Raw genomic sequence first — 144179 nt, 5'->3', positions numbered from 1 at the left:
TTATAAGGTCCTTGCTTAGCATCTGGATGGCCATCTCAAGTGATAGCCACCATTTTAAGTTTCGTTTTCCCAACTAAAGGGCATTTCTAAGAAAGGCTCACCACTCCCTCATATCAACCCACGCTTCACCGCCTGCATGAGGACCCTCCTAGCTCTAGTCCCTGAGCCTGCCCCATGAAAGTCCCTAACCCCAAGCCAGTTTTGCCTCTCTCCATCCATGGAGAGATGTGCTTTTATTTGTCAGCTCTGACAAATAAACTCTCATGTATCTCTCTGCCTGGTCTCCATCTTTCATTTCTTGCTCCTCCATCTTCCGGTTCTTCGCTTTCCTTTCAGTTTTGTTCCACCTCATACTTCTCCCTCTCCACAGGCCAACCAATCACGGAGTGAAATTGCTGAAACTGTGATCCAAAATAAAACTTTTCTCTTTACAGGTGGATTATCTCAAGTATTTGTTATTGTGATGGAAAGCTAACACACTGGACATCTCATGAAGTTGTGGTAGATGGCAGCTAAGCTGCACTGGAAAGTCTAAAAAGTCTTCATTTGCACGTCACATGCTCAGCACCCAATGTGGTTTATGTCACTACCTGTGCTACCTCACCACCCAGTATTTAATCTTGAACTTCTTTACTACATGGCAGCTGGCTCCCCCAGAGAGCATACAAGCAGTAATTACACCACCTCCTAAATAAAGTCCAGCCTCAGAAACCACACAGTGTTGCTTCTGTTCATTTGGTGTTTTGGGTTTTTTTTTGGGGGGGGGTTGTTTTTTTTTTGTTTGTTTTGTTTTGTTTTGTTTTGTTTTTTGCTTACTTATCTATTTATTTTTGTGCCAGGGATTGAGCCCAGTGGTGCTTAACCAGTAAGCCACATTCCCAGCCCCTTTTTATATTTTATGAGGAGATAGGGTTTCGCTGAATTGCTTTAGGACCTTGCTAAATTGCTGAGGCTAGCTTTGAACAGGCAATCCTCCTGCCCTGGCCTCCCAAGCCATTGGAATTATAGGCATGCGCCACTGCACCCAGACATGTAATATCACTTCTGCCATCTCAGGGGAAGGAAAGGAGACCCCACTTTTTGATAACAAGATAAATGATGTATTACAAAAATCATGCAAGTTGGTTATCCTTGGAAACAGTTGGGTGCTTTAACAATGTTTCATTCACACAGTTGCAAAGAAACCTATTTCAGGGCACCTACTTCTGGGTAAAATAAACTTCAAGAACAATATTACGTAATATGCTGAGTGGTTTTTGTTGTTGTTGTTGTTTTGTTTTCAACATCTCAGTTAAAAAGAACCAAAACCCAGCAGCAGAGTCTTGAGCAGTTGTAAAGGAAACCTGGGCACATCCAGAGGCAATGAAGCAGGCTAAGGTGGACCCCTTCACCTCATCTGCCCCCTGCAGGCTTCCAAAATTTGACCACAATCCCTAGTGGGGCCCCACTGATCCATTTTCGCCACATGCCCCCCTTTCTACTATATCATCTTAAGATTTTTGGTTTATTCACTTGGAACTTTATGAAAATATTTTAGTGGGGGGGCCTCCCCTGAGCTATGATAGCATCTTCACTCTGCCTTGAGCCAAGAAGGGTTTGATCTGGCATTGCTTTGTGGCTCCTCCCACTCTGTGTGATCACTGCCTTGGCTAAGGAAGTCTGCTTTCTCAAAACTCTGGACTTGGGTGTAACCCAACCCAATGGCTTGGACTACCCACTCCCTTCCTGATTTGGTGAAGAACATTCTACGGAAAAGCTTTTGTGTGTCCCCCATATAAAAACAAACCACATGTGGGTTCACGCTTTCTCTCTCCTTCCAGTGTGGAAGCAGGACTCCTAAGGTCACAGAGCCGTCTCACCGCTGCATTTCAAAATTATTTCTGTGTCTTGGCTGTATTTCTCAGCCAGCACATTTCACACAAGGGAAATCCAAAATTCATAGCCTACACTGGACATGGGAGAGAAGCATAGGAATCGAGAAGAATAAGAATCAAGGTTTTAGTGTAGCAATTTTTATGGGGGTAAAATGTACATAATATAAAGTGTGCCACTTTGACCATTAAGTACATTTTCATATTATGCAACCATCATCAACATGCAACTCATTTCATCCTCATCTTTCAAACTGAAACTCTGTACTCATTGAGCACTAATTCTTCATTCTTCCTTCTCCCAAGCCCAGGCATGCAGGGATTATATGAGATACCTTGAGTAGTCAGAAAGACTAATTTCTCCTCTATGAATCGGTCTATTCTAGGTACCCCACATAAGAGGAATCGTACAAATATTTGTCATTATGTGGTTGGCTTATTTCACTTAGCAGAATATTCTCAAGCTTCATCCATGTTATAGCATGCATCAGAATTTCCTTCCTTTTTTTGCCTTGTATGTATACCCCATATTTCATTTATCCATTTGTCCATTGATGGACACTTGGGTTGTTTCCATTTTTTGGCAATTGTGAATGATGCTATGAACATAGATATACAAATATAAAATATCTGTAGGGACCTGGGGCATAGTTCAGTGGTAGAAAGTTTGCTTAACATGTGCAAAGCTTTGTATTCAATCCACAGCACCCCCAAAAAATGATTTTAAATGATAATTAATTCAAGCAATAATTTTTTTCTTTTTCCTTCTTTTTGTTTTTAATTTTTCCAGTCTGGAAAGTTTTAATTATATTCATTTTTCATTTTAATTGTACATAATAGTGTAATTGGTTATTACATTTTTGTATAAACACACATATTACAATAAAATTTGGTCAATTTTATTCCCCAGGACCTTCCCTTTTTTTTTTAAAGGGAGAGAGAGAGAGAGAGAGAGAGAGAGAGAGAGAGATTTTTTAAAATATTTATTCTTTAGTTTTCGGCAGAAACAACATCTTTGTTTGTATGTGGTGCTGAGGATCGAACCTGGGCCGCAGGTATGCCAGGCAAGTGCGCTACCGCTTGAGCCACATCCCCAGCCCCAGGATCTTCCCTTTTTCTCCCCTCTTCCCTTCCATTTTCCCCACCCTCTATTCTATAGCTCTCCCTTCTATTTTCATGAGATCTCCCTCCCCCTTTTTTTCTCTCTAGTTTCCATATATGAAAGAGAATGTATGACCCTTGACTTTCTTAGTTTTAGCTTATTTCATTTAACATAATGCACTCCAGTTCCATCAACTCTGTAAATGATATAATTACTTTTTTTTCTTTATGGCTCAATATAATCCATTGTGTATATATACCACATTTTCTTTATCTACTCATGTGTTGATGGACACCAAGGCTGGTTCCATAATCTGGCTAGTGTGGATTGTGCTGCTAGGAATATGCTACACTACAGTAGGCCTTAATTCTTTAGGATAAATACCAAGGAGTGGTATAGCTGGGTGTCATGAGCCATCCATGGGTGGCATATGGATCACCACACATGGAACCTTCGTGGACAGAAACATCTGGTGTCTGGGAATGACCAGTGGACATTTCCCTGGTCAGTTGCCCAGGGACGATGTGAATGTCTTTCCCACTCTGCCATGGCCCACCCAGCACCTGAGATGCATGTGTCCTGCCAAAATGTCAATCAACCTGCTGACTGCAAGACATCTGCCCTTGAACCTTATCCCTGACTTTGATGTACCCATTTAAATAAACCACTGGAGCCATTTTTTCTTTCATCTAGTTCCAGAACCCATGTGATCTATCCAGGGGCTTCACATTCTGCCATGCAAAATTAATTCTGAGTATTTTGCTTTGTTATTTACTAATTATTTGCAATTCTAAGTCTTAGGGTGGCTTGGATTATCTGGGGCAGGAAGAAGAACCCCTTAATGAGATGCTGGCTGTCGTCCCCCCTCCCATAGCTGGGTCATGTGGTGGTTCTATTCCTAGTCTTTTGAGGAATCTCCATACTGATTCCATAGCACATCCAGTATTAGGAAGAATTTATTATATGCTAGCTGCTCTTCCACGTGATGGGGTTTCAACAATGAACTGTAGACAGAGTCAGCCCACCCAAACGGGGTGACAGAAAAGTCTGCACTTCACCCTGGTAAGATAACTATCAGAACAGGAAGATTAGAGTGCCCTGTGAGCACATGGGCTAGGTACCCACCAATCTCCAACAAAAGGCTTTCTGGCTGTGTAACCTGGAACCAGAGATGTGGAAAATGAATCTGGTAGGAGAGTCTGGGGAGCAGACAAGAGTGGGTGACAGCCTGGATAGAGTCCCAGAGACATCTGGTTTGGAGAGTAGAAAAGACGTTGGGAGGCAGTGAGGCTGGAGAGATGAGCAGGAACCAGAATGCACCATGGAGGCCCTTGTGAGCCTGTTCTAAGATTTGGATTTACACTGAAAATAATAGGGGGGCTGGAGTTGTGGTGCAGTGGTGGAGCACTTACTTAGCATGTGTGAGGCACTGGGGTCAATCCTCAGCACCACATAAAAATACATAAATAAAACAAAGGTATGGTGTTCATCAACAACTAAAATATATTTTTTAAAAAAGAAAATAAAATAATAGGAAGTCTTGGAAATATTTCAAGTAGGGAAGTGATGTGATCTAGTCCCCGTTCCACATGACCAGTCAGTCTGCAGAGTGGCAACAGATTGGACTGGATGGAGGCAGAAGACCAGGCAGGAAGATCCTGTTAATATCTAAGACATAAAGGTAGGCCTTGGGGATACAGAGGCTCAGTGGTAGAGCATTTTCCTAGCAGTCATGAGGCCTGGGATCTGATTTTCATGGGGGTGGGGGAGGGGGATAATACAGAAACTATAAAGGTAGAGGCCTAAATTAAGTGTATAATGAGGAACATAGACAAGGCCCATCTAGTGATGAGAAGTAGGAAATGAGGGATAATTTGACATCAAGGGAAAAAAAAAACATAGGCAGTTATTAAACAGTTAATTTAAGCATAAATCAAGGTATAGCAAAATATTGATAATACAAAGTGAGGATGTGGTATTAACGTTTAGTCCTTCACCTAGGATCTTTGTCTTGCTCTGTTCAGATTTCTTTTTCCTTCATCAGCCTGATTCTCTGCAGCCTGCTTGACCTCTTCCTTGACCTACATCAAAAGAGCTACCATTTCCAGAGTATAATCAATGTCCTGCAGTCCTCAATATGGTATGTGATGGACTGAATTGTAAACCCCAAGTTCATTTGTTGAAGCCCCAACCTCAAATATGACTATTGAAGATGGGGCCTACAGGGAAGTGAGAACGGGTAAATGAGGTCGTATGTATAGGTGCAGTCTTCATCTTACAGACCATGAGGGGAAGAGACAGCAGAGACCTCTTTCTCCATTGAGGGCACAGTAAGAAAGCAACCATCTGCAAGCCAGGAATTAAGGCCTCACCAGAAACTAACCTTGATGGCACGTGGATGTTGGACTTTCAGATTCCAGACCTTGAAAAAATAAATTTCTATTCTTTCAGCTTCCCATCTGGGTATTTTGTTACTGTAGCTGGGGCAAATTAATATGCAGCCTTAAGAGATAGGCTTTGACATCCCCATTCACAGATGAAGAAACTGAGGTGCAGAGAGCTTGACTTATGATCACACAGGTAAAAAGCAGCACGTGGGGAGACTTCTTTAGATCAAGCCTTTTGTTTCAGCATTGAATTTTCTGGGCTTACCTGGAAGTACCATGTCTTTACCAACTCTTTCTTTGGGAGGGATAGGACTCAGGGCCTCGGGCACACTAGGCAGATGTTCTACCATTAAGCTACACCCACAGCCTGACTATCAAGTCTTTCTAAACCTCTGACTTTGATCTTCCTTCCAGCCTATTGAGCAGACCCACAAAATGGAAGAACTTCAGGGCCTACTCTGAAAAAATCACTCCAGAGGAGACATGTAGACTCAGGGATAGAGAGACTCCTCTAGCTTCCAGCAATAGTGAGAGGGATCGTTAGGTCAACACTAAACCATTCAGCAAGAGAAGAGCTACTTGGTGGATATGTAGCGTTTTACATGAGTCCCCTTCCCCTCACACGAACAGTCTGCACCACAGTCTGTCACCGCAGCATTGCTAGCCTTTTCTGCTTTAGTAGTTTCTAGTCACTTTTGTATATGTGACCTGAGCTTCGAATAGACCTCTTTTAAGTATAGTTAGACATAAGACCTACAAAAGCAATTTCTGAAGTTTTAGTTTGAACCAGATGAAATTGCTGCATTGTTTTATTTTGCTGGGGAGGGCAGGTGTTTGGTTTCTTGTTTTTTTGTTTGTTTGTTTGTTTGTTTTTGCAGTGGTAGGAATCGAACTTATAGGCATTTTACCACTAAGCTACATCCCCAGCCCCTTTTTTTTTATTTGTTTTTAATTTTAAGACAGGGTTTTGCTAAGCAACTCAGGCTGCCCTCAAACTTGCAATCCTTCTGCCTCAATCTCCCAAATCACTGAAATAACAAAATGTTGTTTTTATAGTAAAAAATGATCAACATCAGCAATTTCTTGTGGATCAACCTCATGGATGCCATTGACCTCAGTCCTCCCCACCTCCCTCTCATTCAGTAACTTCTGGACCTTCAGGACTATCAGGTTGCCTTCTGATCACCCAGGTCCCCAACTTCATACTCCCTCCCACTGGCAGTGTACCTTCTCTGGACAGAGACAGAAGCCTTGGCAAGAAATCAACAAAGGAACGAGACAAAATGACCAGAGAGGTAGAATCAGAACTCAGAACACAATACCCCCCCCCAAATATGGCATGTTGACAGGCTGAATGTTTAAAGCTGAAAGACATTGAGAGAATCATAGAAGGAAGGTCGTTCACCCAGCTTCCTTGCCTACAGCATGATCATAAAGAATTCTGTGACCTACCTTGCCTGAAAATAGGTCATGGGATCCTCATTCCAGAGAAATCCTGTCCTATACCCAGAGGCCAATAAGACTCTTAACTAATGGGCTTTCCAAGTTCCCCCCACTTCATTACCTTTAGGTCACCCCCGTTCTTTGTATGATCACACTTCTGTAAGACTGTCCATTCTTCATCTCACCTAAGCATAAAAAAAAAAAAAGTTTTCTCTGAGCCTTTGGGTCTTCATTTCTGAATAACTTCTTGCACATAAAACTCAAATAAATGTGTTGTGCTTTTCTCTTGTTAATTTATCTTGTTACAGGGTGTCAGCCATTACTGTGGACTGGGTGGGGGAAGATGTTACATTTTCTCCCCCACACGAGCCTCAGAAAGCAGGAAAGTGGAGAATCTCAAGAAGATCTGACTAGGCAGACCCCTTCCCCTAAGAATAACATGGCCTCAGAATTCCCAGGGTGCTTTCCAGCCTTGCCATGCTAGCCCTGACCTGGTAAAAGGCCCTTGCCTAGCCTGGGTGCTTATTCAGCAATAAAATGAAGTGAAAGCAGTCATATTACAGCCAACCCAGCTATGTGGCTGGCAGATTCTATTTAGCAGTTGTGGGCAGGATTTTATAAGAAAGACCTTGCAGTTCAACACAGGAGCAAGGGAAGTTCAAGGTCAATAAAAGGCCTGTTACAGAGATGACCCGAAACACACTCAGGCTGAGGATCATGTGGCTGATCCCAACAATGGCTGGACTGGACCCACAAATTTAAACAAACTGAGGTTTAAGGACAAAGAAGGGACAGGGCTCAGTGGCACACACCTGTAATCCCAGCAGCTTAGGAGGCTTAGACAATAGGATTTCAAGTTCAAAGCCAGCCTCAGCAAAAGCAAAATGCTAAGCAACTCAGTGAGACCCATTGTCTAAATAAAATACAAAATAGGGCTGGGATGTGGCTTAGTGGTTGAGTACCCCTGAGTTCAATCTCTGGTACCCCCTTCCCCCCCCAAAAAAAAAAGAAAGAAAAGGAGCGAGCTGTGACTCCAGTCAGGTTTTCCCGGGTAGCTGCTTATTGAATTGGAGCAGAGAGCAGGTGCAGGGAGAGAGGGGAACACAGTAGGTGCAGAGCTTTCAACATCGATACTGTCAGCATTTGAGGTGGGACTTTTGCTGAATGGATTGATAAATACCATTCTTGGCCTAGGAAAACTAAATGCCAGTAGCATCCCCAGATATTGGGACAGTCCACGAGCAGGGCTTAGGAAGTAAATGTAATTTATGGTGCTAATGACCCCCGAGTGTAAAAGGGGGTTCCCATAGAGTCCTCCCCTAAGTCATCTTTAGCCAGACTCTATCTTGGTAGCACTGGCAGATCTGAAGCTGACAACTAGGGAAGGAGTCTGCTAAACTTAAGGAAGTTTGAAAAAGGGAATGCAAGGAATTGCAGAGGGCAGGGGTCACCAGTCCAGTTACACTAAGGTGGGGCAGTCCAGGAGTGAAACTGGGGATGAGTAGACATAAGTGAGCACATGCTCAAACCCTGTCATTGAGGTAGAGGCATCAGCATGCTGTTCACAAAGAAGGGAAAAGAAGAAGATGTCCATCTGCATCCCCAGCAACCCCTAGCCAGGACCTGCAAAAACTTGAGCAAGTGCTTTGCCAGGGGAAAGGCTTAACCTCAGGACTACCAGGAAACAGGATATTCACATCAAAGCATCAGTCAAGCAGGCTGGGATTGGAGAAGAGATGTTCCAGACCTCTGGGCATGAGAATTCAGGTGTTCCCAGGGCAGTTCACCACTTCAGGTGCAGGTGTTTGGTTGGAATGGGTGTTTAGAAGATGCCTCTTCACTCCTGTACTCCAGAAGTCAGCACGGACCAAACGAGAGGAGGCTGCCATAAAAGGAAACCAGCCAGAAAGCAGGGAGGCAGATATTAAGGGAAGTGACACTTGTTTACAGTGTTAGCATGGAGACACACCCCATGGGGTGGGGAAATCACCCTGGGAACCCACAATTTGTCCCACCCATGGGAGGTGGTTAACCCTCATTAATCCAACCTGCAAAAGACATGAGGAAATGGGGTTTTGGTGGCAACAGTCCTTATCAGCACTTTATTTTCTTCTTTATGGCATCCCCAGAGCCTAGGGGAGCTGAACAACTAAGTAAACAAATAAGTGCCTAACCACCTACTTTGGCCAAGAAAGGTATTCAAAATGATCATAGTGCTCTCCCTTTAATAAAATAAGATCATGCCCTACGTTGCCCCGGGGAATGGACCAGATTGTCAAAATGATGACAGGAATATATCTCTGACAGATGGAGGGCCCAAATGATAAACCAATTGGTCTCTGAAACAGTGACCAAGAGGAAATCATGAGCCAAATATCTACAAAGCCATCAGAACAGGGATGGATGAGTGCTCTGAAGCCTGGAGGTCCCCAGGTTGGATCACCAAGGAGAATCCCTGCGGGGCAGGAGCTGTGAAGAGCTAACCAGTACCCCAAACTTAAGACCACATCACTGCTCCCCTGAGAAGAAGGCCCACCCAGACACAGAAATGCTTGGGCCCATCATCTCACATGGTGGACTTGAGGGTTATAAGGAATCAGGACACTGAAGGCATGTCCCCATGCTGCCCTGGGGATGCAATCAGGCTCCAACCCCAAAGAATGAGGCAGCAGCAGCGCCAGGACACATTCTGGATGCACCAGCCAGTGAGGCCCAGTGACTTTCATCTGAGCCCTGGTAACATAAGGGCCTCCCAGGTGTATATTAGGTGTGAGCAATAATATGCCTGAATCAGCTGGTGTGCATGCAAACAGCACACGGTAACCCAGAGAGAAACTTTTCAAGTCACAGTGTGGGTCCTTGCCAACCACTGTCTTGGCATGTGGAAAACTGCAGCTACTGCTTCCATCAAGGAACTCAAGCCCCCCTCCTTGAAGTGCAGGTTGGCCCCTCTCAGGACACAATCTGGACTTCCTCCCCCATACCACCTGCAGGAGGCAGCAGGAGTGGACTACTTCCAGAGGAGCAAACCCGCAGCACCAGCCCACCTAAGCCAGAAGACACACATTCCACCTAAAGCAGGAGGAATGACCGTGACCTAGAAGGTACACATTCCACCTAAGACAAGAGCCATGAAGAGGTAAAAGGGCAGCGTCAGTTCAGCCTCACCTCAGTGCCCATGCACAAAGGGCCGGATGTGGCTGTTGCTCTATGCGGCTCTTTTTCCATCATTCCGCAGCAGCGACTGTGGAATCTGTGAAGCCGGGGCTCTGTGTCCCTTCTGAGGCAACGGTGGACTCTGGACAGTCTTCAGCATCCCATAATCTCAAAGTCACCTTCCCTCTGGAAGGGTTTGGGGAAATCTTGAAATCCAGCCCCACCCAGGAAAGGATGGTGGGAGGTGTCAAAAGGAACAAAGCTGGGCCCTAAACTGATAAGGACAGATTTTAACCAGCAAGACACCATTGCAACAGGGAAGAGTCCAGCACGAACTGAACCCACCTTTGACCTGCACGGAGGTGTCTGGAGGCTGTGAAGAGAGAATGAGGGAGAGGGAGGAACTGAGCAGGGGTTCACTAGAGTCCTGCCCGGGGTCATCCTAGGGATGTGGCCTTGAGCTCTTAGAGTCTATGTTAGTGCTCATTCAAGTCCTCATAGACCAAGGCTGAGGCCTAGTGGGGAAGGGGCTCAGGGGGCCTGGCTAGAGGTCAGTCAAGGAGAATCTTTGTGGGAAGAGAAGCATCCAGACTGTCAGGGGGAGGTCGTAGTGTTGTTTTGCAACGAGGGGAGACTATGAGCCCTGTGGAAGGGGAGCTCGGCCCCACACCATGGAACTGGCCTATAGCAGGGGGAGGGAGGGACTGAGCAGGGGTTCATTAGAGTCCTGCCCAGGGTCAGGCACATGGTTGGGCACATGGTTGTTCTGAATAAGGCCACTTCCATAGCCTCTACAGAAGCTGCAGCATTCTGGTCAATGGAATGTGAGCAGACGTGACATGTGTACCTTCTAGGTCACGGTCATAAAGTACTCCCCCCTTATCTGAGAGTTTATGTTCCAAGAACCCCAGTTAATGCCTGAAATCTCAGATGCCGGACCCTGTCTATATATGCCATATTATATATGTCTAGGCATGTATTTTCTAGACACACATACCTAGTTTATAAATGCAGACAGTGACACTAGCCCAGGAATGGTAGAATAAAAAGACTGGAGCCTGGCCTGCTGATGTCCTTGTGGAGCACAGCCTCATACGGACTTGAACTTGTACAAAGAAACCAAGTCTCCTGTTTTAAGCCCACATTAATTTGGTCTCTTTTGCCTCCAGCCAAATATATGTCCAGCTAATACGTGACCCAAGGCTGGGCAGCCAAAGTCAGGTAATTCCAGAGAATCCAGAGAATGTAGAGTGGGTGGCAGAGAAAGTCCAAGGACAATGCACATTTCAATCCAATGGTGAAATTGCTGCAAGGGGAGCAGAATGCAACCCCTCAGCCACCGCCATCAAACATCGCCCTGAGGACCAAGTGTCAGGGAGGGAGAGACATCCTGGCGTCCCGGTGCCATGCTACTCCTGGTGATAGTCCTGCTGTGACAGTGTCCTGAGATGAGCAATGACTTCCACAGGTAGCTCAGAAGCCCTAAGAGCATGAACTGGGACCCCCGCTCAGTGGGGGTTGGCTAGGAACACTCAATGAACTGCCTGGGACTGGAAGAAATGATGCCAAGGGGCACTTGGAGGAAACCCTCAGACAACCACAAAGGTGGGCTAGGAAGCCATCACCTGGTTCACGGAGGCTTTTACTGTGAACACCCACACGTCCCCGGGGTCTGGAGAGTGGAAGGGTGGCTTACACCAGACTGGGAATGGCTTGGCCACATCAGTGCTGACTGAGCAACATATTTTCTACACAAAATGGAAGGTTCTGGGTTCCTAGCCTTTATCAGCCTAAACAAAGTACAAAAACAGCAGACATTTGCTGCTAGGTACCCTCGCGTGAAAGATTTCTCACTCTGGGCAGGCCAAGAATAATGAACTTCAGGTATGCTTCTAGAAGGACCAGATGTACCAGAGAGCCAGGTCAAATCACAGTGATTACAAGCTTGATCTCAAGAGTGGATTCTCACAAGTGGATTCTCTCTTTTTTTAAAAATTTATTTATTTTTATTTTTTTTAGTTACACACGACAGTACAATGATCTTGACATATCATACATTTGAATCAAATGGGGTATAATTTCTTATTTTTCTGAGTGTACAGCTTGCAGAATCACATTGGTTATACAGTCGTGTATATACATACAGCAATACTAGTGTCTATTTTATTCTGCTGCCCTTCCTATCCCCCCTTCCCCTCCCCTCCCCTCCCATCACTTCTCTCTACCCAATCTAATGTGACACACTTGAGAAGAGACAAGAAGAAGGAAGAAAGGTAGGGAAGAAAGAAGGGAGGAAGGAAGTTCAACTCAACCTCACATGCAGGAGCTTGTCCCAGGTGCTGCACAACAACAGAAGGCACCATCCACACAGATGGGCCATATTGATGGCATTTCCTGGAATCATGCATCGTAGAGGTCCAGACCTCAAGTGCATCCAGGAGGTCATTATCACAGCCCAGAACCCAGAGATGGTCAGCAGAGATGGTCTGACTGATTCAACACTGGTGGGACTGGAAAAGAGACCAAAAGGGGCTATAAGATTAGAAGAAGAAAAAAAGAAGGGTTCAAGGGACCAGAGACTTTTAGGAGGTCCAAGAACAAGGTCATGAAGGTGTGGGGGAGCAGGAAGAACTTGGCTATCTTTCTCCAAACTTATATTTGGACTTAATTTTCATGCACACAAAATCCCTGCTGTGTGGCCTTGGGTAAATTACCTTATCTCCTCAGCCTTGTTTACTTTTCTATAAAATACCCACCTCACCAGGTGGTTGCAAGGATTAAACAAGATAACCTAGTAGCCTTTGCCAGGTTCTGCTTTGGTGGGTACTCAGCAAATACTACTGGCTTCCTCGCTCCCCTCTCATCTGGCCTCCAGATTTCCTGTGCTTATCTGCAAGGCTGTTCAAAACAAACACAGAGCTGCAGCCTCAGGAGCTGGGGGAGAAGAGCAGGTCGGGAAGAGAAAACAAGACATGGTATATGGAAGGCAGAGGAAAGGAGTCAAGTCTGCCCAGGGTTCCCCTCAGGATTTCCTCTGCTCCCCCTGCAGTCCCTATCCCAGACCTTGCTTTCCTGTGACCTTTAAGACTACACAAGCCAGTCTGCTGTGTGGCAGCTCCACCGCCCCACACCCACTTTCTCCTTGGAAACTGACTTCCATCACCACAACCCCACTGCTGCATTCTCAAAGATCCCACGGAACTCTCCACCCATCTAGTGGCCTCTCTGAGTTTAGGGCTCCATGCCAGGCTTGGCTCACAGGGTTCAATAAATCTTTGTGAAATTAGAAGGTCTCTCTTCTCTGGTGGTCACCACCTTTATGAGACTCAGCCTCAGTAACAGTTGGATAGACCATGCTGGTAGTTACACAACTCTGTGGATGAAGAAAAAACAAACAAGCAAACATAGAACTGTAAACTGTATATATGGGTGTATTGTAAAATGCGTGAACTATTTCTCAATAAAGCTGTTTAAAAACAAACTAAAGCCAAGCACAGTGGCACACACCTGTAATCCCAAAGGCTCCGGAAGCTAAGACAGGAGGATCATGAGTTCAAAGCCAGCCTCAGCAAAAGCAAGGCACTAAAGCAACTCAGTGAGACCCTGTCTCTAAATAAAATACAAAATAGGGCTGGGGATATGGCTCAGTGGTCAAGTGCCCCTGAGTTCAATCCCCTCATGAGGGGATTATCTGAAATATATATCAACTACAAGGTGTTCTTGCCAAATAAGTTTAACTTCAAATCGAGGCTTTAGACCTCTCTTCCCAGTTGGAGAAAGTATGGGGGTTGAATAAACATAATGCTAAGAAGCACTACAAGGAAACTGTCGGACCAAAATAAAATGTGGAATATTCAATGTCATTTTTAAAAGGATGAGGCAACTGTTCTAGATTAAAAGAGACATAACAAGAGGCATGTCGCTCAGTGGCAGAGTGCTTGCCTAGCATTCCTGAGGCCCTGGGTTCATCCCCGGGACCAAAAAGAAAAGAAAGACACATCTCACACACACACACACACACACACACACACACACACACACACACCATATAAATTATGTGACCCTTGAACTAACCTTGGTTTAAGAAAAATAACTGTAAAAACACTTAGGGGCACAATTGAGTTCATCTGATATCAGCTGACTACTGAAGAGTTATTGCGATTTTCTTAGGTATGATAAAGGCATCATACTTACATAGTAAGATGTCCTTTCTGTCAGGAGATGCTCGCTTATCTGTTTGGGGTCAAGGGCCATGATGTCCATACTTTCAAGTATTTCAGAAATACATGTATGGCCACATGCACAGACACAGATAAAGCAACTATGACAAAATGTTAAAATAATCATTGAATTTAGGCTATGGCTACATAGGGGTATTAATTATACTATCAACTTTTCTTCATGTTTGAAATTTTATAATAGAGCAATGAGAAGAATGAGCTCCTTTGTTTCTCCCATTCCATGTTCATTACTACCTCCTAAAAAGTTTGTGGATCATATAACCAGGATCCCCTGTATCTCTATTACACTTGCCCTCTTCTCTGTATCAGATACTCACATATGTAAGACAGGAACCACCCTGCTTGTAGTCTATTTAATGTCTGTTATTTCTACAAATTGGTGAATTCCAAGAGGACAAGCGCCATATCCTTCATCTGAGGTCTTCAGAGTGTAGAGTCTGGCAAAGCTTAAGTAAGTCTCAAATAAATAAAAAATTGTGTAAGTGAATGAATGGATGCATTTTTTAAAAAGCAGGTGAAGGACTAAACAGATCCTGCATTTGGGCATCCTCTGCTCCAGTCCACCTTACTCTGCACTACCAGATAAGCCTTCTGAGGCAGGTCTGAGAGTGTCCCCTCTCTGCCAGTCATACACCAATGGCTTCTCACAACCAGAAGATTCCAACAGCCTGACTTCCTTGCTGTGACTCCATAGATCCAGTCACATTTGACTACTCACATTCCTTGAAAAACTCCATACCTTTTCTTTGCCTAACATGTCTTTTTTTCCTTGAGCATAACAGCATTTTGCTGAGTTGGAGATGCAGCTCAGTGGTGAAGTTGCTTGCCTACCATGCACTAGGCTTGGGTTTCAATCCCCAGCCCAGTGCAAGTGGCAGGGAGCAATCTAGAGATCTTAGAGACAATAGCTGATCTGTCACTTCAAAGGTCAGAAACAAGCTGGGCACAGTGGCACATGCCCGTAATTCCAGTGACTTGGGAAACTGAGGCAGGAGGATTACAAGTTAGAGGCCAGCCTGGGCAACTTAGTGAGACCTTGTCATGCACAAAGCCCTGGGTACACAACCAAAAAAAAAAAAAAGAAAGAAAGAAAGAAAGAAAGAAAAGAAAAATAAAAAAGGGCCAAAAGGAGTAGTTCAGCAGTAGAACATCTTTGGATTCAATCCCTAGTTTCAGAAAAAAAAAAGTTGAGATCCAGTTGGAGTAAGTAACACTACTTAGAATATTCATTGAACATTATGCCATTAGCTCCTAGTATAGTTCTGATTCTTGTAGCTTTAGAATAAGTCTTGATGTCCAATAGATTAATTTCCCCAGCTTTATTCTTCTTTTCCAAGTCCACTTTGGATATTCAAGGTCCTTTGAGTTGCCATATAATTTTATAATCAACTTTTCTAATCCTGTGAAAAAGCTGGTGAAGGGTTGGGTGAGGCTCAGTGGGAGAGCACTGGCCTAGCTGCCCGAAGCCCTGAGTTCCATCCCTCCTATTCAAGAAAAAATTAAATTAAAAAAGCCTTGTGGGGGCTGCGAGTGGTGGTGCACTAATTCCAGCACACAGGAGACTGAGGCAGGAGGATCACAAGTTCAAAGCCCACCTCAGCAATTTGGTGAGGCCCTAAGCAACTTAGTGAGACCCTGTCTAAAAAGAAAGAAAGAAAAGGGCTAGAGATGTAGCTCAGTGGTTAAGTGCCCGTGGGTTCAATCCCTGGTACAAAAAAAAAAATGTCTCATGGGATTTTAATTGGGAGATATTTTGCAAATGTTTTTATATTTTTCTTCATTCCCACATGAATTCTCTAGCATGTCACAGTTGGATTCCCCTTACCACATTGTTCTTTCTCACATCTTGCTCCATTTCACCCAACGTTATTTCTTTTTCATCCTCTACATCCATCTTCTTCCTTTAAAAAAAAAAAAAAAAAAAGATAGACACACATGTAATCAATAACCCTGGCTGCAGCAGGGATTCCCTGTTCTGGGGTCATGGAACAGGAAGTACCCCAGACTAAGAGTTAGGAGCTTCTTCTTTTTTTTTTTTAATCTTTTTTTTTTCGATATCTTTATTTTGTTTATTTTTATATGGTGCTGAAGATTGAACCCAGTTCCTTGCATGAGCGAGGCAAGTGCTCTGTCACGGAGCCCCAGCCCCAGCCCCAGGAGCTTCTTTACCAAGCATACCACCTGGCACCTGCCCCACCCCCTTTCTCTGTCTCCCTCCCCCCTGGGCTCCACCATTTACAAACTATGTGACTTCAAGTAAGTAATTTGCTTCATCAGAACTTCAGTTCATTTATCATTAAGTAAAAAGAGTAGATTAAGTCAGCATTGTGGTTGTGTAACATGGTGATATTGCTCAGCTTCATTAGTGCCAAAACTCTTTCAAGAACCTAATGAAATTTATGACTTCTCCTTCCAGAGGAAACCACATCCACACTAGCCTTTTGCAAAAATTATTTTCAAGTGTTTACAAACCTCCTAGAATCTATCCAAGGGCTTTGGCTTAACAATACTCAAACTGGGCGCCACTACCACCACTTTTTAAAATAGTGCTTTTGCAAGGCCACTGTGGCACATGCCTGTAATCCCTATGACTCAGGAGGCTGAGGCAGGAGGATTGCAAGTTCAAGACCAGCCTGGGTGACTTAGTGAGATCCTGTAAAACAAACAAACCAAAAAAACAAACAAACAAACAAAAAAACGCTGGGGATGTAGCTCAAGTAGAAAACCCCTAGGTTTAATCTCCAGTACCAGGGGTGGGAAAAAGGTCCACAGCAGACTTACCCAATTCAGACTCAATTTGATATACATTGTGAGAACCCTGGGTGGGGTCTCTAACACACCACTGAAAGAACTGTAGCTTGATGAAAAGCAGCTTATCCCATATCAATAACGTAATTGAGACAGTCTACAGAATGGGAAAAAAAATCTTTACCACATGCCCCTCAGATAGAGCACTAATCTCGAGGATATATAGAGAACTCAAAAAACGTAATACTGAAAAAAACCCAAGTAACCCAATGAATAAATGGGATAAGGACTTGAAGTGACACTTCACAGAAGAAGGAATACAATCAATCAACAAACATATGAAAAAATGTTCATCATCTCTAGCAATTAGAGAAATTCCCAGAAGGCAAGATGCTCTTAGACCATCCAGGGTAGATGACATGAGCAAGCTTAAAGGATCTTCTACTGGAGATGTTACAATTTGTATAATAAAAAGGAAATAATCATTAAATTGTATTGGAACAAGTCTAAGAAAAATAACCATATAGTGGTGGTCCAGAAGAGATACAATATGAAATGTACTAGAAGAAAATTTCAACTTATAAAAAGGGTGATTGGTTAGTCTACATTAATATGATCATGATATTCTCTTTATTTTTACCTTAGTATGAATTATATTGCATTGATGTTGTTTATTATATCAAGAAATCACAGGCTGGGGATGTAGCTCAGTGGTAAAGTGCTTACCTAGCATATGGGTTCCATCCCCAGAATCATGCACATACACACAAACACATACACAGAAAGAAAAAAAAAATTTTTTTAACATTTATTTGGGCTGTAGTTGTGGCTCAGTGCACATGTGAGACACTGGGTTCGATCCTCAGCACCACATAAAAATAAACAAATAAAATAAAGGTATTGTGTCCATTTACAACTAAAAAATTATTTGAAAAAAATAATTTGCTTTAAAATATCAAAATGTATAGTTATAAATAGTTATATGGGTGATTGTCCCATTGGCCATGGGGGAGATATCCACATATGGTCTTAAATATCCCATATGAATGAGAATTGAAAAAAGAGAGGAAGTAAAATATTAGAAGGGTGTAGAATCCAATCAAGCAGCAAAATAGTTAATTAAAATATATATATAGGGGGGCTGGGGTTGTGGCTCAGTAGTAGAGTGCTCACCTAGCATGCATGAGGCACTGGGTTCAATCCTCAGCACCACATAAAAACATAATAATGTGTTCCCCTGAAACTAAAGATACATAAATAAATAAATATTTTAAAAATAGATAGATAGATAGATACAGGGCTCCTTGCCTTATTGATTCAAATTTGAAGCACAAACATAAAAGCAATCTCTGTTATAAGATGAATAAATGTTCCAGGTTTCAGGGAAAAAAGTCTTGGCCTGTGAAGATCCATTATATTAGAAGAATTACAGGTTGTATATCATTTTGTTTCAGCTGCATAATAAAATCCACTCAAAACTTAGTGGCTTAAGTTTTCTCTTATTATTTCTCCCCATTCCATGTGTCACTGGAGCAGCTCTTCTACTCTGGTCTGATTCAGCTAGTGCTGAATGGCCACTGTCTGGTTGTTGGAAGGTTGGTGGTCTAGAGAACCTAACCTGGGATGGCCTGTCTCTGCTCCACATGATCTCTCATCCTCCTTTGGTTAGCCCAGCCTTCCTTGCATGGAAGCCTAAGAATTCCAAAACTTGGCAAGACCGAACAGCCCCAGTTTGCTATTGTTCCACTGGTCAAAATGATACCGACAATCAAGCCCAGAGTCGGTGTGAAAAAGAATTACTCAAGCATGATCAAATTGGTGAACATTATTTCAATAACCAATTACAGTGTGTAAACAGTTTGATTGATTATATTTTCAAGTGTTATTTATAGGCTTAGAATTATCTTGCCTGTTAAATTTTTAAGTCTAACAGTTGGCATTTGAAATGCAGAGAAGCAGACACATAAAATTTGTGCTGTGGTTTGAAATGTCTAAGGAAGTTTAATCAATCAAGCTTTAAGTGGTGTTAAATGTTTAAAGAGGATCTAATCTGTTACATCTGTGAGTTCAGAGCACACGAGTCAAAGAACTAGTAAAAGTGATTGTTCTTATTTTATTATTTATTAGATTAATAAATGAACGGAGAACTTTGTAAGTCAAATTTAAAGGCTAAAGAAAAAGTAGGATTTAAATTTTGCAACTCAACACCAGTTATTGTAAGAAAAATTTCCAAACAGAAATAAATCCTCTCGGGCTTTAGTAAATCTCAGGTGACACATTTATTCAATAGTTTACTCAAAGCATATTTACTGATCATTTGCTGAGATAGGTGCTATTCTAGATACTGAGAATATGGTGCAAAGTGACTCCCAGTCCTTCCTTCATTGAGATTATACACACAGAGTACACCCGGAGGAAGTCAAATAAATGACATGATTTCAAATAATGAAAAGATGAACATCAATCACAGACTATTTCCTAATCCCATCTTCCTCACTGCCTAGGATCAGTGACCATTTCCCTCTTTCCATAGCCAAAGACACCACATAGTTCTCCAATTCCTACCTGATTCTCACTCTTGGTATCACTCTATAGCTTCTTTCATAGTCAGTAAGTACAGTTTTGTTTTTTTTTTTTTTTTTAGTCTCTACATCTTCTCAGGATGAAGCTCTGTTAGGGAAAAGAAAAAAGTCCAGAGAACATGCAATAAACAAAGCAGCCTGCTATTGTTATACACTTGGCAAGTGTTCATGGAGCAGCTTACACATCCTCAGCTAGGCATGTACTGAAGATTGAGAGGCGCACAGAGCTGAGGAAGCCGGAACCATCACTATCAGAGAGGATCCATCTTGTAGGCAAGGCAAGACCTAATTTATCCAACTAGAAACCCATTTTAGAGGTTTTAATGGACTTCAACTTACAATGATGATGCCTTCTACTGGATAAACTACAGTAACCACATCACAAAGCAGCACAGTAATAACCTATAAACAGTGCAGAGCCTACAGTAATCAGGACAGCGGCTCAAAGTCAGGCTGTGCATTAGAATCACATGGTAAATTCTTAAAAATACTTAGACTGGGGTTGCGGTTGTGGTTCAGTGGTTGAGCACTTGCCTTGCATGTGTGAGGCACTGAGTTCGATCCTCAGCACCACATTAAAAAATAAATAAATATATATATATATATATATATATATATATATATATATATATATATACTTAGATCATCTGAGTCAAGGGTGGGGATGGACAGTTGTATTTTGTAAATCACTCCAGGTGACTCTAACATGCAGCCAGGCTCAAGAGCCCCAGTGGCAATTTCACACTAGAGTCCACCTTCCCCAGAGCCCCAGGAGGCTCTCCTGGGGGCATGCCTATCTGGATGCTTTAGGGCAGGGGTCAGCAACCTAGGGCCTCTGGTCTACTCCCTCACCACCTAGCAAGCTAAGATGGTTTTTACACTTTTAAATAATTAGGGGAAGCAATGAAAAGGGGAATAAAATTTGGGGACAGGTGAAAATTGTATATAAATTCAAATTTAAGTGTCCAGATAAATTTATTAGGACATGGCCACTCTCCTTTGTTTTGGGATGCTATAAGAGCGAGGTTAAGAAGTAATTGAGACATTTTAGTCTAGCAAAGCCTAGAATATTTGCTGTCTGATCCCTTACAGAAAAACTGTGCTGATCCTATCTTGGAGGGAATGGGGTTCCAGAGTTTCAGCATCCCTGTGTCCTCTCAAGAATTTACCTGCATGGGAAGTTATCAGCCATCAAGTTGGCAGATGTATATGAAGACTCCTTCCTTTCCCACCCTTGATTTCATACTCATCCTTCTCCCAGTTTCAGAAGAAAAGTAGGCCCCTCACCAGCCTGGGGTGTGGAAAGTACCCTAGACATGACACAAAGGAACAATCCCAAATAGTGGTATCCAACAGAACTCTAATCACTAGGTATGTAGTTGGATAAATGGAATTTTTTTTTTTGGCAAGTCAGGTGTGTTTCAAATATTGCCTTTCCAAAACAGCCTCAAATTGTCACTGCAAAATTATTGTAAGTATTTAGTGAGGGCTGTAGATATATATAGTTCAGAGGCACAGCACTCACCTAATATGCAGGAGGCCCTGGGTTCAATCCCAAGCACCACAAAACAAACAAAAAAAATTGGTGACTGATGGGTTCCTACTTTTTTGCTGAGAGCCACAGCCGAGTCTGTATGGCCCCTGGCATTTTGCCAACAGTATTGATTGACAGGCAAGGCGTTAATATCCGCCTCTGCCGCTACTTTTGAGTTCTAGCGCTAATTTTGAGTTCTCACGCTATTTTTAGTTCTCACGGGGATTCCCCGGGAGTTCCCATTGGTTGTCGAAGTGCAGGAGGAGGGTTTTCCCGGATAGTTATTTCCGGCTGGGGGTTGCTGGAGGAGCCTCGTGGCTTTTCGGGAGGATTCCCCAGGAGCGTGTGTGAGGTTTTTTCTTGCAGTAGAAAAAATAAAATTTGTTCCTGCTTTGGTGGCTCGTGATTTGTGCCCAGCCAGACTGCGGCATTTGGCGGCCCGGACGGGGAACGTCTGAAGCTTCGGGGTAAGTGAAATTGCTTACCCCTAAGGGAAGGCAAGAGAATGGGTGACCATTTTAAAAAACAATATGTTCTTGCTTTGATTTGTTTTGGTTTTGTTTCAAGCTGCCTATCCCTAGAATTTTCTCAGGCAGACTGGGAAAAATGGTTGGCTCAAGGTTTGAAGTTGTTTGCCCCTGAGGAAGAGATAGAAATAGACCACAAATGCACATGTCCAGAAAATAGGAAAATTGATACAACGATTTTTTGTTCCATTTTTGTTTCATTCTGTTTCGGTCTTGTTTTGTGTTATCTTTTTGGGTTGCGTTATCTTTGTAACAGATTAGAAATTAGTAAAAAACAAACTGAAAGAGTGTTAAATAAATTGTTAGAGGTTCAAACCATGGAGAAAGACAATTTAGATCAAGCAAAAGAGAAGGTCTCTCAAGCTAGTCAGACAGAGGAAGAAAATTTAAAGGAAGAAAGCTTAGAGGAGAAACAGCTATCAGGGGGGAAGCAACAACAGGAGGCTGCTACTAACACCGATCTATCACCAGAGGGCGTAATTCAGCCAACAGCTCCACCTATGGAGATAGCTGAGTGGCCCTCAACCCCCTCAACCCCCGTAGTTGATAGATGGGATCCTGAGACAGGACCTCAAAGATTAGCATGCCCTGTACTTGAGCAGGCAGGAGGGCAGTGAATTCACCGTGAGTTAGAGTTCAAAACAGTGAAGCAATTAAAGGAGGCTGTAACAACCTATGGTCCTCATGCACCCTTCACTGTAAGCATGGTCGAATCCATTACTAACTTGGACATGACTCCAGCAGATTGGGCTAGCATGTGTAGATCTGTGCTAAATGGAGGACAATATTTGTTATGGAAGGTTGCCAATGAGGAATTTTGCAGGGAGACAGCTAGACGAAATGCAGCAGCCGGTTACCCTCAAAGAAGTCTAGAGATGTTGCTAGGAAAAGGACCTTATGAGGGTCAGCGGCAACAAATTCAATATGATCCTGCTGTATATGCACAGATTGCTGCAGACGCAGTTAGGGCATGGAAGACTTTACAAGGACATGGAGATTTACAAGGTCAGCTATCTAAGGTAATACAGAGACCTAATGAACCTTACGCTGACTTTGTAGATAGGCTTATTCAAACAGCCTCCAAAATTTTTGGTGACACAGAACAAGCAATGCCATTTATAAAACAACTGGCTTATGACCAAGCAAATCGTTGCTGCAGAGAGGTCATTAGACCATGGAAACATGAAGATTTAAACACATATATTAAATTATGTAGAGACATTAATGAACAAGGACAAGTCTTGGCAGCAGTACAACAGGCTTTAGATGCCAGGCCAAAAACATGCTACAATTGTGAACAAACAGGACATTTTAAAAGGAGTTGCCCCATAGGAGGAAGGTATAACAAAGTTAGGTATCAAAGGAATAGAACACCAGATATTTGCCCACGATGCCGTAGAGGGAGACACTGGGCTAATGAATGCCGTTCTCAAACCACCATAGAGGGTACTCCATTATCAAAAAATGGACAAGGACCAGGTGGTTACCCACGATATCGTGGAGAAAGGCATCAGGCTCCATTGCCAAAAAACGGACAGGGGGGCCCAATGCTCCGGGGCCCACGACCACAAATGTACGGGGCACTGGAGGAACCCAGAAAAACCATGGAGGAACCCAGCAACCCCATCAGGGTAGTACCCAGGACACATTATCCATCCGATCTCTCATCAGACGAACCAGAGGGAGCGCAGGGTTGGACATCTGCGCCTCCGCCAGAGCAGTACTAACTCCAGAGATGGGAGTTCAAATCATTCCCACAAGAGTAAAAGGACCTCTTCCCCAAGGAACAGTAGGCTTATTGTTAGGACGCAGTTCTTCTACGCTAAAAGGACTTATGATAAGTCCCGGGGTAATTGATCCCGATTATGAAGGTGAAATAAAAATTATAGCTAGTTCTCCAAAGGGTATATCAGTAATTTCACCAGGAGATAGAATAGCACAGTTATTAATAATATCCAGCCTACATGATAAATTTTCCAGTACTACTATGGAAAGAGGTTCCAGGGGTTTAGGCTCCACAGGTGTAGATTGGGCTATGCTGTCTTTGAATTTAGATTCTCGCCCAATGCTAAAACTAAATATTCAAGGACATGAATTTAATGGGCTACTGGATACAGGTGCAGACCTTAGCATCATATCTCTTCAAGAATGGCCAAAACATTGGCCATTACAACAAGCCACTCAAACGCTTCGAGGCCTAGGAGTGGCAACTAATCCCCATAGAAGTGCAATGGTCTTAGATTGGAAGGATCCTGAAGGATGTGAAGGAACTATACAGCCATATGTATTGGATCATCTTCCCGTAAATTTATGGGGACGAGATGTCTTAGATCAATTAGGTTTGACATTAACAAATAATATCAATCAAAATGCACCCACTATTATGGCTAGACAAGGTTTTAGGAAAGGAAAAAGATTAGAAAAACAAGAACAAGGTATAGCAGCACCAATACAAATAGATCAAAGAATAAATAGACATGGACTGGGTTTTCAGAAGGGGTCACTGAGGCAATAAAAATCACTTGGAAATCAGATAGACCAGTATGGGTTTCTCAGTGGCCCCTGACTAAAGAAAAGATACAAGCAGCCCATGACCTGGTCAAACAACAATTAGCGGAGGGACATATACAACCTTCTGTATCTCCCTATAATACTCCCATTTTTGTCATTAAAAAGAAATCTGGTAAATGGAGATTATTACAAGATTTAAGAGCCATTAATAATGAGATGGTTATTATGGGACCTGCTCAATCAGGGATTCCTCAATTGTCTGCTTTACCAAAAACCTGGTATGTTTTAGCTATAGACATTAAAGATTGTTTCTTTTCAATTCCAATTCATCCTGAGGATAGTCCACATTTTGCATTTACTATCCCTGCACTGAATCATGAAGGTCCTGATCAGAGATATGAATGGAAAGTGCTCCCTCAAGGGATGGCTAACAGCCCAACTATGTGTCAAATTTATGTTAATAAAGCAATCCAGCCACTTAGAAATCAAAATCCTGAACTACAAATATTTCACTATATGGATGATGTATTGTTAGCACACAAAGATAAAAACACATTGTTGGAATGTTATGCCACACTTACAAATTTGTTAAAAAATTATAATCTAGAGATAGCAATAGATAAAGTACAATTAAATTTTCCAATTAATTATTTAGGAGTTCTATTATCCTCAACCATGGTCCGTCCACCTAAAATTCAAATACGAGTAGATCAACTCAAATCACTTAATGACTTTCAAAAGTTGTTGGGAGATATAAATTGGATAAGGCCTTATCTAGGCATACCAACAGGAGAGTTGGGACCTTTATTTGATATCCTAAAAGGTCCATCAGATCCAAATTCACCCCGCATATTAACTCCTGAAGCAAGAAAGGCATTAAAAATTATTGAAACATATATGGAAAATATGCATTTGGACAGAATTGATATAAGTTTGCCTTTATTATTCATTGTAATACCAACAAAAAATATTCCTACAGGAGTATTTTGGCAAGAAGGTCCATTATTGTGGATACATTTATCTTACTCTCCTAACACTATTCTTACTAGGTATCCTGAGGCTGTAGGACAATTAATACTGAAAGGAATAAAAGCAGCAAAGGGAGTGTTTGGAATTTCTCCCAATAAAATTATTACTCCATATACTATGGAGCAAATTGATGAGTTAGCTAATGAGTTAAATACATGGGCAATAATCATGTGTAAATCAAATGTTTCATTTGATAATCATTTACCATCTAATCCTTTGTTGTCTTTTTGGTCTAAACATCCTGTAGTTTTTCCTAAAATGACAAGAAAAACACCTATCGTGAATGCTCCAAATATATTCACTGATGGGTCTAATAATGGTACAGCAGCAGTAGTTACCCCTGATCAAACTTTTACATTTTTAGTTCCCAAACAATCAGCTCAAAAGGTAGAGCTCAATGCAGTTTTACAAGCTTTTGTGATGTTTAAAGATTCTGTATTTAATTTATTTTCTGATAGTCAGTATATAGTTAATGCTATAATATCCCTTGAAGATGCTGGTAGGATTTCCCCTTCCTCTACTGTTTTCTCTTTGTTTTCCACTATACAAAGTCTAATCTGGGATAGAAAAGATCCATTCTTTATAGGACATATCAGGGCACATACAGGATTGCCTGGAGCCCTTAGTTTGGGCAATGATTTAGCAGATAAAACTACACATGATATACATATTTTTTCTACTGTAGAAGAAGCTACAAATTTTCATAAAAGGTTTCATGTTAATGCTAATACTTTACAAAAGCGTTTTAAAATAACTAAGGAACAAGCCAGGCATATAATAAAACAATGTCAAAATTGTGTGACCTTTTTACCACAAGTTAATCTTGGAGTCAATCCTAGAGGACTGATACCTAACCATATTTGGCAGATGGACGTCACACACTTGCCAGAATTTGGAAAATTAAAATATTTACATGTTACAGTTGATACTTCTTCCGGATTTTTGATGGGCTCCCTTCATGCCGGAGAAAAAACTAAAGATGTTATAGCTCATTGCTTACAAAATTTTGCCACTGTGGGTGTTCCTAAACAGTTAAAAACTGATAATGGTCCTGGTTACACTTCTAACTCTTTTAAACAATTTTGCTCATCTTTTGGTATTACTCATATAACAGGAATCCCATACAATCCACAGGGACAAGGCATAGTTGAAAGAGCTCATCAAACTATTAAAACGTACTTATTAAAGCAAAAAGAGGGAATTGGAAAGGGGTATATATCCCCCAAAGATAAACTTAAAATAACCCTTTTTACTCTAAACTTTCTAAATTTGGATTCATCAGGACTTAGTGCTGCGGAAAGACATATGTATCCGAAAAATGTACATAAGCCTAAGGTACTTTGGAAAGATATTCTAACAGGACAATGGAAAGGTCCCGACCCAGTTATTGTCTGGAGTAGGGGTTCCGTTTGTGTGTTCCCACAGGGAGAACAGCAGCCGATTTGGATTCCAGAGAGGTTAACCAAAACAATTTCTACAGAAAAAGAAGATGATTTGACTGAAATCCATAACAGCTGATATCCAGAGCTCCAGCTTGGCTATTCTTACATCTGCGACAGTGATTAACCACGGTGCCTTTTTCAATATCTATTTTATTATTGCATTTTTCCCACATCATAAAGTTCTATTTTATTTTTTGAGCTCATACAAACCTAGGTTAATGTTTTTCTGATCAGTTTTGTTTTTTGACTGTGTTTTATTTTTTGACTGTGGAGTTTTTAAACATTGCAATGGAGATTTCACCTAGGTAAAGCTACAAGGCCTTTATTATTGTCTTATATGTTGTATGTTATGTGCGCACACTTCTGTTTTGTGTTGTATGTCTGTATGTGTGTATGTCCATATATCTTATATGAGGAGCGCTCATGAATAAATGGATCCGAATTTTTTTTTATTCACGTGATTTTAATGGTTTAATTTAGATTGGGTAAACAGCTGTTGAAAATTGTTTTAATATGTGAACAAATAAGGAGGTTAACAGATCTGTTTGTTTGCTTTCACCTTTCCTTCTCATTATATTTAATAATTCTGTTCAGGATAATGTAAATTGTTCAAAAAATTGTTTTCTTAATGCCTGTTGGAATGTTACATAATTTTTTTCCTAGCATCATTGCCAGAATTCCTATCTTCATCCCAGTGCCGGTGAAGACAAAGATAAAACCAAACTACAGCTTCTTCGGTAGCTATCAACAAACTGTATAAACTGATGCATCAGTGAATAATAACTCAACAAGTAATGCTCAATCAAGGAGTAGATTTACTTTGGGAGGAAATGGACATATTGACAGATTCCTCTACTTTGAACTGCTTGCAGAACTTGCCTGGACTATGTATCACTTGTATGCATTGTGAACTATCTGTTGGTGCAGCAAATTGTGGTAATGCTGGCATCTTTGCTGATGGTGTCACCGGTGGTACAATTTTTCAAAGGAGCCCTCAATTGGCTTGGTGTCATGGCATTTTTCATCCTCCTCCCTTCTACTAGTGATGGCCTAAAATTTGGGGGCCAACAGAGGTGAGGCAAAGAACCTCACCCCCCCATTGGCACCAAGGACAAGTTTGGGGGCCAACAGAGGTGAGGCAAAGAACCTCACCCCCCCCACTGGTGCAAAGGCCTATCCACAAGTATGGCTGTATGCTGGACCGGTAGTCAGTGACGGGTATGATCCGATTGCAGTGGTACCAACCTAAGACAGGAGGCTGACGCCTAGAGGTCAGTTCATCCGATGACGGGTAAGGACCATATGTTGAATTGGACTACCTAACAGGCACGGTCCCTAAGCCACATTACTTGTTGTTTATTTAAACAGAAGGGGGGAGATGCTGAGAGCCACAGCCGAGTCTGTATGGCCCCTGGCATTTTGCCAACAGTATTGATTGACAGGCAAGGCGTTAATATCCGCCTCTGCCGCTACTTTTGAGTTCTAGCGCTAATTTTGAGTTCTCGCGCTATTTTTAGTTCTCACGGGGATTCCCCGGGAGTTCCCATTGGTTGTCGAAGTGCAGGAGGAGGGTTTTCCCGGATAGTTATTTCCGGCTGGGGGTTGCTGGAGGAGCCTCGTGGCTTTTCGGGAGGATTCCCCAGGAGCGTGTGTGAGGTTTTTTCTTGCAGTAGAAAAAATAAAATTTGTTCCTGCTTTGGTGGCTCGTGATTTGTGCCCAGCCAGACTGCGGCACTTTTTAGCATGCAACTCAGGAGGGGTTAAAATAATTGAGTAACATGGTTGTGGCAAAACTAATGTCATATTATTGATGTAAGCAAGTTTTTTAAGGTTCACATCTAAATTTATTTATTTATTAAATAAATAAAGGTCCATCTATAACTAAAAACAAATTCTTAAAAAGAGGCAAATTTTAAATAACAGTTTATTTTTATGTTTAATAATTACTTATCAAGTCAGGCACAGTGAAACATAGGTGCCTGTAGTTCTATTTACTTGGAAGACTGAGACAGGACTATCACTTGAGCCAGGAGTTCAAATCCAGCCTGAGCAACATAGAGAGACCCCCATCTCAAAATAATAACAATATATCAATGTGTATATTGTATCTATATTATTTGGCTTAATTATGTACTAATAATTATAATTATGAAATGAGGGTCTTAACACCTCACTGGCTGTGTTAGACCAAGACACAAAAAAAGACCACTGACTCCAATTAAAATCAAATTAAAGCAAGCTTATTATTTCGACCGGCCGGGCTGCCTCTCCCTCCCAAAACCGCAGGAACAAGACAGCAGCCGCAGCTTTCCTGCAGCCCAGCTTTATAGCCCAGAAAGTTACACAAAGTGGGGTTACAGATAACAGAACTCTGACTAGCATAACACAAATGGCAGTTTACATTTTTGCTGGCCCCAACATCAGAATTTATGAGGACCATTAGAGCCTCAGAGAGGGTCATTATCTGGCCAGGGAAGGCCAAGATTTGTGAGGTGTCACTAAAGTTTCAGAGAGGGCTGCTATCTGGTCAGAGAGCCAGGCATGGGTGAGTTCAAGGCACGGGCAGGCATTCCAAGCAGGTTCAGAATTTGCAGTAATTTATAGTAAAGCCAAAATTATCTTTTCATGGCTTTGTGGCGAGATGGCTCCCAATTTTAAGAAAAGATCAGGTTGGGTCTATCAGCTGCTGGCCAGAGACCCTCTTGATTCCTACCACTTGGGCCCCTCCTGGGTAGTTCATAGCCTGGCTTCCCTGGGAGAAAGAGGCTGAGCAACACAGAAGTCATGGTCTTTCTGTAACCTTATTTTGTAAGTGATAGTTCATGTTTTCGCCTTATTCTATTATATTCTATTGTTCAAACCAAAGCATTAGGTCCTGCCTACCCTCAAGGGGACTGGTATATAAAAAGGGGTGAATAAGGGGAAGTGGGACCAACAGGAGCCATCTTAGAAGCCACCTACCACAAATGTCAACTTTTACATAACACTTCTCTATATCTGTTTAAACTTAGGGTGAATTTTTTTTTCTGTCGTCTTAAAAAATGCATGAGAGGATGCAGTGCTCCAAAACTCTTTTAGAAATAAACAAGCGAAAATATTTGGAGGCCACTGAGAATCTGAGCCACTCATTCTGCTAGGTCCTGTTAGGCAGAGGGCGGCTAAGGGCCTGCCAGAAGTGAGGAAAGGGTGAGGAGTGCTTTGGATAGGGAGAAAAGCCACCATCCCAGATCTGGAAGCTCCTATCCAAACAAATGGAAAATACAGAGAAAATTTAAGTGACCAGGCAGAAAGTAAGGATCCAGGCCAGGAGGGAGTGGCAGGAATCTAGCGAAGGAACCCCTGACTCATCTGAGATATCCTAGAGGGACCGAGAGAAGATCCAAAGGGCACACTTTGTATAGAGTGGATATTGAAAAAGGGACACTAATTCCAGATGGGCCGTGATTTAGGATGGTTCGACTTATGGTTTATGATTTTTCAACCTTACGGTGGTGCAAAAAATTATCTGCATTCACTAGAAACCGTACTTTGAATTTGGAATTTTGATCATTCCCAGGCTAGTCATAGGCAGTCGGAAACTGGGGTATGCTGGGCAGCCAGCAGAGCACCTCTCAATCAACCACCTGCCCTCGAAGGCGAACAGCTACAATAATAGGCTAGGGGTATTAAATGCATTTTGCTTAGGATATTTTCAACTTACAGTGGATTTACTGGGATCAATTTCATCGTCGCTCAAGGAACATCTGCACATGTAATTTAGCTGCGGACAGTCCTTCAGCAGAGATGGAATAAACCTCTTAGGCAATACGCACAATTGGGTGCTATGGAAACACTGATTGGAGACAGGATGCCTACCTCAAGGAACGCAATCTCCCAGAGTTCCCACCAGCAGGCTGGGAAATGACTGCTCTAAACTCCTTCCCCAGCCTGGAGCTGTCTCTCGCTCCCCTGAAAAGGGGCTTGGGGAAGGAAATCTGAGAGACTGCAGAACGAGTGAGAAAGTAATACTGAGAGGTGGAGTTTAGAATGAAAAGGAATAGGGGCTATTAAAACCAACTTCCCCCTGTCTCAAAAGATAAAAAGGGATGAGGATGTGGCTCAGTGGTTAAACGTCCCTGGGTTCAATCTCCAGTACCAAAAAAAAAAAAGAGGAAAAAGGAAAAGAAAAGAAAATCGAGTTCCTTGAATCCGGAGTTGGGGGCTGGACGCCAAGGAACTAAGTAAGTAGAGAAAGAAGTGTGGATAAGGGCGAGAGCAGAAAGCAAGGAGGAGGATTAAAATCTAATTTGACGGCTTGATGATGAGGACAGAGACTGAGTTTGGGAGTGAATGAAGGCAGGAGAACAAGTGACCGCTCGCCCTGCGGAATTGAGGCTGCAGATGAGGCGGCGGAGGGGAGGCGGAGCAGGAGAGTTCGGAGGCCAAGCGACTGGGACCCTGTGGAAAGTTGGGCCAAAAGAGGGGCCGCCCCCGCCCAAGCCCCGCCCCTTCAGCGAGGCCCGCCCCTCCCCAGCGCGGGTTGAAAGCCGGAAGCTGGCTAAGGACCCCGTACTCTGCTTCACAGTACTAAAAGATTCAGGGCGTTTCCGTGTGCTCCCCCAGACCTGGGCCTCGAGACCTCGCCACCGTGACTCGGCCATGGGGGCTCTGCCCCGCTGGCCGCCCGCGGTTCTGGGACTCCCCGTGGGGCTGCTTCTCCTGTGTGTGAGCGCTCTGGCCCCGGTTCGCGCCTCCTTGCGGCTGTTGGACCACCCGGCACCGGTCTGTTCGCAACAGGTGAGACCCCGAAGCGCGCTAGAGACGCGGACTCGGCGAGAATACTGCGGGGGCGAGGGCAGGCAGGGGCTAGCGGCCCGAAACTACCGCCAGGGGTAGGAAGACATGAAATCTGCGTTGGGGGGTCTCACTGGGATACTGGGCGTGGACAAAAAGATCGCGGTGCTCTCGGAGTGGTGGGAGTTGCGGTATAGACGCGGGGGAAGTGGGAGTTGGATGGAAAAAGATTGCCCAGCGCGTGTTGCACAATCCAACCCGCCGTCGTGAGCTGGAGGAGGGAGCAGCGAAGACTCCGCCCGGGCCAAAGTTTGGGGAAGGAGACCGAGGCGCGCGGCCGGGTCCGGGAGGCTGGCAGGACTGGTTGGAACCCGGCTGCGGTAAAGGGGACTTGTCAGGGGCCAACATGAGCATGGACTGGACTCTATGCGGTGCGCTCTACACATATCCTCCTTCTCTACCGGTGGCACAGCGTGACCCCGGGGGCTGGAGGTGGCGCTTGAAAGCTTCCCCTTTAGCTGGTGCACTAAAGCCTCCTAGGAGCCGGGAGTAGAGGACAAGGACTGACCTCAACTCCGCTTCTAGGGGACTTGGCAAGTAGAGCATCCCTGGTGAGCAGGGATGGCTTACAGGACTACAGGAGCACCAGCAGAGAAACGCGGCATGACCATCTGCGGAGGAGCAGAGCCTTGAGTTTTTTGTGTGTGTGTGGGGGGGGTTTTTTTTTGTTTTTGTTTTTGTTTTTTGTTTGTTTTGTTTTGTTTTTGAGATGAGGCCTCGCTGTGTTGCCCAGGCTGGCTTTGAACTCCTGGACTCCAGCAATCCTCTTGCCTCAGCCTCCTACGTGACTGGAACCTCAGGGGCGCACTATGCAGATGATTCTTAAGACACTGTTCTTCCCACTACTACCTCTGCCACCAACACTCAGATCTGGGAACAGGGTGGGCACACTGTGGGATATAGACAGATATGTGATTGTCAAGAAGGATTCCCACACACACATCTGCAGGAATTGACATACCCACCCATCAGGTAGTTGCCTTGCAATGCAACTTTGACCTTTAAGAAAAAAAGGAAACAGCAAAACAGATGCCCCCCCCCCTCCTCAAAATACACTTCCTTTTTCCCCTCCATGCTCTTTCCTCCCTGTTCTGGTTTCTCAGCTACTGACCCCCCCCCCCAACCGTCCCCCTCGTGCCCTTTACTGCACCACCATTCACCCCAGGGAATAATAGTCAGTGTCTGAGTCAGAGGATGTGAAACAAAGGGATATTTCTCTTTAATATTGTAGAAGATTTACCAAAAGAGGGTGGAGAATGCCTGTTTTACAGAAAAAAAAAAAGTTTTAAATGTAACCAATGTTGGGAAATGTCCTTTTGATTTCTACTGTTGGCCAAAACAGTAGACTCAAAAGTTCATCGGGTCCTTCCTGCAGATTGTGTCCCAACATGGAGGATTTGGTGTTCCTTTGTAGATGGCCATTTGTCAGGTACCTGCCAAATACAAAGTACTGTGCTAGGAACTGAACCTGTAAAGAAACACTCCTGGGCCTGACGCAGTGGCACACGCCTGTAATCCTAGCCATGTGGAAGGCTGAGGCAGGAGTTTAAAGCCAGCCTCAGCAATGGCAAGGCACTGAGCAACTCAGAGAGATGCTGTTCTAAATAAAATACAAAAATAGGGTTGGGGATGTGGCTCAGTGGTGGAGTGCCCCTGAGTCCGATCCCCAGCACCCACTCCCATAGAAAGAAACACACCTGTGTCCAGGGCTTAAAATCATCTAGGAGGAATGTTACTGTCTTAGAAGGCAGCCTATAGCAAGCACATTTTGCACAACTGTAAGCATACCAAAGACCAGAGAAAGGAAAAAAATCACTTCCAGATGGGCTAGTCCTTTTTTTTTTTTTTAATATTTATTTTTTAGTTCTCGGCGGCAGACACAACATCTTTGTTGGTATGTGGTGCTGAGGATCGAACCCGGGCCACACGCGTGGCAGGCGACGCTACCGCTTGAGCCACATCCCCAGCCCCAGGGCTAGTCCTTTTGAAAAGACATTTTGGCATCCCTGAGGGCTGGTGGGAACCTCTAAGAGGATGATTGGAGCATTCCAGGTGATAAAAGGGCCAGAGCCAAGGTCCTTAGGTAAAGAGTGTGGCTGGAGTGGAGGGTCTGTGGAGCAGGAAAGTGTGAAAGGAAGTTCGAACAGAGATAGGGATGTGATATGGGCTGGGCTAAAAGGTTTTTTTTATTTATTTATTTTATGTGGTGCTGAGGATTGAACTCAGGGCCTCACACATGCAAAGCAAGCACTCTACTGCTGAGACACAACCCTAGCGCCCCCCCCCCCAGCCTTTTTAAAGATAAGCTCTCACTGAGTTGCTTAGGGCCTCACTAAATTGCTGAGACTAGCTTTGAACTCACAATCCTCCTGCCTCAGCCTCCTAAGCCCCTGGGCATTACAGACATGCCCACCTGCCTGGCACTAAAAGGGTTTTAGTTGTTGTTTTGTTTTGCATTAGTGATCAAACCCAAGGCCTTGCCTGATTCCAGAGAAGACTGGAGAGAAATGCTCATGGCCAAATTTGTCCATTTTCTTCCTTCCTCTTCCCCTCTACCTGCTCCTGGCTCACAGACAACTCATCTCCCTAGACAGCTTCCCTGTCTGCTGACTAGTCATTTTAGAAGAAGCCTCAGGTGGTCACAGTGGCACACATCCAGCTGCTCTAGAGGCAGAGGCAGGAGGGTTGAGGCCAACCTGGGCAAAGTTCTGAAAAAGTCTTAGAATTTTAAAAAAGGGCTGGGAGAGTAACTCGGCTGTAGAGTGCTTAAAGCCTTGGGTTTCATTCCCACTACTACACAAAAGGAAAAACAAAAAAACACACCCTTAAAATTTCTGCCCCTCCCCTGAAGTTTTAGTAGATATAGCGTGATATAGTGATGGGAGAGAAAGCCACAAACCTGAATTTACATCCCAACATCACTTATAGTTTCTGTAACCTTGAGCAATTTAGGCTGGATCTGGGTTCCCTCATTTCCACAATGTAAGGAGTGGGTGACCACCTCAAAGTGAGCCACATCATTTTCCAGAATATGAATGCCCAACAAAACCCCGGTTGGACTTTGTCCTAGATGACTCCATCCTAAAATGGGAAGGAGACTTCTGCATGCCTTTTCTTCTCCTAGCTCAACTGCAAGCACAGGATGTGGGGACTTGACAAATATGCGTTGAGTGAAAGAACAAAAGAATGAACCCAAGGAAGGAGTTATTAGCTTTGCTTGAAAAGCAGCCATAAACTGAGACCAGCCCCAGCACTGGTTCTGTCTGCCTGGATTTAGCACCTCAAAACCCTGATGACTGATTTCCCCCACAGAAACCAGTCCTAGAGACACCATAAGTAATTGCATTTCTCTCTTTGGCTGGCCATCCCCCTGCCTGGGCTTTCTTGCAGGTTTCCCAAGACTGTCAGACTGAGGAAAGCCCATAAGCAAAGACAGTGACAACTTGGAGTTGGTCAGTATGAACGTTAAACTCAGTTTCTTTTTTTTTTTTTTTTTAAAGAGAGAGTGAGAGAGGAGAGAGAGAGAGAGAGAGAGAGAGAGAGAGAGAGAGAGAGAGGGGAGAGAGAGAGAATTTTTTTAATATTTATTTTTTAGTTCTCGGCGGACACAACATCTTTGTTGGTATGTGGTGCTGAGGATTGAACCCAGGCCGCACGCATGCCAGGCGAGCACACTACCGCTTGAGCCACATCCCCAGCCCTAAACTCAGTTTCATAGACAGGATATACATTTCGTTAACAAGGTCTTTTATCCTGAACACTTGTGGTTTTCACTTGTGGTGATAGAATGACTGTTTGGTTTAACCCTTTTATCCTCTGGTTGCCAAAAGCCACTTTCAGTTCTACTGCTCTTCCAGACTGTAAAAAGTTGTGTTCTGTGGACACGCTTACATAGTGTAGACACTGGAGCAGGCAGGGCTGGGGACACTGTATGTGGTAAAACCAGCAATTAGCAAGTCCTGATTACCATGCCTGACTTCTCACCCTGGCTGCTTGCTGCTCTTGCCAGACTAATCTCCCATCAGGAGACAGTGACATCAGTTAGCATCCAGCAAACAGTAGCCTGCAACTTAGAGTAAAAAGACCTGGGCCGGATCCAATCAAGCTTCCCCTATCACCGGTGCCAGTCACCCCAGTGTTAGGAGCCAGTGTCCTCATAAAAAGAGTGATCCTTGCCTCATAGGTTATAGGAGAGCTTTCACATGCCACATCACTCACAGATGAAAGCACCAGGCTGGGCACACTGTGGCATTGCACCAATGTTCACCTGGAGCTTGGTACCAGGAACTGTGTTGGCACACATGCTTTCTTCCAGTACTCATGACAACCTTTGAGATTGGCAGTGCTAACCTGCTTTAGAGAGGTCAGTTACTCTTTTCCAGGCCAACCATCAAGTGCTTGTGGAGCTGAGCAGGACCCTGTGTACAATTTCAAAACCCACTTTTCTGTATCAGGCACCCAGTAATGTTCATTGAATGCCCAGAGTTAGTGCAATCTTTCATTTCTTCTTTTTAGTCTTCCCACTGTGGCTAGGTCTTCTCGTTTTTCTTCTTCCTTTTTTTTTTTTAATATGCTATGGATTGAACTCAGGGCCTATAGAGCACACTAGGCAAGTGCTCTACCACTGAGCTATAACCCTAACCCCAAGATAAGTTTGAAGTAAAGAAATTTGGCCAGGCACAGTGGCACATGCCTGTAATCCCAACAACTCAGGAGGCTGAGGCAGGAGGATCTCAAGTTCAAATCCAGTCTCAGCAATTTAGCAAGGCCATGTCTCAAAATAAAAAATAAAATGGGCTGGGGATATAGCTCAGTGGTTAAGTGCCCCTAGGCTCAAGCTCTGATACAAAAAGAAAAATTAAGGGTAAGGAATTTGTTAGAACAAGATCTTAGTATCCAAAAATAATCCTTAGTACTAATTTTATGTTATTAAAAATGTTATATTAATATAAATTCTGTGTTGAAATTCTAAGGGAAAATATTTACTATTTCTTTCCCTAAATTAATGTTTTTATCTCCCCCCCCCCCCGGGATTGAAACCAGGGCACTTTACCACTGAGCTGCATCCCCAACCCTTTTTGTTATCTTATTATTTTTGTTTTATTTTGAGACAGGGTCTCACTAAGTTGCTCACACTGGCCTCTAACTTCAATCCTGTCTCATCCTCCCAAGTCACAGGTGTGTACTACTGGGCCCAGTTGTTTACCTCATTTTTCAATCTTTTTTCTTTTTTAACAACATTGTTTAAAATTTATTTTTAGTTGTAGTTGGACAAAATACCTTTATTCTGTTTATTTTTATTTTTTTATGTGATGCTGAAGATCGAACCCAGGGCCTCGCACATATGCTAGGCAAGTGCTCTACTGCTGAGCCACAACCCCAGCCCCAACAACTTTTCTTTTAATGAATTAATTTCAGATGAGGTGTTGCTAATTGTCCAGGCTGACCTTGAACTTGTGATCCTCCTGCTCACCCTTCCCAGTGCCTGTGATTACAGTCATGTGCCACCATGTTGGATTCATTTTTCAACCTTTTTATCTGTTTAAAGCAACATCATAGATAAACTTCTTTTAAAAACGGTACTAAGATGTTTAAATCAAAAACTGCAAATCCCTGCCTCACATCTAACCAGCTCCCCAAGGGCAATTGCTTAAAATTCCTTACTTATTTCTTCTAACGTTCGTCTCCATATTCCTAAATGTACTATGTTATTCATTCTTAATTTGTCAATTATAGATATTATCTATTTTCGTAGATGAAAATTACATTACCCTCTTCCCTCCACTTCTCTTTGCCATTTTATATTATATCACAGTTTAGTTAAATTGGTGTTTATTAAACAAGTAAGCAATCTTCTCTGCATAGCAGGTTTGTGTCCTTTTGATTATATTTCTTTTTTGATACAGTTTATTTCCACCTATTCCTCTGAGATGATCATTGCTTTAATTTTTCACTTGTATAATTTTCCATGTAACTAGTCTTGGTTTTTTCCATCAGATTTTTCTCATTGTATTTTCCTTCCAACCATCAAATATTCCATCAATTCCATTTTCCCTTCCCCCAGAGAACTCTCTCAGAGCCCTCTGTCCACCAGCCCCGACCTGAACTGATTCCTCTGTGAACCTATAACATAGCTCTGATAGCAGACATCCATCATGGTCAAATCTGCCAACTCCTGAATCCTGTGTCTTCCTGCTTGGGATTATTCACACATCTCCTGGAGCATATGCTCCTGCAATTTCCTAAGTTTATGAGGGACAGATATAAATATATAATAAACTATGTACATATGTATGTATATATATATATATATTTTTTTTAGTCTTTCCTGAAAATATCTTTATTCTGCTCTCACCTCTTTTTGATAGTTTGGCTGGATATAAGTAGTCTAAGTTAAGAATTATTTTCCTTCAGCATATTGAAGACATAGCTTTATTGCCTTCAAGCAAACAATACAGATGCTAACAAAGCCAATGCCATTGCGTTTCCTGCTCTTTCTAAGATATTTCACCTGTTTTTTTTTTCTGGAAACTTTTAAAACTCCTTTTTTATTATGGTATTATAGTGTTTTGTGGTATTTGGGCCTTAGTCTGTATCTTTTTTCTCCATTTGCTATATAGGTCATTGAATGGAGCTTTTTAATTTGGCAACATGAGTTCTTCAGCTCTAGAATGTCGTCTTCTTTCTTTTTTCTTAATGATTTCTTCCCATTTATTTATTTTTTAGTTGTTGACAGACCTTTATTTGATTAATGTATTTATATGCAGTGCTGAGAATCGAACATAGTGCCTCACACATATTAGGCAAGCACCCTACCACTGAGCCACAACCCCAGCCCCCCCACACATACACTTTTATTCATTCACTTTTTCATAATCCAGCTAATTGTATCTTATGTTCCCTGAGTTAATTCTCTAATGTTCGTGTTTCTTCTAGTTTTGTTTGTATTTGTTCTTGTTTCAGAGAAATTTCCTTGATTTTTACAGCCCAACCCTTTGGTCTTTATTCTTTCTATTTTTTAGTTGTTGATGGACTTTTACTTCATTTATTTGTTTTCATTTGGGGTGCTGAGAATCAAACCCAGTGCCTCACACATGCTAGGCAAGCACTCAACCACTGAGCCACAATCCCAGCCCTGGTTTTTATTGTTGAAGTTCGTTTTTAGTCTCTGCTTACTTTCTCACAATATCCTGTCCTTGTCTTATGAATGAAATGTCGCCTCTTCTCTCTTTGGAGCTATAATGGTTTTATTTGTTTTAATTTTATTCTGTTTGAAGCATTGTCTTATTTCCTCCAGGAGCATTATTTAAAATTTTGTTTTGATCTATTTTTATATAGGAAACCCATCTCAATTATTGGATACTCCTTGACTGTCTCCCTGAGAATATTTTAAGGAGGATATTAGCTCAGTGGTAGAAGAAAGCTCCTGGATTCAAATCCCAGTACTACCAAAAAAAAAAAAAATCCCATTATAATTTTCATATGGTTTGAGAAGAAGTTAGAATATGTACATAGTTCATGCACTGTGACCTTTAAAGGAATTTTGTAGCTGCATTTTGCCTATATGCAAGTTTTTCTGTTTTGATTAAATCTTTTCCACCTCAAATTTCTTCTCTTTCTCTTTATCCCTTTTACCCTCAATAACCAGTGTGTTAACAGCTGATATCGATTTTTCCATGTTTTTCTATGTTCATATAATCATGCTCAACCATATGTAAATATATTAGGAGGCTTTTTCATCATTTATTTCTATAGAAAATGGGATTAAAGTACAAAAAGTTCTTTGCGACATATTTTCCTCACTCAACAACACAGCTATCTCTCTCGGTTATAGATATCTGTTTAACTAATTCTCCTTAATATTTGCACAATATTCCCTAGGAGATAGATCTATTCAAACAGTTCCATTTCAATGGATATTTAGATTTAAACTAGATCTTCCTTTATTCAGCCATTCTTCATTAATGAACATTCTGTACCACAGGAAAAAAAAAGGAAAAGTCACCCTTTTTTAAAAAACTAGTGTAAACTTAATTCTCAAACTTGATAAAATCTTATACAGAAGAAGAAAGCTATGGGCCAGTTTCACTTATGAATATAGTTAGAGGAAATTCTAAATAATGTATTAGCAAATTTAATATAGCAGAATAACAAAGAATAATATACCATAATCTGGTATAATTTATGCTAGGAGTACAAAGCTTGATCCATCATAGCAAATCATCAGTATAATCCATTATATCAGTAATTTGAAGGAGAAACTGTATGAAGCTATGTTCATAAATGCTAGAGAGTATTTGGTAAGCTTCTGGGATGCTAGCTGAGGATGAAGCTCAGTTGGTAGCATGCTTGCCTCGCATGCACAAGGCCCTGGGTTCAATCCCCACACCAAAGCAGGGAAAAGATTCAGGGATGCTCTTAAGAAAAGCTACAGGCGTAATAGTAATAGAAGGGAAATACTGGGGCTGAGATTGTGGCTCAGTGGTAGAGTGCTCATCTAGCACATATGAGGCCTTGGGTTCGATCCTCAGCATCACATAAAAATAAATAAACAAAATTTAAAAATAGAAGGGAAATACTTATACATAGCAATAACTATCGAAAAGCAAGACCAAACAGTAGCTCAGTATGGTGACATACCAAGCTATTTTCATCATTCTCAGGACTAGAGGAGGACACCCACCAGCACCATTGTCAGTCAGCTGTTTTCAGACCTTCCCACTTCCTCTTGGTCATCATGGGCATCATTTGGCCATGGTTTTTAAGAAGCTGCCAGTGGATAAAATGGAATTAATTCCAAATGGAGTATCCATCTGCCTTTTCTAGAGGAGCTCCCCATATGAAGATGAATGAACCAGTTTCTTATCCTCCAAGCCTCCATCCTAGGAGTTTCAAGTGGGAGGACAAAGGACAGGGTCCTGGGAGTTAATCTTACCATTCAGGAAGAAGCAGGCATTTGTCAGAGGGAGAGCAGAGGCAGCACGCTGGCCTCTGCTGAATTTGAGCAGCACCTCAAAGGCTGTGATGCAAGCCCAGGACCAGCAGCTGGGAATTGATACTAGAAGCTGCACAGAGTGCAGGGTCTAGACCCCAAGAGCATGTGCACTGGTGTCCTAAAGAAGAGCACAACAGAGTCAGTCGGGAATGTGTCCAGACTGATCCCTTGTCCACTTCATGTATGAGCCCCCGGGGCTCATCTGCTCCCTCCCAGTCCTCAGCCCTGCTCTCTGCTCCTTCTTAAGAGAAGCAGGTGACAACCCAAGTAACAAAGAATAATAAAGAATAATACACCCTAATCTGGTATGATTTATTCTAGGAGTACAAAGTTTGATCCATTATAGCAAATCTTGCCCACATACCAAACTACTCTGTTGGTTTTAAATGTGTGCTTTTGATCTGCTTCAGCACAGCATGAGTTTGGTCCATGTGAGCAGCTAGGAGAACTCAAAGTACCTGAGCCTGGGTTCCAGGGTCTTCCCTTCTGCACAGCTAAAACTGAACACGTAGAAGTCACCCCTCAGAAGAATGGTTTTATTCACTGAGCTCTCCTTCAGGCCCTAAGTTGGATCCCAAACCCCCAACATTTCTAGAAAGTGTATAGGGACTTGGGTGGATTTCCCATAACTGATCTGCTTCAGGACTCATGATTTGGCTCTCATCCCTCCCACCTCTTAACCTTTGGTTATCCAGACCAAAGGTTGGAAGCCTCAAGAGATCTGGGGACCTTTTCACTAGGGTGCCCCAAGACAAACCTCTCAGTGTCTTTTTTTTTTTAATATTTACTCTTAAGCTTTAGGTGGATACAATATCTTTATTTTACATTTGTGTGGTGCTGAGGATCGAACTGATGCCTTGTGCATGGTAGGCGAGCGCTCTACCACTGAACCACAACCCCAGCCCCTCTCAGTGTCTTTTAAAATTGTAAAGTTCCCAGCTTCTAACAGTTACTTATAAAATCTCCACTTCCATTTTGCCATCTATCATGCCCCTTCCCCTTGGTTGGTCAGGATGAAAGAAGGGTGGGAAAAGACCTCCCAGAGAGATCCCCAAATGTGGAAAGGGAGAGCTGTGTAAGTTTTATCCCCACAAATGAGCTTGGGAAGGTGTCTGGAGTCCAGCAGTGCATGGGTTAAGTTCTTTCTCAGCTATAATTACTACCTTCTTTCTTTCCACAGGAGCTAGACTGCAGAGTCAAGAACAGTAAGTCCTCTTTTTTTTTATTCTTCTTGTTGCTTTGTTAATACTGTGATTGGCTTGTGCTGATTTCTGATAGCATATCTGCAGCCCCTCTACAAGTTCAGGCTGTAGTAATCCCAAACGTGTCCCAGGTGTAGGCACCTGTGCTTCGGATGGAGAACATTTACATGCAGAAGTCGGGCAGTGTCATTTAGATTTTGAAAGTATTCTCTCATGTGCTGCCCTAGTGTACCTTTAAGACAATTTGATCTGCCACGGCTCTTACTGTAAAGTGAGACATCTGTGGTGTTGGTTGTTTTGTTTTTTGGTGCTGGGCATGGAACCCAGGGCCTCACATAAGCTGGACAAGCCCTCTACCACTGAGCCACATCCCCAGCTGCTTGGCTTGGTTTCATTCAAGGGTGAGGCACATACTTCTTGTGTCTGTGCTGATTAGGGACCCGACATGTAAAAATCAGCTCTTACCACTGCCGATGATCCATTTCCAACCCCTGCTTCTATTCAAAACTCATCTCCCTAAATTGCCCTTTAGACACAGAGCTTTGTGGTTACCCCAGACCAGCCTTAGAAAAGAGCAATCGGACAGTGGAGCTGAGGACCCCAGGAGGGTCACAAGCTGGAAGGTCACAGGCCCCAAATCTTTCAGGAACTAGCTCTCTGGGCCTCCTGGGGATAGGAAGGGTGCCATCTCTGATTGTTGCTTCTCCCTGGCTACCAGGTACCTGCCTGGATGACAGCTGGATCCACCCTCGGAACCTGACTCCCTCCTCCCCAAAACACATTGAGATCCAGCTGCACCTTGCCAGAACCCAGCACGGAGACCTGGTCCCTGTGGTGCACATTGAATGGACACTGCAGACAGATGGTGAGTGGGCATGTCATCCAGGCCCTGGGGTTCCACCACCTCCAAGTGAATCCACAGCTAGACATCGCTTCCTATTCAGACTCAGAATTAGGCTCTGGTCCTATGCTCAGACATGAAGGCTGCAGTTCAGTGCTGGAAGGATCCATCAATCGTTCTGCCAATACCTTTTCAGTGTTTCAGAGGCGAGCCCACAGCAAAATCCTGTCATCACACTATCCTTCATGGAAGACCTAAAATTTTTATTACCCTGGGCAAGTTGTTAATCTTATGAAAAATTCCAGATATTTACTGGAAAAATAGTAGCACATTTGCCAGCACTTTTTCCCTTAACTTAGGAGCCAACACTTATTAAAACATCCCCTAAACCTGTTCAGAGTTAGAGTCTGATTACAGATTTGGGAAGACTGGGGGCTAAATAGAGCCAGCCCTGGTGAACAGGTCTGGGGTTGGTTCCCTCTGAGTCCCCAGCCCACAGGCTCTGCTCTTTCTCTGCAAGAATGGCAGGGATGGCTGCTGTGAGACGCAAGTTTGCACAGCCCCTGCTGCTGGTCTGGTGTAAAGTGCCACTTTTCCTCACCTAGCTGGGTGGCAGCTGTCTGAAAGGCGGTAGGCTGAGGCAGAGAGTGAGCTGCAAGGAACAGGAAGTGGGGGGTTAGGCGAGATGGGCAGGTTTTCCTTTAGGAGTGAGCAAGCCTAGCAGATAGGGAAGTGGCACACCCAGTGGTTTATGCAGCTGCATCTGTTTGTCTCCTCTCCTCCCTCTGACCTCTAGCCAGCATCCTGTTCCTTGAGGGTGTAGAGCTGTCTGTCCTGCAGCTGAACACCAATGAACGTCTGTGTGTTGAGCTTGAGTTTCTGTCCCAACTGAGCCATCACCGCAAGCGGGTAAGAAGACAGCTCCTGAGTGGATTGTGTTCTTCTGATGACACCAGTGTGACTTGTCCCCATATTGGACCCTAACTTAGAATAATAAGAAGGTGCTGGAGGGTCTAAGGAATTCAAGATGGCTGCTCCCAGAGAACGTAGTGTCTGCTGTGAGCCATAGGTTGGGGGGTGGGGGGGCACAGCCTAATATTCCCTCCCTTGCTTTTTCCTCACATTTTACCTACCTATTCATTCTCCTCCTCTGCACCCTATCCCTCACCCCAATATGCTGGGAATTAAACTCAAGGCCTCCTGCAAAATGCTCTGCCACTGAACTACCCCAGGCCCTTTGCTATTCATTCTTAAGGAAATTGAATTGGAAGACCACTTCCACAGCTCTACCTCCTGGGTCTATAACTTGAATTGATCCAGGGCCTGCCTCCAAGAGGGAATAACTCCCCAGGCCAAAGACCTGCTATGGGTGGGGTGTGGGTGTGAGTCTTAACAGTTGGGTCTGGTTTTGCTTTTCACAGCTCTAGGATAAAATGTTGGTCTTATGTAGTTAGTAGAAAGCAGCGGCTCCCAAAGCTGTTCCCTGGACCACCAGCAACCCTTGGGAACTTGTTAGAAATGCGTGTTCTCTGGCCCCATCCCAGACTTCCTGAACAAAAATCTCTGAGGGTGGGGCCCAGCAGTTGGTGTTTAAGGACCCTCTGTATAACCTGATATAGGTGCTAGTTTGAAAAACCACTGGTTTAAATCTGCAGATGATTTCTTTAAAACAAATTAGATCTGCCAAAGACATAAGCACCGAAGGCAGAGCCCCCCTCAATGTTAAGTGAGGACCCCAAACTTGGCTGCTATGTGGAGGGCGAGGACCTGGTGCCTTGATCTACTTAGAAGCAAAGGACCCCCCAGCCCCCTCCACCAGGTCATTAGAATGGGGTTGGAGCCCTTGCAGTGACACACTCCTGTAGTCCCTGCTACTCTGGAGGCGGAGGTGGAGCATCACCTAGGCCGGGAGTGTGGGGGCAGCCTGGACAATGCAGCAAGGCCCTATCTCTCAAAATTTTTATTTATTTATTTTTTTTTAAATATTTATTTTTTAGTTCTCGGCAGACACAACATCTTTTGTTGGTATGTGGTACTGAGGATCGAACCCGGGCCGCATGCATGCCAGGCAAGTGCGCTACCGCTTGAGCCACATCCCCAGTCCCTCTCAAAATTTTTAAAAAAAGGAGTTGGATTCTATATCTGTACTATCTGGAAGGTAGCTCAGTACAGACACATCTCACTGCAGACCCAGGGTGAGAGGGACCTCTAGCTCTCCCTCTGCTCTTACGCGCTTCATAACATTCTCCACAGAGACCCCCCACTATGCCTTGTAAGAGGAAGAGTCAGTGAACAGTATGTAGCTGCCTCTTGTGTTCCAGGTCCAATAGCCTCAAGCCCTCCAGCTCAGGTCACTTACGCCCACTGTTCGGGAATTCCAGAGAGCTCATGGGAGGGGAGGACTGCTCCCACTGTCCAGCAGATGTTCTGCAGGGGCTTTTGTTTTGTTTTGTTTGGGTGCCAGGGGTGGAACCCAGAGCCTTGTGCTTGCTGAGCTCTGAGCTCTTGCTAAGCCACACCCCAGCCTCTGCCCTCCTCCTCTGCATTTGACAATGCTCTCTACTGATGAGGCCAGCCAAGGTTTTTTAAAACAGGCAGGAAAGACCAGAGAAAAACAGAGGAAGATATTGTGCCTCCAGTTTCAGATTCTGCTGTGGTAGTTGTTTTATTCCTACTTCTGACTGGTTTGGGGGGAAGGTAGGGGTGGGATCCTGTGGGCCCAGATGGACGACAGGTGTGTGTGACCCCCCCAACCTCCCCTCCTCCCTTCTCTTCAGTGGCGTTTTGCCTTCAGCCACTTTGTGGTAGAACCCGGCCAGGAGTACGAGGTGACTGTTCACCACCTGCCCAAGCCCATCCCTGACGGGGACCCAAACCACCTGTCCAAGAAGCTCCTTGTGCCAGGTAAGAGCCTCCTCCTAAGCCATTTCCTCCATCATTCAACTCTGGGATGAGAAGCTGGCAGCAGGGGCAGACAGCAGCCTCCCTGCTGCACTCAACCACGGCTTATTGCCAGCATGTGGTACCCACAGAAAGAATAGGCGCCCGGGTCTGGGAGCTCCTCAGTGTGAGGCTCAGCCTCCACCCCTTGAAGGCAGCTCCTTCTTAATTGGCCAACACTGGATATGGGCCCAGGATCCCAGGAGTGTGATGGGAATAAGAGTCCTTCCCTCTATCCAGAGAACTAGCTCGGGCCTAGAAAATGTCAGGAAGATAAGACACACTGGGAAGATCGGTAGCTCCTGCTCTCAGCCTAGTTCCAGTCACATTCTTCATTCCCGCCCCCCCACACACCCTGTCTGTCCCACACCCATCTCCATTATCCCACTTTCTTCTCTCCCCTCACTAACCCATCCTGCCTGGGATCCTGCCAAGTCTATCTTCTAAAGCATCCTGGACACCTTCTATCTATGTCACCTTCTATACCTCTGTCCTCCCCTGAATCTCAGCCATTTCCTACATTTCTTGTTCAAAGCCAGGTACATCTAGAACCTCAGCCCACTGGGGACAAGGTCTGAGTCTTCCACACTTCTGTACTGTCCAGAACCTCATAAATCTCCTTGTTTATGTAGCTGGTTAGGAAATGCTTGCTGGTTTTTTTTTTTTTTAAAGAGAGAGTGAGAGAGGAGAGAGAGAGAGAGAATTTTTAATATTTATTTTTTAGTTCTCGGGGGACACAACATCTTTGTTGGTATGTGGTGCTGAGGATCGAACCTGGCCGCACGCATGCCAGGCGAGCGCGCTACCGCTTCAGCCACATCCCCAGCCCCTGCTTGCTGGTTTTTGATGCTGAGGATCTCAGCCAGGGCCTTGCATGCTAGGCAAGCACAGCCCACAGCACTCCACCCCAAGCCCAGGAAATGCTTAAGGATGGTGATGACCTTCTTCTTATACACACACACACACACACACATATACACACACACACCAATGAATCAATAAGATTCATTGTTCTCTGACGTGTTATTACATTTTCTAGGTTTGCTTTTAGTGGGCACTTCTACAGCAGTGTCATCTCCAGAGGGCAGGACTTTGTTTTACTCACTATGGTGTGTCTAGTGCCCAATGCCCAGGACAGCACAAGTCTCAATAGGTCTTTGTTGAATGAGTAAATCTCCCCACCCCCTCTCCTGTTCCTAAAGTAGACTGACTCATCCTGTCCCTCTAAGGTAGTTCAAACTTGCCACGTGTCTTTTTAAACCAAAGTAAAAGATGATAATCAAGGAGATTGGAGAATACGGATGCTTTAGTCAGCTTTTTTGCCACTCTGACTAAAAGACCTGACAAAAACAATGTAGAGGAGGAAAAGTTTATTTGGGGGCTCACAGTTTAAGAGATTCCATCCATAGATGGATGACTGCATTCCTCATGGCCCAAGGTAAGGCAGGACATCATGGCAAAGAGTACGACAAAGGAAAGTAGCTAGACACATGGTACCCAGGAAGCAGAGAGAGGTCTCCTCATGACAAAATATAAACCACAAAGGTATACCCCCAGTGCCCCACTCCTCTAGCCACACCCTGATTTTGGTTCCCATCCCGTTAATCCTTATGGGGAGGAGGGGATTGATTCACTGATTGGGTTAAGGCTTTCATAGCCCAACAGTTTACCTCTAAATCTTCTTGCATTGTCTCACACATGACTTTTAGGGGACACCTCATATCTAAACCATAATAAGGGACCAAGAATATCACTCTTGGGGACTGGGGTTGTGGCTCAGAGGTAGAGCACTCGCCTAGCATGCATGAGGCACTGGGTTCAGCACCACATAAAAATAAAACAAAGGTATTGTGTCTACCTACAACTAAAAAATAAATGTAAAAAAACATTTATTTTTTAGTTGTAGGTAGACACAACAGTGGTCCTCAGTGTGATCTATGGACCAGCAGCATCAACAGATCATCTGGGAACTTGTTAGAAATGCAGATTCTCAGCACCAACACAGATCTGCTGGGTGAGGAACTAGTGATGACGATGTCCACAAAAGCTTGAGAATCTTCTGTGGGGACCAAAGTACTTCTCAGTCTGTAAAAAGGCAGAGGCATCTGTGGGCCAGGAAGCTCCGGGTGGGGAGAGAAGGAACTGGAAGGAGCAAGACTGTGGCTACCCAGAGTGAGCTCAGGAGGCATATACTAGAATCAGGAAGATTCTCTGAGAGAGAAGGGCTGAGATGGACAGGTCACTGCCGACCTTTGGCCAGTGGCAGCAGTCCGGTCCTGGAGCTTGCTATAAAGGGACCGTCTTTGAACAGTCTTCCCAAGGAACATGATTGTGGCTGCTGTTGCCCAGAGTCTGGAAGAGCAGACTTCCTAAGGCAGAGGCTTAATTGTTTCTCTTTCTGGGTCGGCAGATTGTGAGGACTCCAGGATGAAGATAGCCACGCCATGTGTGAGCTCAGGTAACTGGCTGGCCTGGGAGAACTGTACCCAACGCGGACACATGCACGTGCACACACGTGGGCGTGCACACCCCTTCTCACTCCCAGCACACATCTGTGCCCCTGACAGGCAGCCTGTGGGACCCCAACATCACCGTGGAAACCCTGGAGGCCCACCAGCTGCGGGTGAGCTTCACGCTGTGGAACGAATCCTCCCATTACCAGATCCTGCTCAGCAGTTTTCCACACATGGAGGACCACAGCTGCTTCGAGCACATACAGCGGATACCTGTGGTAATGGTCACCCCTCTGACATAGCTCCAGAGCCCAACACTGCCGAGTCAGGAGTGGCCTGGGCGCCCAGCAAGCTGTAGAGTTGGTCTTTCTTTCCATCTTTTGGCTGATGAAATAGAGTCAATTCTGCCCTGCCCACCACCCGCTGTCCTTTTTGTTCTTCCTCCCCCCATTCTCCTCTTATTCTCTATTTTGCTGTTTTTATTCTACTTGATTCCAAAAAGGATTTATATGTGTGTACACACACACTGGGGATTAAACCCAGAGGCATTTCACCACTGAGCCACATCCCCAGCCCTTTTTAATTTTGAGACAGGGTCTTGCTAAGTTGCTTAGGTCCTTGCTAAGTTGTTGAGGTTGGCCCTGAACTTGAAGTCCTCCTGCTTCCTGTGTTGCTGGGACTACCTCAGTGGCTGGGTATGAGCCACTGAGCCTGACTCCAAAAAGGATTGAAGATTAAAAAAGAAGAAGAAATGTGGGGATTAAGACAAAGGGGTCCTACAGACAAGAAGTAAGATGAAGCCAGGTTAGTGCAAAAAAGATGTGCTGTGTGGTCTGTCTCCCTGCTGGGTGTGAACACAGATCTGTCCTAGAGTCCCCAGCAGCCACGCAGGGGGGAAATACCAGTCACTACTGTCTTTATCAGTTGACAGCAAACCACTCGCCCTGCAGAATGGTCGATTTTTCTGGAACAGAAATCTGAAAAGCGTTTCCCCCTCTGGCCTTTCTGAGAAGTGCACTTGGTCCATGAGGGTGATGTCCCCAAGCTTCTTGGGGGTGTGATGCAGCAAGTTCTTATCCAACTGGCCTTTTTTGTCCTCCTCTCTGCAGCCCAAACAAGAGGAATTCCACCAGCGAGCCAACCTCACTCTCCCGCTGCACAGCTCTAACTGGTGCTGTCGACACCGAGTACAGGTGGGTGGCGTGATGCACACAGGTGTGGGAGAGTGTGCACAGGTGGGCCTTCCTGCCAGGGGGCGAGGTAAGCAAGGGCAGCTGTGGGCCTGTGCTGTATCGGGCCCCAGCACCGCTCTGTCACCAGCCTGCCTTTCAGCTGCCCTGTTCTTCCAACCCCACCTGGGCAGGGGACCTTTGACCCATTGCACAGATAGGAGATCTGGTTCAGCAGCCCCTGGAAAGATCCTTGGGCTTCTTGATGGGGTGTTTTAACGTTGCGTAGGCTAGACTCAAAGTCCTGGGCTCAGATGATCCTCCTGCCTCAGACTCCTGAGTAGCTGGGGCTACACACAAGCGCCAACACGCCCAGCTCAACAGCCACGTGGAGATCTGGCCTGGCCACCCAGGGTCCATTACTTGCAAATGGCCCCTGCTGTTGAGAAAGCGTGGGGATGGGTGTATGTTGCCACCTCTCAGAGGCCCTCTTACAGTTCTTCCTCTTCTCTCCCAGGTCCAGCCCTTCTTCAACAGCTGCCTTAATGACTGCCTTAGACACACCGTGACCATTCCCTGCCCAGACCTTCCAGAGCCTTCAGGTAGGAGGGACACCTCTGCCCTGGGTTGTGTCTGTCTGGGGTGAGGTTGGGTGAAGGTCATGCCCTGGAGCTGAGTCCTGACCTGGTCCTAGGTGTGGCGGAGAGGTGGGGAGGGTGACTTAATTTGAGGACACTCTCCTGAGCTGCACTCCCCACAGCCCTTCATAAGCCGTGTGGCCTTGGGCAGAGTTTGTGGCTTCCTTGCCCTTAGCTTCCTGGACTGAAGATGGGGTTGTTACTAGCACACAGTTACAGTTAGGCACCAGTAACATGGAAGTGCTTTACTTCTTACAAACTGCTAGTCACAGTGTGGTGAAGTTGAGACTCCCCACCCCAGGCTCAGATGAGGAAACTGAGGCAGAGATGTTAAATAGCTTGTTCCAGATCACATGCTAAGGTGGTGGAGAGCCCCAGCTTCCTACCTGAGCCAGTTGCCTACTTCTCCTTCAGAAGTCATGGGTCCCCAACTCCCACAAGGCCATCGCCACATGCCAACAGCAGACATGGCACAGGCTGGAAGAGACCCGGCCTCCCAGGAGGGAGGTGAGGCCCCTCTTCTTAGACCAACAACTGAGGGTGCTTCGTGTAGGTGGCTGCATTACTTTTGACCCATATCCAAAGTATTGGACATAGGGTTAGGGTTAGGCCCTCCGTGGACATCAGTGATTTTGTAATCACTGCTAATAATTAAGAACACTCTTTTCTCTTTTTTCTTTTGTTCTAATTGCAGTCACAATTGCAGGTAAGCTCAGACCCCTTCCCACATTCCCCAGGGGTCAGAGGGATTCCTGACTGAGCCTTGTACCCAGCCAGGCAGACAAGGCTGACCCTGAGACTCAGTGTGTCCTGGTGCAGGCCAGAGAGGACAGAGCCAGGGACTGGGGAATGGCGCTGGGACCCTTGCTGTCACTCATGCTGTTCTGCTCACCACAGAGTATATACCCCTGTGGGTGCTTGGCTTCATCTTCCTGGTGGGCTTCATCATGCTGGTGGGCTCCGTCTTCCTGAAGACCAAATGCACAACTTGGAGGCAACATGGTAAGTGCCAGAGGCTCTGGGGCTGGTGGGGGCTTCCCCTTTGATGCTAACTTCTCCCTGTGTCCTTCCTTCTCCTTCCGGCATCAGCCTTACCCCTAGACCTTCTCTGTAAGTCTGTGCTCACAGGGTGCCCTGCAATCCAGCTCTGTGATCTCAATCTCAGTGACTATAGTTGCCTCTCTTAAACTACCGTGGTCAGGAACCTAGAATGAGGTGTCTGGCTGAACCTGGACGCAAAGACCAGCTTCACCACTCTCTGGGAAGATCACTTGACTCTCTGTGCCTCAGGTTCCTCTTTTGTAAAATGACAATGATAATGATACCCACATCGTCAGGCTACTAAAAGGATTAAGTGGAATAACGCACACAAATTCTTAGCTCAGAACCTGGCACATGATATTTACTTAAGAGCTATTAGCCAGTTATATCATTATTAAAAATAGTATTATTGAAAAATCAATGGGTTTGAAGAAACTAGAGAAAATTCCCCTGCATCAGGATTGATCCACCAGGCAGATGGAACAGCAGAACGACCCCATCCTGTGGCCCTCAGACTTGTGTGTACATGGTCAGGGAGAATAACACAGCATGGCAGCATGTCTCAGTCTCTGGACCCTGAACCCACAGCTGCAAACCCTGCTGTACTCACCAGCTTTGCAGTTATAGGCAAGTTACTTAACAAATTTTTGGTTCCATTTTCTTTTCTATAGAATGATATAGTAATGCCTCTCTCAGGGCTCTGTTGGGATTAAATGAGATACCAAGAAAGGTACCTGCTGGTGGGCATCAGTACATAGCAGTTCCTTCTCCCTCTGCACTCCTCTGCTGGTCAAATGCTAGTCAAGGAGAGCATGTGGCATAGGTTAGGAGACTCAGTTTTCCCCTGCCCCACTGTGACTCTAGGCTGTTTCTTCTGTCATCTGGGAAGTTGTTTCACACTTGTGAGGCAAGCTCCCTACCACTGAGCTACACCCCAGCCCCTTGGTTTGATTTTAATTCAAAGAGGAGACACATACTTCAAGTGTCTGAACTATACCACCAGCTGCTATGGCATTTGTGACTTTCCTGAATTGCCATCTATCCCAGGAAAATCCTCAGTAGTTATCAGAGTGTCTTCTGGTAGTTCTGATATGAATCCCCAAGAGTGAGGATTAAAATTAAAGTCTAAATTTCTAGCTTGGGAACAGAAGTGTAGCTCAATGGTAGAGTGCTTTCCTAGCTATGCAAGGCTAGGAAAAACAAACAAACAAACAAACAAACTCTGATAGATGCATGGTTACATCAGATGTATGCCGTGGTTCCTGAGTCCCTTCAAGAGACCCACATTTTGGACCTACCTTCCACCACTCCACATAGAGGGCTTTTCGGGCCACCCAAAAAGAAAGTTCTGGTATACCATGTTTTCAATCAGACAAGGAAAGGATGTTGAATCTATTGCATTATGTGAAAAAAAAAGGTCCTTCCTTGAGCAGACACCTCTATTCCATAGCCAAGTCTTTGTGCCCCTTTTTCCAATTAAAATGTTTAAAGGATCAACTTAAAGGCAGATAGGATGGTGAGAGAGAGACACCAAGCTGATTTTTTTCAGGCATCCCAAACAAGCAACATTTGGCTTATCCCCAATGGCTTATCCTCAACGGCCTAAGAAATGGTGGCATTTATTAGGCTAGGGAGTCAAGCTCGGCACTGGGTCCAGGTCCCTCACAGACTGGCCAGCAGGGGCTCCACCTGGAGTCTGGGTGTGGGGATCAAGCAAGTGGCCTTGCTTCTCTTGTCTTCCCTAGATGTCCCTGCTGATGAACTGACCCTCCCAACCCCTCATCCCCGGGAAAGTCTGGCGCATCCGAGGAGCCCACCATCCACGCTCCGTGACCGTGGTCCTAGAGGTCACCGTCTCTACTAGCTCCCCTAGCCCACTGGACCCTCCTGGCTCACCCAACTCACCACCTGGCCCACCACTTCAAATATTCAGCTTAATTTTGCTGGACATACTATTTTTGGTTCACATCCATTTTCTTCCAGAGCTTGGTATGTATTACTTCAGGACCTCCTAGCTTTTAGGATCAATGTCCCTGACCTTGGATGAAAAATAAGCCAAGATCCAGATTGGTTTACCTCTAAATGGTACATTGGTTTACCTCTAAATTGGTTTACCTCTAAATTTATATCTAAATGCCACCTGCACCTCAGGGCATTATTTTCCAGGATATGCAAAAAAAAAAAAAAATCAAGAAATGTAACACCAAAAAACAAAAAAATGCCATCAAGAAATGGACAAAGGAACTAAACAGACACTTCACAATGACCTGTGAAATATGAATGATCAACAAATATATTAAAAAGTGTTCAACATCTCTAGAAATTAGAGAAATGCAAATTAAAATGGAAGTGATTTCATCCCACTCCAGTCAGAATGGCCATTATCAAGAATACAAGCAACAATAAATGTTGACAAGGATGTGGAAGAAAAAGGATACACTCATACATTGTTGATGGGACTGCAAATTAGTACAATCACCCTGGAAAGTGGTATAGAGATTCCTCAAAAACTAGAAATGGAACCACCGTATAACCCAGCTATCCCAATCCTCGGTATATATTTCAATGGATTTAAAATAAGCACACTACAGTGTTGTAGCCATTTCAATATTTATAGCAGCACAATTCACAATAGCTAAGCTATAGAACCAACCTAGGTGCACTTCAACAGAAGAATGGATAAAGACATTTTGGCCTATATACACAAATGAAATATTACTCAGCCATAAAGAATGGCATTATGACATTTGCCAGTTAACAGATGGATCTGGAGACTATCATGCTAAGTGAAATAAGCCAATTCCTAAAAACCACAGGTCAAATGTTTTCACTAATATGTGGAAGCTAAACCACAATAAAGGGGTGGGGGAAGATGAGAAGTTCAGTAGATTAGACAAAGGGGAAATGAAGGAAAAGGAGTGGGGATAGGAATAGGAAAAACAGAATGTATCTAACATAATTTTCCTATATATACATATGAAAATATCTAAGGAATCCCACCATTATGCCCATCCACAAGAATGAGGTCCTAATTAGAATAAGATATTCCATGCTTATATAATTTTATCAAAATGGAGTCTACTGTCATGTATAACTGAAAAGAACCAATAAAAAAAAGCTGAGAAAACAAATTAACAAAGTTCTCTGTTTCTGATCAGCCCCTGTGGTGCTGAAATGTCCCTCAACCTCCTGGAAAAACAGGTCATCTCAGAAGTAGGGGTCAGGACCTTGGTGGGCAACCAGAAGCAGGAAGTGGTAAACAACTCCCAGTCATCATCCTGCCTGCCATGGTGATGCATGCTGATAATCCCAGCTACTCAGGAGGCTGAGGGAGGATGAACCCACCACCCCGCCCACTGGGGACCTTTTCACAGCAGCCATGAACATGATCCTGCCAGACTTCAAGAAGCCAGCCTGCTTTGGCACCTACATCATCTGCTACTTCACTGGCATCAGCAGTGAGAGCGACGTCCCTGACCTCTTCCACATCACCTCCAGGTACCCCCTTATGGACAAGCTAGAGGAGGTCTACTTCCGGATCCAGGACCTGGAGATGTTTGAACCTGGCCGGATGCACCGCCTCCAGGAGCTCACAGGGGACAACTACCTGCAGAGCCCCAGTGGCCGGCAGCTCAAGGAGGCCGTGGAGAAGTTCCGGGAGTGGCAGACCCAGTGCCCTGACTGGTTTGAACGTGAGAACCTTTGCTCCGCGGATGACCAGAACCTCCCGTCCCTGGACGAAGAAGTGTTTGAGGAGCCACTGCAGCCGCCGGGGAGCGGGATGGTCAGGCAGAAGCCCCTGGTGCGGGAACCTGCCTCCAAGGGCTGCCTGAGGGTAGATTTATGTGTGGGTGAGGAAGGAAGGGGGATGTCCAGGGTGGCACCCCAATTGCAGCCCCAGGGGGAGGCCATCCAAACTGTGGTGCTCCCCAGAGAGCAGGTCCCTGCTGCTTGTGCCGTGGAGCTGGTTCCTCTTTCTGACAGCAGCGTGGCCAGCCGGCTGACCTGGGTGGAGGAGGGCGAGGCCTGCCCCCTGCTGGAGGATCGTGGCCTCCAGAGAAAGAGCCTCCTCTTCCTCCCCGGGGACCCTGAGGACTCGCCTCTCTGCAGCACTCCAGTGGCGTCACCTGGCCACCTCCCCGATGGCGTGAGGGAGCAGCTGGGGGGCTTGATGCTCTCACTTCTGCAGCAGAGTCTGAAGAGCCAGGCCCAGGGTGCATGGGAAGACCCTGCCCTTGTCCTCAAGGACCCCTCCATACCCTGTGAGGAGGAGCAGCGGCAGTCCGTGCAGTCGGACCAGGGCTACATCTCCAGGAGCTCCCCACAGCCCCCTGATGGGCTTGGGGAAATGGAGGAGGAGGAGGAAGAACAGGACCTAGGGAAGTCAGCTGAGCAGCTGTCTCCTGAGCTTCTGCAGGACCTGAGGAGCCTCCAGCAGCAGCTTTTCTTCCAAGATCTCCAAAAGAACTCTGGCTGGGACAGTGTGGAGTCAGAGAGGCCGGCTACAGAATAGCAGGCCGCTTCCTAGGGCCTCCCTGGTCCTGACCCTCCATAGGGTATTCATGTGCATGTGGGTGTACATGTGTGTGTGTGTGTGTGTGTGTGTGTGTGTGTGAGAGAGAGAGAGAGAGAGAGAGAGAGAAGCATCTGCTTTTTTTTTAAGAGAGAGAGAGAATTTTTAATATTTATTTTTTAGTTTTCGGCGGACACAACATCTTTGTTTGTATGTGGTGCTGAGGATGGAACCCCAGGCCGCACGCATGCCAAGTGAGCGCGCTACCGCTTGAGCCACATCCCCAGCCCAAGCATGTGCTTTTAAAATGTAGATGTCTTATCAGGCATGGTGGCATGTCCCTATGGTCCTAGTTACTTGGGAGGCTGAGATGGGAGGATTAGTTGAGCCTAGAAATTCAGGACCAACCTGTGTGACAGCAAGATCCTGTCTCAAAAATAAATTAAGGAAAATAAAACATACACATTCTGATTCTGATCCCAGTACCCCTCCTTAACTTTTCTTTATGTGACCATCTTGTATCCCCACAAGAAGTCACAACCTATTCCCAGGAATTCATGGATGAGTCATTCATTGATTCATTCAGCATTTATTTGGCACCTACTGTGTGCCAGGCATTTGGGATAAAATAGTATATTGCACATGCCGAGGCCTTGGCCACCAAGGAGCTTAACATCTAGTGAGAACCAAAAATTAGCAAGCGTGGAATGAGGATGAAGGAACAAGGTATAAAGACTGAAGAAAGGCCTGGCAGGGCCCTGGCCCAGGGAGAAGCTGGTTTGGGGGAATGTCACAGTCCCAGGGAAGGGAGAGCCTGGGGGTGAGTGCTGGAGAGGCGGGGGCAAGAGAGATGTGGATGGGGAGGAAGCCAGAGCTCGGGGTGGGAACCTTGTAGGCCAGGCTGGGAGCTGGGACAGAAGCCCAGAGGCCTGCTGGGGATACCTTTCATGAAAGGTGAGCCGGTGCCCTGCAGGGGTGGGGACTGTGTGCCAGACATGCCTGGAAGTCACCTTAGATCAGTTTTAAAAGCAGACAGGATGGAGCGTGTGATGTGAAACCTAACAGCATTCAGCAGGGAGAAGAGTCTGGAATCCTGAGCTCTCTGACTGGCCACCTGTCAGAGGGAGGGCTGTGGCCCAGCATTCCTCAGGGCTGCCTGCCTGGACCCTGGGGCTGAAGCCCTGAGCTCAGGAAGCACTGGGCAGGGGGGCAGAGTGAGGTGCCATGGGGGGCAGGGAAGGAGGGCAGTGCAGATCTAGGCAGGCCCTTTGGGGACAGGGAAGGGTGCTGCTGTGTACCTGAAGGACTGAGGTTCAAGACAACATTTGGAGAGATTCAGGCCCCAGTTTGAAGGCAGTTTTCCTCAATCGCCTCCTTGGGGTAGACGGGAGCTGAAGAACACACAGGGATGCCTCCGACCCTGGCCTCGAGTGCTGTCCACTCTGGGCATCAGACCTTCATGTCTTCCCAGCTTCAGGGCGGAGAGGACTCTGATAGGACAGGAAACCAACATCACAAGGCATGTGTGCCTGGGCCTGTGTGTGCATGAAAGAGATTCAATAAAAAGTTGATAACTCTGCCAAGAATTCCCACTGGTTATTTTGAGTCACATGTTATTATAGGCCTAGAAATTCCTAGTTGAACTGATCTTTCTTGCAAGTAGAGTTTGCCTAGCAGCAGCACAATAAATTCCAAAGTATGCCCCATACTCAGTTCAGCAGCCTCAAAGGACCAGATGAGGGAGATGAGCCCCTTCCAGCCACCAGCCTTTCAGGCTCCACCTCTCCTCTCTAGCAATCCTGGTAGTGAACATTATTGCGCCCAAAGGCCAATTAACTTTCCTGTGACATTTCCCCAGTTTCTGATAAATACAAACTAGATGTCTAGAGTGCAGGACACCATATCGACTTTGCTCATAAAAAGGCTTTGTTCAGTCACTTAAACATCATCTGGCAGTCTGAATCCAGGGCTCTGCCTGACAGCAAATTGGCCCAAAGCTACTGTATTGCTGGTTCTCTGAAGCAAACTTTCCATCTTGATCATAAACCTTGAAGTTCTAGCTGTTCTCAGAGGCCATGTCAATTAATGTCCTCAGTTGTCATTGTCCCATGCATACCCTTTATCTCCATGGTGACTGATTTTTTTTCTCTGACACTTTTTAAATACAAATTCTTTTAATAAAATATATCAATGACAACTTCACGTTCAAATATAATGTTAAAAATTATGCAAGGGCATTTTATTATAATTACCAAGAAAAATTTGAGACTGCCAGTCTCTCTGCAGAAATGCTACACACAGCTGCAAAATGATTGAAGGCTGGTATAATTATGAATCTTAGGTAAGTAGAAAAGCCATCGTGAGCCACAATTTCTTTATTTTCAAACAGCTTCCCTGTGTGTACAACATTATCTTCAATCCACTGCTCAAAATCAACTGGCTCTTTATATGTGCTCTTTTCAATCTTCAAGGTCCACACTAAGTAACTTTGGATTATAAACTTTTCAATCTTTATGTATTTGTAAAACAGAAAACTGGGAAACATCCTGTGGTGGTCCAATATGTTTCTGGATTCCGAAATAATATTTTTCATCATTTGATGTAGCAAAAATCCCTTCGGCCCCTTCAGAGCTCCAACAGAGATCAATTTTCTCATCTTCAAGTGTTTAGCCTCTCCTCTTCTGGCCAACTGCCCTGCCAACCTACTTGCCTGGGCCTCAGGGTAGCTCCAGGCACATGGGCCATCCTGCTCTTTCCCCAATATGTTTATTGAGCTATAATTCACATATTACACAAGTTACAATTGACCCTTCACAACTCAGTGACTTTTAGTATATTAAGAGATTGGCCACCACCAACACAATCAATTTTAGAAGATTTTTATTACCCAAAATAAAACCAGCATCCCTGGGTTTTGGAGTGATGCTGGAACCCAGGGTCTCCATTCATGCCAGGCCACTGCTCTACCACTCAATGACATCCTCAGCCCTAGGTCTTAAAAAGGCTTTGTTTAGTCACTTAAACATCATCTGGCAATCTGAGCAGAGATCCCTGAAAGCAAATATAACAAATTTTACTTGGTTTCTGCTTAATTTTTACAGTTAAATAGGGCACAAGAGTGAAGATGAGGTAGTTAGGATGCAGTGGGTGGTTTTGATTCTGTAGTGTGTAGACTTTGAAGTTAGGGTCTTCCCATCCTAAGTAAATCAGGAGACTTTGAGGCCCTGTCCTTCCCTAGTACTTCCTGAGATGGCCTGCCAGCTGAGGGCCACCAGACACATGAGCTCTAGGATAGGTAGGAGATCTAGAGTCCAAGAGAACTGCAGGCCAGGCTCTGAGTCTAGGTGTGCTGGGAGGTGGCAGTTACCACAGGTCTGTTGCTCTTCAGCTGAGTGACCAATTAGGCCATCTTCCTCAGGCCTAGGTCACTCTAAGTTGGGCATGGTAGGAGTTCCCACCTCACCAGGTGTTGTGAGGAGTCTGTGAAATCCACCAGAGGCACTGAGGTGTCCCACATCCAGGAAGCACCCGATCCATGTTAGCCACACCTGGGTCAGTATATCCCTGCCTCCGCAGGAAGCCAAATGGCTCCTGGGTTCTCTGAACCCTGACCTGATCCTGGGGCAGAGCAGCTTGTGACCTGGGGTGCTGATTGGCTGCTTCTCCTGCTGTTATTTATTGCTTCTTCCCTCTAGTGTTTGCTCTTCCAAATTATAAAAGTAATCTATGCTCCAATTCTTGGTATATGTTAGGTGCTCAATAAATGTGTGAACTGAGTGAATATGTGCATGAGGGAAAATGGCCACAACATAGAGCCTATAGATTATATTACAGAAGAATATAAAGCACCTACCTGCAACCCACGTGTGCGCCCCCACTTCCCCCATCACATCACTGCCAATGGCTCCCAGGGTCATCTGGCTTTAGGCCACTCCCCAGCTCTCCAGGCCTGGTGGCCTCCCCAGGTCCTGGCACTGGACCTCACTCTTGTCTATTTAGGGTGGTAAACACAGGTGGCCACCCAGTAGAACCAGCCTTGCCCATTCATGGAACAGGGAGACCCCCCGTCATGATGTGAAGGGTGACAAGAAGTCGTGTCCAACATGCCCCCACTCTGCCCTGGTACCTAGATTCCTTTCAGAGGAGGAGCAGCCCCTCGGGTTGTGAACACTATAGTAGGAACTAGCTTACTGGATCCTTTCAGATGTAACTGTGACCCAAGAGGAGGAGGGGAGGCAAGCTGCCACTGGCCAGCCCCCGCCCTGAGCCCTCACCTAACAGGGTGTCCCACTGGTTGGCTTTGCTCACCTCTTCCATGGGACTCACATAGAAACTGAAAAACAGCCCTGCTTTTTAGCCAGAACTGAGCTTCAGTGGAGGGAAAGGTGAACTGGAGGCTCCCAGGGTGCTGCAGATTCTGGAGGTGACAGACCTGGCTTCCCTTGCTGACTGCAGCGTGGCATTCACAAGCCTCCTCGTCTTCCCAGGTTGGTGGTAGTGGGGTTGGGGGCCCAAAACTTCCCCCGACCTCCTCATTGCAAGGGCCACAAAGTAGACACAAGGAAACAATATATCTTCCCCATCCCCGTCTCCTTCCCTCCCTCCATCTTCATCTGGAATAGGCACATGAGGGGAAGAGTGGATTGGGGGTCAGTGGCTACTAACAACAGCCTAAAAGAGCCTGATAAAGGCCCAAGGCACAGCACCTGCCCCCTACCTGGGTAACCCCTTTCTTCCATTCTCTCCCACAATGGATGGGAATTTGGGTGAGGCGGGGAAAGCAGGAAGCATAGTCACCCAGTCCCGAGGAGGTCATTATTGGGGTAGGATATGGAGAAGGAAGCACAGGGTAAGTGGCTCCACCTCCTGCTCAAAATGAGACCAAAAGCCCTATTGCACTGGGGCCTCTTGATAATCCCTTCACTCATTCTCTCTTCCTAAGCAGTCTACCACCGCAGGCACCATTGTTCTAGGACCAGGCCCCAGGCCCCAGCAGCTGCAGCCACCTTCTGAGCCTGGTGGACTTGCCCTCCTGGTGGTGAGCAGCCCCTCTCCATCTTCATGCTCAGGAAGGAACCTCTTCTTTCTTGGCTACCAAGACTTGGGGGCCTTGGAGGACTGTCAGGGTGTGTGGGGCCAGAAGTGGCTATGGTGCTCCGCCCTCCACCTTCCTGCTGTCTTGGCCAACTCAGGAAAGCTCTCAGCTGGGCCCTGTGCCTAGGAGAAAGAGAAGGTGCCCCATGGCTATGTCAACACTATGGCTATGGCCTCCCGAATTGAGGGGGAAAAGGGCAGGGGGCCTTGCTTTTGGGTTGAGAGTTTCCAGCCCCCTTGGCCTTCTGACCTCCCCCCAACTGCCCTGCCATTTCATCAGGCTGTGTTGGGAAGGGAAACTTTTACTAGAGCTGAAGCCAAGTGCATCCTTCTGCACTCCTTGGGCAAAAACTCCTTGGAGGGAGATAGCAGTAAACCGTGAGGAAGCCACTGGTGAGGTGAGGGCAAGGATGCAGACAGAGAAAAGCAAGTAAGTAGGTGTGCAGGCAGCAGCACGGCAGCCTTCCAGCATCAGCTTCACCAAGGGGAAGCTGTCAGTATGTCTAGATACGTGCCCAGGAAATAGCCAGCAGCTGTGGTGCTGTTGGGGTCCCAGCAGCAGGGGTCCAGCCCTGCCAGGAGGTGCATTCTCCCTGATGGCCGGCACCATGCTGTAGAGCAGGGGCATCAACAGCACCTTGGTAAGGCAGAAGCCGGTGGTGTTGACAGGCACAAGCAGCATGAGGAGGTCTATGATGGACGTGCCCAGGATAAGAATTACTATAGGCATGAAGGCGATGGAGTAGATGAGCCAAGCCAGGTAGGTGAAGGTGAATTTGCCCACTGTCAAGGTCACCCCAGTGGCGGCCAGAGTCCCTGAGTTAGCCGCACATCTTGGCCTTGGCCCTGTCCCCAGAAGCTGAGGAGACAGTGAGCAGATGCAGATTGGCTGAGGGATCTGTGGCACCACCAGGTGGGTGGTGGTCCAGGATCATCAGGACAGGTCGGTGAAGGTGATAAGATCTAGGTCCAGCCAACTGCTCTGCGCCAGCACCACTACCATGGACAGCCCTGCCGCTGCCATGCTTCAGAAGGAGGTGAAGGAGGAGACCACGACGCAGGTAGCCAGCACAGGGCAGCCGGCCTGGACATCTCCCTGAGCCCGGGGCCCCAGGAGCTCAGTGGTGGTGGCCAGCATCAGCAGCTTGCTGATACTGATGCTCTGATCATCGTCCTCTCGCTCTGAGCCTGTGTTGCTGCTCAGGGTAGTGGAGGTCAGGGGAGGTTTTTCCCCCACCTCCATTAATACCAAGTCGCCACCTAACCCCGCAGCTGGTGCTGCTGCTGCTGCTGCTGCTGTCACCCGAGACTCTGGCCTGGGTTGGACCCCCCCACACACCAACCTAAGGAATAGGGGCTGCAGCCACACGGCGGTGGGTAAGAAGGACCAGGGTGAAGACCGGACCCAGCGAGGCTTGTGGAGCACAGGATGTACTGTGCTCTGAGGGACTCTGGGGGCTGCCCAGCTCTCCCTCCAGACCAAACTTGGCAGGTGCTGGTGGGGAGGTAGGGGGAGGCACAGGGAGATGCTGACTAAAGCCTCCAGACTGGGCGAGTTGTGCCCTGGGTGGCTGAGAGCTGGGTAGGCAAGGAGCTGGGCCCACTGTGGTGGTGGGGAGCTAGCTCAGTCTACAGAAAATGGAGATGGAGGGGAAACCAGGACTGGATTCAAAGTGGAAAGGAGGAGAGACCAGAAGGGAAGAAAACCTGGATAACCTGGATCAGCAGGAAGAAAAGGAGGAGGGGAGCTCTGAGGCATCAGAGTGGGTGTGGAGAGTCTGTGGGCCTGTAGGATGGGAAGGAAGGAGCAGGTAGCTGCCAGAATGAGGAGGGATGGAACCAGGTTGGGGAGGGGGCAACAGGAGGACACAAGGGAGCACCTCATTCCTAAAGAAGTCCTTCTGGAGTTCTATGACTTGAATCTCTGGAGCATCAGTGGCTAGATGCCCTTATTTTCATTATAGATGAAGTCTCCAATCATCAGGCTTAGGCCACAGATTCAGCCTTCTGCACCTGGTCAGCAATAGCTCCCATTGCAGTCAGCAGCAGGACAGCTTCCTCCCATCTTACTGTTTTGTATATCTTGAATATGATGATGTAACTCCAAAAGATCCAAGCTGTTATTATTATTCTGCCAAATACCTAACAAATGGTTTTTAACCTTCTCCTAATCCCATTGGGAAGCATTGTATTTGGCAGCTGTAACACACATATAGTCAATGTGACATTTGAGTCTTTCCTTGAATTTCAAAGCTGAGAGCTCATTAACAATATTTATGACAGCAGTTTCTAAGGCATTTAGCTTAGTCTCAATCCTTTCATCAATATTTACTTGATTATGAAGAGCTTTGGAAGTGTTCTGACCCAAATTATTAAGAAAATTTGCATGCTGAATGTAGCCACCAAAGCTGTGACTGTGGAGGAAATAAAAGAAACTAAGGCAACTACTCCCAAATACTAGGAGTCCAAGAGCATGTTTAGGTCTCACTAGCTGGACATGTATTTGTTGTAAGACTTGAAAACCAGCATCAGCGTACCATGGCTCTGAAATATTAGCTGGCAATAAAACAAAAGAGGACTGATGAAGTACTAGTGTTCCTTTCCCTCTATGATATCTGGTGATACAATTAGTTAAATTACACTATTACATCTACAAGATATCTATTGTCTTTTCTTTTAACTTTAACATTTCCAGTAATTAAAACATAAGGATAATTGAACACAGGCCCATAAGCCATAACAGGAACCCTCCTTACAATTTTTGCCTACAAAGTCTGGTAAAAGCTTATCAGTAAAATGTAAGAATTTTGCACCAGCAATTAAGCACCAGACATCTTTGGGAATGCCACCTTCACTGAAGGTCAAGATGTTACTAACAAATCCTCCAGGGGTCATGGTAGCACCCTTGCATTATTGCTTTTTGTCAATTCTAGAAGACCAGTCTAAAATGTATCCACTATTTCTAGATACCTTATGCTGTACTGAGAAAGTATTTACACAATCCATCCACTTAGGAAAGGTGCCAATTTATATCATAGAATAGTTAGGACAGTAAGGTATTAGTGGATGTTCTGCTGAAATGACTAGTTTGTTATGAGAAAGTCCTGTTATAATAATGATCTTATATGAGGCTTTGAGTCTTTGGGGACAGTATGATTAGCAGGTCTAGGTCCCCCAACTGCTGTCTTTTCCTCAAAGGACACTTTTAGACAGCCAGCATGTTTATTGCAGTATCAACACATAGGTAATTGAGCACTATAGCCAGAATAATTAAATCCAGTCACATGGATGGGAGTAATATGGGTGTCTGTAAGTCCTTCCATCATATATGAGTCATTAGTAAATACTGGGATGGATTCTCTAGTCCACACTGCTGTGTGTTCTAAAGGTGGATCTGGAAAATACTCTCCTTGAGTCCCATTTACCTGACAGCTCAATAGAGCTAGTACTGTGGCAAACATCACCATTGAATCATTTGTTCAGCCTGCAGTGTCAGATTTTTCAGGTGCTTCCATGAGGGTAGCTTCACCACTGGGTCTCTCTGAACCATTTTCTTTCCCCTCCTTCTTTGAGAGTTCCCCTTGATGGTGAGAGTCAGGTCTGATGTCTCTGGATCAGTCCTCAGTCGTTTGAATCTTGGTTCTAGGTCCTCCATGCCTGATGGTTCATTCAGGTACCCAAATAGGATGAAAAGCACCTTCTGGGAAAATACAAGCAGACCTCTACCCCACATTATTACTGGATCTGGTCTTCTCCATTGCTAGTATGCAAATCCTTCCACCAAACTTGGCTTAAAGGGCCTGCTGCTGTGGAAGACACGTGTGGCTTAGCTGCAGTGCTGCCATCTGAGTCACAGTTTAAAAAATTTAAAATGAACAGAGCATGATTGAGGTTATTTTGGGGGGGGTCCTAGTCCTATCTCCCCCTTTCAGCTTAATAGATAAATGAGCTTGTTTGACAATAGCTTGACCTTGAGGGTTATAAGGAATACCTGTTTCATGGTCAATATGAAACTCTTGGCAAAACTGTTGAAAAAAAGAGCTAACATAAGCCAGTGCACTATCAGTTTTAATCTGTAAAGGACATCCTAATGCTGCAAAAGCAGCTAGGCAGTGAGAAATAACATGTTGAGCTGTTGAGGTTTTTTTTGTTGTTGTTTTGTTTTGTTTTGTTTTGCACAGGCTGTGGCAAAGATAAACTAGAATAAGTATCCTCAATTACATGTACATAACATTGTTTACCAAATTGAGAAATGTGAGTTACATCCATCTTTCATAGTTGATTTGGTCTTAATCCACAGGGATTTACCCAAGATGGTAAAGTTGGAATGTGTATAACACACTGGGGGCAGTGATGTACAATTTGATGAGCTTGTTTTCTAGTAATATTAAACTTTTTATGTAAACTAGAAGCATTTTGATGATGCAAGTGCACAGTCATACAAAGACATTTACTCACAAGCAGCAACCAATTTATCAATCTTATCATTACCTGACATTAAAGGCCCTGGAAGATTAGTGTGGGCCCATATGTAGCCTATAAAACATCTCTAATTTTACTTTTCACACATTTCTATGGTATGATAATGATTATAACTTTTACATAAATTTAATATACTCCATGTCTGTCATAAATGATGGAAATAAATCAATGTGAAAAAAACGTGGGTGTTGGTGCATTTGTATTTTCTTTTGTAAGGTATGAAACAAATAACTCTTGTGAAGTTTCAATATTTTTTATAACTCCAACTGTATATGAGCTGTCAGAATAAATATTAATGGGCTCATTTCTAAAATGACTTAAAGCACAAATGAGAGCTTGAAGTTCTGTTCATTGGGCAGAAGTATATGAGGTTTGTATAACCTCTTATGAGTGTGACTATAAAAACCTGCTTTACTTGAGCTTGAGCCATCAGTGAATACTGTTAGTGCTCCATCTATTGGTTGTGCACACACAATCTTTGGCAAAATAAATGCAGTTACTAAGGCAAATTGAACAATTTTATCAAGAGGATAATGATTTTCTATCTGACCAGGAAAATTAGCAAAAGCTAGTTTCCAAGTATTAGAATTTTGGAAAAGCCAATCATTCTGTTGAGCAGAAAATAGAATGATTGTAATATTAGGTTTTGATCCAACCAGCTGTAAAACTTGCATTCTGCCTTTTAATAACCAATTGAGCAACAAAATCATGAAAAAAAATTTAATGACTTTTGAGAAGAGTGAGCTAAATGGATCCATTTAATAACTCCCAATGGTTGCCATATCAAGCATGAGCAGTTGGAAATATTAACAAATATATAGGCTCTTGTGGGTCAATTCTAGTAAGCTGAGCATTTTTAATAGCAATTTTAACCTTTCTTAAAGATGTTCTCACTTCTGCTGTGAGCCGATGAGAAGTTGGAGAAGAATCTCCCTGTAATATTTGAAATAAAGGACTTAAATTTGCAGTAGTTAGTTTTAAAGATGGCCTCAGCCAATTAATGTTACCTAACAGTTTTTGAAAATCATTAAGTGTGTTCAATTCCTTGACTCTTATTTGTAAATTTTTAGGATGGATTGTGTGTCCTTCAATTATATGACCTAGATATTGAAAAGGAGAGGTCCTTTGTACCTTTTTAGGTGCAATGTACAAACCCATTCCAGTGAGTGAAGTTTCTAATTGATCAAAGACTTTTAAAAGTACATATGGGTTAGCATGAGCTAAAAGTATGTCATCCATAAAATGAATAATGTATGCATCAGAGAATTCCTCCCTCACAGGCATGATGGCTTGCACCACAAAATTTTGACAAAGAGTAGGGCTATTACACATTTTCTGAGGCAACACTTTCCAGCAATATCTTTTAACTGGTTCTTTAAAATTTATTGCTGGAATGCTGAAGACAAACTTTTACAGTTGTCAGGGTGCAAATGTATAGAAAAGAAACAATATTTTAAATCTATTACTATTAGATGATAATTTAAAGGGATGGCTGTTGGGGAAGGAAGCCCTGATTGTAAGGCTCCCATGGGCTCAATAACATGATTAATTGCCCTGAGATCTTGTAATACTCCCCAATTGCCAGATTTTTTTCTTGGGTGTGTTCCAAGGACTGAGCATAGTTCTAAATGGCCAGTCTAAAGTTGTTTCTGGACCACATGTGGGCTATTTTAAGTTTCTCCCCTGTTAAGGGTCACTGACTAACCCATATTGGCTCTTCTATGAGCCAATTAATTTTTTCTGCTGTTCTCTGGGTCAGGGATAATGTCAGGGGCCCTGCCAAAAATTTTGGCTGGGAGAATTAATTAATTTCTGTTGGGAAGACTGGGTTGTAGGTAAATACCTTTCTTGTAAATTTTCTTCAATTTCTCTAGAAATAAATTTTTGATTAAGTCAGGTGACATAATAGAATTTGGAGTTATTAATAACAAACCTAGGCTGTTTAGAATATCTCGGCCCCACAAGTTTACTAGCAAGGTGTCTAAGATATAAGGCTTAAAAATTCCAAAGTTACCATCTTTATCTTCCCAGCAAAGATACTGCACTTTGTGCAGGCTGAGAGATCTGACCAATCCTCTCTAAGGGGCAGGTGCAATATGTAAAGGCCAATCCCTGGGCCAGTACCTGCTAGATAGGACATATCTATCAGCTCAAGGCTCCACAATGCCCTGAAATATTTTATGATTGGATTTAAGATTCAGTAGGGGTCGATCCTGAATAACTAACTGAGCCATATATGCACAGTCCAGGGACCCAGATGTTGAGCTTTCATCTGGGCCATTCGCAGAATGACAAGGCAAAAATATTAACTGCACTAACACATCTCTTGAAGAGAGCTGAATAGTGCAATCTGACTGTACAGTAGTTTCAATCTCTCCTTTAAAATTTGGGTCAATCACTTCTGGCAGTACCTGGATTCCCTTTTGTAAATCGTTCCACCCCAAAATTAGGCCTATGGTACGTAGTGGCAGTAGCCCATGAATACCAGTAGGGATTCACCATGGCCTCATTTCAGGAGTCAGGATTGTTCCCATGGCTGGTCACAGCTCCAAGCTCCTGGCTGAGCCAGAAGTGTTTCTGACCGGTAATATAATGGGTTGGCATGGCTGACCCTGATAACATCTGAACCTGTGACTCTTCTTCCATTATAGTCTGTAATGTCCCTGCTGTGTAGAGGGGCCAGGGCAGGCCCATCTCCCAGTTTCCTGGTGGTGAAGAAGAAGGAAGTGAGGTTAAAATGGTGACAGGCCACCTCCGCCATGTCTGCCAGAGTTCCCCCATGCCATGTAATCATTTCTTCAATAACAGCCTTGGCATAAACCAGGTGAGGTTTCTGCCTGATTGCATGGAGACCCACAGTTCTGGGCCATATAGCCAGTTTTACCACAGTTAAAACATTGCCCATGAGAATGGCATCTCCTAGACTGAGGGTGTAACACTTGCTTTAAAGTAGCAGGGAGTGTTAAACCCTGCAAGTGTGTGGGACCCACATCCACAAAAGCAAATTAATTTGGAAAAAATTCCCCTTTTCCAATGGGTTGGAAGATCTTCTGACAAACTTTGTTGGCATTTTCAAATGTTAATTGTTTGAACAAAAACTCAGAGGCATTCGAGTCTCCTATGGCCCAGTTCGCTGCCTGGTAAAGAAGTGTTACAAAGTCAGAAAACCATTCGTCTGTTCTCTGCCAAATCTGGCTAAAATCCAGTATCTGTTCACCTTTATTAGTCAATTCTTTCCAAGCCTTTTTGGCACAAACAAGAAATCTGATTGTAATCTGGCAGATCATAATTTAGCTGCCTTTCCAATTTGGCAAAATCTCCAGTTCCAGTTAAAATCTCTAGAGGAGCTTCAAAGCCTTACATGAAGTTTTTCTCACCCTGTTTGGCACAATTATTGGTTCAGTTGGATGACAACAATAGATAATTGCCCCCTGATAGGCATGCCTTAGCCAGCATAATCCAGTCATACAGGGGCAGAGGCTCACTACCTAAAGATTTAAGCAGCCTTTGAACAGATGCTGAATTTGGACCATAGTACAGCAAGCATTTTTAGGCTCCTTTAGAGTTTTAAAAGGAACCACAGTATGCACTCAGACACATTGATTTTGCTCATAAACCTGCTCAAAAACTGGGAAAAGCTGAAAACCTATAATGTCCTCCCCCACCTCCATCACTGTCCTAAGGCCATGTTGGAGTGACATAAGCATGGCTACAGCCAGTTTAGAGTAGTTATTGAACTTTGTTCTCCCGGAGGTGAGTGGCCAGATCCAAATGGCAGACTCAGGGCCAGCCAAATGTAATCTACCAAAGCTCTCCTCCAGCTCATTCTCACCCTCTGACTGGGAATCCTCAGACTGTAGTGGCTCAGTTTCATTAGGATCTTCCTGTCCATCTTCCTCCCCTCCATCTTGAATCTGCCTTGCAGAAACCCAATCAGCGCTGGTTTCCTCTCTAGCACATGCCCCTACCCACGAGTTGCATTGGTATGCTTGTAGATCACTGTTTCTGTCTGAATCAGCTGTGACTGAATGTGTGGTTTTAGGTCTTGCCCTGATGTCCTCTGACTGTAGTTTTCAAGCTATAGACTGGGTGAGAATTAACTCCTCCTCAGTCTGGCTACAGATAGAGAAAACTGCCTGAAAGCCACCACAGACAATTTTTCTTGCTTCACCCCTCTAATTGTTTTTTTGGAGCCCTTTCAACAAGTCTTCTGAATACAATTGCTCCTTGTCTCAGTAATCAAAAAGACACATTTCTAGAGCAGTCCAGGCTTTTTGAATATCTTCTATTGTACCTCTATATAGTTTAGCAGAGAGGCAGCCTTTAGACAATTGTATACCTAGCCTCTCCCAAGTACACAATCTCCCTCACAAAACCAGGGGCATACATCACTAACTGTTTTCAGGAATTGAGCCAGGTGGGTCCTTTTGACCTGTTTCCCGCTCTGGTTAATTAATGTCAGGATCAACAGATTAATCTCTTTTCTGAAGATGTGGAATTGCCCATGTTAGTTCCTTAATGTCCCTGGCTTTCAGTCTGCCTGCTTCTTTCACATCCCCCCAAAAACCACAATTCTCTGAATTTCTAAAGTGCACTCACCCAAGTCTACCTATAAATTCACACCATGCGGTCCCTGTTCGGGCGCCACCTGCCGCCCTCGACCAGCGAGGGCAGCTGAACTAAGGTTGCTCATGTGAATTTGTAGGGGCACAAAATAAAACACAGAACTTTACACAAGCTTCAGTATGGCTTCCCTGGCTCTCAGCCTCAGACTCCCCAAAAGGGAGAGCAAGATAAAGTCAAAAGAGGTTGACGAGAGAGAGAGAGAGAGAGAGAGAGAGAGAGAGAGAGAGAGAGAACGTTCAGAAGTCAGTTTTTATTGGGCGAACACTATTCTTACAAAGTTCTATCCATCAAAGGCAGAAGGGTTAGGATTTCAAGGTTAGTGTAACTCAACCCTAGGGGTACGCCCACAAAGAAGACTGCCTTGCTATCCAGGCAGGGTCAATGCCCAAGCCACAATAAATACAGTGGTTGGTCAGAGCCTGGTGCATTAGGACTGGAAGGTGTGGTCATTCAGAGTGGCTCCCCCCCACACACACACACACACACACATAAACACACACCCTTTGCTTCAGCCTGGAAAGGGCTTGATAAAGGTGTACAAAGATATGACAGAGATAGCTTGGCATGCTGGCATATGCCTATAATCCCAACCACTTAGGAGTTTGAAGCAGGAGGATTTGAAATTCAATTCCAACCTGGGCACCTTAGCAATATCATTCCAAAACAAAAAACAAAACAACTGAGTATGTAAGCTCAGTATTATTGAACCCAGAGATCCCCTGGGTTCAATCCCAAATACTTGGGAGAAAAAAAAAGAGCTGGGTGCAGTGACAGGTCCCTGTAATCCCAGCAACTTGGAAAACTGAGAAAAGAGGATTATAAATACAAGGCCAAACTGGGCAACTTTGCAAGACCTTGTTATATATATATATATATATATATATATATATATATATATATATATATATATATATATCTCCATCCCAGTGATAGAATGGCCCTGGGTTTAATCTCCAGTCACACACACACACACACACACACACACACACACACACACACAAAGGTGTGACAGAGATAAGAGGCAGAAAGATAAAAAGTCATTCTTATACATAAAGTAAATATAAACATCCCACAAGGATCTAGAAAGGGAAAGAAATAGTCCCTGAGCACCTTGTAAACACCTAGGGCTGATGCTAGATGGCTTACATTCAATACCTGGAAGCCTAGAGTCAGAGAGGTAAAGCAACTCACTCCAAGTCACACAGCTAGTTAAGGGCAGAGTTAGGTTTAGATGCAGACTTGTGATCCAACTCAGTGCTTTCACCAGCTAAAATTCTCCTTCTCACAAACCCAAATGACAGCAGCTCATAGGCATCCAGGGGACAGGAACAAACTAAGCAGGTATCAATCCAAAACCATTTCCCTAAGCATCTGTTAAGTGTTGGGCACTAAATAGGGCTTCTTTAGTCACATAATATTCTTGTCCTCCTAGAAGTGCAAGGTCAATGGCTCACCACTTTCCTGAAGCAGAAACAGACCAGGAGGGAGGAGAGGTGTCCTAGCCAGCTCAACAGTACAGAAGCGTCAGGGAACAGAGCCTTTCTTAGGACTAAGCCATGGTCCCTTCCTCTCTAATCCATTCTCTGGTCATCATCAATGCCTCTCACCCTCAGAACAAGAGGAAAGGACAGGACCAAAGGGGACCATCCAAGGGTGTGTGGAGCCCACAGATGTTCCCTGTGTGAACGTAAGAGGAGGAAAGACACAAGCTGAGTTCTCTGGCTTAGAGACACACAACCACCCTACACTGTGGCTCAGGAAGAGGGAACCCAGCGGGGGACGAGATGAAGAAGAAGGAGTCTGTGAAGCTTCAGCGTCTGAGGAACTTGAAGTCTCAAAAATACTGTGTGAGTTCTGAAAATAGGCACCACGTCTCTCAATTCAGAGCTCTCTGGTATGCCCTGAGCTACTCCCTGGATGACTCAGTGATGCCACCACCCACAGGGACAAAAGAGAAGCCACTGCATCAGTGTCTCCACGTGTCAGCCCCTGAGCTAGGTGCTAGGGTTCCAGAGCCTTAAAAAGAAAAGTTAAAGGCAAGTTATTCCTAAGAGGGAAACAGATAAGCAATAACACACAATAAAGTATTGTGAACATTGTGGTCAAGTTCTACACGGGGTCTGGAAATAGGAGGGTGTCAGTAAAGCCTTTGCTGGTGAGAGGTGTGCTGAAAGACGAGAAGACACTGAAGGACAGAAAGCAGGTAGGGAATGGAGGGAGAATTCTAGAAGCCAGATGAAGGAGCTCAGGTGTGGGGTAGCAGGCCTTCATGCTGGGATTTGAAGGACAAGGAGAACACACAATGAAAGGCTGAGGAATGGGGAGGGCCATGTCACAGTGGACCATGTCTGCTTGGCTGAGTTTGGGCTGCATTTGGAGGGAATAAGGAACTTTTGAGAATGGAAATATAATATGATCAGATCTGCATTTTAGTAAAACTGCTTTGCAGGTGACAAGATGACTTGGAAGGAGTGAAAATGGAGGCACAGAAACTACACTGTAGTTCAGGTGATACTGTGAAATATATAAAAGCACCCTGCTTGCCACAAAATATGTGTATATTGTGTGTGTGTGTGTGTCTGTGTGTGTGTGTTCATAATCATTTCAAATGCATAATAGTAATCTCATAAGAAGTTAGGGGATTTTTTTTCTTGCAATGCTAGGGATCAAACCCAGGACCTCATGCATGCTAAGCAAGCACTACAGCACTGAGCTACATTCCCAACACTAAGATAAATTCTTGAAGTCATTAAATGTAAAGGGAACTAAAAACCAGAATGTTAAGTGATGGGAGGATGCTGTGTATGCCTTCAGATATGCTGTTGGTCTCAGGAGGCCACACTAATAAAGTGGCCACCTAAACTTAAACTAATTTAGTGTTAGTTAAAATTTAAATGCAATTCCTGCTTTTACTTAGCCATATTTCAAGTGCTCAATAGTCCCATGTAATTAATGGTTACCATGTGAGGCATTGCAGATATAGAACATGCCCATCACTATGGCAAGATCTACTAGACAAGGCTGATGATGGGCAAGATCTACTGTATAATAGCCAAGCAGAGACAGGAGACATGGCATTAGATCCAACTGAGACAGGAAGTCTGAGCTGAGCTCCCTGCATAAAACCATCAAAGTCAATGAAAGGGTGGACCGAAAAACAAATCTACCACCAAAACAGGAGACCACATGTAAATGAGTAAGTTTGGCCTAGGCTTAAAGTGAAATGAGAATTTTTCCTGGGAATTCATAACCTTGGGCTTGTGGCACATAAAGGTTTGGGATTTTTAAAATGTCATGGTGAGAAATCAATAATTGCTGGTCATAGGCTGGCAATAAACATGAGTTCCTTAGTAAGCACAGGTGTAAATGAGTGCTGAAGAGATATATCTTCAACCTCGGTTTTCTAGAATTCCCATAGATGAAATACCAGTAAAAGCAAACTCACAATCCCAAATTACAAACCACACAAGAAGTCAACCCATCATGAAGTAAAGTCAGCATATGAAACAGACAGAAAGGTTCAAACTCCAAGAAGTTCAGAAAATGAAAGCTGTAATAGTAATAGGTTTACCATGATCACATAATTAAGTATAGAATAGGAATAAATGCTATGAAAAAAAAAGAGTAGTATAGTAAAAGGCTTCCAGAAAGGTAATGTGTGGATCTCTGAATTTTTGCCCCAGCAAAACAACCATCACTGGTAGAAACTATAGAAAAAAAGCAAATTTTTGAAAATTAGAAAGCCAGGTTGGTGGAACACATCTGTAGTCTCAGTTCCACAGGAGGCTGAGGCAGGAGAATCACTGGAGCTCAGGTGTTCAAGAATAAACTAGGAAACTGTGAGACCCTGTCTGAAAATGAATTTAAGAATCCAAAGATTATTCTAGGGCACACAGCAAACAGGAAATTATTTTTTAAAAAAAACACTAATTTTCAATAAGAATAGCAAAAATTTATGCCATGTGAGCTAGAACCTACTCCCTCCATTCCCTCAGCTCAACATGACAGAAAGCTTATTTTAGAAGATATGCAAAAGAAGAAGAAGAAGAAGAAGAAGAAGAAGAAGAAGAAGAAGAAGAAGCAGCAGCAGCTCACTCTCCCACGTGCTCCCAGTCTAGAATACCAGTTTCCTGCCATGAGGGATTGTCTACTAGTATTTCTCATTCTGCATGCCTATTTTGTGTTGCAGAGACCCCATTCCAAGCAGACACAGCAGAGAGGTCCATACTCGAGTTGATGGGATGCAGGCATAGAAATGTCTTGGGGAGTTCACCCCAAACTCCTTTTTCTTTGTAGAGTTTCAGGGAAGAAAAAAAAAACACTTAGAAACAAGAGAAGCAATCAGGGGGCAGGAAAAAAATTTAAGGGGATAAAAGGAAGAAACTTAGAACAAAACCACAGAGAGGTAGACCTGAAGTTTAGACCCTTCTCTTTTATTTCAACGTGTTTAACACGTTCTCCAAAATGTCCTCAAACATCTCTTCTGCCATTTGTTCTATCACTCCTGGGAGGCAATTTGGGCCATCACTCTGTTAAGACCCCACTGCAGACAGGATCCAAGTGGTGGAATAGAGAAGGTCGTGTTCCTGGATACTCCATGGTATGAAACCAAGAAAGCAGGAAGACTGCTTCTCCACAAGGTAACTAAATAAAGGGGTCGCAGCTTTACTGGAATTTAAAACTGGACATTCAACGCAGACCTGGAACACAAGAGGTTGAATATAATAAAATAAGAAAAAGATTGCCAGAGGCACAGCTGCTCCCATGGCTGGGTCAAAAGCACCAGAAGATCAACCCCTCCATGAGCATAGTAGGGGGTAAGAGAATGAAAGGAACCCACATCTTTGGGAGGCCCTAGGTGTTTCTGAGTACAGAGTATTTAGAGAACAGGAACATTGCCCAACAAACCTGAGCTGCATGATATCCACATGCAGGGAAAGAAGCCCCATCTCACCAGGTGGCATGCTGAGGACAAAGGAAGGAACCATTTTGCAGCCATGGTCCAGGGGCTGGAAGCTGAAGAAGCTAATTCCTGGCAAACCCGATTCGGGCCCCAAATACAGGCCAAGTAAATACACACTGCATGACATAGAGTGTACTTAAATGACCAGGAGAAAAATCAAACATGGAGAGAGGTTTACACAGGGAAAACTGGTCATAGAACCCCGCCCCCCCAGCTCTACCTCTCCCCCTCCAATCAGACTGCTGGCAGGACCTGCTGGGAGAGAAGCACCTGAACCAGGGACTTGGAAGGATGGGGGCAGAAAGATTGTTTAGAGACTGAAACAAAGACCAGGAAACATGGGGTCTGCAGGTGACAAAGAGGACTAGGAACTGGCTCCCCCACCACATGAGTGGAACCCAGGGGAGACTCCTGGGTAAAGTGTTCCAGTGTGGACTAGCAAGTACTAGACACTAAAGATGTGCTGATTTTAAATCTCCAGACCAATTGGCATTCAGCAAAGAGCATAGAGCACAACTAAATCCTGCCTCCAGGAATTCTGCCTAGGGATTACTTCTCTCACTCCAGCAATCCAGAGGGTGGAGCCTCACTCTCCAGAAGACCCCACCTTAAACTGATGAGGAAAGAAGCTGAGAATATTTTGAACTTCAATGGAAAGGATTTTTTAACTTTTCATCAAGATCTTTTTCTCTGTTTAGTTGTGACCTTGATGGTACAAGAACATTGATACATTTTCATATTTGTTTTTGTTCTCAATTCTAGCATTTTTGAAGTGAGTTATTTTTCATGGATTAGTTTTTTTGTGAACTAGGATGTTTGATTACTGCATTTTAGTTTTGTTTTGTATTCTTTTATTTTTATTTTTAATTTTTAGAAAAATTTTACTTATTTTCTCCTACCTATTTCCCTTGATTCTCTCTTTTCTTCTGCTAACAGCCAATCTCTATTGTTCTCCCTTACACTCTTTCTTTAATGTCTTACTTCCGTCTTCTCTCCTCCTCATAATTTTCACATCCTATATCACTACTATTCTCTCCCTGTCCACCATTTGAAATTGTAAACCCTTTTGCAAACTTGCTGTTTTTATTTGGGGCAATAACTGATTATATAATTTCTGTTTATTGTGACAATTATAGATGTCATAGTAGAAACTACTTGGTTTAATGCTTATACTGCTTGCTTTGGTTGTTATTATTTGTCTCCCCCTAAACAGAGAGGTATTGGAAAACTTGCAGGGACACTATAAGTCCACAGGATAGAAATTCAACTGCCTCAGATCCATACTGTTAGATGAGTAGACACACAAACAACATGAAAAATCAAGGGAACAAACTGCTCCAAGCAAATCAAGATACTTCAATAATAGAATCCCTCAACACCATGGTGGAAGAAAGGTCAGAGAAGGAGTTTAGAATGTACATAGTTAAACTGATCTGTGGAGTAAAGGATGGGATAAGGAATGAAATCAGAGAGAAAATACAGTAAATAAAAGATCACTTCAATAAAGAGACAGAAATTGTGAAAAAAAAAAGCAAAATCCTCAAAATGAAGGAAACAATAAACCAAATTAAAAATTCAATAGAAAGCTTCACCAGCAGACTAGACCACTAGGAAGACAAACATCTCAGGCAATGAAGACAAAATACATAATTTTGAAAATAGAGTTGACCACAGAGAGAATATGTTAAGAAACCATGAACATAACCTCCAAGAATTATGAAATGCATGGAAAGCCCAATTTTAAGATTTATCAGGATAGATGACAGAGGGAGATACAAACCAAAGGCATGCATCTTTTCAATGAAATAATATCAGAAAATTTTCCCAAAATAAAGAATTAAATGTAAAATCAAATACAAGAGGCTTACAGAACCCCAAATGTACAAAATTATAACAGACCCACATGAAAGCACATTATAATAAAAATGCCTAGCATACAGAATGAGGATAGAATTTTTAAAACAGTGAGAGAAAAATAAATATAAGGGGGAAACCAATTCAGATCTCAGCTGATCTTTCAACCCAGATGCTCAAAGGTAGAAAGTCCTGGAATAACATACACCGTGCTCGGAAAGAAAATAGATGCCACAAAGAATCCTATAGCCAGAAAAATCAAGCTCCATACTTGAAGATTAAATAAAAACTTCCATGAAAAGCAAAAGTTAAAAGAATTTGCAACTAGAAAGTCTGCACTATAGAATATTCTCAACAAAACACTCCATGAAGATTAAATTTAAAAAAAAAAACAGCTAAGGGAGGAACTACACTAAAAGAATAGTCAATCAAAAGAGAAACTAATGCAAATTAAAAACCAGAAATAAGCCAAAATACAGGAATACAAATCATAACTTAATAATAATGTTGAACATTAATAGCCTAAACTCATCAATCAAAAATCAGACTGACAGTTAAATTCAAAAACAAGACCCCACATATGCTGTCTCCAAGACTCACCCCATAGGCAAAGATGTCCACAGACTGAAGGTTATAGAATGGGAAAAACATATATGACTCACATAGATCACATAAACAAACAGAGGTTTCTATCCTCATATGACATAAAGTGGACATCAAGCCAAAGTTAGTCAGAAGGGACAAAGAAGGACAATTCATACTGCTTAAGGGAATTATACATCAACAAGACATAAAAATCATAAATATTTATGCCCCAAGAAATGGAGCATCTACATACATCAAACAAACCCTTCTCAATTTCAAGAACCAAATAGAACACAACACAATATTTTATTGGGTAACTTTAACACACCCTTATCATACTGAATGGAACATCCAAGCAAAAACTAAAAAAAGAAACTATGGAACTAAATAATACAATAAATAATTTAGACTTGCAATGATGACAGCGGTATATACATATGCTAGGTATAAAAGTTTATATACTATGTAAATCAACTATGCTGTTAAATTATTAAAAGCAGGAACTCAGATACCAAATAAACAAACAAACAAGCAAAATGAAGATCAGTAGAGAAAAGAGAACAGGAGGAGGGAGGAGTGTAGGGAAAGTGGGAAATAGGGATTTAAATTCTATGTATGTATAATTTGGTCACAATGAATCCTAATACTATGTGTAACTGTGATGCTCTAATAAAAAAATATATGGCTTGAGGGCAATTCAGGAATTTGCAAGACCATACCTACTGCAGAGCTCAAGAGTCTGGAAGGGGAAATGCCTTTGAAAAGAGATTATGGGTCACCCTGCTTGTGGAGGGTGGCCTAGAAGTTGTTTCATCATACTCAGCTGCCTAAACACTCAGATGCCATGGAAACCATGAATCCAGAGGGTTCAGCTAAACCACAAGCTAGCAGAAGATCTTGGCATCATCCATGTGGTGCTGATTCTGCATAAATTCTGAATGCTAGAGTTGGAGGGTCATGGAGGCTACCAACTCAATTTCAAATGAAGTCCTGGGAGGCCATACAAAATTACCAGGTTCAAAGTCCTTGCAGGCTGCCCTAAGAGGTTGATGTGTGAAGCTGAAACCAAGATGGACTGTCAGATGAAAAAAACTGCTGTCTACAGATATGACCAAGCTAAAAAAGAGCTCATGCACACTGTTAACTAGCAAAGCAAAAGAGGCAGGGTTCCCCCAGCTCTTTGGAAATACTATCACACCTCAATATAGCCTATATGCTGTATGCCAAGTTATAGGACCTGCTTGCCTAACCAGGAGAATTGGTACTGAAAAGTGAATAACTTGATCATATGGTTCAGAAGCTTTTGGAGTTTTTTGGAGTCTGTAGGAGAAATTTTTAGAATTTTAGAGATGAAGGCTAAAAAAGATTTAGATTATTGTAAGTGGAGCGCAATGGGTAACTCTAATGGGAATCCAAAAATCCAGAATGCTGATAGGACTGTGGACAGTAAAGCTTGGGCTCATGAGGTTTCAGAGGGAAAGGAAGACTCTATGGGAAATTTGGTCCTGTTTTGGTCCCATCTGTTCTTTTTATGCTCAGATGTTGCTGCAGCCATTGTCTAAGAAGTCCTGGCTTTTGCTCAAGCTAGCAAAAGACCTTGGCATTGTCCATGTAGTTCTGGTTCTGCAGTAAAGCAAGATGCTGAACTTAAGGTATCATTGTGGCTTCCACCTCAATTTAGAAGGCCTAGATGCCAGGCAGTGTATGAGAGTTGGAATCCCTGTGGGCAGTCCCTGAGAGTACAATGTGTGAAGCTGCAAAAGAGACTCCAGGATCAAAAGTTGTCAGAAAAGGTGTCAGAAATTATGCCAATTATGGGAATGTTTGCCAAGAAAAACTGCCAGCTCTGGGTAGAGCCAGCCTAAAAGAGAAATCATGTGGACTATAACTGGCAAGGTCATCAGGGTGGAGCTGCCCAAATCCTTTGGTGATCACATCTCACCAGCATTTGCCTTGGATGCTGGTTGTGGAACTACAAGGCCTGTTTGCCCAGCTGGATTTCACTCTTGCTATGGTTCCATCTCTCATTCTATACCCCTATTCCTGTATTTTTAGGCATGTTTACTTTGTGCTGCTATATATTAGTTCTAGGTCACTTGCTTTTAATCTTTATAGGAACTTACAGTAAAGAGTATGCCTTAAGCCTCAAATGAGTTTTTGTGCTTGGATTTCTGAGGAATAATGACACTGTTATGGGGATACTTGGGAGATTGAGTAAATGCATTTTGTATTGTGAAAAGGACTTGAGATTTTGGGATCAGGAGCAAAATGTCATGGTTTAGATATGAGGTTTCTCCCAATATCTCCTAATAAATAGATTAATTCATCAAATGAATTAATAATTTGAATGGATTGCTGGTATATGAAAGCATGGCTGGAGGAAGTGAGTCACTCAAACTTTTATAGTTTGCATATAAGATGTCCCACAAAAGCTCATGTGTGAGACAGTGCAGGGACATTCAGATGAAATGGTTAGAGTATGAGAGCTTTAACCTAATCACTGGATTAATTCTGATATGAAATAACTAAACGATAACAGGTTGGGGGTGACTAGAGGAGATCTATAGATGTGCCTTTGGGGTTTACCTAAGCTGCTTTCTTCCACCACCACATTTCTTCTTTCATGGTGGAAGAAAGCAGCTTAGGTAAACCCCAAATATGAGCCCAAATAAACTTTTCCACCTATAATTTTTCTTTCCAGGTATTTTAGTCACAGTGACCAAAAAAACTAACTAAAACTGAAAAGTGACTAAACTAACCATGTGGTTCAGAAGCTTTTGGACTTTTTTGGAGTCTGTGGGAAGAATTTTGAGAATTTTAGAGATGAAGGCTAGAAAAGATTTAAATTGTTGTAAGCAGAGTTTGATGGGTGACTCTAGTGGGAGTTCAAAAGACCAGAATGCTGATAGGACTGTGGACAGTAAAGACTGGGCTCATGAGATTTCAGAGCCTTGACTTTGGACTAGAGGTCATTCATGTTATCCTCTGACAAAGAAATGTGTACATTTAGTCCATGTCCTGAGACTTTTTGTGAGGTTAGTTTTAAAGATTATGTACTAATTAATTAATCTGGTAGAGGTAATTTTAAGGCAGTACAGCATTCAGGCAGTGGCATGTGTATTGCTAGAAGCTATTAACCAAATTTACTGTGATAATCAGGAGCAGAAAGCAGAAAGTAAAGATTTGGAAAGTTTGCAGTTTAGTCATAAAAGAACAAGTACATCAGAGTAAAGATGTGGTTGTTGTAAATGTTATAGCCACTAAAGAAATACTAACTATCCCAGAACAGTGGCGAAAGGCTGTAATCCCAGTGGTTTGAGAGGCTGAGGCAGGAGGAGCAAAAGCTGAAAGCATCAGCAACTTAGCAAGATCCTAAGCAATTTAGTGAGACCCTGTCTTAAAATAAAAAAATAAAAAGAGTTGGGGATATGGCTCAGTGGTTTAGCATCCCTTGGTTCAATCCTTGAGACAAAAAAAAAAAAAAAAAAAAAAAAACTTTCTATCCAGAAACAATGGGACAGATGGCAAGGGACTGGAAAGACCACACCTATCTCAGGCTCAAGAGTGTAAAAGTAAAAATTTCTTAAGAAGAGACCATGGGAACACCCTGCTTGCATGGGGCGAGAAGGGCCTAGAATGTTATTTAACCATGTACAGGCACTCAGGTACTTGGAGGGTGCTGTAGACAAGTACTAGGAGGCTTGAATATTGTTCCAGATAATAGCAGACCTTGGTGGCAACGACATGGAGCTTATTCTGAAGGAATGCAGGATGTTAGAATTAGGGAGTTTTCACTGAAATTTCAAAGGGAGGCTTGGGAGACCAGGCAAAGTGTAACAGGATCAGAGTCACTATGGGGCTGTCTCTGACAGGGTAATGCATGAAGAAGTGAGAAGGAAGTGAAGGCTGCAGTGGAAACCCCCACCCCAGTTACAAATGGCAGTACAGTGGAATGTCTGTTGCAGGAATTGAGCAGAGCTAAGCCAAGAGAGAGGCTATGTGAAATGCAACCAGAAAGACCCCAGAAACAGAGGTACACAAGCCCTTTGGAGAGAACATCATGATTCCATGTTCCCCAGATGCTGGAAACAGTTACTCGACTTATTTGCCCAGCTGGATTTTTGTCTTGCTTTGATCTCATCCTTTTTCTTTTTTTTAATTTTTTTAGTTGTAGATGGACACAATACCTTTATTTTGTTTAGTTTTTTTTATGTGGTGCTGAGAATCAAACCCAGTGCCTCACACATGTTAGGCGAGCGCTCTACTGCTGAGCCACAACCCCAGCCCCAATCCCATCCTTCTATCTATGTCCCTATTTATCCCTTATGGAACAGAAATGTTTCCTCTGTGCCATTATACTTTGGATAAATTTAACTTTACAGGGGAAAAGAGATAAAAGTTTGCCTTCAATCTCAGAAGAGATTTTGGACTTGAACTTTTGGGCAATTCTGGGGACTCTTGGAAATGGACTAAATACATTTTGAATTGTGAGATGTGCATGAAAACTTGGGGTTCAGGGTGGAATGTTATGGTTTGGATATTAGGTGTTCACATGAGAAATTATGTCCCATTGATGTATGATATATCAAAGTACATGAATGTATTCTACTGTAATGTATAACTAATTAAAACAAATTTAAATTTTTTTTAATCTAAATGTGAGACAATATAGGGATGTTTACCTTAAATGGTTTGATTATGAGAGCTTTAATCACTATATTAATCCACTGTTATGGATTAACTAGGTAGTAACTATAGGCAGGTAGGGTGTGGCTAGAGGAGATAGGCATACTTTGGGGTTAATATTTGTCCCTGGTGAGCACAACTCTCTGCTGGCTATATCCTAAGTTCTTCTCCTCCACCATGCCCTTCTGCCATGACTTTTGCCTTACCTTAGACCTAGAGTTATGGAGTCAGCCATCTATGGACTGAGACCTCTGACATCATGAGCCAAAATAAATTTTTTTACCTCTAATTTTTCTTGTCATGTCACAGCAATAAAAAAGTTAACTAAACAGGGTGCATGTCTTGGGGATTCTATATTTTGTCTCTCTCTCCAATTCCTTGCAGCCTTGGGCTGAGCTTTCTTCCTCCACACCTTATACTAAGATGTTCTGCTTCAACTCAGGCCCAGAGCATTCAGGTTGGCTGACCATGAACTGAACCTCTGAAACTGTGAGCCCAAATAAACTTTTAAGGTGTTCTTGTAAGATATTTTGGTCACAACCATTAAAAGCTAACATGGGATTTACATCTAGTATGTGGATGTACAGGAAAAGATTGAAAACTAAGTTTCATGATGTTTGCTACCCTGTGTCTCCCTTTTTTCATGAGTAACATTTCCCAAATGGTGAAGGACATACTTTCCAAAGTTGTTCTAGTCACTCATGCTTACCGTTGGATCCCAGGAATTTGGAAGAAACCCAGCTAGCCTTGGGATGAGAAAATGTTTGCCTGACAAATGTATCTGCCCATAACCAACAATTCCCTAGGAAGATAAAGGACAAGAAGCATAATGTATCTTCCATGGTCAAAATGGCACAACCCATTGGACAAAAGCACTGACATGTCCATAAACAAATGGAAAAAGTATTGGTTCCCAGCTTTAAATATTCTCAGTGATTCCTATGCAGCTGCATTTTAGATAGGCTCAACTTGTTTAATTGGATGTTTAGCATTGGTACTAAAATCTCTGCTGACCTTCCATCTGAATTGCTGTTTGAGAAGGAATTCAGAAACTTGGAACCAATTTGAGATTTTGTTTTAATGATTCTCATCAATATCCATTTCCCGTTTGACAGTCCTAAACAGGTGCTTCTTTCTCTTTCTGGTTTTGATGCCAAAACCTCTGAGGAAGTTATTGCTGATTTGGCTCAGCCTGGAAGCATAGGAACCCTGGATCTTCACATCTTCATCTATTTTTTTCAGGATAGCATTGGCTATCACCTTGATAGCATCTCTGGGATCATTCTTCACACATTCAAGAGCTGAAACCAGAAGGAGGTCAACCCTGAAGATTGTCTACCTAGCCCCACTCAGGGCCTACCCAAATGATAGGCCATTATCATGCAACTCCACTTAGAATCATTCTTGGCATTGTAAAAAAGTAATGCTGGTTTCATTTCAGAAAACATATTAAAGATTGTTTTTTTAAAAATGGAAAGGATAGCTGGATAGAATACTGAGTTCCTGTTGCCTCGGCTATTTATCAGATTGAGGCAGAAGGATTGCTTAAGCCCAGGAGTTCTTGGTCAGCCTGGGCAACATAACAAGACCCCATTTAAAAAAAATGTGGGGAGAAGAAAGAGGAATCAAGAACCCTGTGAAAAAATACTGCTAATATTTTGGTACCTATCCTTGCAGGGCTTTTTTTATATTAAAGATAGAACTTTACAAAAAATAAGAATAACATTTTTTTCTTCCCATAAGATTTACCTGTTTACAGTATAAGATCAAATCACAGGATTGTCATTTTTATGAACCCTCATTACTGAATAATAAAACTGTCTCTAATTTTTCACTGCTACACATAAAAATCATTAATTCATTTGTCAACTATTATTGAGTTCTTCCTATCACCAGGCACTGTGCTAGGTGAGGTGCATACAGTAGTAAACAAGAAAGATAGATTTCCCACCCTGGCCATACTACCAAAATCTCTCTACAGATTTAATTCAATTCCTATTCAAGGTTCTGATGACATTAAAAAGTTATGAAATTCATATGGAAAAATAAGAAGCCCAGAATAGCCAAAGAAATCTTTAGCAAGAAAAGTGAAATAGGAAGCATTACAATACCAGACCTTAAATTAATACTACAGAGCTATAGTAATAAAAAATAGCATGGTTCTGACACCAAAACAAACATGAAGACCAATAGAATAGAAGACAAACCCACATAAATACAGTTACCTCATAATAGACAAAGGTGCCATAAACATACATCAGAGAAAAGATAGCCTCTTCAACAAGTAGTGCTGGGAAAACTGGAAACCCATATGTAACAAAATCCAATTAGTCCCCTGTCACCCTTGCACAAGGACCTGTGCATTAGACCAGAGACTCTACAACCACAAGAATGGGAAGTTATACTCCATGTATGTATAATATGTCAAAATACATTCTACTGTCATGTAAAACTAAAAAGAACAACAAAAAAGATATAAAAAAGAATAAACCATTTATTTGGAATAAAAATAAATAAATTTCACATTGGTTTAGTCTGTTGATGCTTGGTGCCTAGTCCAAATCAACTGCTTCCCACAAATTTGATGTAAGTTTTTTTTAAATGATATTTTTTTAAAAAAATATTTATTTATTTATGTATCTTTAGTTTTAGGTGAGTACCTTTGTTGGTTTTTATGTGGTGCTGAGGATCAAACCCAGTGCCTCATGCATGCTAGGTGAGCACTCTACCACTGAGCCACCACCCCAGCCCCTAATGTAAGTTTTAATAGTTCCTTGTATATTCTAGTACCCTGTTCTAGATCATCTATTGCATGACTTACAAAAGTCTTCTCCAACTTTGTGATTTATCTTTTTGTTTTCTCAATGCTATCCTTTGAAACATAAAAGTTTTTTCTTAATGTCGATGAAAAAATTAAATTTCACAACAAAAAAAGCATAGGTATGTCTATTGGCTGTTGGAGCTTACCAAGAGTTTTAAAAGTAATGATAAATTTTTTTCTTCTGACTAACACTGGAAATATTGGCTCCTCTTTCTACAAACCACCAACTCCCACCCCCTACCTCTTTCTTGGGACTTTGGTACCAATTAAAGAACCACACAGGAGTGTGGGTTCATGGAAAGGGAAATAGAAATTGAAAATTCTCATACTGCTTTTTTCAGTAATTAACTTCTGTGCCCTGGGAGAAATGATTCAGATCTGCATTTAGGAGAGTTGTAAATTAAGGCTAGTAAATGCTTCTCTGAAGTGTTTCTAACTATAGAGACATTAGAAAATAAACTGGTAGCCTCAGAGGTTTGGATGAAATGCCTCAAACCAGTTCCCAATTCTTAGATAGTTTGTATTCTACTCCATTATACTTTTTTTCATGTTTTGTTTTTTAAAAGAATCATTTAGAAACATGTACTATTTATAGACGGGATAATATGAAGTCTTGGATTTAATTCAAAATAACCCTGCCAGGGACAGGGTATAGGTGGGAAAATTTAAAAAAATTTTTAAAAAAAGCCAAGGTTGGCCACGAGTTGATACCTGCTGTATCTGGGGTACAGATACAGGAAGTTGATGATAATATTCTCTGTACTTCTGTCAGTGTAAAGATAAGCTACAAAGAACAAAAATTAGAAGGGCCTCAGGCTTCTCAAACATAACAAAGCAAGCCGGAAAACACTAGTATAATATCTCCAAAGTGCTGAGAGAAAGTAATTATTGATCTAGAATTGTGTCAAATTGTCTTATTCCTTTGAGAATCCTTACATTAAAAAAAACATCCACCAAGAGTCTGAATATTAAATATTAGCATCCCAGAAATTTCTTGGGGCTGGGGCTGTAGCTCAGTGGTAGAGTACTTGTCTAGCATGTGTGAGGCACTGAGTTCAAACTTCAGCACCATATAAAAATAAATAAATAAAATAAAGGTCCATCTACAACTAAAATTTTTTTTAAAAAAGGAATTTCTACAAGATCTACTCCAGGAGAAATAAAAATGTTCCCTAAAAGATGGTCAGAAAAAAGCAAAAATGAATGGTGAAGAATACCTAAAACAGTTTGTGCAAAATAATAATAACAATCATAGTATCTAAATTCTGGGTTAAAAATAGAACAAAAATATTTTCTAACAAAAGCATAGAAATTAGATTCTATAGTTTGGGTATTAAATGTCTCCAAAGGCCCATGTATTGGAGGGTTGGCCTTCCACCTGCAGAGCTATTGGGAGGTGGTGGAACCTTTTAGGAAATGGGCCCAGTAGAAGGAAGGTGTACCTTAGAAGTGGGTATTGGGACCCCAACCCTTTCCTAGCTCTCTTTGCTTCCCCAACATAGAACTATTGGGAGGAGGTGCAACCTATAGGAGGAAAGAGGGGACTAGTCTTAGGACATTGAATGTGCCCTCCAAGGGGGTTATAAAACCACAGCCTCTTCCTCTTTCTCTCTCTTTGATTCCTGGTGACCATGAAGTGAATAGTTTCTCCAGTATGTGCTCCCCACCTTGATCTGCTATCTGGCCATAGATCTAAGGCCATAGGTCTAAAACAATGAGATAATCAGTCATGAACTCAAAACTTCAAAACCATGAGCCAAATAAACTTTCCCCCTTATTAACTTGATTTTTGTCACATTTATTATAGTTACATAAAGCTGACTAACATAACATATATTGTGTGTGTGTATATACAATAATCCATGTATATGTATATATATATGTATGTATGTATACACACATACACACGTGTGTATCTATTACACAGAAAAATAATACAAGACAACACAGCACACAGGAGGAGAGAAGACTAGATTGGACACAGAGTACATGGAACTTTACCCTAATTGATAATGCTTCCATTTCTCTGCAAAGAGAATATATTCATGTATTTCTTCTAAATATAAATAACACTAAAATATTTTAATGCCATATAAAAGAAAGAACACTGCAAGTTCTTTAAGGGCAGGGACAATCTTGTCTTCAACACTACTGCAGTGAAAGCACCTACACCACATAATGTTCAATGACTGCAAGGATATATCACCAAAATATGAGCATTGTTTCTATCTTACTAGGAAAACAGCAAATAATTTGTTTCTTTCTTCCATTTCCTCCATTCTGTACTATTTTATATTATGCTTAGATGATAAAGATAGATTTCAAAAGAATGACACATGTCCTTAAGACATGTCCTCCATCCTGCACTGGATCTTACCCCACCCCTAGTGGAACTCAGAACCCAGGTACAAGGTCCAGACTCACCATGCCGTATCAGCTGTACATCATCATCATGTATGCAATTCATGTTTATGCTCTTAGTTGTTAATCCTAAAGGCAGAACAGATAGAAAAATCTTTCTATAATTCCTGGGCCTTTGGGCTGACTCTTTTCCCAGGATCAGTGGTGGGGGAAAAAAAAGGATATTTACAACCAGTGTTAGCAAAGAATATTTCGTTTTTTATTATTTGTTCTAATTAGTTATACATGACAGAAGAATGTATTTTGATTCATTGTACCCAAATGAGGCACATTTTATCATTTCTCTAGTTGTACACAATGTGGCGTCACACTATATGTGCCGTCATTCATGTACCTAGGATAATGATGTCCATCTCATTCTACCATCTTTAGTAAAGAATACTTCTAAGAGAAGCTTTGCATCCTGGATATGTCTTAGTAAAAGAAAAATTCTAGGTTACAGTAGTGACTGTGTCCCAAAAGTTATCATCCATGGGTGACAAGCAGAGCATTAGATGAAGGTGTTGAACTCTATGGGATTCCTACACCAACAGAAAGATGCACAAGGGGCACAAGGAAACAAATTTGCCAAGATGAAATTTTTTCAAATAGAAAAAAATTTAACTTGGATGCCGATAAAGACATAATTAATCAAAAACAACACAGCACACAGGAGTAGAGAAGAAGACTAGACTGAACAGAGAGTACATGGAACTTTACCCTTATTGATAATGCTCCCATTTCTCTGCAAAGAGAATATATATATATATATATATATATATATATATATATATATATATATCTTCTAAATATAAATAACACTAAAATATTTTTTCACTTATCAAATTAATGATTTAAAAAATAATACTCAGGGTTGGCAAATGTCTGTAGAAATGAATACTCACGTATACTATTGCTGAAAATTACTTGAGCTTTTCAGAGAGCATTTTAGCAATAAACATCAAAATTCTGCAAACTCTTTGGGCCTAGCATTTGTACTTTAAATTTTGTACTTTAAATCCATGATGGCTTGCAGAGATTTTGCCACTGCATACCTGCTTAAAAATATTTTTAAATATACAGTCTCAATATTCAAAAGTATGGACTGATTAAATTTTTCATAAATCCATGAAACAGAATTAATATTATGCAACTATAAAAATACTGTCGAAGCTATATAATACTATGCATTTGTGATATAGCAAGGGAAAAAACAATATAACAAACTGTCTTTTTAAAAAGTATTTGTTGTGGGAAGGGATATGGATATGTAGCACATTCTTAGGGAATAGTCTCTAGAATCAGTAGTGACTAAATCCAAATGGTGAAATTTTTGGCATTATTTACATCAATCTTTTTGCCAATATAAATTGCATACGTTTTTTTACTTAAACACATGCAGCTAATTGTAGTTTGAAGCAAAAATATTTTGGAAAATCCATGGGGTCTTAATGGAAGCAATTGTTTTTTTCCTCTTTCAAATGACACTTCTCTGGTCCACAAGGCTGAATCCAGATGGGGTAGTGGAACCCACACAGAGCTGGGGTACAGGAGCATAGTCTCCTTTTCTTCCTCTGGACCTTTCTAAAGCAGAATTTGGGGCTGGATCACATGTCAACCTATCCAATCAGGTCAAGGCTAGGAAAGGAGGTCATCTGCTTGTCACACCATGGTTCTGACCTAGCCCTTTGGCAGAAGATGCTCCCCTGCCAAAGAGGGGAGAGAGGAGTTGCCAGGTGCCACTGCCTTACCTATGAAATTGACTGCAGCTGCCCTTAGGAAGGGCTGTGGTCGCTTCAGGAAGCCAAAGCTCTGGAATAGTAAGTCCCCAAGTTGATGATATTTGCGCTGGCCCACCTGTGGAGCCACAGATGGGTGGTACTGAGCAAGAGAGGGCAGGTCTGGGATTACTGCAGATCTCTTGATAGCAGCACCTGCTCACCCTTGTCCACGGAACCTGCAGACTCCATCATCCCAACCCCTCCCAGCCCAGCAGACTCAAGGGAAAGTTCATAGAGAAACCTGCTCCATGAAAGAGAAGAGAATAAGGACAAAGAACTAATGTGGAGCTAAAGACACAGTTGTTCATTACTACCCAAATTGCTAAGTCCTTAATTATTTATTTTCAGAGAGCATTTTAGCAATAAACATCAAAATTCTGCAAAATCTGCATAGACTCTGATTCCTAATCTCTGGCTTGTCCTTGATTTCTTAAGAGCCACAGACCCTAAACATCTTGACTACCCACCTAAAATCCTGCCCACATCTCTTTCACCCACTTTAACCAGAATATCTCTATCCTATTACAATCCAGCAATCTGGCAGGATCTTTCAGCCTCTAAGGAAAAGACTGTGATTCTGGGAAGATCAATGACAGACACCAGGACATTAGCATCCTAAATGTGGAGTCTCAGAATTGATTGGTGATAAAGAACAGGACTAAGGAACAGAAGAAAGCTGCCTTCTGTCAGCCTTCCCTGTTTTGTCCTCCTAACACATGGCCAATATGAACATTTTTAAAAAAATTTTGTTTAGTTGTTGATAAACCTTTATTTATTTGCAGTGCTGAGAATCGAACCCAGTGCCTCACACATGCCAGCAAGTGCTCTACCACTGAGCTACAACCCCATCCCCCAATACGAACATTTTAACTGAGCTTTCTCAAGGACTCTCACTTACCAGGAATTTGCAAGTTTCTCCTACTACCTGGATGTGATCACTGAGTGTGGTATGCCGGAACGTCTCTGTGAGTGATGACCAGCCAAGCACGTGAGTCCACTCAGTCAGGGTCCCGCCACAGGCCTATGTGATAGAGAGAAGGGAATCCCCAAAACCCCACTATAATGATTCCCCAGGTCCAAGGGCTGAGTGGAAGACTGTGGAGCGGATCCAAGTGCCCAGATCCAGCCCAGAGGGTGAGGTTCAAGAGGTGGGGATGGACTGGACAGCCAAAGTTGGACTCATGACAAAGGAGACAAAGGGAAGAGCAAAGGTGGTATGCTATAGCAGAAAAGGGGAATGAGTCAGGCTTGGGGTTGGCAGAACAGAGGTGACCGGTACCTTAACCACCTCAATATTGTTGTCCTGAATGCTGAGCAGCAATGGGACTAGAAAAGTGAAGACCTCTTTGCGAACGAAGGACCCAGGCTTCAATTTGAAAATTCGGCGTAACATGTAGCTTAGGGCAGAGATGGCTGAGATCCTCACTTGGTCCCTCTCCTGCCATGATGCACAAAATAGAGGAAGAGATGGCAGTAGTTTCCTGTCCCTGTCTGGCCTGGCTTCATTCCTCCCATATCTCACTGTCCATGTCCACAGCATACCCACTGCCTTGTGTTACATTATGTCAAGGTGACATGAGTTGAGTGTTTGAATAATTGTCTTTAGATCCCTACAGCTAGTAAATCAGGGAAGCAAGGTCTTCCTCTCAGTTCTGCCATGGACTATATATCTAAGGCTTCTAACTTTGTCCCCTTCTAAGGGTATAACTCAAGAAGGCCAAATTTTTAAACATAGAGTTATCCTACTTACACTATAAATAAAAGTGCTCAAACATACATTAGCTTGTGTCCATTTACAATGACCACAAGAATCTGAGTTTTGTACATTTTCAGGATTATATTAATTGAACAAATCTTTACTGAGTACCTATCATGAACTAGGCCCAATGTCAAATAATAGAGACATAGTGAAATAAGACAAGATAGTACCTGAACCAACAAAACTAAACAAAAGAAACATTTCAACATTTGAATGTATACATTTTAGCATAATGGCAAAAAAATAAAATAAAACAGAAAAAACGTCACATGTAGAGTAGCTCAAGATGAGTGAAGTCATCTTTTCCTACACCAAATCCCTACAAGAAATAGTAGATATCTATTTTTAAGTTTATAATGGATGTGGACTACTAAACAGGATCCCTCCCCAGGAGGATGCATGATTTCTTGGAAAAACAAGCAGCTGAAAGAACTAGAATTCAAGTAGACATCATAGGTCAGAGCTGCTACAGAAGAGGGCAGTAGGTCTGGAAATACTCTGAGCTGGGGTGCTGTGAATACAGGAAATTCAGGAAACTCTAGGAAACCAATAGAGAGATTGAACAGTTCCCAGCTATCCAATAACATCCAGGAAGATCAGGAAGACTGCTACTGATTGCCTGTCCAACTATCCATGAACCACTGGATGTTCCCCCATCAATAGCCATAATAATGATAGATTAATAGGTACACTAAAGAACATCCTCAACAAAATATTCCAAGAAGAGGAAATGGAAATCAGCAGAGGGAGGGATTACACTAAAGGAAAATCTAATCAGAGGAGAAACCATGTCATGATAAATACCAAAAATAAACAAAAGTGGCTGGGAATACAAATCATGTCTCAATAATAACCCTGAATGATAATGGCACAAACTCACAATCTAAAGACATAGACCAGCAGATTGGATCAAAAAAAAAAAAGACTCAACAATATGCTGCCTACAAGAGACTAATCAGAGACTGAAGGTGAAGGGTTGGGAAAAATCATACCACTCACATGGACTGCGGAAGAAAGCAGGGGTTTTCATCATCATATCAAATGAAGTACACTTCAAACTAAAGTCAATCAAAAAGAATAAAGAAGGACACTACACACTCAAGGGAACCATATACCAACAAGACTTAACAATTATAAATATATATGCCCCAAACAATGGAGCAGTTATCTTCATCAAACAAACTCTTCTCAAGTTCGAGAGTCAAATAGACCACAACACAATGATTTTGGATGACTTTAACACACCTCTTTCACCACTGGATAGATCTTCCAAACAAAAGCTAAACAAAGAAACTATAGAATTCAATAATACAATCAATAACTTAGACTTAACTGATATATATAGAATATTTCATCCTTCAATGAGAGAATATACTTTCTTCTCAGCAGCACATGGATCCTTCTCTAAAATAGACCATATACTATGCCACAAAGCAACTCTTAGCAAATATAAAAAATAGAGACACTACTCTGTATTCTATCAGATCATAATGGAATGAAATTAGAAATCAATGATAAAATAAGAAATAAAATCCACTCCAACACCTGGAGACTACATAATATGCTACTGAATGAACAATGGGTTAAAGAAGACATCAAGGAGGAGATTAAAAACTTTTTAGAGGTGAATGAGAACACAGATACAACATATCAAAATCTCTGGGACACTATGAAAGCAGTTCTAAGAGGAAAGTTCATTGCATTGGAGTTCATTCCTTAAAAGAAGAAAAAGTCAACAAATAAATGACTTTACACTACATCTCAAAGCCCTAGAAAAAGAACAAATCAACCAAAAGCAGCAGAAGACAGGAAATAATTAAAATCAGAGCTGAAATCAATGAAATTGAAATAAAACAATTTTTAAAAATTGACGAACAAAAAGTTAGTTTTTTGAAAAAATAAGTAAAATTGAAAGACCCTTAGCCATGCTGATTAAGAAGAGAGAAAACTCAAATCATTAAAATACATAATGAAAAAGAAAATATCACAACAGACACTACAGAAATACAGCGGATAATCAGAAATTATTTTGAAAACTTGTACTCCAATAATATAGAAAATATCAAAGGCATTGACAATTTTTTAAAGTCATATAATTTTCCCAAATTGAATCAGGATGATACACACAATTTAAACAGATCAATTTCAAGTGATGAAATAGCAGACACCATATCAAAAGTCTTCTAATCAAGAAAAGCCCAGGACCGGACAGATACAGAGTTGAGTTCTACAAGACCTTTAAAGAAGAACTAATACCAATACTCTCCAATTTATTTCAGGAAATAGAAAAAGAGGCAGCACTTCCAAACTCATTCTATGAGGTCAATGTCACTCTGATTCCAAAACCAGGCACAGACACATCAAAAAAAGAAAACTTCAGACCAATATCTCTAATAAACATAGATGCAAAAATTCTCAATAAAAATCTGGCAAATTGAATACAAAAACATATCAAAAAGATTGTGCACCATGATCAAGTGGGATTCATCCGGGGGATGTAAGGTTGTTTCAACATATGGAAATCAATAAATGTAATATATCACATCAATATACTTAAAGATAAAATCATATGATCATCTTGATAGATGCAGAAAAAGAATTTGACAAAATACAGCACCCCCTTTATGTTCAAAACACTAGAAAAACTAGGGATAATAGGAACGTGTCTTAACATCATTAACATGCTATTATGCATAAAAACAATAATAATTGTTAGCAAGGATGTGGGGAGAAAGATACACTCATATACTGCTGGTGGGAAGGCAAATTGGTGCAGCCCATATGGAAAGCATTATGGAGATTTCTTGGAAAATTGGAAATGGTACCACCATTTGACCCACCTATCCCTCTCCTCAGTCTATACACAAATGACCTAAAAACAGCATACTACAGAGACACAGCCACATTAATGTTTATAGCAGCACAATTCACAATAGCTAAACTGTGGAGACAACCTAGATGCCCTTTAATAGATGAATGGATTTAAAAATATGGCATATATACACAATGGAATATTTCTCACCAATAAAAGAGAATTAAATCATGGTATTTGCAGGTAAATGAATGGAGTTGGAGAAGATAATGCTAAGTGAAGTTAGCCAATCTCAAAAAAACAAATGCCGAATGTTTTCTTTGATATAAGGAGGCTGATTCATAGTGGGATAGGGAGCAAGAGCAGGGAAGGAACAGACAAACTCCAGATAAGGCAGAGGGGTTGGAGGGGAAGGGAGGGGGGCCTGGGTTTATTAATGATGGTGGAATGTGATGATCATTATTATCCAAAGTACAGGAATGAAGACATGAATTGGTATGAATATTCTGTGTATACAACCAGAGATGTGAAAATTGTGCTCTATATGTGTGATAAGAATTGTAATGCATTCCACTGTCACTTATAAATAATAAAACACCAAAAAAAACCCAATCAATAAATGGGCCAAGGAACTGAACAGACCCTTCTAAGAGGATATATAATCAACAAATATATGAAAAAATGTTCAACATCTCTAGCAATTAAAGAAATGCAAATCAAAAGTACTGTAAGATTTCATCTCACTTCAGTCAGAATGGCAGCTATTAAGAATACAACAACAAATGCCGGTGTGGGAGAAAGGCACACTCATACATTGCTGGTGGAACTGCAAATTGGTGCAACCAATATAAAAAGCAATATGGAGATTCCTTGGAAAACTGGGAATGGAACCACCATTTGGATCCAGCTATCCCACTCCTTGGTTTATACCCAAAGGACTTAAAAACAGCATACTATAATGACTAGTGGCACAGCCACATCAATGTTTATAGCAGCACAATTCACAATAGCTAAAAATTGTGGAACCAACCTCTTTTAACCAGGCCACTGAAGTAGCAGATAAATGGATAAAGAAACTGTGGTATACATACACAATGGAATATAACTCAGCATTAAAAGAGAATAAAATGATGGCATTTTCAGGTAAATGAATGGAGTTGGAGACTATTATGTTAAGTGAAGTAAGCCAATCCCTAAAAATGAAATCCTGAATGTTTTCTCTGATATGAGGATATTGATCCATAAGGGGGATGGCAGGGGGAGCATGTGAGGAATGGAGGAACTTTAGATAGGGCAAAGGGGAGGGAGGGGAAGGGTGAGGGCAGGGGGGTAGGAAAGATGGTGGAATGAGATGGACATCATTACCCTAATACATGTATGAAGACACAAATCATGTAACTCTACTTCGTGTACAACCAGAGACAGGAAAAATTGTGTTCTATATGTGTACTTTGAATTGCAATGCATCCTGCTGTCATATATAACAAATTAGAATAAATAAATTTTAAAAGTTTTACTGGGTTATCAAAGAGAAATAAATAATATTTGTATTTCTTTATAAAAAATGGCCATATTATCAAAAGCAGTCTACAAATTCAATGAAATCCCCATCAAGATATTAGTTACATTCTTCATAGAAAAAGAAAAACCCCATTTACGGGGTAAAAATGGGAGTTCATAACCCACTTGAATCAAAGTGTGAAATATGATATATCAAGAACTATGTAATGTTTTGAACAACCAACAATAAAAAAAGAAAAAAAAGAATGTTTCTAAGTATTTGATATTGTTATTGTTTTTAACAAAAAGAAATTAGAGTTTAAAAATATTAGGATGGCAGCAAAGAGCACACAACCAGAAAAATATGAGGATTCGGGTTAATGATTATCACCTTAGAAAAGAGCATGATATGTAAATAGAATATTTTATTTTTATTCTGCCTGACATTTTCTGTATGTTTGAGATTTATTTGCCAAAAGTAAATCTTGAAGAACTTTTAAGAAAAAAATAAACAAAATCCTTTGTTTCTGAAGTTAAAAAAAAAACACCCAAAAATTCATATGGAGGAATAAAAGACGCTCAAAACCAAAACAATACTGAATACAAATAGCAATACTGGAGGTATTCTATTTGAAATATTCTATTTCAAAGCATACAGAATTATATTGATTAAAAACAGCATGGAACTTACATGAAAACAGACACATAGACCAATGGAATAGACTAGAAAATACAGAAAACAAACACACCCAGATAGAGTCATTTGATCCTTGTCAAAGATGCCAGGAACCCATGTTAGAGAAAAGACAGACTTTTTAACAAATGTTTTGAGGAAATTGGGCATCAATAGATAGAAGAATGAAACTAGTTCTTCATCTGACACCCTGCTTGAAAGTCATATTGAAATGGATCAAAGACCCTGCAACTGCTGAAAAATATAGGATCAACATTCTAACATAAAGGCAGAACCAATGACTTCATCAGTAGAACTCCTAACGCTCAGGGAACAATGTCAAGAATTAATATATGGGATGGTCCCAAATTAAAAGCTTCTGCAAAGCAAACAAAATAATTAAGAGTGTGAATAGAGTCTACAGAGTGGGAGGAAATCTTTGCCAGTTACTCTTCTGACAGAGGATTAATATCCAGAATAAAGAACTCAAAAAACTTACCACCAAAACAAAAATAACCCAATAAATAAACAGGAAAATCAACCAAACATTTCTCAAAAGAAAAACAAATTCGCTAACAAATATAGGGGAAATGTTCAACATCTTATCAGGGAAGTGCAAAACAATACTAAACTGAGATTTCATCACACTCTACTTCAATGGCAATATCAAAACTACAAATAATAATAAATGTTGGTAAAAATGTTGGGGAAAAGGAAAACTTATACCCTGTTGCTGGTATCGTAAATACAAATAGCAATACTATAACCACTATGGAGATCAGTACAGAGTTTCCTCAAAGGATCGGAATGCAACCACCAGATGATCCAGTTATACCACTCTATATTATCTGTCCAAAGAAATAGTTTCAGCATATCCATATTTATAGCACAATTCAAAATAGCAAGTTATATAAGGAACCAACCTTAGGTATCCATAAACAAATTAATGGATAAAGAAAATGTGGTATAAATACATAATGGAGTATTGTTTCGCCACAAAGAAGAATGAATATATGTCATTTGCAAGAAAATGGATACAACTTGAGAACATAATGATAAGCAAAATAAGTCAGCCTCAGAAAGTTAAGGATCATAAGTTTCCTCTCTTATGTGGAATCTAGATAGAAAAAAAGAAAAAGGAGGAAAAAAATCTCATAAAAATAGGATAACCAGTAGAGCAGAGGAAGGGGACGAGGAATAGGGAAGAAGGGAAGAGAAAGTAGTAGCATTGGGGAATGAAATGGACCAAATTATGTGATGTGCTTGAATTAATATGTGAAAATGAATATATTGCATGTAATTTAAATGCAATACAAACACAAAAAAAACTAAAAATTTTCCAAGTTTAGTGGAAGATATAGATTGGTGAACCCTAAACAGGCTAAAAAGAATCAAATGTATGCCTAGACATATTATAACCCACTGAATTCTGAAGAAAACTAGGCAAATTGAAGACATTGTCACATGAAAACTGAAAGCATTCTAATTACAAAATCATTTCTGGGTCTCAAATTTCTTTTGCCACAAGAACCCAAGCATTCTAAGGACCTTGTATTATTTGGGAGGAAAGCATGGTCATCATCTTCTCTCCACCCTTCATGTCATGAATGGAATCTGCAGGAGACACTGGGACTCAGAACCAACTATCATTATGCTACATTTGTTTTGTTGGTTCAGTGGCTCCTTTGGGGAACATATAGTGAGAGTAAATGGACAGTTGTGTGTGATAGGGATATATTTGGAGTACGTCCTGCCAAATCTCCTTTTCTCTGCCCCTCAGTTAGCTCAGTGTTCCACCATCATCCCTAAACTCCAATCCAATATCCTTAGTTCAGCTTCTGAGGTTCATATTCAGTCCCAGCCCACACTGTTCCCAACTGATCCAGGAACTTAGACCCATACATCATTGATGAGTGGACGCAGTTGCCTGGAGATGTTACAAAAGACCACCTTGGTGTCCTCCCCTTGCCCGTGGTAGATGATATTCCGCAGGGTCTTCACTGCTTGCACTGCTACTCGCACCTCGTTATTCAGTAAGTCTCGCAAAAGTGGAACCAGGCTCTGAAGTATCTCTGACTATTTGGAAGAAGGCAGAGATCACTCTGGGTATTAAACAACATTCTGGGAACCAGGTTTTGAGAAAGCAGATGGTGCATAAGGCAAACCACCTGGGAAAACAAAGGTGATTTTCAAGGAATGGAAAGGGAAGGCTTGATGGTATTGGAGTGATTTTAGGACAAGTGGATGGAGGTCTAAAAACTAAATGTTGTGATGCCCTGGGGTGAGGGAATGAGAAATTCATAAATTCCTGTACTGCTGAGAGACCCAAGGAAGGTGAATCAAAGGCTCAAGGACTAGCATTGGATCCTTTGGGTCCTACTGGCTCACATTTCCTGGGTGTAGTGCCAGGTTACTGATTCCTCGAAGACCGATTTCCTTCATGATGAGGTTGGGCTCCTTGATCCATCTGATTAGATCACCCACAAAGTCTTGCCCTATTATCTTTGCTACTGATGAGTGCCAGAGGAGCTGTGGGGACAAGGAAATTATGGATGGAAAAAAGTTTATGAGTACTCAGAACTCACCTAGTACATCCTCAGGTGCCATACTCATGTCAGGAGTATGTCCAGTTGAGAGCAGTACAGATTTGTACATAGAGGTAAAGAGATTAAGGGTAAGAATTTAGCCTTATGATAGAGATGAGGCTGGAATTTTTAATCTGATGCTCAGATTCATGATTATTCTAGATCTGATAACCTCCTCTCCAGTTTTTCATGCCTCTTTTAACCAGGCCACTGAAGTAGCAGGGAAGGGAACCCATTTTTAATGGCTTGATTCTATTCTTTTGTCCTTTCTGGGGCAAATTACTTAACACTCTGTAACATAATCCTCAACTGCAGCAAATTAATGGCTGTAGCTGGTGACTTCTCCCCTCACCTGCACATAGAAGGTCCTGGCCATGACCTTCTGATGATCATCCAAGCTATAGAGTAGGTTCCTGACATGGCTCACAATTCGGTGCAGGATAAAGGGTTCACAATTCTTCACAATGCCACTGGGAAGGGACATATGAAACCAGAAGTTGCTGGAAGTGGAGAGGAGTAACCAGGACCAGAATGCACAGGACAGGGAAGATATGAGGGCTGTGAGATCAGAAGACCAGAGGGCTTGGAGAAGGGGAAGGTAGAGTCAAAGGTTACTGGGATCTGGGAGACTGGAGTCAGAGTGTGGAGTTTTCAGGGGTGCTGGGGAAATGGTCCCACCTTGTCAAGTCCATGATACCTATGTAGTAAGATTTGGGGCTGGACAGGAGTTCCCAGCATTGATGTTCACTGGCATAGACTACCACTTCATCATACGCAGCCGCCTTGAACACCAATTTGACTACCTCCAAGGCACAACTGAAGGCCACCGCAAGTGAGTTTATGAAAAAGAAGGAACCAGAGGGATATATAAGGTGTTGTGTCCTGGTTTGCAAACCCTCTGTTGGCAAGCTAGGTTATAGTTCTTGGCTCTGGTTGCTATGTTTGGCTTTCCTGCCAACAAAATTCACAGCTCCACGGAACCCAACTCCAATTGCTCATCCACTCTCCCCTCCAAGTGTGATCCTCCACAGAGTTTTGTGAAAGAGACTATAATAGATAGTACAGAGAGTTCTCAAGTTCTGTTCTCTAACAGAAGCAGGGTTAGGATCTCTCTTTACCTCCACATCCACCTATTCAGAATGTCTCTTTATTTTACTGCTTTATTGGCAGTAATTTGTTTTCACTTCCATGTGATAAAATAACATATTTGGGTATCCAAACCCCATTTCACAGATGAGTAAACTGAGTTTTAGTGATGACTTGTACAAGATGACACAGCTGGCGCACAAAGCCAAGACTGATTGAAATGTCCCAACTCACCTGAAGAAAATGACAGTCTTATCCCATCACTTGCCATCTAAACTGAATCTCTTCATGTGCAGTGACTGGTTCATGGGCATGAACTGTTGTGTGAGTCAGTACAAGAGTGCATGCTCCAGCACCCACACCATGGTCTATCTCCCCCCTCTACTGCTCTTGTCCTCTCAAAGGGATTAGCAAGGCTCTCAAAAACTGGTTAGTTTCAGTGCTCCATCACTTGGAGATTGGGCTTACCCAGTGGGGTCAAAAGGCTTGCTCTTGCCACCTGGGGACCCCTCCTTGGTGTAAACCACCATCTTCTGTGGGGAACGTTGCTCAATCACCCAGTAGAGGTGGAACAGCACAGACAGCAAGAGTCGTGGGTATAGCTCCTGAACCGCCTCCTGGCATATGGTCTCTGAGAGCATCTCACACAAGGCACATGCTACCTGGGAAGGGAAAGGCAAATGGCCAACCCTGGGCCACAACCACTCAGACTCTCACTTGGAAATCCCAGGCTGCAACCCCGCCCTACCCCACAGCCATACAGCACTCTGATTCAGTCTGGAAACCAATACTCCTCCCTAGAGAAATGAGGGGACAATACATATGCAATCTACTTTCTTTTCTGTTCATCTGACATTACAAAATGAAAGGTGATAAGGTACACCTATAGTCCCAGCTAACTGGGAAGCTGAGGCAGGAATATGGCTTGAGCCCAGGATTTTAGGGTAAGACAGGGCAACATAGCAAAACCCCATATCTTCATAAAAGAACCAAAAGAGGAAGGGAGGGAGGGAGAGAGAGACATAGGGAAGAAGAAACACAGTAAGGGAAAATGAGAGGTAATCCATTCAGCAGAAGATAAATTAGGGTAAACTTTGTCTGTCCCAATTTATGATCAAATGCCTATCTTCCATTCCCCCGTGCCCACATTAGGCCTTCAGCAAAATGATCCCAGCACAGAATCAGGGTACAAAAAAAGCTGTTTAACCTTGCATGTCAATTTCCTTGTCCTGCCTTTCTCCAGTCCTTGGTATAAATATACAAAAAGGAGGCCGAAGTGCATCAATGATTCCAATGTTAACACTCTTCTCTTTGCTCTTCCCCAAAGCCTGCTTGGCCACTCAGGCCAAGCCCTTGGGTCTTCAGCTCTGCCCACAGGTTCCTAGAACACTAAGTCCAGGACCCCCTCCCTTCCTTTGTACTGACCGCCACAGGCTGGAAGGACATCTCCTTCCGTTCTTCTCTGGTGTAGGTCTTCTCCAAGATGCCCATAAGCAGCTGCAGAACATTTATTGTCGTTTCTCGCTGGGTGCCAAATGCCTTCCACAGGGCCAGTTGGGTTCTGTAGGACCCAGGGAAAGCTATGTCACAGGCCCTGGTGATCATGCTCCTAGGACTAGTTTATTACCAGGCCCATGAAAAACCACCAGTTCTCAGGGACTGGAGGGAGTGAGACCCAAGTAGACAGGCCAAAGAACATGACTGGGACAAAACAGAAAGGAGAGAGACAGAAAGCACCCTAGAGGGGTGATTTTTGTGGTGTTTGAGGTGGATGGGGAGAAGATCTACTGAGCAGAAGACTGTGCGCCTGGATGATGAAGAGGTACCTATCCCAAGGCAGGGGTTTGTTGAGCAGCATGGGCACCACGGTGTGGGTGTTGCTGCCTGCTAGTGAGCTCATGGCCTGTAGGGTTTCCTCCTTTGTGCTGGGCTCCAGCTGAGAGTTGAGCCGTTCAAGAATGCACTCCACAATCTCCTCGATCTGCAGGGAGAACCGAAAGTCTCCCTAACTCCTTCCTTTCAGCTTTTGTCCCCTACCAATTTAAGTTTCCCCAAATTCAAGGGGTCCTTTGTTGTAATCTTGCCAGTGCCCTGCCAGGGGCCATACCAGCAGGCGCCACAGAATGAAGTTCAGAAGTACCAATCCAGATGCCTGCCCACAACCCCAAAGCCTACAGAGGAGCCTACAGAGGAGGTTCCTTGTTTACTCATGAGGGACTTAGACCCTCTAGGGGAAAGGCAAAAGCCCTAGGGACACTTCAGTATTCCTATCCCAGGTTTTGACCCCCAAAATTGCAGCAATGGTTGGCATTGGCAGTAGTGGGACCACAGGCTCTACCCTGTTCCTCAGGTCCCTAATACATGGCCTCTGGAAAACCCTTTTAGTATAGTCCATGCATCCCTATAAAGTCTATATAGAAGGAACAGTGACCCAGGTGACCTCATTTTAAAGTCCTTTTCAATAAAGAAGGAAACAGATTTATATGCAAAACCTTCCCATTTGTACATGATAGCCTAAAAAAAATTCAAATGTCAGAATCATTCCACAAACTTGCTATTTTGCAGTCCATTACTACAGGGAACCAAGGTAAATGCTCCCAACTGTATTTCTTTCTACTGTTGAGTCCTCCATATGCCTACACCTGTATACATCTCTGTTGTTAACTGTGGAGCCAGAAGCCACCTGTCCAAGAGAGGAAGCAGAGCTCACAGGAACCAGAGGGAAAAATCCAGTCCAAGGATACAAGTTGTAGGTGAGTGAACTAAGCCAAAAAAAAGGGGGGGAGGGGGGAGGGGGGATTTGCGTGAGGCCCTTTAGCTAGTTAATAACAGAGAAAGGAAAGAAGCCAGGGTTCCTGTTTTCAGGAGCCTGCCACAGCTCCACGCTACCTTTAGCATGTCTCTTCCCCGTTCTTTCATAACTGCACTCATTAGCTGGGCTGCAGCCAGAGACACCTTGGACTCACTGTCAGTTAGGTCATTCACGGCTGTCAGCACAAGGTTGGTGAGCTGGATCTGGGTGAAGTACTCTGCAAATGCCTGAAACAAGGACATCAGTCTGGGCAGGCCTCCTGCCTGATAGGTCTTGGGATGTCCTTCCTGGTCATGGAACAAGGGAGAACCCCGCTTGGGAGCAAGATGCACTTTTATCCTTGGCCTGTATTACTTGCCCAGCTCCTGGAGGACACTTAAACTGGAAACAGAGTCTTTGGGGATCTGAAGGAGAAAACAGTGAACTCCAGGCAATGTGGGACTCAGAGGTAGAGGCTGCAGAGGCTCAGCAGTGGCAGAGAGAGGCTGGAGGTCACATCATTAGTGACATCTGTTCCATGTTTGCATTGGGCCTACATGTTGTTCACAAAGTATCAAAATAAATGCTTCTGGGATATGAGCAATCAAGAAGAATTAGTATCCATGATGCTCCAAGGAAAGCATGTTGTTGCTCCCAGAACTGTGCCTTACACTGCATGGGCAATTTCCCCCAAATAAAACATTTACATCCAGCAATTGAGAAAGAAGGTAAGTGGGATGAGAGTCCTACCCAAGGGGTTTATAGTACAATGTAAGTGAGAGCCACAGCTCTTCTGATTCGTCTCTGCTCCCCTGCTTACCTTGGCAATTCTATAGGTGTTGTTATAGAATACATTGGCACTATAGACCTCATTTTTGTGCTCTTCTTCCCATAAGCCTTGTTTTTTCCTTGTCACCTCTGAAACAAAGAAACCCAATTCCACCTCTCAGATACCAAGAAGATTTCTTAAGCTCCCCTTTCCCACCTTTCAGGGATCCCAGTCTAACCCCAAACACTGAATTAAACAGCCATCTTTGAGAGATGCATGTCCCATGGGGCTGGGAAAGAGGAATGGACATTAAAACAAGGAATGCTAAGAACTAAGGTCAAATAAATCCCTACTTTGCCTGTGTCAGACAGACACAGAATTGGGTAGAAACTGGTGGAAAAGAACTGTTTCCCAAGCAGTTAGTTTATCCAAAGAGGGGCAAAATATCTGCAAATATTGGAGCAGGTTTTTCAGTTAGGAACTCAGGTGAATTCTTGGCTTTCTCTCTTCAGGAACAGAGCAAGTGGGGATGGCTAGGCCTAAGTGGGAGGCTGGAGCGGGAGTGGGGAGAGAAGGCTCCCCATACGCTTTTGCTGCTGGAGGATACAGTAGAGGTTGTAGACAGCCTGGGCAGACAAGAAGCAGATGTTGTCCACTGGGTCCTGACAACGTATGGCCAGCAGCCTTACCAGGCACCCCAGCCAGGTAAACTGAATTTCTACCTAGGTAGGAGAGTTGAAAGTCACAGTTAACCCAGCCATTCCTTTAGTCTGGGTTATCCCAGGAAAATGACTAGGAGGAAGAGATCCATATGCCAGAGACTAGGTGAAATGGACATGAATTGAAGGTATAACTCAGTGGTAGAGTGTTTGTTTAGCATGACAAGGTCCTGGGTTCCATTTCCAGCATATATATGAAAAATATCAGACAGACATATATGTGTGTATATATGTGTGTGTGTATATATATACATACACACACACACACACACACACATCCATATTCAAATACATATATGTGTGTTTGGATTATGTACACACACATACATATGACATGAATGAAATTGACAGGTGAATTGGGACTATAACGCTATACAAGGTCACAGTTTTGGAATAATCTTAGATTCTTCCCGATTGTTTGCCTCTTGACATCCCACTCATTTTTCATGCCTGGCTAAAACGCTTCCTCTTCTATAAAACCTACCCTAATTCCTCTCAATCATTTGTGTTTGGGTATTTTTCCCCCACCACATTTGATTTATGTACCCATCATCACCTTCTATTTCAGTCTGTTCTATGCACACCTCTCTCTTTCAGTGGACTGTAATATTCAAGAGGACAGAGAACTGCCCTAGACATCCACTGGAACACCTAGGCATGGTGCCTGACATCCAGGTAAGCATTCAGTGATTGCTTGTTGAAAGATGCAGAGTGAACCGGGTAGAATGGAAATGAATTGGTGGAGGAAGAAAAAACAACAGATATTGGTGAGGAAAGGAAACAGGGAGAAAGGAGAAAACAAGACGGTGCTCTACAGAGAGTACAATAAGGAGTCAGGAGACAGAAGGTAAGGCTGGTGACTGAGGCCAGATGATAAGATGAAATTTAGCATAGAGGTAATCAGAGGGAGCACCAAGGCCCAGGCTCCAGGGCAGGTATCCACTCACTTCAAAGTTATTCATTTTCGCAGTGAAGCCAAGAATACGGGCAGCACACCACATGGCCCGTTCCCGCTCACTGTCCTTCAGGGAGTTAAGCCACGTGTTCAGTACCTACAGGGAGAAAAGAATGGAAGGAGAGGTCTGATTAGCTACATTCCAGAACCCAGAAAGGCAACTTGGAGTCTGGTGTCCACAAAGCATCACAGCCATACTTCTGAGAGCCAGACTTCTATATGTGTCTGGCAACAGAAACCTTCATTTTCTCAGCCCCCAATATTTTCCCAATCTAGATGCTGGAAATCTCCCCACTGTAGATTCAGGAAGATGGCAGAAGTGAGGTAGGTAGCAACTCCAAATCTCCTCAAAACACAGAAAGGAGGCAGCAACTAAAAGCAAAATTGAGAACTGGGTGACAAAATAAATGCTCTAAAATTTGATACTTCATAGACTGAGACCTGGAAAGACTGCAAGATAGGTTACCAGAATAGGAAACAGAACTCAGGGTGCCCTAACCCTGTCCTTTGGATAAGGGGAGAGGGGCAATAAAGAGAGAAAGACAGGGCGGAGAGTAGATATTCTCTTAAGCTCACCCACTTAAAAACTGTTGTAAAGACAGACAAAATTTGAAGTGCATAAGACTGCTTAAAACAGCACAAACAACTTAAAACCAAATTGGAAAAGAAAGCCTTCAGGGGGCAGCCATATTATGGAGCCCAACAGCAAACAAGTCGCTCTCTTCAGTCACAATGGCATCTTTCCACACCCAGACAGCTCTAAATTAAACTAGAAGGAATCCCCCCTGCAGTGGCCCTCTTAAAAATCCAACCAGAAAGAACTTCTAGAAAGACCACTACTAGTCATAAATCTCAGAAACCCCATCCCCATGCCCCTCAATACAAACAAGGGGAACGGATTGGGGTGGAGGAGACCTGGGCCAAGGGAAGTCAGCCCAGGGAAGACTATTCCAAATAAGTCTTCATTTGAAAGTCGTGAAATCTTTTAATTATATAAATCTTTAATTTACATAATTTATTATATAAATCTTTACATAATCAAAATCTTCAATTATATAAAAAAGAAACCCTGAAGTTTAAAACAAATAAACAAAATTCTGTCAATTTGCCACTATAAACACAGAGAAATAATTACCTCAAATAACTTTTAACAAAATATTATGACAATACCCCCTTAGTTTCTATATTCTGACAACAAAAAAGAACCTAAGCTTCATAGGAGAATGGGGAATAGAACATTCAAAAGAAGGCCAAAGTATCACATTGATATTAACATCAAGTAAGTCATATCAATAAAAAAGACAAACAATCAAATTCAAAAATAGATAAATTACTTGAACTCACACTTCATTCCTTTGAGCCAAAACATGGTCTCATTGGGTTACCAAAATGACTTGTATAGTTTTCATCTCAGAGAAAACAGAGGTCAAGACAAATAACTCTCCAGGGCCACATATCTAACAACAGGACCAGAATCTGGAACTGCATATATGAAAGCTGGAGCCCGTACTTCTAACCTTTATATGAAGGAGCAGAGAGCAGCTGGTAGAGAAAATGGTTCTGGTAGTGGGTAAAAGGGAGGAAGGAAGTTTCTCCTCCACAGGCAGACTAACATCATTTGGACCCTAGCCCTGATCCCTGCCTTCCCTCAACACTCTACACCCAACCTTCCTCCTTGGTTCTACCTCTTATACTGCGCCCACCCCTGGCTGTTCTGTTCCCAACTCAAATGGCTTGACAAAATTCATGTCTACCTAGACTTCAGACCGTGACCTTATCTGGACATAGGGTATTTGCAAATGTGATCAAGTTGAAGTGATTGCTGTCCTTATTAAAAGAACATACATGTACAAGCATACATACACACACACACTCACACACACACACACACACACACACACACACACACACATACACAACACACACAAAATGAGAGAGAGAGAGAGAGAACCTGCTCTGCGAATGAAGGTTAGAGGCAGAGATTAGAAAGATATGTGTTCAAAGTCAAGGGATACCTACGATTGCCAGGAAACCAGAAGCCAGGAGAGAGACATGAAACAGATTCACTGCTGGCACCTCCAGTAGAAGCCAACCTTGCCAGCACCTTGATTTGGAGTTTTTAGCCCTTTGAAGCCAGACAGTTAAGGTACATTATAAGGTACCCCTAGGAACAAATACATCAACATTCAAGGGTTCCTTCCCACTGACCTGCAAGCAGACATGGATCTGAGTGGCCTTCTCAGTGACCAGTGCTTCCATTACTCTTCGAAGAGATTGCAAGGTCTCCCTGAATAGTTCCTGAGGAGGGAAGAGGGACTCAGAGCATTGCAGAGCTATCAGCTCCTCTAACTTCCAGTTGACACTCTTTTTCCTCAGGAAGCTTTACTTGCTCAGTTCTGCCCCACAAGTTTACCCACATTTCCAAGTGCCACTTCCTGCAACTTGGATAATTCCTTTGCCATATGCACAAGAGCACACATCAACCTGGTATGCAGTTACTCCTAGTGGGCTGGAAGTTCTCTGATATCTCAGCCTACCTTGGAATTCTTCCATTCCCTGTTCTCCATGCTAAGCTCCTTCTGGGCCTCTGCTGGCAGTGGGTGCTACCTCATTCTGCAGGGTCCAGGAGGCCAGCTGGCTCCAGGAGAAAGAGAGCCAGACTACCAGTCTGCAGGGTAACTGATTCACAAAAACTGGGACAGTGGATTACTCCTTCTTGCTCTGTAGTGGACTCAGTGGCTCTGACCAGAAATACTAATTCTGCCTCTAAGCCAAAACTTTGTGAAGAAAGTAGGTTATCAACCTCCAAAGGCTTCTTACAAGATAGTTGTATACCTCCAAAATGAACAAGAGGAGAAATGAGAAGGAAAGGCAGCTCTCTGTGTAATGAAGTATTAAAAAGAAATCTACCTCCAGATTAAAGCCATTCCTACTGGGCACCTGGGATTCCTAGTCAGTCTTGAGCAGGTAAGCCTAGTCAAAATGCCCTCCCCACCCTAACCAGAAGTACATGAGGAAAGCCTTATGGGAACATCACTTGGGGAAGTCCATGGCACATCTCATATATACCAGTTATTCCTTGAGAACTAAAGGAAATATGAACTAAGAAGGATCCTTGAACATTTGATGAGAAGACTCATAAATTTATACAATTAAAACATTAATTCAAAAATGAAGGTAAATTATTTCTATCTAAAATAATTTACAAACCAGAATCTTTATACCCTGCCAAAACAAACATGAGAAAAGGATATTATTTTCAGATGTCTAAAGGCTTATTAATGTTAACTCTCATGTACTATTTAATTTTAGAAGTTATCTAAATATATACTTCAGATATTCTCTTCCTTGAAAAAAAAACAAGTAAGAACTCATGGGATTTCGTCTCGGGGGCCATATAGGAGAGAGGCAGAGGGAGTTTAAAAAAAAAGGCTAACATAAACAAACAGACCAACTGATCCTAAAGGAAACCACTATAATTCAGGAAAACTTTCTTTTGAAAAAACTTCTCATCAGTCGGGTGCAGTGATGCACACCTGTAATACCAGTGGCTCAGGAGGCTGAGGCAGGTGGATTTAGAGTTCAAAGCCTGCCTCAGCAATGGCAAGGCCCTAGGCAACTCAGCAAGACCCTAGCCCTAAATAAAATATTATAAAGGGTTGAAATGTGGCTCAGTGGTAAGGTGCCCCTAGGTTCAATCCCTGGTACCAAAAAAAAAAAAAATTGACTGGGCATGTAGCTTTGTAGGAGAGTGCTTGCCTAGCATGTGTGAGGCCCTCGGTTCCATTCTTAGCACTGAAAAAAAACCACACATTCTTACTATCACTCCAAAATTCAAAAGACCATGGCATCAATAAAATAAGACTAGCCAGTCAAGATGAAAGAATAATCAAAGACTACAACAGAGTTCCTAGGAGTGGAACAAAAATGCAAATTTAACTACTGAGCCCTTTCTCCCTCAAAAGCCCTATAGGAAATGAACTCAGGTCTCTTATTACTGAGATTCCCAGGAACTTATTTATCTAAGGGTTTTTAGTAAATTATATGTGAACCATCCAGCCTGGTTTAAATAATATGACAGTTATAAAGGGAAGAACCAAGCTAGTATTCACCTTTGGGCCTTTTAATAAAAGGTGAGTAATGAGTGACCCCAAAGAGGAAGTAATTCTCATGGGTAGAGTTCAGACTGCCTGACCTCTAATCTCTTCTTCATAAGAGGTCTTCTTTTCAGTAATTTTGTTTTATTAAAGGCAGATTTTTCATAAAATGCCAAAGTCTATACTCTCATTCTTTTGAAAATAAAAAAGAAATAACAACCAACAAAAAGTTAATTACCACATTGGCCTGGCCCTCCTTGGGACTAGATGCTTCTTTCCGTATGACGTTGGAGGATGGCAGGGACAGCACACTCTTGAAGCATGTTTGAAGCACCTCTACTGTGTTTTCTGGTTCTAAGAGAGGCTTGAAATTCCTAAGATCCAGGATGAAGCAAAGATGCAACCACTGAATGTCAGGAATGACAGCTGAAGGAGGAAAGGTATAATAATACAGAGAGAGATGGTAGAAACAGGGTCAGGCAGGAGAAGGAATCAAGAGATACCAGAAGAAGAGGTAACTGGAAGAGGAAAAGGGAAGAAATGATAAGGTAAAGAGGATCAGGAAGTGGAAAGTGAAGCATAGACAGCAAGCATGCCTGACAGAGGCAAGGGCACCAGATGATTTGGGATAACAACACTTTTTTGTCCCCCAGATGTTCTGAGGGAACTGAAAGGTCAGGAATAGACCTAGAAGTGTTTATTTAGGGACAGCCCAGAAAGCAAAAGGAAGTCTGGGGCAGAAATGACAGCAAGTACCTGTAGAAAGGAAGAGGCACTCTCTGCCAGGTGCTCAGAAAATCCCTCCCCAAAAAATCCTAGCAAAAGAAAATGACATTGTCTGGTAGATGTCTACTACTGCCAGGGGACCCCTATACTGGAAGCCAACACAGAAAATGAGAGAGGGGTAAGGAGGGCTAAAGAGATGAAATCAAGTCAAGAAAGAGTCAAGGAATCAAAAAATAAAGAACAGATGGAATACTGTTACCTGAAGTCAGTGATGATGTTCATGGCCGTCCTCCTAATGGAGCTGGAGACACAGTTCACTGGCTCCTCCCTGATTAGCTCCTGTGACAACCACCCCCCACCCATAGAGACCAAAAGGATCATGAGTACTTTTTCTTACCATTCTCTTCCTCCTCCATCCTGGGCCATACTCACAAGAGGGTTGGACCTAGAACCCTCAGGGATTTCCAACAACCAGATTCTGATGGACAGCACCTCTCCCTATTTCCCAGCCTTCCCACAGTACTCACCCCTACCTGGAGGACAAGAAAGGTTAAGATGAAAGTAGGAGAAAGAAACTGGGCTACTATCTTCCAGGTCTAGTGAAGGAGCCTTCCAGTAGTTTCCTGGGGACCCATACACCTTCCTCTCCTGCCTCTACCCCCTTTTTCCTTGAGTGCTACTTACCACCATGAAGGATATAATTTCTATTTTTTGGGGAATGTCATGTTGCAAGGTGATGGACAGGTTGCTCAGGATGACTGTCACACGGGATAGAGCATTCAAGAAATCCACCTTCACATTGTTATCCTAAACAAAGCAGCATGCAAACAGACTACCCCTAATAACGACAAGAATTGTCCTGGGCCCTGAGAGACCCATCTGCAATCTGGGCATAAGGAGCTAAGCATTCATAGCCTCCCCTAGACTGAGTCCCTGCATGTTCTCTTGAGTGCAGCTGAGAAGAGGCAAAGCCTGTGACAACCCCATAGAAAGAAAGGGCCACCCTCACACCAGCCCCCTGAAACAGCTCCCTCTTCATAAAACTCTTAAATTTTTCAATAGCATAGTATTCTTCTCTCTCAAGGGAATGTCTTTCCACTGAATATTGTCTTCAATATTCAGGCTGTCCAGCTGGATGGTAGATGGACAGGGAATGGGAAGTGCTTGTCTCTAGCCTAGAGACACACACTCTAGACAAACAACAAAGACAGGAACCCCACTAAATGCTTCTTTCCATGACTGTGTTGGCAAATTAGGCATTATTCTTCCCTTCAAAGGAAAGGGCAGGGAGAAGCCCACAGGCATGCCACACAGCATGTCAGTGAGGAAGGAGACAGTTTGCAACCGTCCTAAAATGACTACACTCTCCTCCAGTCAGTAGTTTCTCAGTGTCAGGATAAAGGAATATGAAACGATTGAAATGGAAACAAAACAGCAATAAGAGCCCCACCCACTGAGTAACACTGTAAGCCAAGCAAAGGTTCCTTGCGGGGGAAGAGAAAAGAAAGGAAGGGAAAGGATGTGGGTGAAGGACAGGAATCAAGAAGTACCTTTTCCACAATGCAGTTGTGGTAGTGCTGTAGGACCGAGGCCAGGATAGTATCCAAATGATGGAAGATGGCTCCCTTGCTCTCTAAGATAATCTTGCCGTAGCTTAAGTAGATGGTGCTGCAGACCAGCCCCCACTCCCTTTGCTGATATTCCTGTAGGGGAAAAGGGAAACTTGCCTTCTCTTCACCTTGTCCTCTTGCTTCATGTGGAAACTGATGCCAAGAGAGGAAAAGATTGTGCAGAGGGCCCCAAAGGGAAGACAGAGCTATAGAAGGGTCAACTTGGTGGAGTGGGGGGATGAGTGGTGATAGCAGATCCTGAGACATGGACATAAGAGAGCAAGGAAAAGGACAGAGAAGATAAAACTGCCCTAAGGTTAAATACAGGCTTTATAGTTGAATCACAAGGCATGGTAGAAGTAGAGAAATTGTGGTGATGCGGGATGCTGGTAGAGTCCATGGGAATGTCATCACCTTCATCAATTTGAGGATGGATGATGTGTCTTGGTCCATGAGTATAGTACTATATTCCTTCAGCTCATCCAGAGTTATCTTCAGATGTCCCAAGGACACGATGCCAAGCGCCACAGCAATGCCCTAAAGCAGGGACATGCCACAATTTACCATGTGCTGAGCACCTCTACTGTGCTTCTCCAGAATCAGAGATTTAGAGAGAGAGAAAGGGAGAGGGAAGGGAAATGTGGTCCTTTGGACTTGAACTGTTCAAAATCCAGACAGAGAGCCAAACATTGTAGCAAGAAGTGATTCAAAAAGCAATTAGAGCCAGACAGGTGCACACCTGTAATCCCAGTGGCTCAGGAGGCTGAGGCAGGAGGATCGCAAGTTCAAAGCCAGCCTCAGCAATGGCAAGGCACTAAGCAACTCAGTGAGGACCCGTCTCTAAATAAAATACAAAAACATGCTGGGGATATCGCTCAGTAGTTAAGCACCCCTGGGTTCAATCCCTGGTACCAAAAGGAAGAAAAGCAACTGGAGAGGAAACTTCTATGCACTAGTAAGTCAGAGAAGGGTTGGTTTAAGGTGGGAATAGAGGAGAAGTACAAACTTGAGGTACATTATCAACAGGATTAGTAGCTAATTAGAGAAAATGGAAGTGGGAAACCTTATAGACAATGCTTTCAGAGAATGCCAGACTCATGTAGGAGAGTACAAAACAGCAGTCACTCCTCAGAATGGGCAGAGGGAAAAGAAGAGAGGAGAAAGTGGATTCTGGATGCTTTGTATGTAACACAGTGGTAAGACAAATAAGAGGAAATAGTGTAGCTGGAAGCATTTATCTGGGAACTGACCACGTAACTCAGAACCAGAAATTTGAAGGAAAGCCTGGGAAGTCTGTGCCAGGAACTGTATATATGTACATATTTACATTAGTACTGGGAATTGAATTTAGGGGTGCTTTGCCACTGAACTATATCCCCAGTTCTTTTGAGACAGGAGGTTTAGCTAAGTTGCTGACGGTCTTACTAGGCTGCTGAGGCTGACCTTGAACTTGTTATCCTTCTTCCTCAGCCTCCTGCATCAGTTGGATTTCAGGGTATGCCACCATATATATGACATTATGATTCATCTTGACATAATTATAAAAGCATGGAATATAATTTGCTCTAATTCAGTCCCAAAAAGTTCCCTTTTCTCTCTTCTCCCTACCCTGTTCCCTTTCCTCTATTCTACTGATCTTTCTGCTATTTGCTTATAGTTTTTTATTAATATCTTATGGGTATACATTATGGTGAGATTCACTGTGGTACGTTCCTATATGTACATAGGAAAATCAGGTCAGATTCGTTCCACTGTTCTTCCCTTATCCCATCTCTCCCCCCTCTCCCTCAATCCTTTTCATCTACTCTATTTATCTTTTATTTTGATGGAATCTCCCCTTTTTCCTTTACCTTTTTTCCCCTTATTTTAGACTAGTTTCTGAATATCACAGAAAACATTCTACCTTTGACTTTTTGAGTCTGGTTTATTTCACTGAGCATGATAGTTTTCAGTTCCATCTATTTACCAGCAAATGCCATAATGTCATTCTTCCACATTGCTGAGTAATACTCCATTGTGTGTGTGTGTGTGTGTGTGATATTTTCTTTATCCACTCATCTGTTGAAAGGCATGTAGATTGCTTTCAAAGCTTGACTATTGTGAATTGTGCTGTTATAAACATCGATGTGGTTGCATCATTATACTATGCTGATTTAAGATCTTTTGGATATATACCAAGGAGCAGGATAGCTAGGTCATATGGTGGTTCCATTCCTAGTTTTTAAGGAATCTCCATACTGCTTTCCAAAACAGTTGCACTAAAATGTGAGCTCTCACCAACAATGTATGAGTGTACTTTTGTCCCTACATCCTCACCAACACTTAATAGCATTTGTATTCTTTATAATTGTCTGGAGTTTTAATTGGCATTTTTCTAATTGCTAGAGATGTTGAACATTTTTTCATATTTTTATCAAACATTTGTATTTATTCTTTTGAGAAGTGTCTGTTTAGTTCTTTTGTTCATTTATTAATTGGGTTATTTGGGAGTTTTTGGTATTTTTTATTTCTTTATATGTTCTTGATATTAATGCCCTATCTAATGAGCAGGTAATGAAGATCTCCCATTCTGTAGGCTCTCTCTTCATTGTTTCCTTTGCTGTGCAGAAGCTTTTTAATTTGGGCCTACATTTTCTTCTAGCAGTTGTAGAGTTCCTAGTTTAATTTCCAGGTCTTTGATCTACTTTGAGTTGACTTTTGTGCAGAGGTCAAGTTTCATTCTTCTGCATATGGATTTCCTGTTTTCCCAGCACCATCTGTTGAAAAGGTTATCTTTTCTCCAATATATGTTTTTGGTACCTTTGTCTAATATCAAATAACTATTTATATGGGTTTGTCTCTGTGTCCCCTGTTCTATTTCATTGGTCTTCATGTCTGTTTTGGTGCCAGGACTATGCTGCTTTTATTACTACCGCTCTGTAGAATATTTTGAGGTCCTACATTGTGATGCCTCCAGCATTGCTCTTTTTGCTCAGGATTGCTTTGGCTATTTGGGGTCTCTTGTTTTAAAATTGCTTTTTCTAGTGCAGGGAAGATGTAATTGATATTTTGGTGGAGACTGCATTGCATTTGTATGATACCTTTGGTAATATGGCCATTTTGACAATATTAGTTTGCCTATCCAAGAACGCAGGAGTTCTTTCCATCTTCTAAGGTCTTCAATTTCTTTCTCCAGTGTTCTATAATTTTCATTGTAGAGGTCCTTCACCTCCTTAGATTTTTTTTGTTATTGTAAATAGGATTGTTTTCCTGATTTCTTTTTTCAGCAGACTCAGAGTATAGGAAAGTGATTGGTTTATTATGATCTTGTATCCTGTTAACTTTACTAAATTTATCACCTCTAGACATCTTCTGGTAGTGTTTTTTAGATCTTCTAAATATAGGATGTCATCTGCAAACAGACAATTTGAGCTCTTCTTTTCCTATTTATATGCTCTTAATTCCTTTCAAGGACTATGTTGAATAGGAGTGGTAAGAGTGTCTTTGGAGACACTGTTTTTGGAGAAAATGCTTTCAGTTTTCTCCATTCAGTATGTTGTTGGTTTGGAGGTTTGTTGTCTATAGCCTTTACAATGTTAAATTCCTTCCATATCTAATTTCTCTAGAGTTTTAAATATGAATTGGTACTGTACTTTCAAATCCTTTTTCTGCATTTATTGAGATAATCAGGTGATTCTTGTCCTTAAATCTATTTATGTGGTAGATTTATTGATTTGCATTTATTTATTTGCATACATTGAACCAATCTTGCATCCTGGAATGAAACCTACTTGATCATGGTGCACTATCTTTTAAATGTTTTTGTTGTTGTTGTTGTTGTTGTTGTTTGTATGTTGTTGCATCTATGTTCATCAAGGATATTGGTTTGAAATTTTCTTTCCTTGGTGTGTCTGGTATTGGTATCAGGGAGTTAATGGCTTCATAGAATGAATTTGGAAGTGTTCCCTCCTTTTCCATTCCATAATAATTTGAGGAGGATTAGTATTAGTTCTTCTTTAAAGGTCTGGTAGAACTAGCTGAGAATCTGCCCATTACTGAGCTTTTCTTTGTTTTCAGGGTTTTGATAGATGTGAAGCATCTGTTTTCTGTATCCTCCCAGTTCAATTTGGGTAGATCATGGAATTTGTCCAGATCTTCAAGATTTTCTAGCTTATTGGAGTAAAAATTTCACAGTTGTCTCTGATGATCCTTTGGATTTCAATAGAGTCCTTTTTCATCTCTAATTTTGTTGATTAGTTTGGGTTTTAACAATTTTTTAAATATTTTTATGTTTTATTTTTTAGTTGTAGTTGAACACCATACCTTTATTTATTTAGTTAGTTTTATATGGTGCTGAGAAGTGAACTCAGAGCCTTGCACATGCTAGGCAAGTGCTCTACCACTGAGCCACAACCCCAGCCCATGGGTGTTTATCAATCTTGTTTATCCTTTCAAAAAACCAACTCTGCATTTTTATTCTCAATTTTATTGATTTCAGCTCTAATTTTAATTATTTCCTATCTTCTACTGATTTGGGTGTTTGTTTTTTCTTCTTTTTCTAGGGTTTTGAGGTGTAATGTTAGATTATTTGTTTTTTTTTTAATGTATGAACTCAATGCTATGAACTTTCCACTTAGAACTGCCTTCATAGTGCCATTTTAATATGTTGTATAACTATTCTCAATTTTTAAAATTTCTCTCCTGATTTCTTCTGCTACCCAATCATCATTCAAAAGTGTATTATTTAATCTCCTATTGTTATAGTGATTTCTGTTTTTCATCTTTTCATTGATTTCTTTTTTTTTAAAGAGAGAATGAGAGAGGAGAGAGGGGAGAGAGAGGGAGAGAGAGGGAGAAAGAGAGAATTTTTTAATATTTATTTTTTTTAGTTTTCGGTGGACACAACATCTTTGTATGTTTGTGTGTGGTGCTGAGGATCGAACCCGGGCCGCACGCATGCCAGATGAGCACGATACCGCTTGAGCCACATCCCCAGCCCCTCATCTTGTCATTGATTTCTAATTTCATTCCATTATGATCTGATAGGATGTAAGGAATTATCTCTATTTTTCTGTATTTGCTAAGATTTGCTTTGTGACCTAAATTCTGGTCTATTTTAGAAATTATTTCATGCCCTGCTGAAAATAAGTTTAGTCATTGATGAATGAAATGTTTTATAGATGTCTATTAGGTCCATTTGATTAGTAGGATTTTTTTAGTTCTGAAGAATCTTGGTTTATGTTTGGATGATCTATTTAGTAATGAGAGGTGTGTTGAAAGGTTTGTTTTATGTATGTAGATGCTCTACTGTTTGAGGCATAAATATTTACAATTATTATACCTATTGTTGGACGATTCCCTTAACCAGTATGAAGTGACCTCTTGTCTCTTCTGATTAATTTTGGCTTGAAGTCCACTTTGTTTGATGTGAAAGTAGCTACCCCTACTTTCTTTCAGCTACCATTTGCATGGTATCTTTTCCCATCTTTCACCTTCAGTCTTTGTCAGTGAGTCTCCTGCAAACAACATATTGTTGGGTCTTTTTAAAATTTTAACCCAACCTGCTAATCTATGTCTTTTGATTAGAGTTTAGATCATTTAGAAATGATTTTTATTTCCTGCTATTTTTATTTATTTTGAATATTTAATTTAGATTTGATTTCCTTTGATGATTCTTCAAGTATAATTTATTCCTATACTGGTCTTCATTTTTATTTTATCATTTCTTCTTCATGAAATATTTAATCAAGTAGGGTTTGTACTACAGACTTCACAGTTATGTATTGTTTTTAGTCTCTGTGGGAGGTTTTATTTCATAATTTTGTTGGGTACAGAAATCTTGGTTGGGCTGGGCATGGTGGCACATGCCTGTAATCCCAGTGGCTCAGGAGGCTGAGACAGGAGGATCATGAATTCAAAGCCAGCCTCAGCAATAGTGAGGTGCTAAGCAACTCAATGAGACCCTGTCTCTAGATAAAATAGAAAATAGAGTTGGGATGCAGCTCTGTGGTTGAGTGCCCCTGACTTCAGTCCCCAGTACCAAAAAAAGAGACACTTGCAATCTTTATCCCTAAGATCATTCAGAAACAGTAAAATATAAGTAAATAAATATAAAAAATGATTATATGCTTTGTTTCATCCAAGACTTTGAAAATATACTTTCAAAATGGTCTGATCTATTCTTGGAAATCTGGGAATGGAACCACCATTTGACCCAGCTATCCCTTTCCTCAGACTATACCCAAAGGACTTAAAAACAGCATACTACAGGTACACAGCCACATCAATGTTTATAACAGCACAATTCACAATATCTAAATTGTGGAGCTAACCTAGATGCCCTTCAGTGGACGAATGGATAAAAAAATGTAGCATATATACACAATGTAATTTTACTCAGCATTAAAAGAGAATAAAATCATGGCATTTGCAGGTAAATGGATGGCGTTGAAGAAGATAATGCTAAGTGAAGTTAGCCAATCCCAAAAAAACAAATGCCGAATGTTTTCTCTGATATAACGAGGCTAATTCATAGTGGGGTAGGGAGGGAGAGCATGGGAGGAATAGATGAATTCTAGATAGGGGAGAAGGGTGGGAAGGAAAGGGAGGGGCAGGGGATCAGCAAGGATGGCGGAATGTGATGGACATAATTATCAAAAGTACAAGTATGAAGACACGAATTGGATATCAACATACTTTATATACAAACAGAGATATGAAAAATTGTGGTATATATGTGTAATTGTATGAATTGTAATGCATTCAGCTGTCATTTTTCAATTTAAAAATGGTCTGATCTATTAGTGATGCTTTCCACTGAATTTTCTATTTGGTTCTGTTTCAGAATTTCTATTAAAGTGATCTTTCACTTCCTGTATTTTCTAATTTTACCCCTTATGTCTTCTTTTAGCTCTCTGAAAAATTTAACTGTGAAATTTGTAAATTCTTTCTCTGACATTTCTCCACTGTGGTGTCAACAAAGTCAATAGTGTGTCATGTTGTGGGCTGTTTGGGACAGTTTTTACTCTTGCTTTTTCATATTGCTTGCCCATCTATTGGGATGGTTATAACTTCTTCTTTTAAACAAGGGACCCCTGTGTGAGCTTTTTTTCCTCTTAAGAGTTCAAAGCCAGCCTCAGCAATGGTGAGGCATTAAGCAACTCAGCGAGACCCTGTCTCTAAATAAAATACAAAATAGGGCTGGAGATGTGGCTCAGTGATTGAGTGCCCCTGAATTCTATCCCCAGTAACTCCTTCCCCACCAAAAAAAAAAGTTAAGAAAATTCTTTTTGAATCTGGCTTTGGATTTCATTAGGATTTGGCACATTTAGAAGACATCTGTCAGTCTTTGGCGCTGGATCCCTCCACAGAAACTGGGACACAGGGGCCATTCTCATAGTTGCTATGGACCTCCCACCAGCTAGTTCTGGTTTGACAGCTCAGGGACCTGTGGCTTGCTACTCAGAGGGTGCAGTGTCTGTTGATTATTTCTATTGCGTACAGTAGTTCAGGATGCAGGGTTCTTGGCTGTCCTGATTACTGTGGGTCACTATGTACCCATTCCTCTCTCACAGGATCCTTTTCGTGGTAGAGACTGGTGGCTATCTATAAGCATAGGTCCTGCAGTTGTGGATTCTGTACAGGTGATCTGTGGTATAGACACATTCTTCTTGGCCAACATAGCTCACTGAGATACTGTCTTTAGTATTGAGTAAAGATATTCAACTGGTTCACCTGGGTTCCAACTTCTCCTGCCCCAGATTGTGAATGGTAAGTGTTGATTCCCTCTGCTCAATGACTGAGGCATGGTCCAGCCAGTGTCCCAAATAGTGCCCTAACACTCACCAGTTGCCACCATGGGTCAGGCTGGGAGCCCAGTCAAGCAAGAAGCCATCACTCTCTGCTGCCTTGGACCCAGGCAAATTTCTGCTTTGACTGACCTTCTACTGGCTATGGTAATGATCTGGGCACCCTTTCCTTTAAGCTTCCTAGGTACTCGGGCAACTTCTCATCATGGCCTTCTATAGGCTGCTGCCACAATCTGGAAACCATCCCTCTATGCCACTAGATATCCAGGAAGCTTCCCTCCAGGACAGGGCCCATGCAGACTGTGACCACAATCAGGGGAACAGTCCCTCTAGGCTTCTAGGCACAGACAACTTCTCACCATTCCTCCCAACAACCTAAGCAATCCTGACTGCTCTCCTTTCCTCTACTAAGACCAAAACTGCTTTGCCACTTGGATTTGAGATCTCACTTCTCATAAATTGCAAGCATTCTCTGCTCAGTCTCTGTCCAGCTCCCTGGCTCCTGCAGAAGCTATGCAGAGTGATGGACTGAGTAAGCACTTCTCGGGCCAGGCTGTTCCATCCCACTTCCCTTGTTGGCAGCGCAGAGAAGGAGTTTGAACAACTTTCAACTAGTACTGACCCCTCTACAAGTTATTTCTAGATGGATTCTTAAGAGATCCCACTGCATGGGTACTTAGTCCCTCTCATTTAATTTGTTGCTATCTAGAGGCTGGAAGAGGCCACATTGATTTAATGGGGTGACTGGTCAGTTGTGGGGTCACAATCTAATTCAAATCCCTTTGTCTCATGGCAGACTCTTTTGATTTAAGTGTTTGCTTTCCCTAGATCTCACTCACAAGGATCACTACCAATATAGAGATACAGATGCCAACTATTTACCAACCAGCTAGTTATTTCGCTCTTACTATAGGTGGAGCCACCATTAAGAGGAGGCAGAATGGGAAACAGAGATCAGGAACCCTTGCCCCAGAAAAGAATTATTGAGATGTATAGACCATTGACCTCCAAACAGATAAAGGAAAAATTTTTCCTAGTTATAAAACAAGGACTACTTGAGCATATTGAAAGGGTTCTCTTGAGTTTCTCTTCTCAGGTCCTCCCTTAGCTATCAGCTTCTACTCATCATGGTCATTGTCATCCATGCTCATTTGCCCATATCTGTACTTAAGTTTGTGCCAGCCTTACCCATGTTATCTCAATGATCCTCACACTAAGGTTTTAATGTAGACATTATCATCCCCATCTTACACACAGGGAAGTATAATGGCTCACAAATCCAGATGTCCAGCCCAGATCAGAGATCCATTATCTCCTTGGCTACTAGACCCTCCTATCTGGCTATACCATGGGGACCCCAACGCCTTCTGTCAAAAGTCAACTACATCAGTTTGCTCCCTCATTTTCTCCTGAATTCCTCACTCCCACCAAAAATACTACGAATCTCCCAACTTGGGACAACAGAAACCCAGGAACCATCTGAGGCATTCACCTTGCTCTTATCTTTATTCCCTGCATCCATTCTGTTCCCAAGTATTGGCAGAGGATAACTTTCACTTCCCTGTCAAAGAACTCTGCATTCCAGTACAACCAGAAAACGACTGCTCTCCAGACATGCCCCAAAGTTCTTTTCTTCTCTCCACTCTCAGCTTGGGGAAAATTATCCTGTGGGAAGACCTGCTTCCCTCCAACTACACTATCCCCACCAGCCCAAGCAGCAGTAGTCTCAATCACCACCATGAGCCCTTATTAAGGTTACTCTGTGAAGCAACTGGGGAGGCTGAGGCAGGAGAATCACAAGGACATCCTCAGTATTTTAGGGAGACCCCTCCCCCCAAAAAAAAGAAAGAAAGGAAAAAATAATATTGGTGGAACAATTGGCAATTTTTGAATTGGGTCTAAAAATTAGATAATGATACTATAGCAATGTTAATTTCCTGATTTTGATTTTTCACTGTGACTATATCTGAGAAAATTTTTGTTTGTAGGTAATATACACTGAAGTATTTAGAGGTAAATGAGCATCACACAATTCCCTGAAATGATTCATAAAATAATAAATATGCATGTTTATAAATACATATATATGAGGAAAAGAGATAGATGATAGTACAAAGGAAAATGTTACACTTTGGGAAATCTGAAAGAAGGATATATATAGAAATTCTTTATACTATTGTTTGGTTTTCTTTGATAAATTTTCTGCAAATATGAAATTATTTCAAAACAAAAAGCTTTTACAAAAATATCCTAGGAGGAAGGTACCATAGCCTCATTTTACAGAGGAACAGAGAGATTTAGCAATCTACCCAAAGGCACACACCTAGTAAGGAGCACGACTGAGATTGCAACTCAGGTAGTCTGGCTTTTCCTCTCTAAAATGAAAAGTGTTCCCCTTTTGCCAGGGTCCTCTGCCTCACCTCTCTCTCCTGCAGTTCCTCATGGGCACTGTTCAGGATGGATGAGAGCATGGTCTTCACCAGCTGAAGATTCCTTGAGGTCCGCAGGGTAAAGCCAAAGAATTTATATAGGAAAGCCTGGGACGGATGGGAGGGCAAGTCATCAAAGCTTTGAATGAAGTTGGAGTAACCAAGGGAACAGTCATTTCAGAGACAAGAATTGTCAGCCAAACCATTCTCCCCTTCTCTCCCAACCTCCCCACCAGCCTTCTTGGTCCTCAGGGTCAGGGTGCAAGTATGGATAAGATAGCAGCCTCATAGTACAGTAGCTAAAGCTGAAGGGAAGAAAAGTTGTATATCTCATTTCTCAGTCTCTTAGGGAAGGGAGCATCCCATCTTAAGAAACTCCCTGATCCACAAACTTCCCACTTCCATGTGGGAAATACAGTTCCTTAAATTTGCATGTTTAAATCAAAATTGCATAATGGAAGGTATGTTTTCTTTCTTTCTTTTCTTGTGTCTGTGTGTGCTTGTATGTGCTGCTGGGAATTGAACCCAAGACCTTGTGCATGCAAGGCAAGCACTCTACTAACTGAGCTATATCCCCAGCCCAGTAGGTATGTTTACATAGTATTTCTTCCTCCCTCCTATACAATCCAATGATCTTTATCCTTGCTTACTAGGTTGCCCTATTCACTTTGGATACCCATATTTACATGCTCCTCTACTTTCCACCTTAGTGTCTTTGCATTTCCTATTTTTTTCTATCTGTACACTCTTCCCCTACTCTTTAAAATGCTGTCTCATTCTTCTTTCACTCATGTTAGCCCCAAGCCTTCCATGACCTCCCCTTAAGGTCCCCTCCAGTGCACCATACTCTTCATTTCTTTAAGAATCTCATCAGTCACTAGCAATCCTGCTCATGTATTTGCTTGGTTTATTCCTGTCTCTCCCCAACCCAGATCTCTGCCCAGAATAAAGCTCAGATGCATTGTCTATCTTGTTGGTCACCAGTGCCTATGCAGAGCATGAACAGCATGCATGCAGATGTCCCCCTTGATGCCTGAATGTCTTGCCAGAACCTCTTCCCCGCTCTATCCTGTGCTGTTGGCTCCCTTGAGAGCACTTTTCCTGTGACTGGCTGCAGGCCAGTTTCTTCCTGTAGACTTATCCCATCATTCCCAAGGTTAATATGGGCCTCTGTGCCCAGTAGAGCCTTGAAGTTGCATTCCTCCGTCTTCTTATATAGTCTCCTCCTAACCATGGAAGCCTGAAGCTAAGAGCAGAGAGACAGGCAGGGACCAAGGCACAAAGCCCCCTTGCTTGCCTCTAGGCAGGAAAGACTCTGCAATGCAATTTATACCAAAGACTTTCCATGAGGCTGGACCAGGTCCTTGTAGGGCTTCTGTCCTTCCCCATCTAGCTTCCTGAACTCTACTCCAGCTTCTCCCAAGGGTGCAATTCCCACCAACATGATAGATCACTTACACAAGACTCTTAACACCTCAGTCTCTGCTTCTATCACCTAATTTAAGGCACTGATTTTAGTTGGCAATTCCTACTCATCTTCCTCTGCAAGGTGGCCCATCTTCCCAGTTTGCCCAGGACGAAGGCCTTTCCTGGGCTTTCAGTGCTAAACCTAGGACTAACCCTAATGAAAGTGAACAAATTATATTTTATATTATGCATATGTGCAAATATGTGACAACAAAATCCACTGCTATCTATAATTGTAATACACCAACTAAAAAATACCTGGGACAACCACAAGGAAATCAAGATTGTGGATCATCTCCAAGAAAGCTGCTTTGTCCCTCTTCATAGGCCACACATTCACTCCCCTCTGCAGATCAATCCCTCAAGTAGACATGGTTTCCTAAAGACAGGACCTGTCTTTCACATGAGGAATCTGGGCCTAACAGGGCTTGCTGCATTGTGGGTACCTAGTACATATTTCTAGTAACTAAATTTGTAAGATAAGAATTCCTGCTCGTGTCATGTTGCATCCCTAAGCCACCATCCACAATGCAGTGCACCTTGTAGGTGCTTTGTAAATATTTTCCAATACTTAGGGTCCTGGAAGTGAGGCAGGTGTCTTGCCTGGAGACTCCTAAGCTGAAATAAAGTATTGCTCAGGGACAGGAAAACAAAATCAAAAATCAAAGAACTTAGATTCAAATGCCAGTTGTACAACAATCTGCTTAGGACTATAAAACCCCTGGATTCTGGGTTGTTTAGCCTTTTGAGATAACAAAGTATCTTCTCAGGAACCCCATGTTTGCTCTTTATCAATCCTCCTAGGATGTAGAGGTTATTTTTGCCATTTCCCAAGTGGGCGAGTTAGATTAAACAGGTTAAGACACATGATACCCAGAACACTTCAAACAGCCAGGGTCAGGACCCAGGTCTTTGCCATCACTGACCCAAGCACCATAAGGGAAAGGTGCCCCACTATCTCCATCAGCTGTGGATCCTAACACCAAGCACAGTCCTCAAGCCATGTGCTGCATCCTCAAATAGTTTGAATTAACTTGCTTAAGTTTGACTCTATGGTCAATAATCTTTCCATTGCACCCAAGTACCAGCTCTATTCTGTTAAGAATTTCTGGGAGGTTCCATTAAGACAACAGAAAATAAAGCCTAAAACACTAAGCAAATGTGAGATACTTTCATGCTATTGCCATTCCAGGGTGATCTTCCCCATTCCTCAGTTCCTCGGGACCCAGGGACACCACTTTACTCTTGCTCCCAAGACCTATCCTTCTTGAGCATTTCTATAGCCCTTCCCACCAGGCTCCTCCCCTACCCCCATATCCCCACCTGCCTCCCTTACAACTCTCACCCCAATCACACACACACACCTACCTTCTCCTCATCATCATTAAAGTAATTTATCTTCTCCAAGATGGTTTTGGCGAGTTTTTCCAGCCAGTCATCATCATTGATGGCCACTAATGACTGACCTGAAAACTGAGAAAGAGGAAGGGAGGAGAGAGCCACAAGGAAAGGTGGGTAAGTTTTTCTGCCTCATAGAAGTGGGGTGAGACAAAACCAAGAGTCAAGGGCACTCTATGGAAATACAGAGAGAAAAATTAAAAATGGGGTCTGGCTTGATTGAGGACTCAAGAACAACACTAGAATAATGGTCATGACAAGTCATATATGAAGCAGGCCCTTCCAGGTCACAAGGCCCTCTCCTTTATCATCCTATTGAACTGTGTGAAATAGCAATGATCATTTCCAGGTTGCAGATGAAGAGGCAGTAGTCTGGGGGAGGCTAAATGACTTGCCCAAGGACACACAATCAGGGGTCTTTCCTTGCTCTTCACCAAAGGTTGGGCCTTGTGGGGACATGAAAAGTGGGTCAAGGCTTAAGAGTATCATCAGAGTCTCCAATATAGAGACCAGGCAGCATGAATGGCCAGACAAAGGTTCCCTTGGCCATGGAGGTTCCACGATTGTAGCCTTAGCCATGGTGCTCCCAGATCCTCTCCTCCCCTAGGATGCTGAAGAGGGAACCTCACTGGGTGGAGAGAGGTGTCTCTCAGGGAGGGCCTCACATGGAGGAGTCTTTCCTCCCACTCCTTCTGATTCAGGGTCTTCTCAGTATTATCTGGAAAAGATGACAGTAATGGTGCCCACCAGATCAGAAGGCCCCAGTCAGGGAAAAAAGTACCAACATCAGAACATTCTACCTCTCATCTCACACTCACTACAACCCAGCAAGACAACTGCTAGCCCACTTCATGAGGCCCCAACAGATGAGTGACATCCCAAAGATCAGACACCCATAGCTGGTCAGTGTCTGTCAGAGCAAGGATGCAAACCTGGGTCTGTCTGAAAGCCTGTCACACTCTCCCCTAATCCTCTACCAACATGAAGGAGCAATAGTCACTCTGGAACTCTAGAGATACAGAACTCTGAACTAGAATTTGCAGCACACATCACATCAACTAGGCGAAAAGCAGCTATTCTCACACTTCCTCAACCCTAACCAGATCCTTCCTATTCCTTGTGACTCAGACCCTTCTGGAGTTTCCCCCACTGCCCCAGCTCCATCCCTCCACACTCCCAGCACACCCCTCACCATCTAGGATCTGCAACATCTGGGGTATCTCCTTCTTCCAAACCTGGCCCACATCTGAGTTGATAACAGGATGCAGGGAAGTGATAGGATGCAAGGCATATAAGAGCCTTAAGGAGCTCACACCAAACTCCTTTTCTCTGTAAGGCTTCAGGGAAAGCAACTGAGAAACAAGAAAAGCAAACAGGAGGCAGAGAAAAAAATTTAAGAGAAGGAAGAAAATTAAATAAAACCACAGAAGGGTAGATCTGAAGCTGAGACCTTCCCCACTTGTTGAACATGTTCTCCAAAATGCCCTCAAATAAAACCTCTTCTGCCATGACTCCTGGGGGCCAAATTGGCCCGTTACTCTGCTAAGACCCCACTGAATCTGTAGGTTCCTGTTGATATACTTGTTACACTGATCTGTAATGACTAGATTATTGTCATTTGTCTCCCTCATTACAACTATGAACACCTCAAAGGCAGGTCTATATCTGGTCCCTCCATCCCTCCAAATATTCATAATGTCTTGTCACAGTGGTGAGCAGACAGGGATACAAAACGCACTTATTGAGAAAAATGACATCCAGAAAGGCATGTGCACTTATCCAAGGCCAACAGAAATAGGTTCGCCATTGAGCCACAGAGGAGACAGGTCAGGCATTTTGCATCTTACCTTCAGTTCCCAGGCTCCATGTCCTACCACTTAAGCTCCAGTTCCCTCTCCCATGCTCTTGGCCAAGACTGGATCTCCCAGGGACTGCCATGATCCTTGGCCTTACCTCTTTATTCCATATCCAGCATAACACTTAGAATAGAGTAGTTCTCAAACTATTTAGGGATGACTAGATGGACGGACAGACAGATGAGTGATGGTGTGTGGATGAATAGATGGAGACAAGAATATTCATCCCAGCATCACTTACCAGAAGATAGGTCAGTAGTTTCTGAGGGGAGACGACCTGGTTAGCTGAGAAGATAAAGGAAGGGTACAGAGTCAGTGCACTGGCAGCCACCATCAGAGCCACACAGGAGGTGAAAATGCAAAGTGGAGAAGGAGCATCAATGCCAGTGCATTGTCACAATGCCTGTGACATTTTTGACTCAGAAAAGGGAAAAAGATCAAACAGTATATTCAATTTAAAAATTAAAATAATAATGTGCTGAATGACACCCTTACCCCATCCCTAACTCCACCAGGACTACAGGTCAGAGATGGGGTAAGTATGGGGTAAGTCTCCAAATCAGGGCCAAGGAAAAACAAAGGATCAGGAATGCCTGTGGACCCATGACTTTATAATTAACCAACAGTGTTTTCACATCTTGACTCCGGTGCTTCAAAATAAAGACTAGTGGCAGGAAGAAACTGTGTCCAGGGCTGCTTCTCTTTCAGAGGAGGCCCCTTGTGGATCATAAGGGGCCAAGAGGTCTCAGGCTGTTGCCCCGACCCTCTGCTTTCTCACTCATGCCTGGGCCAAGTCCCCACTGCAGCCTTACCCACATCATAGTTCTGCACCCCTCCCTCCTCCACCTGCCACCCCCACAGGGTCTCAGCTGCCTCCCACCCCACCAGGCCTGTCGCAGCCTGGATGCTCACAGATGCCACCTGTCCAGAGGCTGCCCCTCCCCTGTACTCACGCATGAGGTGGAAGTTGCTGAGGTAGGGGACCTGGCCCAGGGTCCGTGCCTTTAGAGCTATCTCTGTGGCTGCCTTACTCAGAGTCACAAAGGCCAAGATGTTGCTGGGATGACACACCAAGGTAATCAGTATGGGCAAGGACACCTGGCAAGGGACATGCCCAGAGCTTCAACACCAAGAGCAAGGCAGCCCCAATCATATATTCTCTAACCCATGATCTTGTATTCCTTTCCTGGTTTCCTAGAGGGGTATTTGAGATCTGTACGTACACCTAGCATCCCTCCCATTCAACCATATTCTGTCTTCCTTCCCTAGCTCCTTCTCTCCCTCCCTTTTACCCTCTCTTCTTCCCCCTTTCAGCTGATATTAGTGAAATGTAACTGAGGTGCTGTTAAAATAACACTAGGAAGGAAATGATTACAGAGAGGGGCTTTGTGAAATCTGGAACTATGAGACTTTTAGTTGCCTTCATGGGGAAACATTCCAGATGCAGAAAAAAAAATGCTAATGGTCTGGAGACGAGCTTTTCAAGAGTGAGAAGGACTACAAATCCAGGGAGGAGCAAAAATCACAACTGTTTTCCCTCCTGGCCCCTCTTCTCAGTTCTGATCCACGAGTCAGTGCCTAAAGGCAGCCATGAATACTTGGAGGTTCTGTGAGCATGCAGGGCACATGATCTCCCCTTTTATTACAGAAGGAGTGTGGTCCTGAGAGCAGTTTGCTCAAGACTCTACAACTAGAAACCAGCAGTGAGACTCAGACTCAGGCCTCCAGTCTTGCTGCCCAATGTCCTCCTTGTACTCTGCCAAGCTGCTTCTCAAAGGGGGCCCCAGCACCTGAGGAGAATAGATGGAGGTGGTGAGGAATGGCAAAGACAGAACAAGGAATAAGATGGAGGGGGAGTGGAAGATGGGGCAGAGTAGTGATCTGGAAGCCAGTGGAAGAGGAAAAAAAGCCCTTTGACTCCATTTAGCTGTACCATCTGTAGGATTTTGAAGCACATTATTCGAATATCCTCTTCATTCTGAGATAAGAAAAGGAAAAAGTTGAAATCTGAAGTCAATGTGAGGCCTTTACTGGCTTCCTCCCTGATCAGGGTCCTAGGCACCGAAGCTCCTCCACATCTTGCCAGCTGTCCCTCCCTCTCCTTGCCCTGGTGTTTTTAACCCTGTCCTTTTTTTCTTTCTGCCACCCTGAGGCTTGTTTCCCTTCGGTGCCCTCCCTTGCCTCTGGCCTCTACTCACTGAGGAGTTGGACTGGCTGAGCTTGATGAGGTAGTCAATGACCACGTTCCCCTGGGACAGGGTTAAGTAGTCATACTGGCTCAGGGTCTCAATGAAGTTCAGGAGGGCTCCACGCACCTGTGGGGGCACAGACCATCACAGGGCAAGACTGGGAGTGATATCTCAGGGGTGGCTGACAGATCCCTCATGTTCCAGTGAGGACACAGAGGACCACTCCAGATCTCCCTACTCCAAATCCCCCTACTCAAATCTCCCTACTCAAATCTCCCTACTCCAAATCTCCCTACTCAAATCTCCCTACTCCAAATCTCCCTACTCCAAATCTCCCTACTCCAAATCTCCCTACTCCAAATCTCCCTACTCCAAGCCCAGTGTGACTCTTCTGTTGACTCAATGGTCATGACAGACCACCTGCCAATGAACCTGACCACTTTAGTACTCTGTCCTTAAGTTTCAACCCACTTCAATTCTATCATACTCCTACAGAATGCTAAGTACTTTTTGTCCCCAGAGACACTGAAAATGGCAGAAGTGTTAGGGAGGGGACGAATCTGAGTTCAGGAAGGTTCCTATGCTATGGCCTTCCAAGGTAAAGCCAGGGATGAATCTATCCCTCCTGACAGCCCACCCCCAAGACCCCACCTATTCATTAATCTTCTAGGGATTTAGGCCTCTCTTTTTTAGGATAGTGTCATTATTCTCCACTTGCTACTCAAAACCACTGTCCCTGCTTTAGCCGCCTCAGTGCTCTGTCCTGCTCAATCCAGAAATGGGAGACTCTGCTGCTTCCAGCGCTGGCAGTGGAGCTTGTTCAAAATACAGCTTGTCAGGATCCCACCCCAGACATGATATGGAGATTTTCTCTCAAAACAAAACAGCAGTTGTGTGTTCTCAGGGATCTAAATTAATGTCATTTAGAGCTGTGTCCCCACCACACTGGAGACACCACACTGCTGCCCACAGAAACGGTTCAGAAAAAGGCTGTTAAGTACTGCCCATTGCTCAACTCCTTCTCAGGCTCTGAAAAACTCCAATGTAACCCAAGGACAGAGGTCTCAGGACAGAACTGGACTGGCTGTGAGACCTTCCTCATTTCCCATCGCCCCCCCCCCCTCCATTTTATACCACCTTAAAGGCTCAAGAAAGCAATGGCCCTCCCAGGACAAACATTCATCCTCTGCTCACTGGCTTGAAATCCTCCTGTATCACGATGATGACAGAATTTATCACCTCACTCCGCAGTTTCTCTGTCTGGGACACTAGAGAAAACACATACATGCAGCTAGAGGTCAGCTTCCTCCCTCCTCCTCCTCTGTTTCTGGAGAAAGATAAGAAGACAAATGGGAAGAATTCCAGGCACAGTACTGGCCTCCAAGGCTAGGTGGAGTCTCCGAAGGCATCTCAGCCCTCCCTTGACTCCTAAGCACCCTGAACATGATTAGCCTGGACTTAAAAGTGATCTGAAACAGTACTTTCATCCAGCTGGCATCTAAGCCCCATTCCTTCCAATCTTCCATGGCTAAACATACAAATTCATCTCCCCAGCCAAGCTATTCTACCCCACCTCTTCCACCTCAACCTTTAGAACTTTGACCTTTGTTCTTTGAGGTAAATTCCCTCTCCTGATATACTATTGCAATCTCCTTCCTTCTCTGTTTTCAGTGAAATCACCTACATAAAGCCCATCCCAGCTACCCTGATAGATCCCTTCTCTGTATCCCTGTCATACCCTGCCAACATTCATTTCAGTAATGGAGTACATACTGTCCTACATTACTTCCCAGTGGGAAAATCCTCATCTTCTCTGTTATTTTAGTCAGGTTTTCTGTCACTGTGACCACAAGACCTGACAAAAACATTTTTAGAGGAGAAAAAGTCTATTTGGGGGTCAAGGTTTGGAAGTCTCAGTCCTTAGATGGCCGACTTCATAGCTCTGGGCCCCAGGTGAGGCAGAACATCATGGCAGAAGCGTGTGGCAAAGCAAAACAGCTCAGGACATAGCAACAAAGGGTGGTGTGGTGGTGGGGGCGGGGGGGGGAACGTTGCTCTGTTCACCAGGAACAAAATACATATGCCAAAAACCTATCCCAGTGACCTACTTCTTCCAGCTACACACTACCTGCCTACAGTTACCAACCAGTTAATCCATCAGAGGATTAATGCACTGATAAGGTTAAGGCTCTCCTAACAATCATTTCACCTCTGAACTTTCTGGCATTGTTTTATACTCCATACCACCTGTTCAATAGTGAGTTTCTTGGGAGCAGGAAATGTGTTTTATGTGTGTATTCTCAGTGCCTAGCACTATGCTAAGCACACAGTGAAAGATTCATAAAACATTTGATAGGAGGGGAAACTCTCTCTTGGAAAATCATACATATACCACTCAAACCAATGGCATGGTAGCTGTTCTAAGCAGCTCACCTGTTTTCTCTTCAATCCTCACTAAAAAACACTGAAGACAGACATAACTTTTACCTCCATTTTTGAAAATGAGGAAATAGAGGTAGAGATTAAATGTAATCTGCCCAAGGTTGCATAGTTAGTAAGATGCAAAGCCAAGATTGAACACACTAAGTTTACTTTGAATTTAAAATCATCCTTTTAACTAATTCACTGGACAGTCTCCCTGAGAAAGGAGATCTCCTTCCTAGGAAAGACCAAGTCCTAAAGCCCCAGGACCATCCCCATTCCCACTCACCAACATGGAATACATCCCGGAAGACCTGAAGGGCTGACATAACCCTGGCTGGATCCTTGGATTCCATGGTCTTTCGTATTAAAGATACCATCTGATTATTGTACAACTTGGCTATTAGAAATACAAGGTAATCAAGGGTAAGTTTAAGTGGCAGTTATAAGGAGGAATAAATCATATTCACAGCAAACCCCATGACATGGGATGAATAAATTAGGGCCCATTACTATGAAGAAAAGAAGGCAGAAGAAAACAGGCATTTGTCTAGGATTTGCCATGGAGATATTTTTCCTGAGCTACACCTTGTCCCGGTCCTACCAACCACCTGCCCCCCATAGATCAGCAAACCAATCATTCCCATCAGTGCTGTAATAATCACATTATTCTCTTCCTGAGCTGGAGCTCACCAATGGAGAAAGGGAATTGAATCCCAACTCCAGGGAATGGAATTGAAAAGAGTGGAGGAGAACCAAGGCCCATGCCCTTTCAGATTCATTAAATTCCAAAGCTCACATGATTAACTTTATATCTTATCTAAAAGGATGGAAGCACACACCCCATCGGAACATGGGCCCTCACTCTAGTCCAGAGACAAAAGTGAGGACACACATACCTGGGGTGAAGGAAATGTGTTCACTTACTCAACAGGGAGAAAGCCCTCAGGGAAACGTTGTGGTTCTGCACAGAATGAGGATCTGTGTTGATGATTTTTTCACTCACCTATAGGAAAACCAAGGCCATCAGACCTGGAAGAACTGAAACTATCTCTACACATGGATGGGGAAACTGAGGCATGAAGCCATGAAAGTGTGGTATTTGGCAAGAAGGAAAACCAGAAGATACAACTCAGAAACATGCTTAGCTCCAGAGGGAAGACATCAGCCAACAAATTAATTCTCTGGAAGGTATCACCCTTTTGCAAATGTCCAGTTGTCTTCTTATTCTACTCCATAATACAGAAAGCCTGGCATTTCCCATAGGCATGATGGAGTGGCTTGAACCTTCTGCCCTTTTCTCAGATTTTAGGGGAAGCAACAAAGACCTGTCATCTTGGGAGACATACGATGTACCCAATTTACCAACAAAGAATATCTTTTTCTGCAGCCAAAATCCAGGCATTTGCCTGCTCCAGGAAAGCCAAAGGTGTGAATAGCTACAGACACCACATGAAAGACACCTGTCATGTGGAGATGGTCACCTGCACTGGGGAAGTCATCATCTCTTAAGAAGAGAGACAAGGCAAGCCCAGAATGCTCCCAGCCCCATAGCACTCACCAGCTTGAACAGCATGTCTGTGACATTTTCTATCTGTGAGAGCAAATTGACTCCTCCAGAGCCACTGAGAGTCAGAGCATCCAAGAGTTGACAAATACACTGTGTACATAAAGACAGTCAAGACAAGACTCCCAGCCTCTCCATAGACCCCAAATACTCTTTCCTCACCTCTTCAAGGTCTAAATGGTGGTCTAAATGATCCTAATGTCACGTGGCCATTTTTGGACCTTTTCAGGGCAGGTTCAGGGTCTGTTTGTTCCAAAGCTAAATACTGTCATGACCCATCTTTTCACCTTACTTCCAGCACATTCCTCTTCCTCAGGCAACCACCAATCTACTGTCACTTATCTCTCCCATATTTTTAAATAAACTTCAAAAATTATTTTAATAGGACAAATTATTCTAATAGGCATGTAGGGTATTTCACTGTGATTTTAAATTCCCTAGTGTATAAATGAACTCAGGTAATATGCCTGTACTCATTTGCCATCCCTGTATCTTCTGTTGTGAAGTATGTGTTCAAAGCTTTTATCTGTTTTTCTAGTTTTCTTGAGTTTTGAGAGTTCTTTATATATCCTAGATATAGTTATGATTTTCAGTTATTTTTTCCTTCTCTGAAGCTGATTTCTTCATTCTGTTAATAGTATCTTCAAAGAAATGTTATTGCTTAAAATAACTTTTCTTTGAAGATACTACTCAAAATTCTACATGAAAACATAGGGAAATAGAACTTGGATTGCTCAAAGATAACTTAGCAAGAGTACTATAAACATGATCCATAAAAGGAGAAAAATGAATAAACAATATTTTCCCCATGTTTTCATGTAGAATTTTGAGTTTGAGGGTTTAGTGATTCATTTTGAGTTGATCTTTATGGCATGTAGTAGGACTTGAAGCTCATCTTTTTGCGTGCAGATCCCCAATGTTCCATTTGTTGAAGAGATTTTCCTTTCTCCAATTAATTGCCTTTATATCTTTGCCAAAAATGATCTTTGCCAAAAATGGAATGGTATTTTGTGCCATTCCATTGATCTATGTGTCTGTCTTGATGTCAATACCACACAATCTTCATTATTGTAGTTCTGTTATCCTTCTTTCTTGAAATTGTTTTGAGTATGTTGAGTCTTGTGCATTTCCATGTGAATTTTAGAATTTTAGAATTTCAGCTCATTTTTAAAAAGCCACTTGGGGGGCTGGGGTTGTGGCTCAGCAGTACAGCACTCACCTAGCACGTGCAAGGCACTGGGATTGATCCTCAGCACCGGATATAAATAAATAAATAAATAAAGATATTGTATCTTACCAGAACTTAAAAAAAAAAGCCACTTGGGATATTGGTCAGGATTGTGTAGAATGCACATATTAATCTGGGAATAATTGACATATTAGCAATATTGACTCTTCTGATCCACAAACATACCACATTTCCATTTACTTTAAACTTAGCAATGGTTTGTAGTTAACAATGAACAGATCTTTAAAATTCATTTACTTTTAAAAAATTCTTTCAAAGATTTTTATGTGTTCCATATTTTTATGTATATGTTCATGTTTCCTGAAAATATAGCTGCATATCTTCCTTTCCAATGCATAGGCCAATTAGGTCCAATTGCTGGATAGTGTTGTTCCAATTTTTTATATGCTTACTGGTTATCCACTTGTTCTATCAGTTATTAAAAAGATGTTAAAATTTCTGATTATGGATTTGTCTACTACTTCTAGCAATTCTATTAGTGTTCCCCTAATGTATCTTGAAGTTTTATTATCAAGTTCACAAACATTTAGAATTTTTATGTGTTCTTAATTGATTCATTTATCATTATGAAATGAATTTTTATTCTCTATTTTCTTTGTTGTGAATTCTACTCTGAATTTTTTTTTCAAGATGAGTTTTCACAATGCCAGTCTGGCCACCAACTCCCGAGTTCAAGAGATTCTTCTGCCTCAGCCTCCCAACTAGCTGGGATTACAGATATATGCCACCACACTCAGCTATGGATCCTTCTTTCCTAACAAGACATAAATTACAACCAGAGTCCGTGTGTGTGTGTGTGTGTGTGTGTGTGTGTACGTGTGTGTGTGTGTTTGTGTGCACTTCATGCATGCTACACTCTACCATTGAGCTATTCCCCCATTCATTCATTTAGACAAGATTATTTATTGAAACAAGGTGTTGCTCTATTGCCCATGCTGATCTCAATCTCTTGGGTTCAAGTGATCCTTCTGCCTCAGTTTCTAAAATTTCTAAAGTGGAACTACATATATGCACCACCTAGTCCAAACAAGACTTCTTAATATAAGGACTAGGGATGAGCTTCAGAGAGTCTGTATACAAAATTCTATTTAAATGTGTCTTTCATCTTTATCTCAAAGAGGTCTGAGTCACAAAGCAGGTTGAGAACTGCTTACTCAAAGTTGAATGCAACCTGTGCTCTTCAGTTCTTCTGGGTACATTGTAAAACATGACTATATCCCAGTTCCTGTGCCACCTCTTTTAGGCTCTCTAGGAACTGATGACATCAAGAGTCTGAGGAATATGATGATGGGAATATTTCCATCAAGGAAATATTTCCCAGGAACAAGAAGAACTTGATCTCTCTCCATGAAAATAATCACCTCCTCATCTACCCCAAATGTCGTATAGCAACTGTCCCAGAAAAGGGTTCTATGCTTATACTGGTTCCTCTGCCTTGAATCGCTTCCCTGACCTTGTCTGTCTTGTGAATGTCCATTTTGTTCTTTTTTTTAATGCACTTATTCTCCATCATGTCAGATTAGGCCCTGACTTCCTTAATAAGACCCTATAGAGCAAGAATTAAAATCAAGAATCAACAAATGGGATGAATTCAAACTAATAAGCTACTTCTCAGCAAAAGAAACAATCAGTGAGGTGAATAGAGAGCCTACATCTTGGGAGCAAGTTTTTACTACTCACACATCAGATAGAGTACTGATCTCTAGGATATATAAAGAACTCAAAAAGCTAAACATCAAAAAAAATATCCCAACCAATAAATGGGCCAAGGAACTGAACAGACACTTTTCAGAAGATGATACACAATCAATCAACAAATATATGAAAAAATTTTCATCTCTAGCAATTAGAGAAATGCAAATCAAAAGTACTCTAAGATTTCATCTCACTCCAGTCAGAATGAGAGCTATTAAGAATACAAAAACAATAAGCGTTGGAGAAGATGTAGGAGGAAAGGCACACTCACACATTGCTGGTGGGACTACAAATTGGTGCAGCCGATATGGAAAGCAGTATGGAGATTCCTTGGAAAACTGGGAATGGAATCACCCTTTGACCCAGCTATCCCACTCCTCAGTCTATACTCAAAGGACTTAAAAACAGCATACTACAGGGACACAGCCACATTAATGTTTATAGCAGCACAATTCACAATAACTGAACTGTGGAACCAACTTAGATATCCCTCAGTAGATGAATGAATAAAGAAAATGTGGTATATATATTCACAATGAGATATTATTCAGCATTAAAAGAGAATAAAATCATGGCATTTGCAGGTAAATGGAAGAAATTGGAGAATATAATGCTAAGTGAAGCTAGCTAATCCCCCAAAAAAAACCAAATGCTGAAAGTTTTCTCTGCTATAAGGAGGGCTGGTTCATAATGGGGTTGGGGGTCAGGGGCATGGGAGGATTAGATGAACTCTAGGTAGGGCAAAGGGGAGAGAGGGGAAGGCATGGGGGCAGGAAAGATGGTAGAATTAAGTGGACATCATTACCCTAAGAACATGCATGAAGACACAAATGGCATAACTACTTCGTGTACAACCAGAGATATGAAAAATAATGCTGTATATGTGTAATATGAATTGTAATGCATTCTGCTGTTATATATAACAAATTAAAATTTAAAAATGCCTATACTTTTTTTGCTGGGTTTATTTTATTTATTTATTTTTAAGTTTTAGTAGATGGACATGATACTTTTATTTTTATGTGGTGTTGAGGATCAAACCCAGTGCTTCATGTGTGTTAGGCAAGCACTCTACCACTGAGCCACAACCCCAGCCCTGTCTTTTTTTTTAATTGACAAAAATTGTATATGCTATGGTATGCAACATGGATGTTTTGTAATGTCTACACTGTGGAATGGCTAAATTGAGCAAATTAATATATGCACAATATGCTTATTTTTTCTGGAAAAAATACTTTAAAAATCTACCATTTTAGAAATACATTACTATTTATATATGTATATATTGTCACCATGTCATGCAATAATCTCTTTGAACTTTTTCCTTCTGTCTAAATGACATTTTGTGCCTTTGACTAACATCTCCCAGATTACCTCTGACAACCACTATTCTACTCTGCATGAGTTCAACTTCTTTAGAGTCCACATGTGATATCATGTGGTATTTATCTTTCTGTGCTTGGTTTGCTTTGTGAAATGTCTTCTTGGTTTATCCCTTTTGCCACAAATGACAGGATTTCCTTTTTCCAAGGTTGAATAATATTCCACTTGGTATAATATATAATTTTCTTTACCTACTCATCTGCTGACACATAGGTTGATCCATATCTTAACTATTATGAATAATGCTATGACGAACACAGAGTGCACCTTAGAAAAAAACTTTTAACTTTTCACCATTGAGTATGATAGTAGCTACAAACTTGTCATATATGTTCTTTATTTATGTATATTCCTTATATATCTAGTTTTGAGAGTTTTTAATCATGTAAAAACATTCAATTTTGTCACATGCTTTTTCTACATCTATTGAGATGATAGTAGGTTTTTGTCCATTTTGTTAACATGTGCTGCATCCTGTTATAAATGTTGAACCATCCTTGCCTCCCTGAAAATGGTGAATGATTCTTTTAACATACTGTTGAAATTGATCTGCAAGTATTTTGTACAGTATTTTTGTACCTCTGATTATCAGGGATTTGGCCTGTAACTTTCTTTTCTTGAAACATCCTTGCCTGGTTTGGTATCAGGGTAAATTTGGCCTCATATTTTGGAAGGATTCCCTTTCCTTTGTTTTCTTTTGCACGAAAACATCAGAGAAGGCTTGGTATTAGTTCTTCTTTAAATGTTTGGTAGAACTCATCAGGGAAGCCGTCAGGTCCTGTGACTTTCTTTGATGGGAGATTTCATTGCTGATTCAATTTCCTTACTTGGTCTGCCCAAGTTCTTTGAGGTGCAATTCAAATGTCATCTCTTCTAAGAAGCCTTAAATTCTTGCATGCAGACCTAATCTTTTCTTCTCTGTGTTCCAAAAGGCCTTAATTCAGTCCTATCTTTACACAGAACCTCTAATTATAGCATTTATCACCTAGGCTGTATTTCTCAGAGTTCCCTTTTCCCCATAGAAAAAAAGGTGATTTTTCTACCTCCACTTGCATATCCTAGTATATACTAGTGACTCAATGAATGTAGTAGGCATAAGCACAGAGGGCAGCAAATTTTTTCTATAAAGATTTCATCTCACTCCAGTCAATAAGTAAGATGAAATCTTTATAGAAAGCAGATAAGCAATAAATATGTATATTTTTAATATTTTCTAATAGTCTTGTTTTTTCCTCTTATGGTCCTGGGGATGAAACCTAGGGCCTCATGCATGCTAGGAAAGCACTCTACATTTGATCTAAGCCCCTGGCTCCAAGAAATATTTCACACTACGTCTTCCATAGGGTCTCTATAACCAACGATTCAACTCTGCTTTTTTTAAACACTGAGGCAGCAATGGACAATATATTAAAAATATGTAAATTAATGGGCACAGCTAAGTTCCAATAAAAACTTATTTTCAAAAACAGGCTTCAGGCTAGATTTAGCCTGTGGGCCATGTGCTTGTACCAAGTTCAATACATGAACTTAATGATCTAATTCCATTTCCTTATCATCCATCCACACTGCAGTCACCTGGGAAATGTAGAAAGGCTTCAGTCTTGCTGACATTAAAGTCATTAACCGTTGTGTTAACCAGTTCACTTGGTTCTTGAGTTTGTATGGTGACATGAGGAAGAAGAGATGGCCTACTATCACCAGAGCCTGCTCTGCTACCTGTGCACAAGGAGATGAAATGAGCTGGCCTCAGTTCAAGAATAAAGATAGGACAAGTCCTCAGTAGCTTTGCCTCATTCATCTTTGTCTTCCCGGAGCCTGGCACAGTGCCTGGCAAACAGAAGGAATTTAGTAAATGCAAATAACAATTACATCATTAATGAAAAAGTGAATGGGTTTGAGGTTTTTTGGGGGGGGGGGCGGGGGGTAACCAGGGATTGAACTTAGGGGCACTCAACCCCTCAGCCACATCCCCAACCCTATTTAGTATTTTATTTAAAGACAGGGTCTTACTGAGTTGCTTAGCACCTGACTTTCACTGAGGCTGGCTTTGAAGGTACTTAGCACCTGACTTTCGCTGAGGCTGGCTTTGAACTCGAAATCCTCCTGCCTCAGCCTCCCAAGCCACTGGGATTACAGGTGTGTACTACCATGCCCAGTGATCATACAGGGTTTTTTGACTGTCCCCTTTTCTGGACAATGGGAAGAGGTAACTGAAAAACATCACTCTCCTCTTTAGGGACAGACATTGTTCCTTAATGACACTGTTTGGGCTTCAGCATCAATCCTTCAGCCCATCAACCCAAACCCAACTACCCCCACTCCCACCTTCTTCATGTCCTTCAGGGGCCAACGGTTGAACAGAACCCGAAGGGTGTGGTAGGCCTTGATAGACGCTGTCTCAGGTGTTATGTCCCTTTCTTCACCATCCTTAGAGCCCATATCCAGATGCTTCCGGGCACTGACAACCAATCTGCTGAGCACTATGAGAGGAGCACAGAACTTCAGCTGCCCATTGAATTTTCCTTTCCCACAAAAGAATACAGTCCTCCTATACCCAAACCTAAAAGGGTCACTGGAATCCTGTGCAGGAAAACACCAACCCATTCACTCACTGACTCTCCAACTATACTTTCTTCCAACTATAGCTGGTTCTCCAGAAGCACCCACAGCATTCCTATCAAGTTTGGCTCTTGCCCCCAACCAGATGATAGCAAGCATCTGTTCACACCCTGTCCTATTCCCACTAATTTCTGCCCTTTCCTCAGGCTACTTGGATCCACATTATCTGGTCTTTTCCTGCCTTTCTTTCCTCCTATACTGACTCAAGAGATCCTTCCCCAGGGTCATCTGAGCCTCACCATGACACATCGCCAACATATCCTCCTCCTCCTCAGCCATCCTCAGCAAGCGCAGGATATAATTCCATGTAGCACCAATGTAGGTGATCGTACCTGAGAGGGAGAAGGAATGGTGAGCCTATTCTAGGGAGGTAAGCTTTCCAGCTATAGTGTACAAAATCTACATTAGGGGCCATAAGGCCTGGATTCTGCCCTCGATCTACATCCAAAGAGTCTGAGAAACCTAGAGCTAGATACAATTTATCTGGACTTCAGTTTCTTCCACTGTGAGATAGAACTACAGTTTCTGATGAGATTATCTCACAGAACTCACAAGAAAGGTAAAGCTTAATAATGGCTGCTACCACACCATAAGTCCAAACAGCCTGCTAATACACCCTTTTCAAGGAAACTTGAACAACAAAAAGCTGGGCTGTTTGAGGTCAATGTGGGGCATCTGCCTGGATTAGATCAGGACACAACTTTTACTGCCATGTCTTCTGAGCTTTCTGGGTAGTCCAACCCACATGCCCTATAATTTGAAGCCAGTACCATAAGAAAAGCTGACTTCCTCCAGTCTCTGACTTCAGATACAAGTGGTAAATAAAGGGCAGGTGTCATTTGCCTGGTGACTTATTATTTTTGATTAAGGTTGGAATGGAATGGGTTGAGTCACCACTGGCTACTGAGCCACAGAGATGGAGACTGTACTCTAGGGTGATTTCCTGCCTCATCCTACTATGACACTATTATCTTATGAGATTCTAATCAAATTCAAAACCAGTTTTCCCCCAGCAAAACATTCCTCATGACCTCCCCACTCCCTCTGTCAAGGGGGTCTTTCTACTGTGCTTGCTCACTCCCTTCTTTGTTCCTAAATGTCCTCCTCAGTCAACCAGGCTCCCAGGCCTTAACATGTTTCCTTCTATGCCATTCCTGGTCTCCAAGAACTCTCTCCTATGTTCCCATCACCCTTCAGGGATGCTGGTTTGTCCCAGTCCTACCCTACACACAACCTCAGCCTGACCCAGGTGGAGCTGTTCCATGAGAAGAACTATGGTGATGAGGGTAGTCTCAGGTCCTAACAGTGACCCACACCCAATGTCCTGTCCTCTGATCGAATTAATTCCTCCTTCACAGGGATCCATACCCTGGTAGAGGTTAAGTTTCCCCACTGACACCAAGAGGCTCCTTGGGGGCAGGCTCTGCAGATCAGGTCTGTCCCACAGCTTGACAATGACCATTCCTGGGAAGTGGGACCCCACAGCCATTAAGACTGCTGTACACATCTCCTCCAGTTCTCCATGTGGCTTCTAGAAAGAAAGAAAAACTAACTGCCAAAGCTAATAACCAAGACACATTCCCAGGCTTTTGAGAATGAGCTTTGGTCAACAACCAATTCTATCAAGAGAGCAGGAACTCACTTATGTCAACATCACACCCCAGCCAATACACATGTTTCTAGTGATGGGTAACAAGAGCTTGTTCTTAAGTTTAGACAGTCTCTTGTCTAGTATTTTGTGGTGGGGGTGGGAACTGGAGTTTCCAGAGTACAGAGCTTTCTCTGCAGCAGAAAGTTGACTAATAAAATGTGAACAGAAGCAATAACTTTGGAAAATCCCTGATAGATCCAAGGTCTAGGTCAGAAGACAAGTGTGCCAGGGGAAGGCAGGTTATCTGAAAAAGAAGAACACCTCATAGGTAGATAGTTAACTAAAAGTATGAATGTGAGTTGATAGATACATAGACAACATGCAAGTTTAGTCTAAAGGGGCTAGCAGACAGATGGGTAGTCGTAAATAGGTTAGTTAGTAAACAGATTGAGATAATTAATTGAGTTACAGTAACAAAGATGACTGTGTACAGCATCCTAGAAGGAGATTTAGGTCACAATCTGAGGACAAGATCACACTTGAGGCCAACAGCCCAAATCCTTCCCCCTTTCCATCTCACTTGTCCTGCCTATCTCTTCACTCCATTGCTATATGTTCAAACTACCTAGATCACAATTCTTGACATGCATTAGGATACAAGACATGGACTCCAATAAACTTTTTAGAAACCTGAGTTACTCATATTCCAGGTTCCATTTAGCTTCCAAATGTAATAAGCCACCAAAAGAGAACTTCTGGGATCAGATCTTGTACCTTTCCTTTCCCCTGACATAGAGGCATAGACTCCTCACCAACATCTTCAGGTAGGTGATGATGGTATCTGTCACCTTCTGGCACAGTGCAGTTGACATTTTATTATTTAAGATTTTGACTTCTAATAGCTTGAGAGTTTCTAAGACATTATCAGCTGATACCTGTAGGAAAGAGAGAACTCAAGGGGAAAGTAATGTTGAAGGGTGAAAATAGTAAAATGGATAACAATCCCTGGTAGAGAAAGGAACAGGAAGAGCGGACCTAGGGAGTGGATTAAAGCTGGGTCAGGGTTTGTGTAGAGGTGTGGGTCAGACCAAGGACATGGAAACCAGGCTTGGAGTTGTGAATGGACTGGATACCATGTAGTGTTCTGCTGATTAGAAATTCTCCCCATCCTCCTTGTATAGTGGTTATGTGCCCAACCCTCTACTTTGGTGGAGGTGGTCCTGCCCTGGCTGGAGCCAGGAAGGTATCTGAAACATCCTCACCTCACCAGCTACTTGGAGGGCATCCATAAATTTCTTGATGTTCCTTCCTGTGATATCCCACATCAAGTCCCTTTCAGAAGTCGCTAACATAGCTGTAAATATCTCTGTAAACAATAAAGAAGTTGAGGAAGAGAGCTGTTTATTTCATTTAGGAGTTGGGTATTTCCTTGGAAGTATTTCACTATGGTATGGAAAAAATGCACGCACACACACAAAAAGACATTTAAGAATAAAAAGGGAGAGCTGGGGTTGTGGCTCTGTGGTAGAGCTCGCCTAGCATGCACGTGGCACTGGGTTCAATCCTCAGTACCACATAAATGTAAAATAAAGATATTGTGTCCACCTAAAACTGAAGAATAAATATTTTTTAAAAAAGAATAAAAAGGAATTGCAGCTGTAGCTCAGTGTCAGAATGCTTGCCTAGTATTTGTGAGTCACTGGGTTTGATCCTCAGCACCACATAAAATAAGGTAAAGGTATTGTATCCATCTACAACTAAAAAACAATTTTTTAATTAAAAAAAACAATAAGAAGACATATTTTAACTCCTGATTCCAACTCTGTTATAATATAACATATTAAGCAATCTTTAACTCCAGGAACCTCTATTTCTTCATGCATTTAATAAGTATAAGAAAGATTAACATGAGAATCAAAAATAATGGGATATGTGTTAGTAGATATCAACTTTCTGAATCTACTCCAGTCTGTTGGATCACATCATTTCCCCTAAGGTCATACATGCCTTTTAAGGGACCAGTGAGTTTTAAGGGTGGTGAGTGTTTATCCACAGAACTAAAAGTTATAATTATACAAACTACAAAGCATGTTACGTTAACCTGAGTCATAAGTTAATATTATTCAGAAAAAAAATAACTTAGCACATTGATTAGTTGGGTCTCAGTTTACTATTATTAAGGATAATTTATTCATTTAAATGCTTCATTTGTTTTTATTAAAGACATTACTTAACCTTGCCATGCCTTACTTTACTTAAAGGGTGTGTGGTCATCTTTGTGGTCCTCATCATTGTATTGTAGATTTTACCTACCTCACAGAGTTGTTATGAGCATTATGTGAGACAATATATGTAGAAGAGTAACTATCATGTAGTAAGAACTCAATAAAAGCTTATTATTTTATTCACAATTACAAAATTGAGCACACTGCTTAAATCCACAGCACCACTGAAAGCAAGGAGCCATTCATTGTTGTTGTTGTTGTTGTTTGGCGGGGGGCGGGGGTGGCTACTGGAGTTGAATCCTGAGGCACTTTACCACTGAGCAACATCCCAAGACATTTTTATTGTTTTATTTTGGGACAAGATCTGATTGCTGACAGGCATGTGCCACCATGCTGAGAAGCATTCATTGCCATTTTTAGACAAGGCTATGCACATTATACCATGTGGTAGGGATGCAGGTGATACCTCCACAAAACAACCAGAAAGGAGATATATGCACAAAGGAGGAGAGGGAGGGGAAATAAAAGAGACACAGAAAGATGCCACTTAAAACAAACAAATGAACCCAAGATCCGAAAGACATGCAGAAAGTGAATACTGTGAAAGCCAACAAAATCAACATTAATTTTACAAAACATTCTCTCAGCCGCCTGCTGTGCAGAAGGAGGAGCAGCAGAGGACTGTGACCCCGGCCCACTGCACACAGTAGAGCAACCCCATCTACCAACATGGTAGCTTCAGCTTTCTCTCCAGCTTCCATCTAGTGACAACAGCCAGGACCTACAAGACCATCATCCTGGTTCCTGTAGGCAAGGTACTGGTAACCTGTAGGGATACTCCAAGATTATAAAATAGAAACTGTAATACCTCGAATGGATACTGCTAGAGAGGAAGATATTCAGAAATTGCCCAAAAGAAACCAAGCTGATGCAATAATAGATTCTATTAACTGTACAGTAGATGAAGTATCAGAGAAGGAGTCCAGAATGTGTATAATTAAATTGATCTGCAAAGCAAAGAATGAATTTAAAAAGGGAATAAGGGCAACAATTGGCCACTCCAACAAAAACATAAGAGAGAAAATACAGGTAGCAAAAGATTACTTCAAGAGAGAGATAGAGTCCCTGAAAAAAAGAGTCAGAAATCTTTGAAATGAAGGATACAATAAATCAAATAAAAAATTCAATAGAAAACATCAACAACAGACTATATCACTTGGAAGACAGAATCTCAGGCAATGAAGACAAAATATATAATCTTGAAAATAAAGTTGACCACACAGTGAAGATGGTGAGAAACCATGAACAGAACCTCCAAGAATTATGAGCCAACATGAAAAGACCAAACCTAAAAATTATTGGGACAGAGGAAGGCACAGAGATACAAACAAAAGGAATGCACAATCTCTTCAATGAAATAATATCAGAAAATTTCCCAAGCATGAAGAGCAAATCAGAAAACCAAATACAAGAGGCTTACAGAACACCAAATGTAAAAATTACAACAGATCTACACCAAGGCATATTATAATGAAAATACCAACCATACAGAATAAAAATAGAATTTTAAAAGCTGCAAGAGAAAAGTTTCAAATTGCATAAGGGAACTCAGCAGATTTCTCAACACAGACCATCAGAGCTAAGAGATCCTGGAACAACAAATACCAAGCTCTGAAAGAAAATGAATGCCAACCAAGAATCTTATATCCAGAAAAATTAAGTTTCAGATTT

At 42.6% G+C, this 144179-nt stretch overlaps 2 protein-coding genes across 2 annotated transcripts; one reads left to right on the top strand and one right to left on the bottom strand.

Moving 5' to 3' along the window:
- Window positions 1-31147: 31147 nt before the first annotated feature.
- Window positions 31148-55302, top strand: LOC113195649 (interleukin-17 receptor A-like). Its single transcript, XM_077798834.1, is given in 14 exon segments — window positions 31148-31349; window positions 41582-41606; window positions 42322-42468; window positions 43241-43353; window positions 45222-45348; window positions 47795-47842; window positions 47952-48115; window positions 48947-49030; window positions 49524-49608; window positions 50542-50671; window positions 51125-51183; window positions 52462-52538; window positions 53809-53975; window positions 54007-55302. Coding segments are annotated over 14 exon segments (2556 nt in total). The 5' UTR covers window positions 31148-31211; the 3' UTR covers window positions 55199-55302.
- A 27263-nt stretch (window positions 55303-82565) lies between these two features.
- On the bottom strand, window positions 82566-141575 carry LOC113195637 (maestro heat-like repeat-containing protein family member 1). Its single transcript, XM_026407242.1, has 38 exons — window positions 141486-141575; window positions 141036-141158; window positions 140001-140163; window positions 138872-138964; window positions 138339-138493; window positions 131047-131125; window positions 130409-130519; window positions 128893-128966; window positions 127708-127824; window positions 127443-127487; window positions 127226-127299; window positions 126322-126566; window positions 125751-125794; window positions 124846-125005; window positions 123624-123721; window positions 120780-120896; window positions 110987-111109; window positions 110513-110665; window positions 109647-109769; window positions 109222-109301; window positions 108475-108610; window positions 106348-106437; window positions 104132-104236; window positions 103052-103187; window positions 102517-102614; window positions 101795-101944; window positions 100732-100886; window positions 100331-100466; window positions 99374-99567; window positions 98498-98635; window positions 98172-98319; window positions 97623-97763; window positions 97137-97310; window positions 89770-89928; window positions 89389-89511; window positions 88461-88590; window positions 86734-86799; window positions 82566-82789 (listed from the first exon to the last, which is right to left on the bottom strand). The coding sequence occupies exons 1-38, from the start codon at window positions 141573-141575 to the stop codon at window positions 82566-82568; spliced, it is 4770 nt and encodes a 1589-aa protein (XP_026263027.1).
- Window positions 141576-144179: the final 2604 nt, after the last annotated feature.

Source organism: Urocitellus parryii, chromosome 5, assembly GCF_045843805.1.
Source record: "Urocitellus parryii isolate mUroPar1 chromosome 5, mUroPar1.hap1, whole genome shotgun sequence".
Taxonomy (NCBI): Eukaryota; Metazoa; Chordata; class Mammalia; order Rodentia; family Sciuridae; genus Urocitellus; species Urocitellus parryii.
Note: the sequence above shows the minus strand (reverse complement) of the source record. Positions and strands in the feature narration are given on the sequence as shown.

Bases quoted from the DNA above. Each gene is read 5' to 3' on its own strand.
- LOC113195637 (XM_026407242.1), bottom strand. From the start codon at position 141,575: ATGTTAGCGACTTCTGAAAGGGACTTGATGTGGGATATCACAGGAAGG. The intron at 131,126-138,338 runs GTGGGAGTGGGG...GTTTTCCTATAG, and splicing joins CCCTGAAGGACATGAAGAAG to GTGAGTGAAAAAATCATCAA. The intron at 89,512-89,769 runs GTACCGGTCACC...TCTATCACATAG, and splicing joins ACAATATTGAGGTGGTTAAG to GCCTGTGGCGGGACCCTGAC.